Genomic DNA, 119,971 nt, shown 5'->3' with positions numbered 1-119,971 from the left:
GTTTTGGCTAGGGGGTTAGCTGGAGAGCATGAGGGAGTCCAGAGAGAAGGAAAGGCAGCTTTTGGCTGGAGAAGATTTCCTCTCAGCAGTTTTTCCTGGCAGGGTACGGGGAAGAAGAACATGAAGCAGAAGCAGTGTGGTGCACTGAGGGGCTCCTGCCCAGAGCTGGGGGACTGTCAAGCGGCTGGGCTGCAGAAGATGTCTGCCTGATTATTCTTTCTTCCTTTTGAGCCAAAGGGGCCTTTTGAAGGATGTTTGTTTTCCTCCTTCTTCTTTTTAGAGTTTGTTTTTAGAGGTTTTTTTTGGTTTTGGATTTTTTTTTTCCAGGAACAAGTGCCAGCTCAGAGAAAACTGACTCACCGGCGTGAACAAGTATTAAACCAGACACGTTTAATATGGAGAAGGGAAACAATCTCTCAGCCTCCCTTCTCTTTGAGGAGGCCCCTTACAGAGCGTCTCTGATGGCAGTGGTCCATAGGTGACAAGTCACAGCCCGTGCACACAGGTCTCCAAGCTGGGCTGGGCATACCTGGGGATGCTCAGGCTAGCGGGACAAGCTGTCTGCTGGGGTTCCCCCCTCACTGGTGGCCACCTCCGCCTGCCTGCAGGCTGCACCCCAAATCCTGTGGTTGTAAGCAGCAGCTCAGCCACAGGAGTGCTGCTGGGACCCATGTGCCCAAGAGGCTCTGAGCAAGGGACAGGGATGCACTCAGGGGAGCTGCAGCCTTCCTTGGAGTAATTCAAATCCCAGGGATGTCTGTGGAGGCCCTGATGGCCAGGAAGGTGTGCTGGGAGATGACACGAGACTTGCTCAGTACCTGGCTCTGGAGGCTGCTGTGAGCCCTGATTGGAGCACTGGGAGCTCAGGCATGTTTCCCGGTCTGGGAGCAGGGCTGGGCCATTCCAGCCGGACAGGACTCCAGCACTGAGCACAGCTGGCCATGGTGTCATGCCTGCCTATACTGCCCTGCAGCAGTCTGGGACACGTGTGGAACACCCATCTCCCAAGTAAGCTGTTGGTGCCCAAACTGCTAAAAACCCTGGTTGTGGCAGGACAGGGCTTGTCTCCACAGCCTGAGCTTTTCCATGAGATGCCTTTCTCATCACTGGAGAGAAGACTTGTCTTGGGGTGAGGAAAATGCCCTGCTGGCTGTCCCCATGTCTGCCTACTCATTCCTATCCCCATGACCGCTTCTCAGTGCATCTCAACATGCAAAAAGCTTTCCAGACAGGCAGGGATTGAGTGGTGGGAGCTAGTTCAGGGCTGAGGTCTACCAGTTCCTCTCCATGCTTCCCCCCAAGCCTTTGCTACAGCCTCTCTGGAGACAAGGTGATTTTTTTTCCTGCTGATTCAGTTTCGGGAGAAAAATGCCCTGTCTGCCTGTCGTGGCTGAGCTGTGCCAGGTGACTCAGTGCATATCTGGGGAGAATCAGCCTGAGCTGGTCAGGGAGCCTACAAACCCCCTCTCTGGCAAATTGAGCGAAGACAGAAGGCCAGGAAAGGCTGTGATGGAGTGGGGAGCTTTGCTGGGACTCGGACACGTCTCCTGCTGCAGCCCATGCCTTGAGCCTTTGGGTGCAGAAGGGGTTTCAAGGAGCCGAGGGGGGCACAACTGCTGCCAGAGGGGACTTGCACAGGCGCTGCCTCACACAACCTGAAAACAGTGTTAACATTGATATATTTGAATCTCAGTTCAGAATCTCCTCTTTGCAACAACCCCAGGCTTTCCAAGCATGTGGCTCAGCGCTGGCTGCAAACAGCTCAGCTCAGCAGCTGAGGTTGTTTTCAGGAGGAGCAGTTCCATAGCAGCCAGAGAGAGGAGAAAGCTGGGCTGGACTCAGGAGGTGCCTGGTCTCCTATGGGGCTGGGGGACCCCAGCACTTCTGTAGGGGGGTCTGGGGAAGGTGAGGGAAGCAGGGGGACACGTGGACATGAGGGAATGGTGGTGTGGGGAGCCGCTATTTTGGGGTTGCATCTTTACAGAGTATCAGAGGGAGGGGAGGAGAACCCAGCTCGGAGGAGAGCTGGACATGGGTATCCCTCTGTGCTGCAGTGTGGCTCCTGCTGCTGCCCTGCCCCATTGCTACCTCCAGTCTCCCCCACCACCCTGAGCTGTTGAACTGTGTGGAAAAATCAACAGCTGTGGTGTACCCCAGCTCCTTCCAGCCAGCACTGGTCAGTCTGGCAGCTCCCACATCCCTTCCTTGATCTGAGGACAGACCCAGCAACACACCAAGCCCTTGTTTGGGGCTGCTGGCCCCAACCTCTGGCACTGGGGATACACACAGGAACCATTCCGGGTGTCCTTCCCTCTATCCACCTCCTCCCGATGCCACACAACCCACAAGCTGCCCAGTTACCAGACAGATTGGGCAGATCCTACCCTGTTTGCAGCCCCTTTTCCTTACCACACCTCTGGGCTCAGCTGTTGCCTCGCTGTGCTTCTCTCTGCCTGGCTCCCATCTTGGCTTTTGCTAAGCGTTGGGGTCACGCACAGTGTATTAACATGCTTAGCCTTCACCCACAACACGGTTAAGCTGTATTCGCAGCCTCATATTAGTATAAGAAGGTGGCAGCAACCAGCACCAGGCAAACAAAAGAAGAGATAGAACTATGCAAAAAGAAAAACACCTTTATTTTATTTTTAAACTCTTTCTTTAAAAATGTATTTGTAAAAGTTTACAGCATAAAAATAATATCTCATGATTATAAATGTGACATAGTACAAATCCTAAAAATACATCTGTAAACCTAGGAAAATGTTAACTCTTTGGTACCTTAGTCCGAACTCTGTTTTTCCTTTGCCCTCAGGATGTTCTCTGACAGACAGTGTGGAGGGAGGCACTGCTTCTGTTCAGAGATGCTGCAGAGTAACAGTGTGGTGCCAGAAAGCCATCCCAGCAGGACGGGCAGAGGGCATGTTTTGGGCAAGCTTTGCGCTTCTGGTGCAACCCATGAAGGAGGAAAGAACAGGAACGATGGGATGCTGCAGGCCTCCCACCATGAGTTGGCTTCCCTGCCTCCTCCCACCCCTACAAGAGTCACTGCTCCAAAAATTCACCGGAGCTACACTGGAACAGTTCCCCTGCCTTGGTCAAAGCAGACTGGATCCATCTCAACGCATCCCAGAGACTTCAGTCCTCTGGGTGAAACATGGGAATTACAGTGGGAGCCCAGCAACCCATGTGCTTGACCACAAAATCTGTTTTTTTTTTAACAATACCTGGCCTGCCCTGGGCAAGTCCTGAAGAAAACGTGATGACTGCACCGTGGCAGTCAGCCCTGGCCGCTCAGCACCGAGGCTGGGCTGGGGTCTGCTGCGGGAAGGACCTGGAGCTGCAGCTGCCCTGGCTGCTCTCTGCCCATGCGATGGCTCAGGGCAAAGGCTGCCAAAAGGCTGAGGGGTAACCTTCATGTACTCCTTCCTCATGCCTGTGCCTTGGAGAACAGGGTTTGCCTCCTTAGCACATTAGCTGACATGTCATTTTAGAAAAAACCTCCAAAGAGAAGACATCTGTGAAATCCCCTTCTCCAGATCAGCCCAGCTTTACACAGGCAGACCTTGGGCTTCCCCCCAGCTAAAACCCAACCCGCTGCCCAGTACCCTGTATTTGAGGTGCTGTCTCTCCCCCAGCCCAGAGCCCTTACTGGGAAGAAGGGGAAGAGCCATTTCTCACTTCTGGCTTCCTCCTGGCTGCACATCTGCATTGCGCTTCTGCGTCCCATGCCCATGGGACTCCGCCACAGTCCCCTTGGCAGGTGAACAGAGACAATTTAGTTGCAAGTGAAATCTGCTGTGCTCTAGATTTCTCAGCATGACACAAACAAACACTAAACGTGACACTCTCACTTAAAAAAATAATAACATGCTCAAACCAAGAAGGACAAAACGATTAACACCTGCACACACATCAGTCTGAGAAGCATCTTAAATGTGGAAAGAAACACTGGAGTGTTGCATTAGTTTCTGAGATACACTTATGAAATGTATGTATACTTTATGTATGAAATAGTGACTGGCAGTAGGATTATGCATATACTGGTGCTGATAACGATGTAACAGCTGTAGAGTAAAATATAATCTACAAACAAAAGATATTGCACTAGAGATGGGCCTGAGCTGTGTCCCTTTTTGGAGGGCTCAGTGTGGGTCCACCTCTAAACACAAAACCACGCCCAAACACAAACACTGATAATTGAAACTAAAATCTCAGAGGGACCAGTTCCCTTCAGAGCCTCACCAGAGAAACTATGGCTACAAAAGCGATGGGCCCAGAACAGCCAATGATTTATCCTGGCCCGCACCTATTGGAGCCACACAGGGACCAGAATGTTGGCAGCAGAGAGAGAGGGAGGAGAGCTGGAGCTGGTTCCCCGAGCAGAGAGAGCTTGCCTGGAGAAGACTTGCAAGGATCCTTAACAAAATAGTTTGGCTTTCCCCAGCTGCCAGCCTGTCCCTGGCTGAGAAGACCCGCTTGCTGCAGTGGGTGTGCATGCCCTGGCAAAATGGTGAGGGGAATAGTTGGGGGAAGACAGGAAAGTACCACAAAGTGCAAGACTTGGCCCTTGCAACTACAGAGCCAAAGGCAAACGTTTGGTTATATCTCTCTGGAGCAGAGAACAGTACCATTTTGCAAAGAATCCGGCGTACCTACTTTAAGAATGAAGAAGGAGGTGGGGATAGCACCCCATCAGCAGCCAGAACAGGTTTTGATGCAAAGAATAATTGCAATAAGTCTACAAATGGACCAAAATGCAATAGGCATCGAAGTGTAGCTAATGCCCAGCTAATAGGATAGGATACCTGAGTTCCCCCAGCAGGGAGAAGAAATAGATCTCCTCTTTCAGGACCATGGAAACTATGTGATAGTGGGAAATTAGTAATATAATTAGTAATTAATCTGTGCAAGAGATGGAGTTGAGTGTGGGATTTATGAAGCAAATAAGCAAATGGCCAAGGGGAGGGTGAGGAGAGATTAATCGATGGGGGAGACTTGGAGCTGGATGGAGGTAGTAAAAGTAGCTCTCCAGGGTTGTTCTTGATGCTAGAAGCATATGATATTTTTATTAGTCAGTCCAGCCCAAAAATAAGAGCTTGTTAACAAAATGTGCTGATGACCCAATGTCTGGAGCAGCAGGGAGTATCTTGGTTAGAAATGCTGGAAGATAGAAAGACGTAGGAGCTTAGACCGGTCAGAGGCTGACTCCAAACTACCAGTATGTTGTGTCTGGGAAAAGGCCAACATTATCCAAAACTACACCAGGCAAGTCAAATCCAGTATAGACTGGAACTATTAATGCCCTATACGAGGTCTAGATTTGACCTCACCTAGAGTACTGAGTACTTCTGGTCACTTCTGTCAAAGAAGGACTAATTAAAAATGGAGCTGGCGCAAACAGGGGCTACTAGGATGATCTGATGTGCCATCCTATGGGCTCAAGTTGCAGTGACATAGACCCTATCAAGCACCTTATATGTTAGAAAAATAAAGTGGTCTGATCCCAAGGATCTCATGAGTTACTGCTTCTCTGCAGTTAGGATCATTTTTCATGAGCTGTGGCCACAGAAGATGGCTCCTTCATTACAAGCAGGAAGAACAGAGCATGGAAAAACAGTTGTCATTCACAGTGTGTTTCCTATGGATGGTGGGGAATCTGACCACATGGGCTGAAAATATACTCTACTGGCTGCCAATAAAAGTGTTATTTCTTATGTTCACATTTTACCAAGGACATCAGCCCACAAAATATCTACTCCTATTTTAGCTGCATAAATGGCAGCATTGCAATGACAGAAAACTTAAAACGAAGCAAGCTGTTTTGCTGGGGATTTCTGGCAGAAGTTTCATACTTCAGAAAATAAAAAATTCTCAGTAGCTCTGAGGTGGCAGAAGCCCAGCAAGATGCTGATTGAATTTCTGAATTTGTAAACCTGCCTGCGCAGTTTTTTCTGTAGGATGCATAGAGAGATGTACATGAGAAGGGCAATGAGTGGGTTAATGGGAGTGGGGGGCATGCAGTGAACAGAGCTCTGTGTAAGGTAAAACTTCTCCTTTCAGAAAAAAACCCTGCTAGTTTCTGTGGTGTCAGACCTGTCATTTTGGGGTCCAGCTTTCATCTCTGCAGAGGTGTCATTCACAACTGATTTCAAAAGCCTGGCATGCCTCCTGCTTTGAGTCTCCTCATTCAAGTGCCAGCTGAGAGCACAAGAAGTCCCAGGGGTGCCTGTGAGAAGCAAGGAAGGAGGCAAGAAGCTGCAGGAAGGTTTCTGCCTTTTTGTTCTTCAAAACACTTTCCAAGAAAGAGGAATCCTCCACGATTCCTCTTGCTCTGCTTGGTTCCCCATGACACTTCATCCCCAGCCCTGGCAATCTGCAGGTGGCTATACCTGGCCCTCAGAAGGTGGCAGGTTGTGAAATACATTTCAGCTGTGACCAAATAACTTCCCAGCCTCTCTCCATCTCTCTCTCTTTTTGTTGGTGTCCCCGGGTTGGTGTTCTGGCATCCTTATTGTTCTCCGTGGTCTTGCTATGACGCAAGAGGAACTGCTGAGACCTCCCATCCTGAGGAAGAGTGTTTGGGTGAACAGTCTATCAAAAGGGAGCCCTTGCTTCCCAAAGATAAGGCACAAAGATTCTGCAGCTGTCAGGGTTATATGATTGCCCAGCAGATGAGCTGGGCCTAGTGGCAGTAGATTAATGAATAGCCATATTGCATCCTTATACTGGCCCTGGCTAGTGGATTAATATATTTGTTCCCTTTAAATCTTCAATGGAGAATTACTAGCTTAGTGACCACACAAATGACATGAACAACACTGGACTGCCCTCTTTGCTACTACAACAGAGTCATTGTTAGAGCATTTCAAGTTCCTCACATGTCCTTGGGGCTCCTGGTGCCACGCTGGGCACAAAAGGTTTTGGGGTGTGACAGCCCCCGTAGGTGGGTGCAGAGCTGTGCCCCAGAGCCATGGGTACCTGTAGTGCTTGTGAGGCTCTATCCACCATAGAAGAGTTGTCAAGCAAGGAAAACAGTGATTCAGTGTCTCTGAGATGCTGGCTTGTGTGTCCAGGACTTGGCTGTGCTTGGAGGAGAATCTACCCAATGTATTCTTGATCTCCAGCAGCTGAAGGTTGGTGTTGCAAGTTCTCCACACCCCAGAAATGGGCTCCAAGCAAGTCATCTGTCCCAGAGGCATTTCACAGAACCACGGTGTGGCTGGTACTGAGACCATCAGAGAAGTGCTGGTACAGAGGAGATGAAACTCATTGCCATCTAAAGACCATGGAGGGGGAAGAGGCTGGAGTATCATCATAGCAATGCAGCAAGTGTCATGTCTTGTGGAGGTCTAGCCCACATCTTCCACTTGAAAAGAAGATGTTGGTCTGTGAGATGTCTCTTTCCTGCAGTGGTTCGATCACTGAGGAGGATGTGGCAGTGATCTGGAAGGTTCCTAGCACTGAGCCACCTCTTTGCAAGATGGAAGGGGATGACAATGGGAAAAAGTCTCTAATTCCCCACCCAGTGCTGGGAGATGCAAGGGAAGGAGAAATGCTGGGACAGGTGGGGATATTCCCATGTACAAGCGCAAAGCATGGCTTTCTGGGATGTCTGGGTGAGCCCCTCAGCTGTCCTGGCCGTGGGGAGATGCAGACTCAGCCCAGCCCTGACTACAGGAAGCTCTCCTCCACCTCTTGGTGCCCTGTGGTCAGCTCCTGGCAACCTGCCTGGGGGTCACATTCCTGCTCCTCGTCCTGCCGAAGGCCCAGAGGGCTGTCACAGGATATTGTAGATGATGTGTTGGCCTCGTTCAGCATAGAGCTGAAAGGAAACAGGAGAGAGAGAGAAATAAGTGCCTTGTCCCAGGTCTCCTGATGAGAGAAGATTTCCAATGGCTGAGAAGCACGTCAGTCTCCTGACAGCCCCAGTCTGAGTATCTTTCCACAGGGGGACAGATGATATCACTTGGGTCTATTCTATGATTCTATTCAGCCCTCAAACACAGCATGCAGCCAGTTGGGCTCTGCAGACCACGTATCCCAGTGTGCCCTTCTCCTTGCAAGTGGTGTCTCTTGTCCCCAGTTGTGCCAGCTGATGTACATGGATGTGACATGACATCCTATCCCAGTTCACATCCCAGCTCCTCTGGTTCGTCTCTGTCCCTGCAGGCTCATGCAAGGTTGCAGCACCTCAGCTGGGGATGACACTGCCCGTCTCTCCTGGTAAACCCACCCCTGTCTGTTCCACAGCAGAGCACCCCTATTTTCAGATCTGGGCACTCTGGGGATGGGACAACAATCAGAAGCGATATTTTTACCTGGCCCGGCTGATGGAGGCCTCCTGAGGGACATCAGAGGTTGCCTCAGGTTTGGGGTCGGGAAGAGGAATGATATAATCATTCTCGCCCCCGTTCTGGTGCACGGCTGTGTAGAGGATGCTGTTGGTGGGGGAGCTGGGAGCGAGCCTGGTGTTGTTCAGCCCAGGGATTGTGGGTCTTGTGCGGACAACAGCGGGGTGGTCACTCTTCATGAACTCTTCATCCACCTGCTGGTATCTCTGCTCTCACAGAGCAAGTTACCAAAGAAAAGGGAAGGTCTTGTGAGTGGAGAGAATACAGTCATGTTGTGTTTGTTTTCCATGTTTGTTAGGGCTTTCCTAGAGGGCCTGGCACCTTCTAGCTGGGTTCATCTACCCTGACTCCACCGAAGACAGGCCACAAACATAAAGGAGAAATCAGGGGCACAACTCCACAGTTCCAAACTACCAAACAGTTGGAGGCAGGTTTTTGATCTCCTGCCAGTTCTGATTTGTGCAGTTGCTGAGATACCAGCTGCCTGTCCGGTGATGCCAGTTGTCTCAGCAATGTCACTGGGATGCCCAAACCACCTTCATTGCCTGTTCAGACTAATGCAACCTCAGTCACAGCAAAATCCTTAGGCACAGCAGCACTAAACACTGTTTTCCAAACCCTGGTTGAGGGCCCTAACCAAAGCAGCATCCTCCTCAGAGCACTGAACCTCCTCTGTCCCTCCAGCACAGGATCCTTTGAACCTACCTTTCTGTAGCAATCCACCAAGAGGTTTCCCATAAGCACCACCAACTGTGAGAAGGATGGTCTGATCTCAAACTTCTCCTCCCAGCACTTCTGCATGATATCATAGCTAACAAGAGGGAAGGAAGAGCACTCCAGTGAGTGAGAGGGTGGGGAAAACAGAGGCAGAAATGCTTCTGTAGGTTGTATAGGGCAGGCCCAGGGTGAACATGTATGGGCAGCACTTACATTTCATCAGAAGCGTGAGTGGGTTTGGACATTCGATAGCCACGTTTGATGGCGTTGTAGAACTGTTCATTCATGGGTAGTTCAGGGTATGGAGTCCCTCCTGGGTATAAAGGAGAGCAGAAAATCAGGCTGGTGGATTGCCTGCCACCCCCATGCCAGCATACATGTCACACCAAGGTTTCCTTTTTTCTTTATCTTTCCCGTTTCATTTAACTTCCAAATGGCAATGTCAGCATGGGCAAGAAGAAGAGAGGGAATGAAGTGCTAATTAATGCTGGTAAGGTTGGGACTTAGGGATTAGAAATTAATTTCTATTGTCTTGGTTTGGGAAGGGATCCTGCTAACCTGCTGTCGGACCTATAGGCACCACCATGATCTCCAGGGCACTTACCTAGAGTGAATATCTCCCAGAGGAGAATCCCAAAAGACCACACATCACTCAGGGTGGTGTAGAGGTTGTTGAAAATGCTCTCTGGAGCCATCCACTTAAGGGGCAAGAAGGTCTAAGAGGAGAAAAAAAATGGAACAAGAGAATCATCTTCATCTCCGGCACTTGTTTCAACAGGTGAGAGCCTGATACCCAATTTACAAGCAGAGAAGACCCTTCACAGCTGCCCATCCGCTCAACACATCCACTGACATCTACTGTCAGTCACTTCTGAGAGGGATCAGTTTCCTTGTTCCTTGTGCAGGATGAACCCAGCAGACAGGAGGAAAGAGTGGATGTGCTACATCTGTTCCCATCACTGTGTGCCACAGTGAGCTGTCATGAAGTGTGTTCTCTGTTCTCTAGTTCTTGGGGAGTTCGCTGGCTTGCACAACTTGACCACAGCACTCCTGAAAGGAGCGCAGGCCCATCTGGACTTTGGAAACCTGAGACCAAGCTAGAGACAACTATGGGATGACCAGGAAAACCAAAGGACACGTGCAGCTTTTGCCTGCTCTTTCTCACTCAGAGTGAAACCCAAAAATGAGCCTTCACCAGCTTGTATGCAGCACTGGCTGTGCTGTTCCTGGGATCTGCTTGCACAATGAACACCAAAATAATCTCCAGGAAGGATTGCAAAGTGGCCCAGTTTCATTTCCCATTTTGGAAGGAAAAGCCGCTATGCCAAGGCTGGACTGGAAAACCCCAGCCCCTCTCTGCTGGAGGATCTCTCTGCCCAGGCACTGAGTGCCTGCCTGCCATCCCATGCAAATGGGAGAAAGCAGGAGAGAAGTTAACTAGTTCATAGAGCAGATAAGGATTGCGGTTTGAGGGGCCTGGCTCCACTCTCAGGCTCCCCCAGCCCCACTTTGTCTGTTTGGGAGTTACATGGTTGCTTTGCTTGGGGTTTCATGTTCCCAAATGCCCCAGGGAGTGGAGTGGACACACTGTTGTTGAAGTTACAAGGGAAGTTTCTGGGGAAGCCAAATTACAGCCTCATCCTCTCCTGCCTCCAAAGACTGGAGATGCCTTTCTGGAAAGCAGCTGCTCACAGGGAAATGCTTCCTCTTGCCCTGTGGTCTAGCGGTTAGAGCAGAAGTCTGTGAACCTCTTCCCAGAGCGGCCACTGACTCGCTGCACCACTGCCAGCTGCCCAACCTCGCTCTGCTCCTGCCTGCAGCTCTGGACCAGGCTCAGTGCCATGCGGGGAAGTGATGCAGCTCTGCTGCCAGTGATGCCCACACAAGGGACAAGCCTTAGTTTTGCTGCTACTGCCCAGGTTCTTCTGTAAGAGCCTGGATATATCAGCATGCAATTCTGCTACTCCACAGCATGCAGAGCACATCAGGGCAGGATGATTGCCTGTTGACATTGTCTCCTGGGAGTCCTGCCCTGTCACAACCCTGGGCACAAGGATGGACGTGCGACTCCCACGAGAAGCACATAGGTGGTGCCAGGCCCAGAGACCCAGGAAGAAGCGTCTTGCATGGCTCCTGGTACTCACACTGCCTTTGGAGATATAGTTGGAATCCCTCATGATGTCCCTCGCCAGGCCGAAGTCACATATCTTCACCAGCTTCCCCTCGCAGATGAGGACGTTCCTGGCAGCCAGGTCACGATGCACACACTGTAGGGCAGTACAGGGCAATGTCACTGCGAGGGGCCCGCAGGCAGCCGAAGGAAGGAGCCCAGCTCTAGCACTAGCCCATTTCTGGGGCTGCAGCGACAGGAGTCACCTCACATCATTTGGGACATCTCCTCCATCTCTAGGGACAACCATGGCTCAAAGCCACTAGCAGAGCTACCACATTTTATCTTCTGTGCTCCATGAGGGAGCACTGACCACACACTTTTGGTGATCAAACTGTCTAGCTGGAGCCAAAGTGCCAGGAATTTCTCTGCACACGTCACTGATACCATCCCTACCCTGTCTCTTACCCAACTATATTACTGCTTGCCCTGGGCTAAGCCAGACCTTAGGAAATTCCAGAGCCTGGTCCTTTGTAGTGGCTTAATTTCCACCGAACAAGCTCTTCTGATGAGGCCTGCGGTGCTCAAAGCCTGTGGTGCAACAGGGGTGTCCATGGACAGTAGTAGCTCTGCTGTGGAGTCCCTTGTGCTTTAGCGTGGAGATGCCATCACTGTTTGGTCATTCTGGCAAACAGGGAGGATATAACACCACAGCTGTGCTGCACAAGGCTTGGGAGGAGCTCAGAGTCAGGGAATTTGAGGTCTGAAGCTTGATCTAAGCCAGGCTTAGCCGTCACATGCAAATATAGTCATGCTGACGCCTAGGGCTGTGTTTCCAAAGAGAAGTGGTCAGCAGCTCTTCAATTGCATGGCCACTTCTCCCACAAGGAGGCCGGCATGAACAGAGGGACAGCGAGCAGAAGCTGACCACAGGACACAGTGGAACACTGTTGGCCTCCACCGCCACAGGCAGCACAGACCAGCTGGCATACGTACATTTTTGGAAGCCAGGAACTCCATCCCATTGGCCACCTGGAAGCTGAAGCCCACCAAGTCCATGTAGCTGAGGAGTGGAGACTCGTTTATCAGTGTTACTCGTTCTGTTCTTTCGGGAGCTAGAGGACAAGCAGAGATAGATGTTGATGTTACTCGGCATACTGGTGGGCTGCCCAACGGTGAAGGGACAAAGGGCCAGGGCTGGGAGCTCCCATAGTGAGGGCATCTGACACTGCTGCTGGAGTCATCCCAAAGGTGACTTTTGCAATACAGACCATCTGTCTCTGCAAGCAAAGACATCCAGTGCCCAAACTGCAAGCACCCCTCCCTCCCACTGTGGCTGAGCTGTTACCTGATGGGGAATAACTGTCCAACTCATATGGGGTGCCGTAGTTAGAGGACTCGATGTCAGCATACTTAATTTCACCCTTCATGTCAGACATGGGCACATAATCCAGGGAGTCGTCCTTGCTCATGTCCATGTAGCCCCCATCGCTCTCAACAGATACGGAGAGGTGACTGTTGGGGGAAGCAAAGAGTCTGTTCAGATCCAGAGGAGAGGAGAAGACACAGGGGATAGGGCGACGATTTGCAGGAGGGCAACACCTGAACCCTCAGCCCCATACAGCAGGAAAAGAAGCCCTGCATCGTGCAGGGTGGCTGATGAAGGCTGATGAATTGCAAATAACAACGGAGACCTCCTTCCACTACCTGATAGCTCTGGTGTCCTCAGTGCTAGCTTTAAACAGCCCTGCCATGGTCCCCTGAGGGTCTCCAGGTGTCCTGGCCCACAGGCTGAAGCTTCTCATGCTCACCTTGCCTGGCAGAGCACAAGCTTGGCTCAGCACATGAGGTCAGCCCTGGGGAGGGCAGTAAGCGGGGCCAGGGCCATGCCAGCTCCACAGGTGCCCACAGGACAGGAGAGCATGAGATCCAGGCACACAAAACTCTCCACCTTGGCTGTGCATGTTCCCAGGCTGGACAGGACTGGCCAGGAGAAGGATGAACTGAGTAGGCAGGACATAACCCTCTGTTCACAACAAAACCTTCTCATTTTGGATCAGCAAACACCCTTGAGCACCTCTTCCTTGAGTGAGCAACAACTGCATCTGGGAAGCAGCATCTTGAGGGTTTCCATGTGCCAGTGCTGGGCAAGGGAAACTTGCTGCATGTCCAGAGGGATGGGCCACATTCCCATGGGCTTGGGAGGCTGCATTTAATGCTTAGGAGGATCTCAGCTGCCTTCAAGCAGAAATGCAGAGGCCAGCTGTTCTGATGTCCTAACACTGTTCTATTTTACTATTGTTTGGTGTACTGGAAGGAAATGCTGCTTTCTAACTTCCCATGGGACTGTTTCTCTGCGCTGATGTGCCTGCATCCCTTACAGCTGGCAAGTGGATGAAGGACTGTTTCCTTGTAGCACCTCTTGTGCAACCACACTCCTTCTAGTTCTTCTCCCTTATGCACAGTAGCAACACGACCTACCCTGAAAATGCAGAGCTGAGGTCCCCAAGGGTTAAGACATGCTGGGAAACCCTTCGTTTCTGTACTCCATTGCATATCTATAGTTATGGCAGTAAAGTTAACAATGCCAGGGAATATCCCCAACTGGCATGGAGCTGCCAGCATGTGTGCTAGCAAACTCAGCCTCCAGGACACACAGATTGCCTCTGCTAACTCCACATCTGCCAGGAGCTGTTTGGAGACGGCTGGTTGGCACATGGATTTGTCTCACAAAGCAACAGAGCATCCAGCTGTGTCCCAGTTCTGGGCCAGCATTTGTTTTACAGGTCTGGAGGAAATGTGGGTATCCTTCCTGGCAGCACCGGCCCCCCTCATTGACAGAGCCTAGGATGGGGTAGGCACCAGGAAGGAGGAGAGTGCTGCTCTCCAGGTACCTCTGCACATGGTCCTCCTTGGGGGTGTTCCCGTACAGCTCTGCCTCTCGCCGTGCCTTCTCCCCATAGGACTGCAGGAAGGTGTGCTTGTTGCGGTGCAGGTAGTCCACCAGGTCCCCATAGCGGCAGTACTCAGTGATGATATAGATGGGCCCTGGTAGGAGAGAGCACCTGTGTCAACCCTGCCTCAGCCCTGCTCACTCCCCAGAGCAACGAATTTCATCCCACAGTGACATTAACCAGGTTGCAAGATGTCTAGGCACAGCCAGAGGGAAAAGCTGCCTTTTCTGGTATCAAGCGTTTTTGGAATTTGAAATTTGTGTTTGTGGAGAGAGGTGGGGGTTGACAGAAACATGTCTTCTCAGTTTCAATCAGGTTGTAAAGAAAGCATTTATAGCCCCAAGAAGCTTCCCTAGGGGGAGGGTGAATCACTTTGCACCAGAAAACAGGAATTATTCTGAGGACAGTTCTCCTCCTCAGCACAACCCAGGGCAGCAGAGAGATGAGACAAGGCACACAGGGCTCAGCTACCTCCTTTGGTGCAGGCCCCCAGCAAGTTGACAATGTTGAGGTGAGGTCCCAAGTGGCTCATGATCTTCAGCTCGGACATGAGGGCTTGCTTCTCACTGCTCCGGGCAGTGGCTGTTGGAGAGAGCCGGTGTGAGTGGCCGGGGGAGGAGAGGAGTGCGTGGGCACTGTTCAGCCTTGTGGCTTTGGGATAAGGGAAAGGGATAATGTGAGGGCAACTCACACTTGAGCATTTTGACTGCCACTTTCATGGTGGCCTGCGAATGGCTCAAGCCATGGGCTGTTGCCTCCACCACACGTCCAAAGGCACCGGAGCCAAGGGTGCGTCCTGCAAAGAAACAGTGAGGAGACAAGGTTGGTGATGGTCCTTGAGCAGAGGTGAGGAGAAGATCTTGGAGAAGACAAGTCTCCTGTCTGAAACCACACCAGCCTCGCTGCCGCCATACCAGTGGTCATGGAGGTGGTTGTGAACTGTGATATCTGGGGTTGGGGCTGCTTTCCATCCGGCTCGGAAGGGAAGGAGCTGCCAGCCACACGAAAGGATAACCAGGAATAACCCAGTGCTTCATGCCAAAGGCGGGAGCCAGCTTCCTATCATAGTCCTGAATGGTCCCCCTCTCCCAGGACCACATCGTATCTTCAAGGATCTTTGTGCCTTTTCTGGGTTGTCTCTTTTGGAGATCCCAAACCTATCAACCCCAGGCAGCCAAGACCCCAGAGGGTCCATTGGTGAGACGTGCACAGGCTTTACCTAACACCAGCTTGTCCCTGGGCACCTCCCAGCTGGAGTCGTAAGGGAGCTGCATAGGATCCACGTAGATGTACTCGTGCCCATCAGAGCTGACTGACTCGATCACCTTCCAGCGGATTTCATAACGAGGTTTCTGGAAAGGGGAGCAAAGGGGAAAGAGAGATCTGAGAGCCTGAGGGTCAGGGAGGGTGTGGGGGATGTGGATGGGCTTTGTCAGGGAAACTTTTGTCCCTGCAGCCACTGCCTCATTCCCAGTCTAGCCTACAGACTGGGGGGATGCAGGGGCCAATGGAGGCACATGGTGCCTGGCATGGATGGGACATTATCAGGCTTATGCCAGCAGGAGCTCACAGCTTTGCTTTTCCCAGCCACTCTGACATGCAGGTACCACTGTGCCAGCCTGGGAACAGTCTCCACTTTTACCTTCTGCCACAGGACGATCAGGATGATGAGAGAGATGACGGTGAGGACCAACAAAGCCAGGATGACAGAGATGATGACCACTTTGAATGGCAAGGCTACAATGATAACAGGGATAGCAATGAGGTTCTTCCAACCCTGCTTGGCCCAGGTACCCTGGGGAAAGGAGGGGACAGCAGCACAGAGGGAGCCCTGCACCCTTCTCCTTTCCTCCTCTAGCCACCATCCCCCAGTCCTGCTACACACTCTTACCCCCAGACATTGATCCTGAGCCCTTCTCTGGCTAGGGGTAGTCCCTGTCCTCTTCTCCCAGGCAGACCTGCTGTCAGCTTGCAGGACCAGCACCCCGGGGTTATGGGGCTGATGGGTTGTTACAGCCTGGTGAAGGGCTTGTAGCCTTGGGAGAGGTTTGACCATGGGAAGGTGTAAGGAGCCAGAGGGACAAGTTTGCTTGCGGGAGAGCTGGCAGCTCTGGGCCTGGGCATCCTTCATCATATATGGGATGTTCAGCTCGTGGACGTTCAAGTCCATGGCACCATCTAGTGACCCACGAACTAATAACAAGACACTGGGGACCTGCTCAGGCACTCTCATCTTGCCATCTTGCCATCCTACCAGTGGTGAGAAGATGTCCATGGCTAGGGGACATATGGGCTCCAGACTCCTTCTGGAGGAGCCTTTCCTTCTCAATTCAAAGGAGGTTTCATTTCAGGCACAAATAACCAGGCTTCCTGCCTCTGACAACTGCAGTCATCAGAGGACAGTCCTGGTTCCTAATAGCTCCAGACTGGAAGCATGGAGAGAAAAGTCTATCTTCCCACCACCAGCTCAAACACTTCCCACAGCACTCACCGTGTGGGACCAGAGTGATGTCCTGGGAGCTGGCACCCAGGAAATTTTGCACGGTGCATCTCAGGAGCAGGGGCTCATCCACCCTGTGCAGCTGCAGGGTGCTGTTCACCCGGTACACCTGCAGCTCCGCATGGTACGTGGCATTAGTCTGCAGACCAATCTCCGCGGACTCATTCCCCAGCAGCCGGGTGGGCTGCCCCTTGGTGCTGCACCTGGTCAGGGGAGGATAAAGGCACCTGAGAAGCAGCTGGGACCACGCACTACCATGAGATGCCTGAACGTGTGGCCCAGCAAAATACAATAAAATAACAGTCTATTATTCTAAAAAATGTGAGAGCCCAGCTGTTCCTATGGGCTCCATCCCTCCACGTACCATTTGATGTCGCTACAAGTAGACCAACTGATCTCTGGCTGGGGCATCCCTTCGGCAGAGCATGTTACAGTCTGCTCCCCACTGCTGGCACTGCTGTTCTCCTTGAGATCTATCACTTTGGCTGGCACTGAAACCAAGAGACACTGGTGAGAATTCATCCTGCACTTTGATTGCAGGATGGAAGAGAAACACGATTTCCCTTTACCCCTAACATGGCTTGGGTGCGAGAGGACAGTGAGGTAGGACTCATCACAGCAATCATGTTTCATTTTTGAAACCTAACAGCAAAAAGAGAAAGGTTTGAGGGCGTCATGGAGGAGACGTGCCTTCATGTAGCTTGCTAGGAGAGCGGAAGTGAGCACAGGGTAGATTCCTGGACACCAGAGCTGCCCACCTGAACCTACATCTACCTTGGGTCAGGGCATGAAGGCCAGGCTTCTGATGTCTGCACTTCCTCCCTGTTACCTTTGCTTTGAGATCAACTGTGACATATTTCAAGTTAGCATGTTTCTGGCTTTAATATTCTTCTTTTGACCAAAACCACTCTGTGGCAGTCAGAAGAGTAAGGTCTTCAGCCCAAGGGTCCTGCAGCAAAGGCTGGAGCCATCCCCTGAGACTGTCCCCACACTCCTCAGCCCCATGCTTGCAATGCCCATGCTCACCATTTATCTGCAGATGGAAGGACAGTTCCTGCTCATCATCCTCATTGGAAGCCCGGATGGTGTAAAATCCTCCTTCTTCCTGCTTCACCCGCACCAGGACCAGAGCCGTCTGGTACCTGGAGGAGACACAGTCCCAGAGTGATGGGTGTGGGAAAGTACCTGGGGACTGACAAGGCTCTGAGGCAAACAGCTTCTCACCCATCTGGAGCAGGTTCAAAATCCACTCACAGAAAAGCATTCAACCACAAACCATGTCCAACCAGGAATTTAGAGGCTGCTTTGTGAATTAACCTTTCCCTGCACCCTGGTGAAGAATGATGGGCCCTCACCTGGTTTCTGACAGGTTCCTGCTGGTGATGGTGAACTCGCTGCTGCTCTCCATGGTCAATGTCTTGTTGTTCTTCAGCCAGACAATGCTGGGTTGTGGATAGGCCTCTACCTCCACCTGGATGGTGCGGCTCTTGTGGACCTCAGCATATACCGTGCTGGGCAGGCGGGTGTGGAAGCGCACAAAGCCACGCTCTGAGAGGGAACAGGAGGGATAGGAGTTTAGAGAGAAAACCAATCCCCTCTCCAGCTCTTTGGGCAAACATAGATCTGGAACAAAACACTCTGAACACCCAGAAGTGGTGGGGCAGCTCCAGATCCACCTCTCAGGGCTTTGGGCTCTTGTCTGAGGGGAGTGTGGCTGCAGAGCCACACTGGAGCAGAGCAGCTCATGAAGCAGGCAGCATGTGGGGAAAAGGCTGTTATCCTGTGGAGATGGGGCAGGTTCCCTCAAATTACATGAAAAGACAAATGCAGGTGGGAGGTGACAGTGTGACTTCACATCACCCTGGCACTGCACCGTGCAGAAGAGCTCTTATCCTCAAGTGTCTCAAGGGATCACAAATGCTATGGTGGGAGATTTGGGATGTTTTGCAGCCAAGAAGTGGGATGGAGCAACATCGGGTGAGGGTTGGGTTTTTGCCATGGTTACTTAGGGTGGAGGGGAGACAGCTGGAGGTGTTATGGAGAAAAGAGGGTGCCACCCTTGGGCAGCCTGCCTGGACACGCATGTGGTTTGCTGGCGTTGGGTGTGTGGGCAGCAACATACCAATCACATGGACTGTGATGTCCTTTCGGTCCGTTTTCTCATGGTAGCCCTCAGAGACATTGCAGACATAGGTCCCACTGTCCTCCAGTTCTGCATTCTGGATGATGAGGATGGAGCGGATCTCATGGGTGGATCCGGGCAGGAAGTCGGTCACCGGCTCCACAGGCTTCCCTGCCTGCACAACAGGGACAGGAGATACAGTCTGAGAAGTCAAGAGCATGTTCTGCCATTGGAGCTACAGAGCCAGGCTCACAGAGAGGGAGGAGGAGAGGGTAGAGGACCTCAGTCTGGCTGCAACAGGAACAGGGAACATGCACCGACCAGAGGCCAGTGAGACAGACAGCCCTGATCCAACGATCTCCCCATGAAGTCTCCCCATGTAGCAGCAGCAGCATCGCATACTTTCTGCCCTGGGGTGTAGCTTCCTATGAAGCTTTACTTAGGATTTTGATGAGTGGTTGCCATGGGACATTTGGGCGAAGGCTGGACCTGCTGAGTGGAGCCCGTGGGGCTGGAGCACTCACTTGTTTGCGGGGATAGTCCCAGTTGAAGTTGACCAGCTCATTTCCGCTCACTGTGCACATCAGGGTCACATTTTCTCCCTGCCGCACTATGGTCTGTACTGCACTGATGGAGACGTTCACAGATGAGACTGTGGGAAAGGTGAAGGAAAGGAATGAATAATGAGGGAAGGGATGAGTGGGCACCCACTCTGTTTATCCTGAGTGAACTGGTCCTCTGGAAAGTCTCATCCCTAAGGGATGGCGCTGGCACTTTGGCAGAACCCACTCTCTAATGGAGACAGGGCTAAATCCAGCTCCAAGTTGTTCAGGAGTACTGCTAAGGAGACAGGGGGAGAGCTTTGCTGTCCCCTGCCACTGGGCTGAAGGAACAGCCACAGCAGGGGCACAGGTATGTTAGGACAATGGCAGCTCACCCTGGATCCTGTAAACATAGAAGGTGTCTGAATCCACCTCCTGGTCATCCACAATTGTTCGGCAGAAATAGGTCTTGTCCTCAAAGAAGCCTTTGAATCCCTGTTGTGGGTCATAAGCAGCTGGGATGGGGTTCTCCACCTTTTTCTCATAGAGGGTCACCTGCATCTGTGGGTTGGTCACACGGCATGGGATGACAGCCTCTGTGTAGCCCGTGATGAAGATGAAGAGCTCTTCAGAGGTGATTGTGGGGAGGAAGACTAGGGAGGGATCTGTGGGAGAGAAGGAACAGTGGTTTCAGAAAGCTTCTGGGATGGTGGGATGCTTCTTCCCTTGCTCCCCATGGCAAAGGAGGGCTGCTGTGTTGTGGACTTGCCGAAGTTCTCCTAGGAGGGTAAGAGAGACCCAAATGCTGCTGCCTGACACCGTTGCCTCCCCCACCACGTCACACCCAGGCGTCTCCCATGAGCTGGCACACCAGAGACATGCCATGGCCAGATCATCTGCAATGGGGGCTCTCCTGCCATGGCAGGAAGGATTTTGGAGGCCTGGTGCTTGGAGACAGAATGATTATTCAAAGCCCTCTTCCTCTCGGTTTCTAAACCCCATGAAAATGCAGAGACAAGGTCACGCTGTTCCCTACCTGGAACATAGATGTAGATGGCTTTCCTCTCTGCTGGCTCTGGAGCCTGGTCAGGGCTATAGGTGCACACGTACTCCCCGGTGTGACGGCCTGTCACGTTCCTGAGGGTGAGGTTGCTGACGAAGATACCGTCCCTGTGCTCCAGCGAGGCGGCGAGGGGCTGACCCTCCCGTTCCCAGGCCAGGACACCGTCCCCATAGCAAAAGAGGGAGAAGGTGCTGTGGAGCCCAAGGACGAGCTCAGCATCTCCGGGTTCGATGTGCAGCCCGCTGCCGCTTGATGTTACCTCCAGCAGACCTGGGAGAGGAGTGAGATGAGACCAAGTTGGATGCCTCTGAAATCCAAGGAGAAGCATGCTGGATCACAACCTCATGCTCATGTATGTGGTCTGTAGTGTCAGGCTTTACACCGAAAAATAACTTCCCTGGATTCGCCCCCCTTGGTGCAGCTACTCCTGACAAAAACACGTTCTCCTCGGAAATGTCCTGTCAACCCAGGCCTTGGTGGTTCACCCTTCATCCACTCTAAGTCCCAAAACACAGACATCACAGGGTTTAGCAACATTCCATGTTGCCCTGGCTGTCTGTGGAAATGCTGAGTGGAGAAATCCCAGTTTCATGCTTTCACTATGTCTGCCCCATCCAACCTTTCTGCAAGGTAAGTGCACCCCCAGTGCTGCCCAGTGTCATCAGGTGCTGAGGAGCAAAAGGGTGGCTCTGAAACAGCAGGAGCGAACGGAGCTCTGCTGGGGGCAGACATGCCGTGATACCATTATACCAGCTCAAGGGCATCCTTGGTCAGGACAAGGCTGGAAATGGGGGTGACCTGGTCCTCCCACAGGTGTTTGCACCTTCAAAGGCTGGGAAAGGCCCCCATTTAGGGGGCACGGGGGAGAGGAGGAGATGAGGCATTTCCCTGCTCTGTTGGCTGCCTCTCACAGAATGACCGAATGGTCGGGGTTGGAAAGGACATCTGGAGATCATCTGGTCCAACCCACCTGCTAAAGCAGGTTCACCAGGGCAGATCACACAGGATCATGTCTCCAGAGGAGACTCCACAGCCTCTCTGGACAGCCTGTTCCAGGGCTCTGGCACCCTCAAAGGAAAGAAGTTTCTCCTGTCCACAGGGATAGCGTCAGACAGGACACAGACAAAGCTGAAACAACGTCAGTTTACCACAAAGTGAAAAAGGAATGAAAGTAAAACCCTGCAGGAAATCCTATGGAAGCAATAGAGCAGGCAAGGTCTTCCTGAACCCCATGTCTCTCCCAGCATCCTGGCTTCATCCTTTGCCCAGATATCCCAGTGACACTGAGTCATGTGCTTCCCCACACGGTGTCCCCATGGGTGGGGAACACAGTTGGGGACAGCCCCCAAGGACTCACAGCAATGCTGTGAACAGCCCAGATACAGTTAGGTGCCCTGTTGCCTTCTTGTGGGGGGTTATTGTATATATGGAGTCTCATCAAATCCCTCCTGCTGTGGGGGTGTCTGTAATGTCCAGCTAATGTGGGTTCTCATGTGTCTGCTGAGGAGTGAGCACACCTAGCAGTGTCCCCTCCTGCCACCCAGCTGTGCGTTGCATGAAGCAGGCAGGGACTTTACACCCACCCTGCCACAGGATTGGGTCAGCACAAGCTGAGGGACCTGAGTCATTAGGAGGGGTGAATGCTCCTGGAGTGTGCTGTGCACCCCTTCCCTCCCCCTGGCCCTGGGATAGCGTTCCCACCCTGGGCCAAATCCTGCACACACCTCTCCACCCGCAACACTCACCAGTGAGGACAAGGAGCCGGAGAGGTGCTTTCAGAGAGGGGAGCAGCATGGTGGGCTTCACAGCTGGATGGCCAGATCCTGCCAAGAGCAAAGCAGGATGAGCACAGCACTGCCAGCAGAGAGGGCTCCCACATCCACCCTGGGCAGGGAGGTCCCTAAGCCCCCAGCTGAGCCCCAGACTCACTTCTCCACCTCAGAAACTTCCCATCTCTTTCCAGTTTTCAGCTTTTCCCTCCCAGAAGGGTGGTTGGTTCCCCACCAAGCTGGATCTGCAGGAGGAGCTGTTTCTAAAGCATCTCCCACTGGTAAACAGGGATTTTGCTGGAGGATCCAGGAGTTGTGTCAACTCTCGCTCATCTCTGCTGGAAATGCCGCTCCCCTTGCTGCAGAGCCCTGTCCCACTGCCTGCCTTTTTTTCTTGTTTTTCGCTTCCCTCAGTCCCAGTGAGATAAAATCTGCTAGCAAACAGATCCCCCTCCAGGCCTCCCACATTTTCTGCTCCTTCCAATGAAATCAAACAAGCTCATACAAACCTCCAAAAAATGAGTTTCTTGTATTTAACTTTTAAGTATATATACTTTAAGGAAATATTTAGCGAAGTTTTTTAGTTAAACGTTCCTTTTATCAACTTTTCTCAATAAGTCTTTTCACTTTCAGCCCTTTCAAGAAGTCTTTTCCACAGACCATTTTCAGCCCTCTCTGGTGCAAACTGGCAGCTCAAAAGACTCGAGGCCAGAGGTCCCTAAGTGCAATGGGGTCTGTCCCCTGTGTAATGGGGTGACAGGTAACCCCCCGCTTAGCGCCTGCAGGTATGGGGATAAGTATATTGGAAAAGCAAAATGAAGACATTGAGAAAGGGAAGAGTAAGGGGAAAAGGCTTCCTCTCTGCCCAGACAGAGTTGAGGGGAAAAACAGTTCAGTAGCACTGAACATGGGGATGCTCCTGCGTGGAGCTGAACTTCACGGCTCAGCCAGGCTGCAATCCGGGGCCGAGCTCCTGTCCTGCTCTGGGCCACCTCCTCTCTCCCAGCACAAGAGGCATTTTGAACCTGTTCCCATAGAAGACCCCAAGGAAAAGCCCCTGTGATGCTGGCATGGTGCTGAGGATGGCTAGTGGCAACCTGGGCTCACTGACCCAGCCCCAGGCACCGTCTCTTACTGAGCAGCTCTGCTGCTCCTTGGCCCCGAAGTGGCCTCCTGGTTTGCTTGATGTGAAGGAGGAAATGGTTTTTAAATGACGTGCGTTTGTCAGATGTTTTTATTATTCTCTTGCTTTGGCTCAACAAAAGTCTGATCTCCCAGCAAACCCTTCCAGGTCTCCAGCTTATTCAGCAGCTTCCCTCTCCCCCCTCCAGAAAACCCTTCCATGACTCCTTCTCTTTTCTGCATTTGCCAGAGGGGATGAGAGCCCTTCTGGGACAGAGCTGGGGGTGGGTAGGATGAAAGGACAGAGGTGAAATTCAGGCTGTAAATGAATGTGACCTCGCTGCTCCCTCTCTCAGAGCACCAGCCTGCAGGAGAGAGGACAGACAACCTAATCTCGCTGCCCCCCAAGGCACTGCCATGAGAACAATTAGCTTTGTTTCCCAATTCTCCTTTACAGAGGTGTGTGATTCATCCATTATTCAATGTTCAAGGTTGCAAGGACAACTGGGGTCCTCTCTTTTCACCCCTCCCTGTCTGCATACACAAGCTGTATTCCCGTGCCCTCCCACCCACCTCAGATACCTGCCTGTGAGCACCTAAGATTTTCCCAAGCTCATGCTCAGCTTTGAGCTGCCTGCCCAGCTTCACGGCTGTCACTGTTAGTCCTGCTGCAGGTGAGATTTTGGCTTCCTCCATCCACGCAAAGAGGTCCCTCACTCCACCGGTGATCTCTGCGGAATCACCGATGGGGCAAACTGCAGTTTTGCCGGGGAGCTGGATGTGGGTGCATGGTGGTGCTGGGCTGGCATGGGTGTTGCTTCAGCGAGAAATTAGAGCCCTGCAGCCTCCGCCTGATGCCTCCCCCGTGTTCAGAGCTGGTTTTAATAAAGCTGCTGGTTTTGCAGAAAGGCATTTCTCTCAGAGATGCTTCCCAAGCAGAGTGGGAGGGTGGCAACATCTCACAGAGAGTGCTGACCTCTCCCTTGTTTGTCTGCTTTGGTCAGGGCGAGAGGCACGCTCGAGATGCTGAGCTTTGCCTGTCCTGCAGGATGCACGCAGAGCCTAGCTAGCAGGACAAACCTTTCTACCCCTGCCACAGGGACACAAGTGCTTGGACATGTGGGTGCACACAGGCATTTCACAAGGGTTGCAAATGCACCCAGATCACCGCCAGCCTTGAGAGCACTTGTTGTTTCCCTCCTCAATCGCAGCTTTTGTTCTCAGTAAGAGCAATAAGACGCACCCTATGAGTGCCAGACAAGGAGGAGCTGAGGTGGGTGCAGCCCCACTCAGTGATCCAAAACCAGGCACCCAGACATTATCCCAGCCAGGGACTCAAACACAAGCACCTACGCAATGCTCAGCTGCTTCAGACTGTCTCCTCCCAGCCCTGTGTGTCAGCAAGGTCCCTTGGACCCCTCTGACTCCCACATCGTTCCCAAGGGGCAGGACCTGAGCACCTTCAAGCCAAGCCATGGGACCATTTGCTTCCACCCATCCTGGCACATGCCTGGAAGCCAGGGCGGTCCTGCAACAATGCCACATCCCATGCCCTTTGCTCAGCCCTGCAGCTTTGCAGCAGCCTCCCACCTTGCAGCCACCAAGGTGAAATCCCAAGTCCCCATCGCCATGTTACACCCCTCACTATCCTCTCCTCCCCACCCGCACGGGTACAGACTTTCTCTCTGCCCCTCTCCAGCACCGCAATGCAAGGGCCAGCTATCCCTGGCCTGGTAGGGAGCTTTTCTCTTGAGCTGCACTGTTTATTATTCTAAAAGAGGAATTTGGCTGGGAGAGGAGACAAGAGGTCAGCTGGCTTGCAGGGAGGCCAGGCTGGCTGGGTGATGCAGCCCCACACTCAGCCCCACATGCCTGTGTGGTGGCTGTGCCCTCCTTGGGGACACGGGTCCATGGGGCCACGCTGGGGCTTTGCCGAGTGCCAGGGGGAGGACAGGTCCCCCCAGCCCGCTTGCTGTGTCTCCGGTTGCCTTCACACTGCCACCCGGTTAGGCTGGGAGCGGGACACTGAAAATCTGGGAGGGTTTCAAGTCCAAATGAGACACAGATACAGGCCCTGCCGGTGACACAGCCACATTGTCTGTCCTTATCTCTCCTCTGTAATCACATCAGCCTGGCTGGCTGGATGCACGCCTTGCTGCAGGACTGCACCCAGCAGCTGCTTCTCCTGCACGTGCCAAGAGCCGCATGGAAGGTTTGCAGGCAAGATGAGGGAGAGCTGTCCCAGCTCTAGGGCTGCTGGGTTCCCCAGGTCTCTGCTGAAAGGAAAGCATCTCATAGCCAGGCACCATGGGGGCTGGCAGGGTACCCACTGAAAGCCTGTTTAAGCATCTCTAACTTCATGCTTTTCCTGTGTGTTGCATGGGGTTATGGGATAAATAAGGCCCCCCCCCACCATTCCTGAGCAGCAGCAGCACTGTGCAGAGGGCATCCCAGGCTACAACAAACCACAGAACCTTTTACAGCTGGGACACAGGTGAGAGAGCCAGACCACAGAGGTCAAACACCACAGCCAAGACCATGCAGCAGAACCACAGCTGCACCAGGACCAGGATTCAAGTCTCATGCTTCCCTGTCTCATGACTTCGCAGCTTCTCCAGAGCAGCCTGCTCCCATTCCTCCTGCATCCCAAGTCTGATGACAGCTGAGCTTTCTCCTCCACCTCCTCTTCACTCCCCCACTCGCTGCTGCGAGCCGCAGCCAGCGGCTGATGCCTCTGTGACTGATGAACTTGGATGGGAATTTCTGTGGCGGGAGCAGGGTTACACCCAGGGCTTTGGACATGAGGAAGAGCTGTATCCAGCCTCTGCTGGGCATGGGCCCAGCTTTATTTCTGGAGAAGTACTCCTTCAGCCATCTCTGCCATTCCTTCCACCTCGCAGCACCTTGCTCAGGAGCTCAAGCATCACCAAACGTTATTGATTCACTACCATTCCCCCACTCCAGACCCATCTCTTGCTTAAGGATGCTTGTAAGCCAAACACGCCTTTGCTAATGCCCAAAGTATGTTGTGTGGGCTCAATCTTGACTATTCCTGGGTAACGAGGCAAGAATTTCCTTTGACTTTGCTCGTCGTGCCCTGCCAGACCTCTGAGCCCACTTCCCTCTGTGTTTGCTCCCAGCATGTGTGTGGCACAGTGCTCCTGGCAGAGCATCCCAGCAGGCATGGCAGCCCATCCTCAAGCACAGATGATGTGGGACGGGGCCATCTCTAGCCCTGCAGAGATCTACACAGACAGGTACTCACGCCAAGGAGACCCTCCTGATCCACTGCCCTCTTCCCAAGCACACCGAGACCACATTTCTCACCTCTCCTCCACAACCATTAATGTCCTGTGGAGAACCAGTATAGGGGTCTCACAAGCACATCCAGAGCTGTGGGAGCTGGGAACCAGCCTGGTGCACAGGGGAGGTGAAAAGCAGCCACGGCTGCCCTGATAGCCACCTTGGAAGGAGCTCTGGCCCCTACAGACCATCGATCACCAGCAAGGGGATGTGCTGTCTGCTGGCAATCAGCGTGCACAATCCCCTCTCAGCAAATCCCATTTGCATTTCCAGGGGCAATTCCTGCATCCATCGCCCAACATTACTCTTCTCCCCCAGCCATGTTCCCCTTGCCCAAGCCTCTCCACTCTGGCGAGGCTGAGCAGAGGCGCTGGCTGCCATTCCAGCCCATAAGGGCATCTTGGCTGGTGGCAGCATGACTGTGGCAAAGGAAGGAGTGGAGAAGCGAAGCCAGACCTCTCACACAACCACTGGTCCTTTCTCTTCCTCTGCCTTCCTATTTTGAACCCCTTGTCTTGCTGGGGCTGTGCTTCCAGGCGCTCCCACAACGCTTGCTGGCCCCGCTATCCTGCCAAGCAGGCCAGGGACATCTGGTGCAAATTAGCGGGAAGTACAATATATTTTATTTCTTTTTTGTCTAAGCACATCTGAGTCATTGAAGTGAGATCATGGGTGCCCGTATGCAACAAAATAAGCCCCCTATAGATCCCATGATCAATGCTATTTGAAGCCAGGGAGCAAGGGCTTCTCCTGGCTGGGGGGGCACCATCTCCCCCTTTTGAAGGCAGAGTTCCCCAGGCAAAGGCTGGTGACCCCTGAAATCCAAGCCCTGCTTGTCCTGCAGTGAAACTCCTTGGCTTGTCCTGTTTTCCTCTGCCACCCTCCCCCTGGCCTCTGCAACTGCTTCTTTCCCACCCTTTAATCTAAATAAAACTGTGCTTTTTTTTTCTCCCTCTCTTGGCTGGAGCTGTCCGGAGTTGCAACATCTCTCCTCTGGGGTCCCTCGGCTCCCATGACACCGAGTTTACTCACAGACCAGATGATCATCACAGAGCCCTTTTTCTTTTTCCCAGCACATGGCTAGAATTAGGCAGGGCACACACATGGGGAGCCTGTCGTCCCAAGGCCCATAAGCAGCTGCTGATAAAACACAGAGGTAGGAAATCTGAAACCAGGCTGAGGAGCAGAGAGGCTGGGGAGTCCCTGGGGTCCCACAGACAATTCCTGGCAGGGCTGAGGGGTCCTGAGGCTTTACCCAGGCACTGGTGAGGCCAAGGGATGCCGAGAGCCCTGGGTGCCTGTTTGCAACACGCTTGGGTTTGGGGGTTTCTTTCAGTCACACCAGGCAGCACTGCAAACACCTAAGGCCCCTGAGCAGTTTTGCCAGAGCTCATTGATCTGCAAATACATGATTAAAACCACAACCACTGATCCCTGCTGTGGACCAAGCTCTCTAGATGGTCAAAACAGGGGTAGATGCCACCTCTGGGGCAGTACGAGTTCAGAGCTACCGTGTCCTTACAGGAGGATGGCTCTCCTGTCTGCTTCTGCTGCAGAGAGTGGGGCTGGTGTGACCAGAACCCCTGTCCAGGACCACAGACCCTGGTCCCCAGCTTTGGTGTCACCTGGAGAAGGCGTTTGTGGTGATTCTGGTCCTGCAGTAGATGGCAGGACACAAGGTGGCACAGCCAGCCTCCTCCAGGCCAGTCTGCCATGGGCTGTCATCGGCTCTGAAGGCATCTGCCAGAAAGCCAAAAATGAGGATTGTGATTCCAAAGCAGAGGGGAAGGCTGCTGGGAAGGATGACGAGTCCACATGGAGCCCCAGGAGTGTGATTCAGCAGCTCTGGGGTCAGCCATGCAAGGAATGGGGTGGGGAGGAGAGCCCCACGCAGCCCCATTTCGGCTGCAGACACCCTCCCTCTCCGAGCACAGAGGGACCTCGACATCCAAGCACATGATCCAGCACACGTCCAGCCGTGGGCTCTCCACAACGCATTGTTGCGAGGAGCTCTCACGGGGGGACGTGGGACCATGGCAAGCCCTGCTCTCTCACCCCTTATCCGCCCCGCTTTCTCCCTCTGTTAAGCCCATGGGAGACAGAAGAAACGAGTGACCTATTTAGTGCAAGTTCAAAATAAAATGAAACATCTGTTTGGAGAGTTACCAGCGTTATAAATAATCCCCCAGCCCAGAGTGTTGGTATTCGCGGCCCTTTGGGCTGCGCATGCTCCCCCACTTCCGCTGTCAGAAGAAAGGCTGAGCCCCAGGGCCGGCAGTAGCTGCTCCCCCGAGCCCGCGAGCTTGGCCCAGGCTGTGGGAAAACCCTGGGCGAAGACCAGAGCTCATGCGGGGCTGAGGAAGGAGGGATGGGGGTGTTGGGAGGAATGGCTGCCCCGTGCCGGGGAAGGCTGATGCGGTGCCTCGTTGTCCCTTGCTGCACACCCCAGCCAAACCCCACTCCCCTTGGGCTCCCCAGGGCAATGGCTGGGGGTCAGGGCCATGGTGATGCTGGGGCTGGCCCATGGTGGTGCTAGGGGCTGGCTGGTGTTTTGGAGCACGTCCCTGACATCTGGTGTTGTGCGTGACTGGGGGTGCTCACCAGGGGTATGGGGAGCAGAGCTCTGTTCAGCCTTGGGGTAATGACCCCCAGGGGGAAACACAAATGTGCCCCTTGAGAGCATTTCAGCCTTTCCCAGTGCTGTTCTCCAGCAGGATGCTCTAAAGGACACAACAGAGCCCAGCTGGGACTGACCATGACTGTCCCCAACTTCTCCATTGCCCTGGCACACCATGCTGCTTCTCAAGCACACAAGCAACACAAGTAATGAACATGGCTGCAGGACACCCAAACCACAGGCCAGGACCCATACAGCTCCCGACGTCACTTCACCGCTGGCCCCTCCAACCAAACAGCAAAGCTTTGGGGCTAGGGGGCAGCAGGGACTTAAAGACCTCTCTGGTCCCTGCACCCCCAAACTGGCAGATTCAGGGGTCCCAGTTCCCCAAGACATGGGCCAGGGTAGGGCTTACCTCTCTGAGCAGAGCCCATGTGCTCACCCACTGCTTTTCCCCACTGTCAGCAGAGTGGGACAAAGGGTCAGGCACTATCCTGGCTGCTCCTTCCACGTCCTGGCACCCCCAGGGCTTTCATCCCTCTTGTGCCACAGCTGCCAGAAAAACCACATCTGCCTCCTCACAACAGCTCAATAGAAGCATGCTACTGAAGTATACATGACAATAAAAGCATTTCCTAGCACATTACCATCTCCACCACCTGCTTGTGGTCACTATTTGAGGGTGGCTCTAGGGTGGGGCGAGGGCTGGAGCCTAAGGTCCCAGCTGGCTCTAATTAACCATCAATCATCAGCTGCAAGGGCAGGGTGGTAAAGGCAGGAGGAGAAAAAGAGCGCTCCTGAGCCCTAGTAGGATATAGAGGCTTTGCAAAGCCTCAGGAGCATTCAGTGTTGTGGTCTTACCAGCCCCACATCCAAGCAAAGGATAAGCAACCTGATCCTCTGAAAATTTCCGTGAGACATGGATCTTCTGAGAAGGAGGAGACAATTTGCTTGAATGCATTGGCTCTTCTTGGCTGCCTGCAAAGGATCCAAGCTTAATCGCTTTGTTCTGGGGTTTTAGGTTCTCGTGGCTGGGATTAGGCACTCACCAGCTCTGTGGTCAGGGCACCCTTTGCCTGTCTGTGGGACCTGGAGAGGAGCCTGGCACCATGGCCAGAGTAGGAGAGAAGAGGGCCAGGCAGTGCTGGGGTGCAAAGGGCAGAGGCCGCTTTCAGAGGCGGTTGTGTTTGATTTGGCCCCACTACTTCTGGGTTCCTAAGAGGGAGCAAAACGCAGCTGCTGGTGCAGCTCTTGGTGCTAGCGGCTGATCCTGCCGCCTCCTCCATAAGCCCAACTGTGGGGCAAGAAGACCGGGGTGGTGGAACCCAGTGTCAGGACTGCCGAGACAGCCAAACTGCAGCGCTGGGGACAGCCACCCTCACCCTGTGCCTGCCCACCAGGTCAGACCCCCAGCCAGCAGACACACACTGATGGGGCTCTGGCCCTCATCTCCTTATAACAGGTCCTGGGGGCAGCGATGGAGCTTTCTGGAGTGGGGAGGTACAGAAAGCCAAGCACATCCCACAGGTTGCACGAGGGATACCTCCCTCTTGGATGTTCTGCTGAAGGAGCACAAGCCATGGTCACCATCCTGCACATAGGGTCCTGTACAATATCCGGTGGCTCCTCTCCCTGCAGTCATGGAGCAAATATCAGCTCCCCTCTGCCCCCATGCTCTGCAAACAGCCCCTGCCCCCCAAACCCCATGGATCCTCCAGAGGGGAAGCCAAGGCAGGAACCAATACCAGGGCTGGCAGCTGCCAGCACCCCTTGCCCCTCCAGAGTGTGGCTTTAAAATGGGCACCGAGTCCTGCCAGGAATTCACCTCATTGAATCAGACCATATTCTCCCAGGCTGGAAAGGGAAACTTGGCAGCTGCCTGCAGGGAGACAAGGGGGGATCCCTCTGGCGATGCCGGCAGCACTTGGCCCCGAGGAAAGCGGGGTTTCTGTTCTGCCACTGTTTGCTCGGCAAAGGCTGAAACCGAGGTGACTTCCAGTTTGCGAGCAGAGAATGTGCTTTCAGAGAGCGAGGCTCGAAATGGTGTATTTTCTGCTGGCCCCGGTTCAGACAAACCCACAAGCAAACATATTTTTTTGTATAAATAAGACAGTGTGTCTCGCCAGTTAAAGCAATTCAAACATGAATGTAGCAATTTAATTGGTGCCAATTACTGTGTCTCGGTAGCATTAAGATTTCAGTCACAGACTCTTGTGCATGGTAGAAGAGCCAGAAGGGAGAAGGCAGAGGGACTGGCAGGATGGGGCCTCACACCGAGGGACAGATTTGCCTGTCACCTGCTCATCTCTTCCCTGCTTTGAGAGCCCCATCTCTCCAAGCAGCCCTGGTGCTGCCCATTGGGATGTGCTGAGAAGTCCCCTTCCATAACAGGAAGAAGGTACATCCTACCCCATCTGTTTCCTAGTTTACAGCCTGGGGTTTGACAGCCAGCGCAGGGCCCTGGTTACAACCCTGCATTCTCCAACCCTCCCCTGCTTCTGCACCCCAAATCCTCCTGCGAGCCCCATCGCACATCAGCTCTCACTGAGCCCAGGGAGGAGCATAGGGCGGGTGTCAGCAGAGACCTGGAATAATGAGCAGATGTCCCCATAGACATGTCCTGGAGAGAACAAGTTCTCCATGGTTGCGGGACATGCAGAACTTGTACCACACCAGCCTGGCTTTCCTGGCAGCAACCTTTCCATGGGGGATTTTGTGAGCTGCCTTCTCCCTGCACAGGCCCTCCATGCCTGGCACTGCAGGTTGGTGGTTGCAGGAGGAGGGTACAAACACAGATAAGGCCATGTCCCAGCCGGTGTCCCAGGTGTGTGCCCAGGGATTATGGAAGACCAGGGTGTGAGGGGCAGCACATCACTGTACATGTCCTGCTGCCAGGCTGGGAGGGCAACAGACCTGTGGGACCACCTTGCTCAGCGCATGACCATGTTCCGGCACACCTCTGTGCATCCCCGGCACGTGTCCCTGCCTGGCTAGGTCTGTTCCGTGTCCCCTGTGGTGCTGGGAAAGCATTGCATTTCCAGGAACAGGCATCTCGGTGGGAGCGGAGCAGGGCAGAGGTGTGCTTGGCTCGGGGAACCTAATTAGGCAACCATGGAGAGGAGGAGGGGAAACAGCCACCCCTAAAACAAGCCTTGTTATGTCCAATTTGCCTGGTGGAACGGAAGGAGCCTTCTGGAGCCACTCCAGCCTCTCAGGAAACAATACCCACTCTATACCCTCCCCTCGCAGCTTCTCTCCAGGGGATTTCTTTCCCTTGGTTAAAGTACAAACAAACAAACTCCGTGAAGTGTTGGGCCCGGATCCTTCCTTGCAGTGATAGGATGCATCCAGCCAGCACCGAGCCCCCATGGTCCCCAGCAGCCTTCAGCTCTGGGCCAAAGGCAGCCCTCGCTGTCAGCCCCGGCGGCTGCGCTCCCATGGGATCTGACCACTGCGCGGCCCCTCTGCTCCCTGCCCTTGGCTGCTGCATCCCCGGAAGATGCCTTGCCAGAGACAGACCCTATGAAGATCATTGCAATCCCATCTTGCCTCAGCATGGCATCAGATACTGGGGCCAGAGGGATTTTTGGGGACCGTCTGGCCCCAGCATGGAGTCAGGTGCAGGGGTCCCTGCCCTGACCCTCCAGCAGCCAGTCACACCCGTCTGTCACTTGGGTCATGCCATGTATTTTTCTTGCATGGCATCGCTCTTATGGTTAGAGAGCATTTCCTAATCTCAGCTTTCCCCTGGTGCTCGCTAAGACAATTTCTTCTTTCCCTAGTGCTGATGAAGGGCTCAGTGCTCTCCTCTTCCTGACAGTTCTGTTCTGAACTGTTGGAAATCCTGTCACAGACCTATCAAATATGAGGCTGAAAGAGGTCATGGGGTCATTGCCCTGCTGCAGTGTCCACATCTCCTCAACCAGAGGTTTTCCTGATGTGTCCTTTGAAACCCTTAGGGCTGAAGGCACCCAGCCTCATGTCTTTAAACTTAGAGATGCTTTCCCTAAAAGCTAACTTTTTTCTTTGCAGTGACCTTTCCTGTGCGTGAAGACTGTGCTACCTTCCCCCAGTGCCCAACCAGCCCCGTTAACCCCTCTCCCAATGCTCCACAGACTATTCTGAGCTTCTCATTACCCCCCATGCTCACCCCAAGTCTTTCCACTTTGGGCACATCCTTGCTGACGGGCTTGGCATTGCTCGCTGGGGAGGACCCGTTCCCTCCACCCCATGTGCTCAGCCTGCCTGCCACATGTCCCACGCTGCAAGTCTGCCCACATCACGCCACGATCTGCTTTGTGTCCACTGTACCCCCAGCTCCTTTCCCACCATACAAGCTGCTGGGCTGTCAGCTCCCAAGATGATGCACAGCCCTTTAATATTTCCTTCCCAATGGCAGCATGCTGTCACAGCTCGCTGTTGCCTGGTTGACGCTGGACTCCTCAGGGATCCTCCCACGCTCTGATCTGCCTGCACACCAGCTGCCCACCCAGCGTGGTACCAGCCTGGAGTTTCATGCATGTGCCAGCGCCCCACCAGATCCTACAAGAAATGCCCAGGACTCTGGACAACAAGCTGTGGCTGACTTTTCTCTGGCTGCAGAGTTACATGCATGCATGCACGCATGCATTTATGCAAATGGGTCACTGTGACTTGATGCTTCTCCAAAACAGTAATCCCTCTTGATGGACCAACTGAATTGAGGTTGTTTTCTGGACACATGGACACTGCTCAGGGATGAGAACTGCCACCAGGGCCACAGCACATCTGAACCTGTGTGACAGCAATGTCAAGGAGTGACTTCAAACCTTATGTCAGACCATGCCCAGGGCTGGGTGCCAACTGAGGTGGGTACCTGGCAGCTCCCCTGCTGAGCCAGCCCGGCATGTGCCCTCTGCCAGGATGAGCCATGTTTTTGCCACCAGCTCTGGCTGCCTGAACGAAACGTGTCCCTTTCCTAAGAACATGAGGTGAATAGACATCTTCTCCCTGTAGCATGTTGAGGGAGAAATGACCCTTCAACCGACCTCACAGTGGCCCCTGGGAAGCTCTGGGGCTCAACGTTGCTGGTCTTTGTCATCAGTGTGAGACCCTCTGAAAAGATTTGGGACTGGAAAGACCCTGCAAACAGAGTTGCATGTCAAACCAACTACTTATAGCTATTTGCACACTGCTTTAGCAGAAACCTCAAGTGCTCTGGGGTAGGGATGGAGGGAGCAGCACAACATCACCTTCCACCACAAGCCCTGCTTTGGAAGTCTCCTTGTTGACAGGTGAGTCCAGGAGCTGGATGCTCTGAGCCCACAATGGCCCCAGTGTGAACACCAAAGCCCCGCAGGGCATGCAGCCTCCTGTCCTCAGGCTGTCAGGGCTGCCTGAGGTAGCACAGCTTCGCTTCAGACCAGCTCCAGCCTAGGACGGCAGAGTGGTTGCCCACATCCGTGCCTAGAAGGGTTTTGCCAGGCTCTTCCCGCTCCAGTACCCGCTGAGCAGGGCTTGCAGACATCCCTCAACATGCTGGCCTTGCCCATGGGGACAGGAGTCCCACCAAGAGCAGAAACCTGAGGGACGTGGTCTTAGGAGCACCCTGTGTTTAGGGATGACCATGGATGTGTTCGGATGGTCTGGCAATACAGTAACACTGCTCTGCAGCAGTGCCCACATCTCTAAACCAGGTCTTGCTGTGGGGGGTGAGCAGCCCCTTCCCTAAACACACCCCATCCTTCCAGCAGCCACTGGGCTGGAAGAGCTGGGGTAACCCCCCAACCCAGGATGGGGATGAGAGCTCCTCAGGGAAAAGCAGAAATGACCTGGGTCCCATTTCCTCTGAAGAGGGGGTCCCTCTGCCTGCCCTACAGCCACAGTGTCCCCTTGGCTGGGACAGCTTTTCCTGCAGAATGGTGCAGAGCTCAGCCACTCTCCTCCAAACACCACCTCCCCAGGGCTTGCAGGGGTGTTTTGGGGTGCCAGACGCTTGAAAGGGAGCAAAGCCCCTTCCAGAGCAACAGGGTCGGCTCGAGGAGAGGGTCCTTGGGGTCCTGCAGCACCTCCAGTGCGAGGTTTCCTGTCTGGAGCAGAGCAGGAGGATGAGCCGGCACCCGGGGGGGCGACACGAGGGCTTACCTTGGGCAGGGTCCCACCAGGTGACCGCTGGTGCTGCAAGTCCCACAGGCGCTGGCGACACAAAATTCCTTCGTCTCTTCCTCCACACGCTATCTGCTGTCTGCCGAGGCTCTCCCTGCCCTCCCAGCCCTCCCCAGTTGGCAAGGCTTTTCCACTTAAAGGAGAAAGAGAGGGAAGGGAAGAAATTAAGCGGGGGGGAGGAGGGGAAGAAAAAAAAGTGAAGTCAAATAAAAAGGCGAGACGAGGCTGTGCCAGGGCTGGGCTGCAGCCAAGCCCGTGCTCTGCTCCTCTAGTGCATCCCAGCAGCGCCCTGGGCAGCCCCCAGCCCACCTGGGAGGGGGTCCGGCCGCCCCGGGCACAGGGATGTGCACGCGTGTGTGTGCGTGTATAAATAAAAGAGACCTCGGGAGGAGGAGAAGGGGGGAGTTGGCCTCACCAATGAGGAGTGGAGTCCCTCCGACTTCCTCCCTCCACCCTCGGCAGAGACCCTTTGCAGAGCAAAACTTTCGATTAAAGCCCGGCAGACGAGCACGATGGGGAAAAACAACAAAAATTAAAAAATAAAAGTAGCAGAAGCCCAAGTGTCTGCAAGGAGAGGGGAGTTGGGGAGTTCTGCCGCCGGCTGCCGAGGGCGAGCGGCGAGGGCCCGGCAAACGGGAAACAAAAGGAGCCCGGACCGGACCGGCTCTCGCCTCCTTAAACCGGAGGGAAAGCGCTGCTCTCTCCCTGTGTCTGCTTTCAATTCTGGCCTTTTTCCCTGTTTTCTTTTTTTTTTTTTTTTCCCTCCCTTAAGCACCCCCCTCCCGTTTTCTTTCTTTTTTTTTTTTTTTTTGCTCCCTTTCTCAGGATATGAGGGGATGTTTAGAAAATCCACTGCCCACGCCAGCAGCTGACTCATGTTTTTATTAAAGAAGGCCTGTGCTGAGCCGACTCTGCGTATTCCCCCCGGACGCCTCCCCGGGCCGTGCCGTGCCGGCTCCGTGCCTCCCACCCCACTGACCCCCGGCCGCCCGATGCCACTTGGGGATCGCCAATGCGCCCTCCCAGCCCTGCTTTTTACTTTTTGGAAAGGGGAACAAAAAGTCTTGTGTGACTGGGATGCTGTGGCAGAAGGTGGGTTTGGTTGGGGACTCAGGGCTGGTTGAGCTGCCAAGGGGCACAGGACAGGGAGAGATGTCAGGAGCTCCCGTTTGCACCTCAACCAGGGCATCACCTCAGATGTCCTGCACCCCTCCTTCCCTGGGGGGTGGGAGTTGACTAATGAACCTGCTTTAAATCCTCCCCATACCCTGATGGGTTCAAATAAATTCTCTGAGATTCTGTCAACTGGAAAAACATTATCAGTTGCCCAACAGGGAATTTATTTGCAATTAGTTTCGGCACTATAACAGGGTGCAGAAGGTCTTTGGACCAAAACTGTCTTTTTACTCATCAGTTCTTGCCACCATTTCCATCTTGGGGATGTGCTTTTGTCTGATCCAAGCAAGAAAAAGTGCAAAAATGCACTGGCTATCCTGAAAAGATGACTCTTCTGGAAAGATACCTTTCTCTCTTTTTTTCTTTTCCAAGAATTAAAAAGTCCTTCCCATAAAGACAACACTGCTGAAATCTGTGTTCCTGGCTTGTTTGCAAGGCAGACTCATTCCCTCCTGCCTCCCTAACCAACACCTGCACAATGGGCACAGCTAATGATTCCTGGCTGGATAAACCCATGAGATTGCTGCTTATCATCCATTATCTTGGCGTTTTCTTTGCACTGATGAAAAACCAAAGGGGAAAGTCTTTATTCTGTGCAGCCATGGAAGGCAAGGAGAGCCGGGCTGCAGCACCCCCAGTTATCTGCATTTTGCATGAGGGTCCTCCTGGGCCGACTCTGTGCCCAGCAGGGTCAGGCAGCTGGGCAGGTACAGCCCGGGCAGGGCAGGGGACATGGGGCCTGGCTGGGTCTGGGAGGAGAGGGGGACCAGGAGAGGAAGGGTGATGGAGAAATGGCCTCCCAGAGCTGGAGGGGCTGCAGGTTCAGGCTGTGTGGTGGGGCGAAGCTCTGACACCCCACTGCTCCCCTGTGCCAGGCTGGCTGGGATCCCTGACTCCAGATGGGGGGACGACCATGTACAAGGGGGCTCCAGCAGCCCCCCCAGAGCCAAGACGGTCTGTTGTGCAGAAGAGAAGCAGGCGAGCGTGAGAGTGGCTCATATGGTGGCAGGCGGCAGAGGGGATGTGCTGTCCACATGGCTCTTCCTGACACTTTTCTCAAGGGATGAAGACGTGTTTGACGGATCCCTCTGTGGAGACATGTGGGCTGCTGGGAATTGCTTGGCAGAACTATTTCCCGGCAGTGTTCCCCCTCCAGGACAGCATAGCTGCTTGCGACAGAGCGGGAGAGGGAGAAACCTCTGGTGCAATCCTGCTGCGACCCTCGCTCCAGGGACAGGCTACGGGGAGCTGATGCTTTCCCAAGACCCAGGACTCACAGTGTTCAGCTGTAGAATGCCCGTGTCTGTACTGCACGCCAAACCCTTCAAACAGGCTCTAAAAGGGGGATTGACTGGGAGCCCATTTCCAGGCATCCTAGGGTGAGCAAGGGGTGGATAATTTAGCACAGACCATGCTGGAGGGCAGAGCATCCTGATCCTGAGGTGGGACATATTCCACTCCCTCTCCTTCCTGCAGACAGATGATCCCTACGCCCACTCCTGGGCTGGGAGCAGGGCAACCTGCACAAACATAACCCTCTCCCAGGAGAAGTCTGCAAAGACCAGAGCTTGTTGTTTTGGGATGCTGGGACAGCCCTGGAGAGCCCACAGCATCCCCACAAGCACATGGCGGCCTGTGCTGTACATCCCCAGGGAGCACCCAGGGCTCCGCACTTTGTTTTGGAACAGCACGTCGGGGTCACGGCAGCTCCTGGGAAAGGCCAGCTCGGAGGAAGCGCCGAAGCCAGAGGGACTCGCTTGTGCAAGTGTGTGGGTTTAGGGGAGCAGCTCAGCTACTTCTGCCTCATCCCCCTTTCATTGCTCACCTCTATTTTTGGTGCCTACACCCCCATTCGTGGTGCTTGCAGGACTTAGTGATTCCCCTAGGGCTGGGACAGCTGCAGTGTGGGCTGCCAGAGCTGCTCTGAGCTGAGATTTCCAGCCTCAATAATCATCCCTAAGTGCTAGAGGGAGCTTGGGGTCACGCAGCATCTCTGGTGGGGACAGCAGACACTGACGTAGGAGCACTGCAAGGTACTAGGACTGCTCTGGTGTCACCTGGGTCAAAGCAGCTCTCTGACCTCTTGTCCCATGCCAGGCAGAGCTCGACTATGGGGAAAATCCACATCCTGTGCCCGGTGCGAGGTGAGATGCCCAAGCCAGACTGACCCAAGGCGATGGTGGGAATGGCCGTGCTGGAGTCAGTGATAGGTCCTGTGTGTTGGCAGGTGAGAGGCAGGTAGGAAGAAGCAGCAGAGGTCAGCCTTTCCCACTTCTCTGAAGGTTTAACAAGGGCCAGATTCGCCCCTGACTTCAGGTGCTCCAAGCCTTGATCGCCTTCAAGTCACCCCAGGAATTTCAGCATCGCTCTGATGTGATATTGAGCTGCAGACCACAAGAGAGAAGCGATGGGTACTGGGGAGCATAGCACCACATTTGGGCAACCCATCTGGTGTGACAGCTTCCAGCACTTGCTCCTGGCTGGATCTAGCTCTTGGACCTGGGGGAGAGCTGCCTGGAGGCTTCATCCAGCCCTTTCCAGAGCTCTGTCCCAGCCTCTGGAGGAATCACTACCCTGTACATGGTCCTGCTTTGCCAGGGTGGTGGTGGGTGACAGCAGTGTCCAAGGAGGAAGGGGAGACAGAAAGTCCTGGGATCCTTCCAGTGACCATATGGCCGAGCACAACGCACTGGGGAGCATCCCAGACCGCAGTGCATCCTGCAGCACCGTGAACACTGGTCACGGACACCACACAGCAACAGTGGTGCTGGGAGGTAGCACTGAGCCATGTGCCATACAGTGCTACGTCCCAACAGATGCTGGCCTGTCCCCTACATCCCCCGTGTTCAAGCACTTGAAGGGGACACTAGCCAGCAGCAGAAGGTGCTAGCCCGCTGCCTCTCCTTGCATCGGGACCTTTCTGTCCCCATCCTACATACTCTTCCTAACCCCCACAACAAGCCTCAGTATTAAATGTGCTCCGCAGAGCCCTGGGAGGCAGTGACAGGCTCCTGGGTGAATACTAATAGCGATGCCGTCCGGTCGCCCCAGACTTTCCCACACATCTGCAGTCACTTAATGTGGGAACTGTTAACCCTCTGCTTACGCAGTGCCTGAAATGTGGTGAAGGAGTGAAGCACGGCCAGGATGCTCCTGCCAGGCCCCAGCCACCTTCAGGACCCCATGTCTCTTGTCGCAGGCTGGGTTGGGCAATACGTGCTCAGCACCTGTTGGCTGCATGGTGAGCACCCTGCTCAGTGCAGGGGGAATTGCATCACCAACCCAATGAGAGCAGGGGCCCCCCAGGTGCTGAAAGGCAACAAGAGGCAATGAGAGATGCCAGCGTGTGCCCCTGTCCCCAGTGCCCTCTTGAGGATAATTCTATCATTTGTGGCATTTGCATTTTGCCAGGAAAGCTGATCTAGAGCCCGCAGAGTGAAACAGAGTCCTGGGGAGGGGAGAAGGGGGCTGTATGACACAGCTGGCAGCACATCGATTTGAGCTATCCTGGTCCAGCACCCACACCTCTGGGGACCAGCTCTGCAGAGCCCTCCTCAGCACAGGGACACAAGTGCCAACAGAGATGTGGTTCAAGCACCTGGGAAAAGCCAAAGGGCATGTGGGAGTCTGCAGTGGGGCTGATGGAACCAGGGCCAGGCATTGTCCTCTGCAAGAGGGTTGCATCAAGAGGGTCGCCAGAGAGGAGGGGATACTTTTGGGGCATTCGGTGGGGTGGCTGTGCTTGCCCCATCCCTCTCTTGCTCCCTGGGATGCTGCTCCAAAAGCGTAATTCAGGAATGGTTCAGAGGAGATTTGCTTTGCTTTCCCTTTCCTCCTGCAGCAGGAGAGTGGCAGGAGAAGCTGGGGAATGGGAGGAAGGTGTTGGCTGGTCTGGAGTGTGCATGGCTCCATGCAGCTCTGGGATGAGCTGGTCTGAGGCCACAGGTTTGCCTTTGGGAGCAGCAGGGGCTGGGGCGAGCAGAGTGACCATGCGCCCATGTGGCTGCCGAGGAAGTGGTGGGGCAGGAGGAGCGAGGGGAGGCACCTACTCAGCCCTCTGTGGGCATCTCTCTGTCCTGCTGAAACCATGGTGGGTGCTCAGAGCAAGCCAGGAGACAAGGCAGGACTCAGTTTCCTGGGGTGAGTGAAGGGGTGGAAGAGGTGATGGGGTGGTGATCTCATCTGCAAACCTGCTCCACCTGTGACAGCTGCTTGAAGCCTGGCCCTGGGGTCCTCCCAGCCCTCCCTTCTCCAGCTTCCTGCTTCCAGGAGGTGGCATCACTCGATCATGGATAGCAGAGCCCAGCCCCAGGGAGCGGCTGGGGAACCCTGCCTGCTCTTCCCCTCCACTGCATCCACCTGGTTTCCAGCAGGAATCTCAGGTCTGGAGGACTGAAGGAGCTCTCCAGGCTGGGTTTGGTGCAGGGGGTTTTGGGGTGGATGGGGAGGCTACTGCCACCTCCCCTTATCCAGCTGGTGATCCCTGAGGGCTCTGGCAGCCCCTGACCTGCTCACCCATGGGACCCTGGTATGAGTGGCATCCTGGGGCACCGAGTGTCACCAGCAGCACCTTTCAGCCCCAGTCTAGCAGCTGGGAGCCTAGCATAAACTTTGCCAACCGTAATCCCCCCAGCAATAAACAGGCCAAAGAAAAGAGGGAAGTTATAATCAGTGGAACTTTATGGCCTAATTATCTCCCCTGTCCCCTTCGCCCCATACTGGGGAAGCTCACAGCATGGCTGTCAGCAGGTACCTGGCAATGCTGCACCACACTGAGCCCTTCACCTGCCACGGGGAGGATGCAGGTGTGGGGTGCTGACCCCTGAACCCCAGTCCCCACCAGCTGCCTGAGCCCTTGGCCATGGCCCCACCAGCTGGGAAAAGGGAAAAGGGGACCTGGGCTGCCCATCACTGCCTGCTGGAAACAGCCAGCAGCAGGAATGACCTCAGCATCGCCTATCCCTGAAATGCAACTGTCCCTGGGGTGGGACCCAGCAGCCACTCGCGTCCCTCCGTATTTCCCACCATCCACTCAGGGGAGATTTTCTTCTTCTTTTCTTTTTTGCCACCCCCCTGAGCCAGTGTCAATTTGCTGGCAGGAGGAGGAGGAGGAAGAAGGTGGCCTTGGCTTTCTTGTCTAAACAAAGCCATGACTGTGTTGAGACCTTGGCAAAAAAACAGGATAGATGGGGTCATATGGCGCATCCATCAATCTGCACTGCAGCATGAGCGGGGATCATCATCGGATGGGTTGGTTGGCTTTGTCACAAGGCAGGGAGCTGGGACAAGGCTGGGTGAGGGGCAGGGGATGCTGGGGGGCACAGGGAGGAGAGGATGGCCAAATCACTCACCTCTCATGTTACCTCTGGCCGTGCCTGGTCTCGGGAGACAAATTCAAGGTGATGTCAGCTTTGGGGGTGATTTCCCATTGCTGGGATATTATCCTGCTCCCATCTTGCAAGCCAGATCCCCTATCACTTACTGTCCTCTTTGATCTCATCCTGGCTCCCACCTCCTTGCAAGGGAGTGGATGTAGCATGAGTGTATCCAATGATATACCATATTTTCACCCAGTTTCATCTGGAAATAGAGCTGCAGCAACGGCACGAGGTGCCCAGGACTGATGCAGAGCTGCTGCTGGTCCACAGCTCTGGGTTGGGGTGGCTGCCTCATTACGGTTCCAGCACAGCATGTGTGATTGCAGGGTGGGAACGGCAGCAGTCTGACCTGTGAGATGGGTACAGCCAGCTTTTGCAAAGTCCACCTTGAGCAAACAGATGACAGCAGCGCTGCGGGGGCTTAGGGACACTCCGGTCGCTCCACAAATGTGGGATTGCTCAGGGCACCGTGGGGAGGGAGGACTGGGGTGGCAGTGAGTGGGGCCCTGGGGAGCACCGGTGCCTGGGTGCTGTCCCCAACTCACTGGCTAATGCTGGGACATCTGCCACCGGCTGCTGGAGCAAAAAAGCAAGAAGTGGTCATGTGCCAAATGCACTGAGTTCCTGGATTCAGGGAGGCTTTGCTGGTTTTGTTACCATTTTCCTTGTAACCCCGCAAATCTGGGAAGCAACTTGACACTGGAAACACTTCCCAGGTTCATATCAGGAGAAAGACCTGAAAGTCTCACGTTTTATTCCATCCTCTTATTTTTATCCTAAATTTTGTTTGTTTGTTTGTTTTTGTTTCCTCTGTATTAATATTTTTTTTTTTTTTTTTCAGTTTCTTATTGTCAAATTCCAGGATGTTTCTGTCCCGGGAGGGTGAGGAACAACCAGTCCTTGTCCTGCTGATATTTCCAGCAGGACAAGGGGCTGGTGTGGAGAAAAGGGTAGAGGTGGCCTCGAGGAGGTGACAAAACACCCTCCTGGAGCCTCTGCAAAGCTGTGCTTCGGTTTGAGGAGAAAAAACCAGACTACAAAGGACAACTGTGACTAAGTGGTGGTGGCCAGTGGAGCCTCAGTGTGACGCCGGTGGGGAAGAGGATGTTGGCTGGGAGGAGGCTCCTGGCTGCAGATAGTGGGGGTTTCTGGCTTGAATGACACAGAGCTGACCTGTGGTCCCTTGTCCCCCTCCAAAGCAGAGGTGTGTCTGTCCTGACAGGTGACAAGTGTGCGATCTGTGCTGGAAGGTGTTTCTGGCTGGTGGGCACCTCCTGCCTTGCAGGCAGAGACACTGCTTGAGGGTCCTGTTTCTGCCTGGTTTTCCATATCAGAAAACATATGGAGATGGTTTCACTTCTTTAAGAGGGAAAACAGGTGAGAAACTCCTCTTGCTGCAGGGTCATGAGCTCCTTGGAGCCACGTTGGAGCCCGGGGGTTCCCCGCTGGGTGGGAGCATTCCCCCTGCACACAGCTGGCTCTGTCTGTCTGTCCATCCTGCTCTCTGAGGCTGGGCTGAGCTTTGCTGTCAGGGTTGGAGGGGTGGGTTTGGCCTCGGATGGAGCAGATGTAGGGGGACCTAGAGCCTCCTCTTCCCACCAGTGCCCGTTTTCCGAACGTGGCAGATGCTGCCACTGGGCCTGGGAAAGCACCACACCGGAGTGAGGGTTTGGTGTCCCCCAACGTGGGGACAGGGCTGATGGCAGGCACAGCCCAGCTTTTTCCCTGCCCACAGATGGCAAGGGCTTAGCACAAGGCACCCTGCTTCTGGGGTACAGATGGCTGCAGGGACAGGGTGGGCACTCTTGGGGCATTCTGGTGGGTGACACCCTGGATGCCCTAGTGTCCTCAAAGCCAGCTGCTACAAAGGGACCATGGCCAGTGGCATGGGGACAGCTGTTGGGTGGTGACAGCAGAGGGGACGTGGGGTCTTCGGTGCTCCCTGAGGTCACCCACCACCTCAGCCACCCTGCAGCTGGGATGGGAAGTTTGAATTCACCCCCCTCACCCTGCTGGGGTTCCTGCACTTTGAAATGCAAACCTGCCTTTCAATGCAAATGCTGCAAGAGGTTGGGCCCAATAAAAGCCGATGGGCAGGGAGGTGCCTGGCCCTGGGACACAGCTCCCCAAGGCGCCCAGGTGAGCGGCGGTGAAGGAGGGGCGGCCGCCTCCCCGCCAAACCCAACCGGCCCGCAGCCGGCAGCACGGCAGTGCAGCATGTGCGCGGAGCCGGCCAGGGAAGATGTATGTAGGTTATCTTTTGGATAAGGACACCAACATGTATCCCAGCCCTGTCCGGCATCCCAGCCTCAACATCAATCCCCAGAATTATGTGCCGGGGCCGCCCCAGTACACGGACTTCGCCAGCTACCACCATGTGCCTGGGATTAACAACGACCCGCACCACGGGCAACCGGCGGCCGCCTGGGGCTCTCCCTACACCCCTGCCAAGGAGGACTGGCATTCCTACAGCACCGCCGCCGCACCTTCCACCGCCAGCCCAGGGCAGTTTGGATTCAGCCCCCCAGATTTTAACTCCATCCAGCCCCCAGGCTCTGGACTCCTGCCTCCACCCATCAGCAGCTCGGTCCCCCAGCTCTCCCCTAATGCCCAGAGACGCACCCCGTACGAGTGGATGAGGCGCAGCATTCCCAGCACCAGCAGCAGCGGTAAGGAAACCCCCAACACCACACCCCTGCGCCTTCCTCTGTGCGGAGAATCCCTGGGCTTCACATCCTGAGGGGCTGGATCCTGCTCCCATGGCTCTCCTGGCAAGGGGACAGCACACTTGGCCTGCCTTTGGCATGGCCCTGGACCCCAAGGAGCAGGGGGATCCCACTGCTCAGGTGGCAGGGGCTGAGATGGGCAGGGAGGGGACTGGTGTTACTAGTGGCAGGGATTATATGGCTGGAAATTCAGTTTCCCTGGCCAGTCTCTGTCCCTGCAGCCCTGCCCTCTCCTGCCACCACCACGTTGGATGGGGAGAGCTGGAGAAGACCCCTGGGGTCCCACCAGCCCCGAGGGGGGTGTGAACAGGGTGTCTCATGTGTGCAAGGGGAAGCGTGTGGGGCTGCGGCTGTGAGCTGGTGTGCAGCTGTGAGAGCCCATGTGTGGGGGGTGGAAATATGTGTGTGTGAGGTGCCATACGCTGCGTGCATGTGTACAGTGTGCATATATGTGTGTAGGGAAGGTATCATATGTATATATGTGGAGGGAAGGTGCTGCATGTGCTATGTGCATGTCTGTAAGGTGTACACACAAGGTGCTATAGGCTCTGTGTGCATGTGCAAGGTGCCATAAGCAGCATATGTGCATGGGGCTTGCTGTATAGACCGTCAGTGAGAGTATACAGGGAATGCTGCACACTCACTGTGTGCGTGCAAGGCGGTGTGTGTTGAGAACAGTGCAAGGTGCAGCGTGTGTGTGCGTGTGTGCTGTGTGTGCAAGGCGCAGAGTGTGTGTATGATGTGTGTGCAAGGTGTGGTGTGATCGGGGACAGTGCCACGTGGAGGGTGCATGTGGGTGCTCCGGGTGTGACACGCCATGTGTGCGTGCACACAGCATGTGGGTGCCGTGCACTGCGTGAGCGGGTGTCCCCGCTCCTATGCCTACTGCTGGCTTCGGCACTGAGTGGCTGTGCTGTCCCCCTAGTCCTGTCCCCTTGTCCCCGGGGTCCTGTCCCCGCTGAACTCCTGACCTAGGGGTGGGGGGGAGTGTTTGGGTGACCCCAGCCCCTTGTCCATGCTGGCCAGGGGTGGCCCTGCTGCCCACTTCAAAGGCTGTGGGCAGATCCCCCCTTGGGGCCAGCCCAAATTGACAAGAGCTTCGCTTTGTCATGGAGATCGTGACCCGCTCCTTTGGCAGCGAGGTGAGGTGTGGGGCCCTTTGTCCTGCCCTGCCCGTGCCCTTTCATCTTCCCCTTCAGGCTGCGACTGCTGCTGCCAGCCCAGCCCGGACCCATCCTGCCCACAGCAAGACCCCCTGCCCGCTGGGCTTGCCCGGACCCGTCACCCCTCTCCCTCTCCTGTGCTGGCCGTGAGCTCCGCAGAGCACTGCTGGGGCCAGACTCGCTGCTGGGGTGGCTCTGGGCATCTCTCGGGGACGAGTTTGCGTTTGGTTACTGCTGCCCCATATCCCCAGGATTTGGGCCAGGTCTCCCAGTTTGCAAAGTGTCTTTAATTTTAGGCTTGTTTCTGGCTCCCCACTGGCCAAGCCCCATGCAAAGATCCTCATGCAAGGGGGAGCTCATGCAGAGCTGCCTGGGGTCTCTTCCAGCATGGAAAATAGCTCCTCGTGTTCACCGGATCCGTGTGGCAGGGATGGGGATGGGGCTGTCCCAGAAGGAGCAGTGACCGTGGCGGAGCAGGCAGAACGTCCTGATGAATGGAAAAAAAACCCCAGCTTCAGTCTGGAAAGAGGAGGGGAGAGGCAGGCTGGTATTTCCTGGCCCATTTTAATCACTGAATATACCTATTTGGGAAAAATGCCTCCCCCTGTACCCAGCGATAGGGACTCACTGGTGTGCTGGGGCTGAAGGCTTCACTCTGCTCTGCAGTGGAAAGCGGGTGTGATCCTGCAACCCCCCCAATGCAGATGGGACCCTGCCACATCTGCAGGTTTCGTAGGTCAGAATGTCTCAATTTCATCTGAAGAGAAAGGTAGGGGGGGGAAATTAATGAGGGGAGAAAGACAACAGCACACCTCTCCTCTGCATCAAGGGCATGGTTTTACACCCAGCAGAGGGGCTGAGATAAAACAGGGGCTTGAAAGGGCCTTTGATTGAGTTAAATGACAATTGAGTTGATTGAATTCTGGAAAAATATCATTAGTTGCTTAGTTTGTATCTCTTAGATTAAATGCATACAAAGGGAGAAATAAGTCAGCCTTGCTCCCCTTGCATGCAGCTGAGGAGCTGCCCCAGCCCAGCCCCAGAGATGCAGGGATGGGTGCTGGGGTGAAAGCCCCATTCTTATGGTGCTTCCCTGGGTTGGATGACCAGTGAAGTCCCTTTTTAAGGCACTTACAGATTAAGGATCTGTCCTTGTGTCTCTGGTAGGTCCAAGCCCAGCACTGCTGGTGCCAAGCGGCTGCAGGATTTGGCCGCAGTGGGACCATGTGCTGAGAGATGCTGGGAGGCAGCCTGTGTTTTCCATGGCTGCCTTTAAATTAAAAAAATAGACGAAAAAGATACCTTTCTCCATTGAGCTTGAAAGGGAGTAGGGCAGAGATGGTTTTGACATAGATAAGGGTGAAATTCTTGGATGAATTGTTTTATTGAAATCAATAAACTGGACTTTAATCAGTCTTGATTGATTAACTACCTATCTCACGGCAGTGGGAATAGGAAATGAATACACGGGTTTTTTTGCTATAAATATCAACAGTTTCATTGTGAATGCTATAAATCATAATGCTTCAGAGGGTTGTAAATTAAGGTTCCCTCTCTGTCTTGCCTTATATAAACAGCTCTTGGCCGCAGTTCGAAAGCTTTTGGGAAAGAGCTGTGTGGTGGTAAGAGAAAATGTTATGCAGGGCATATGAATGTGTTTGGGGCTCCTGCAAATGCGATCCAGAGCCTGAGAAAAATCACTGAGAAATCTCCTAGTGACTCAGTGCAGAGTCAGGCTTTACAGGGGGATGATTTAAGTACCCGTTGCTAAATACGTGTGTGCTTCACCCAGCTGAGCCAAGATAACCAACCCTGCAGCAGAAGGGACTGCGACGCCAGAGTGTCGCTGGAAATCAGGGGTTAAAGGGAACCAAACTGGAAGATGTCCCCAGGCTTCACTTCTCTCTCCGATGTCACCTCTTTTTCTGCTCATAAAATCTTCATGAGCAGCGTGTCAGAGCCTCATGCTTCCTCCTTATTCACAATTATTTGCAAACTTCCCTGTGAATTGCACCCTGGCTCTATAAAAAGCTCAGGAAGGTGGCTGGAAACAGTGGCTGGCTGAACTTTGAAATTCACCCTCTGCTTGTTAGTTATGCAAATCCTCAGATACTGCCTCAGGTCTGACTTTTAGGTCACTAATCGAGCCAATGCCACAGTGCTAAATATTGCAAGTGAAAGTCCCGTTGGGGCATCCCTTGGAATGTGCTCGGGGCTTTGTGTGGTGTCAGTGCCCGTGATGCCCGGGCAGGTTGTGGGATGATGGAGAGCAAAGAGCAATGCTCCAAGCATGGGCACGTGGTGATTTGCTGGGTGTGCAGTTTTCCATCTCAGTTTTCACTCTTTCCAGCTTGATTTTTCCAGCTCTATTTGTTCAGCCCTAGTGAGGTACATGAAAGTTGGAAGGAAGGGTAAAAAACCTGTTAGTGAAACAGAAACGTTTTCCCTGGATAGACAGGGTACATGCTGTGCACAGTACATTTCAGGATGATGGTGGTGGCTGTAGAATGGTGCATTTCCCTGGTCAGTCCTTGCATGGGGGACCTCTCTTCAGGACACAGTCACTCCCTGTGAGACATTTTGCTCCTCCAGGTGCCTCCATGTGTGCATGCGTAGGGGCCCATCAGTCTTCTCCCCTTGAATTATTAACCCACAACCTGCTCCTGGCCCCAGCTGGGATTTATTGACCACTTAGCCTGCTGGCCAAGGTACAGGCCTTTCAAACTTTCCAAAAATTGACTTTCCTTGAACAAAAAGGGCTTTCCTGGAGCACCAGCGGTACCTACGTGATGGGCTTGGCTGGCTAATACCCCGGGATTAGCACAGGAACGCTTTAAACCTCTGGCCAATGGCAGATGTTTCCTACAGGGAACCCTTCAAGGACGCCCATGCCAGCACTGTTAGCTTTGCGATCGATGGATAAGGGGCTGGATCCTTCCCCCTCACTGCCCCACGGTGAGGATGGGCTGAGCCCTATGAGGCTGTGAAGGGGGAGAGGATCCCTGATACACAGCCGACCCTACCACCACCTCACCATCCTCTTCCTCCTGCTGCAGCCCAGCCAAATCCAGCCAGGTGGCAGACCCAGACGAGCTGGACCCGAGCTCAGTGCCATGGGGCTGTTGTGAAGGTGACACGCTGAAACAGGCGGTTTCCTACCCACTCGCCACCCCAGCACTCCTCACCATCCTCTGCTGGTGTGGTCTTTGACCTGGCACGGGAGCCTGGTTGGTGACGCTCATCTCGGTGCTCGTAAAACCATGGGAGCAACTGAAGGAACCTGCCAGTTGCCAAAATAAAGGGTTGAATCACCGCAGGGCTGGGAAATGCTTGCTCCAACGCCCAGCCTCAGGCTGCTGCCCCTGAGATTAAAGCATCTCCTGCTGTATTGCTCCATGTCCGAGAACATGGGGTTGTGTTGGGGATCCACCATCTCACTGCAACCACCAGCAACCTGCTCCTCATCCCCTTGGGGTTTGCACCTCCTGGGAGGAGGAGGAGGCTTGCAGGAGGGCTGCCTTCACCCCACGTATGTGGGTGTGTGTGCAGAGCTGGCCCCATCCCACAGTGCTGGCAACACAGAACCCAGCCAGGGCCAGTCTGTGCTCCCGCACACCGGTCTGCGCTCCCCAAATCCGGCTCTTTGCCCACGTGTTTCTGCCCCTCCCCAGCAGCCGGGCTGTCCTGCGCAGCTGTGCCGGGCACCAAACCCCAGTGTCTGCCTTCTGGCTCTGCCAGTCCCATAACCTACAAAGATAATGAGGGTTCTGGAGCATCTTCCTTATGAGGAGATACTGAGAGAGCTGTCTGTTCAACCTGGAGAAGAGAAGCTGAGAGGGGATCTCATCAATGTTTATAAATATCTCAATGGTGGATGTCAAGAGGATGGACCAGGCTCTTTTCAGTGGTGCCCAATGATAGGATGAGGGGCAACAGGCACAGGCTGAAGCACAGGAGGTTCTATCTGAATATGAGGGTGCCAGAGCCCTGGACCAGGCTGCCCAGAGAGGTTGTGAAGTCTCCTTCTCTGGAGACATTCAAATCCACCTGGACACAATCCTGTGTGATCTGCTCTGTTGAACCTGCTTTAGCAGGTGGGTTGGATCAGATGATCTACAGAGGTCCCTTCCAACCCCAACCACTCTGTGATTCTGTGAATCTCCAGGCAATCAGCCCCCAGCCATACAGTAAAGCTGTGGGGCTTTTTTGGAAGCACAGAGCTCAATTCTCTGTGTTCAGAATACAAGGAATCAATCAGGACAAGTGATGTGGTTTTTTAAGTGAAACATAGACAGTGCACGATGTACTGAGCTGAATCAGGTTTTATTGCCAGTGGGTGCCCACAGGAGCACCACCATTTGTTCTGAAGTCTTTGGCACCAGGAAGAAATCCCCAGGTTGGGTCAGTGTCAGACGAATAGCCATGCAAGGAGCTGCCCTGGGTACAGGAGGGTTGTTGGGCTCCTTGGAGGGGCTCCCTGTGCCTGCGGGCACAGACGAGTCCTGCCTTCAGCCCCACAGCTCTGAAATGCCTGTTTCTCTGACCTGGAGCAGAGCTGGAGAAGCCTTGGGAGGATCCATTGCATGAGGGTTCATCCAGCATCCCCTCCCTTCACAGTACAGACACATTAAATGTACGGTGCGGGGTGGGGGGGAGTGTGGCAGGGGTGTCTCCTCTCAACCAGTTTTTGACACCCAGCTGTTGTCTAAATCCAGCGCCCTTTGGCAGAGGAATGATCTCAGGCAGGCATCTCGGGAAGGATTGCCCTCCAGAGGGGTTTGTTTCTCGCTGGCGGTGACGAAGGAAGCCACATGGCTCCGGTCCTTTGCCCCACACCAGTCATCCCATCCATCACCCCTCTGCTTCCTGCGGTAGAGGAAAAATAGCTGACAATATTGAAGCATACATGGGAAGGGGGAGGCTTGTGAAAGCCCTGATCTGCTGGTTCCCAGCACTCAGAGAGGATGGGGGGCTCAGGTTTATCCCCCCTCACTGGCCACAGAGGAGCCTGTGTGCTTTGGGATTGGTTGCTGGAGCTGGAGGGAAAGGCAGGGAACCCGTGAGTGTGGGGCAGGAGAGGCAGAGGGAGGGATTTGGGGGCTCAGCCCCTGCCACTGTCAGTGCAGCCTCTGGAGTTCCCATTTCCAGTAGGTTTAGGGACAGTGAAATGAGCTGGGCTGTTTGTTCCAAGCGTCAGCATCACCTCTGCGCAGCACGGCTGCTCAGCAGAGGGAGCATTGACCCCTCTGCACAGAAGCAGCTGGAGCACATCTGCTGCCAGACGGGGTGACTCTAGCCAGCTGAGAGGCTTCTGGGCATTGGGAGCTGACCCCAGCCCTCTCCTGGTCTTGGGGTCTCTGTCATAGGACATCGCTCTGCGGGCAGCCCTCCTCTCTTTGCAGTGGGGGGTTCCCCCCCCTGGAGCTGCAGGAGAACCAGGGGGTTAAGGTACACAGGAGTCCCACCAGTGATCAGAGCACACAGTGCTGACCCTGGGACTTCACTCTGATTTGCATCTGCTTCTGTGCCTCAGTTTCTCCAGCCGTATCATTGCTGAAGCTATGCCGGGGTGGGGGCAAGTTTTCCCTGATGTTCTCCCTGGGGAGGAATGGCAAATCCTGATAAAGCACTGATTCCTTCTGGGATGTGAGGATTTTATCCTCTTTGCAAGTAGTTGTTGCTCATTCAGAATGAAGCAGCTTTATCATGGGGAGGAAGCACCCACCCTGGGGTGTAGGGACAACCTTGCACCCTATCTCACTGCACTTTAACTCCAGTGTGGACAAGTTTTTTGCCCTGGTGCTCACTGATGATGTGACTTTCACATCTGATGTTTCCCAGCATTAAAATATTGTAGTGCAGCCATCTAGCATGGAACCAGACACCCAGTACAGACAGATGTGGCTGTATAGATGGAGTCAGAGCACAACCAGGAAGGTAAGACTGCACCAGGTGGCTCTGGGAGCACATTGCCCAGACTTTTCTTGCCAGTCATGCGAGAAGCCGCCATGCAGTGGGGCGTGCAGAGCCGCCGAGCCTCCGTCCCCCACGCCAGCACCTCCTGTGCAAAGCAATGTGCAATGTGCCCATGTCCCCAGGCCTCGGGGACCTCTGCAGCTGGGGCGCGACAGCCGGCACCGCGGTGGGCTCTCATCTCGGTGGCTCTGGTGAGCACATTGGGCCTGTTGTACCCTGGCTGCTCTGATCGGAGCCCTGATGGCTGCGTAGTGGCTTCCCAGGGAACTGCTGCTGCAATTTGGAGCTGCTTTGACCTGTGAAATAGAGACCTTTGGAAAAATGTGCAGGTTTATGCTCCTCGCTGCTGGCAGCTGCGCTGCTCCCGCTGTGTCTCAGGGATGGGGATGGAGCCTGACCCCCTCTTAGCTATGCTGGACACACCGGGCTGGGTGAGTTGCTCTGTGGAACTGGGGAAAAGACAAGCTCTGAAACACAGTGCCAGGTCTTGTTCCTTCACTACTTTCTGCCTCCTCTCAAGGTGCCACTGCCACCCCAGGGTCTTTTTTCCTCTCTGTTTTGGAACAGCACCTTCCCCTATTCCCTTTGGGAATAAAGCTGCGCAATGCCAGCTTCAAAATACTCCATCACCCTACAGCCTATCCGCTAGGGTGTCTGGGGCAGTTTCTTATTGAAAGCCATCCTTTGGGCAGGCCAGGGCTGGAGAGGGTGAATTACCCCATGCCTGGCAGCCTCTGCCATGGCCATGAAGGTACAGAGCCCAGAATGGTGGGAACAGGGATTTGGTTTTATTTTCTCTTCCCCTGCCAGGCTCTGGACCTGGTTCAGGGCAGGACCACCAGCATCCCCATCCCTGGGCAGGGCTGCTGCAGGGAACAGACCTGGGCTGGGGGTCGGGACCCGTCCCCTTTCCCGTGTGTGGGTACATGTGCGTGCACACTCCGAAGTGCGTCCTTTTGGGTTTGCACAGCACATTAAAGCTATTCCCTTATCTAATCGCGGCTCAGGTGAGTGCTATTAGGGTTATACATTAACATCAGTAACGATACCCTCTCCCCATGCAGCCATTGGCCCTGCCTTGATCCCAAAGTCGAAACCATTCCCACTTGCCCTGCGAATGGCTCCTTTTGCCTGCCCGAGCAGTCCCTTTGCCTGGTGTTCTGGGGGCAAGCAGAAGGGACTTTAGATGCATAGCAGGGCTGGGAAGGGCTAACAGCTGTGCATCACTGGCACCCCCTTTGCACTCCACGCACCCCATTCGCACAGCAGCTCCCGGCTGTCCCGGCCCCATCCACCTCCGAAGGGCTTCACTGGAAGCACAGGAGCAGCTCCATCCCTCTTCCATTCCTCTGCTTGGTCGCGCTCCTCGCTGCAGCGCCAGGGTTTCCCCATAGGTATGAGGGGTCCTCATAAGGAGCTGGGCTGGCTCATCCCAAATTTCCTCTTTCCTTTCACAAAGCCATAAAAAGTCTCCAGGAGAGAGCTAAGTGTAACCCGGCATTCATATTCAAGGCAGTCGAATTATTCATTGTCAATAGTATTTCTTGCAAATTCCTTTCTTTTCCTTGTGAATCACCCACAGTACATTCCCAAATTCAGCAAACATCACCAAAACCAGCAATGATTTGAGATTAATAACTTTCCGTCTCTGGTTTGGTGGTGAGCCCTTTGCTTTGAGGCCCCGCTACCTGATCTTGGGCAGTAAGAGACTGATGCCCTGCTCAGATGGCAGCTGCTTGCTGGTGTCTGCCAGACCTGAGGCAAAGCAGAGGCTTCGTGAAGGATGAATGGTGAAGAGGGAATAACAAAGAACAAGCCGTGATGGATCTATTTACAGCTGCAGCAGGAAATAATAATTCTTGCTGAAATTCGTGGCATATGTGGTATTCACAAACCGCCTTATTTCTGTATTCCTTAACTTTTTTTTTACTTTATCTGTCAGTTCATTTGCTTTTCAGCTGTTTTTTCTCTAAGCAGTGGTATTCAAATAGCAATATCACAAATAGGATAATTGTAATGTCATTACCTCTTTAGAAAGATTTTTGCTTTCAAAAAAGAAAAAAAATACAAGAGAAAGAAAAGAACTTGTAGGAGTCCCTGAGTCTGGAGCAGAGACAGAGGGAGCCTGGTTTCTCATGGAGCTGCTAAACCCTGCATAAATCTCTGCCGGTGCCTCTGGTTTATTCTGTAACTCCCCGGGAACCGCTGTGTTTGCAGATTCCACATGGGTCCCTCCTGGGCTGGGATGCACAAGTCCTTCTTGTGCTGATGAACCCTTTGCCTGCGGGGTGACGAGAGGCGGCAGCGACACCCTGGCTAGGGCAGGGGTCCCATGGGACAGCAAGGGGAGAGCGTGGGAAAGCGTCCTGCGTGGGACAGATGCCCCTGGCACCGCTCCAGCCCTGCGCTGTGCCAGAGAGGAGACCAACACCCAGCAACGCTGCTGTAGCTGAATGCTGTGCTTCAGCCTCGTGTCTGCAGCCATCGCCATACACATCTTACTCAGTCAAATTACCTTTTTTACCCCACTTTTACCTGCAGAGTCACACTATGTGGCCAGAGGCAGGTTTGCTCTCAGCGGTGGTGAGGAGGGATTCGCTGGGCTCCCCACTCTCTAAAGCAATGACCGAATTCATCACACCCCTCAAATACCAGGCAGTGGCAAAAACCAAGCCCTGGTGCTGGGAGATTTGATTTCCATTCCCTTGCATCTGCCCTCCCCTGTGGATTGCTGCAGAGCTTCAGTGCTGCTTGGGACCATGCTAGGACCCTTGGCCATCCCATACAGCCCGTGGCATCGCGCCACTCACATCATGCTGAGCACATGTCAGCACCTGCTGCCAGGAGCAAGGGTGGGAGGACACAGAGAGTGACACAGTCACAGAAATTGGGCACCAAATTGAATTTCAGGGCTGCTGCTTTTGTGCCTGGGATCATTAGGGTCAAGTCCCACCCCTCCTGTGTCCGCCCCAGCTCCCACATGCACCCAAGGGTGCACACACACATAACCATGCATTTCTGCACATGGTTTGCTTGGTGGCCAACAGCAACAGCTGGCTCTTGCTTATTTAGTATAAAAACAGCTGTGGTTTGGCATCCCACAGGATGCAGCAAGGGAAATTATCCCAAGGGAGCCGCTGTCCCACTCGCAGCGTATCATGGCCGGGGTTTGTCCTGTCTCCAATGCTCTTTTACATTCACCTTTCAGCATCAGAGGTGGCTTAGGAAAGTCCCTGTCTTCTTGCAATGGGGAAGCAGGGGAGAGACGTGCTTAAAAATAAAATTGAGTTGGTTGAAAAACAGATTTGCAGCCTGAGGACTGGAGGTTTGCTGTGTGGATATCTTCTGTTGTCTGGTTAGGGTTGAGTCCACCCTGGAGTCTCTGAAGCACAGTTTTGCTCTGCACCAACCAAACTCCTGCTTCCAGCAGAATGGTCACAATTTAATAATATTGCTGAGATGTCCATCAGATTTGGCTCAAACTGACTGATTTGCCAAGGGATTGTTAGGGGGAATGGATGAGCAGGATGGCAGTCACACAAAGGTTCCGTTTCCCAGGGGAATCAGGCTGCAGGTGAGGGTATATGGGTTGCCAGGTCGCTAGAAATCCCTCCCTCCACCTCTGCAGCAGTGATGGGCAGGGTACTGCCCATGCTGGCACACCCCGGGAAGCCCCGGGGAAATCCACACAGCTGTTCTGGGCTTGTTCCTGCCCCTCAGCACCAGAAATTCAGAAGATGCACAAATGTGTCTGCCAGGCAAACAAATTGCCATGTTCCCAGTCGGAAGGACAGTGGCTGCTCAGCTGAACACACAACTCCATCGCTCCCGATACCCTGGAACAGGAATTTGTTATTTCGGGTGGAGAAGCAAATATTCACAGCTGTGTTTATTCCCCACCCATGGGCTGTTCTGCAGAGGATAGCACCAGGGACTTGTCAGCAAACTGCCAGGCATGGGCATCCCTCCTTGAAGTGCCACCCGCATCCCCCGGCACAGGCAGAGTTCAAGCCGCTGGCTCCTGCTCCGCCGCTCGCCCCGTGTGCGTGCAGATTGATGAAGGAGCTAATGGAGAAACCTGCTGGGCTATTTGTGGCTGTATTTTTTGGCTAGAAAGCACCAGGTGTCATTTGCAGTCCCACAGGATGTGCATCCATGTGCATGGAGATGTGGGGCTCCATGGCCCTGAGCTCTGTTGAGATCTGGGGTGACCCAAGGCAAGATTTGGGCTGGCATCGGCCAAGCACCGCTGGCCCATGGAGACAGTTCCCAAGAGTGATTGAGCACCATGTAGGCTTTCTCCAGAGCTACTTTAAAGACTGCCCCAAATGAATAAGTGCTGCCCTTCATCTTAGCTTTGTGTGGGGATGAGAAATATAACCCTCTTGGTGACAGAGAAATGCTGTCATCCTTGGGTTTTCCATCTTGCCCCTGTCCTGATCTGAGTGCCTGCAAGTGATTGCACCTTGGGTTTGGGCTTCGTGGCAAAGAGCTGGGCTTCCCTTAGTCCTCCCAGGCTGTAATTTTTCAGGCAGCTTGTCCTCAGCCCACTGCAGGGCTTGCAGCTCTTCTCCTCTTAGTCCATCTTCTCGAGATGCCTCTGAATCCCTCCTGCTCTTTCCACCAAGCAATTTCATAGAATCGCACAATCATTTTGGTTGTAAGAGACCCTTAAGATCATCAAGTCCAACTATAACCTAAATTTAGCACTAAACCATGTGCAGTGCCCAGGTGCTTTCCAACATGAAGAAACACCCCGATGCTACGCAGGATGTGCATTAAATGTAGTAGGACCCTCACAGCTTCTCCTGAGCTCACCACAAGCACCTGTATAGCTCCTCCATCCTCTTGGGGATGCTCCTACCCCTCCACTGCTTCTCTCCATCCCTTTTCACCCCCTCTCTGCTCTCTCCGACAGGCAAGACAAGGACAAAAGACAAGTACCGGGTGGTCTACACAGACCACCAGCGCCTGGAGCTAGAGAAGGAATTTCACTACAGCCGCTACATCACCATCCGCCGCAAAGCCGAGCTGGCCGCTGCCCTCGGGCTCACCGAACGGCAGGTCAGTGCTGTGGTGTCCCAGGAAAACCCATGTCCTGGGTGGAGATGGGGCTGGGGAGGGGAAGGGCTGAAGCCCGAGCAGGCAGAGGTGGTTTCACCTTGCTCCATGTCTTCACCTTCTCTTCCAAACCCCAGGATGCTCTCCCTGCCCCAAGGGTTGTCATTCTCAACTGCATCCATCACTGTCTTTGTCTTTCTGCAGGTGAAAATCTGGTTTCAAAATCGGAGGGCGAAGGAGAGGAAGGTGAACAAGAAGAAGATGCAGCAGCAAAGCCAGCCCACCAGCACCACCACACCCACCCCGCCGGCTGTCGGCACACCAGGACCCATTGGAGGCCTCTGCAGCAGCAGCACCCCAAACCTCGTCTCCTCGTCTCCACTGACAATCAAGGAGGAGTTCATGCCTTAGCCCCCTTTACCAGCTACAGACACCAAGAGATAAGCACTATGCAGCAGAGCCCAGCCGGTCCGTGTGCTCTGAAGAGTGACAGCCCCTGCTCAAAGATATGATGGCCCCTGACTGAACCAACGGGGCAGCAAGTGAAGCTGGGCAAAGTGGCACCAGCACCTCCCCAAGGGGCTGGTGTGCTCTCTCCTATGTAAATACCATAGGTTAGGTTGTATTGCTCTCCTGTAGGAAACACACACTGGTCTGGTCTCTGGTATTTGCTGCCCAAAGCAAGATCCTTAATGTCAGCAGAAGGAAGGGAGTGGTGGTGGAGGATGGCTCGCCTATGGTGCTTCAGGTGGGCACTTCCTTCAGTTCTCCTGGAGATCCTACTGCCTGGTTCTTTTTGGGGCAATCTGAATGAGACTGAATTAGAAAACAGACCTAGCTGGACTCAAGGCAAAAGAGATTTCTGCTGAGCTGGTCTCCTGGATCTGCTACGCCAGGAAGGGGGTGCCGAAGGCAGAGTGAGTTGGGCTGTGGGAGCCAGGCAGGACCCTTGCCCTCAGGACAGGGTGCAAGAACCCGCCCAGGCCATCCAAAAGGGCCAATATTGTGAGAGATTTGTGGTTCTCCTCCAAGGGAGTGCAGCCACAGTGGGTGCCAGGAGCTGCTACAGGGACAGGCAGGGGCAGAGGAGGGCCTGGCACATGCCCTGGTGTTGTGTGATGGACAAGTGGTTTCCAGAAAGAGAGAGGGGTGGGTTTTTCCTGTTTTCTTCAAAACCCCAAGGACTTCAGATTCTTCTCTCCCTGTGTCTCCCCTCCTCCAAGCACGGCACCACCTGCTGTGTGTCCTAGGTCAGGACCTGGTACCCCTCTTTTCCTGCTGGGGATCTGCAGTTGAATTGTCCCTTCACCCTGCTGAGTCCTGACCACTCTACTGGCCCGGGTTTCCGAAGCCCAAAGGACAACAGGGAACGGCTGGGACATGGGAGGGTGCACGTCTCCTGTTGGGGCTGTGCTGGGTGGTCCTGAGCTGCAGCTTCCCAAAACCAAGAAAGGGATGAGGGTGCACAGGCCTCATGTGGCAGCTCACATGGCCTTTCCCAGAGCCATTTCTCCGAGCTCCAGAACCGTGGAGCAGCAGACATGTCCCCCGCTGCTTGCAGAGCGCCTGGCTCAGCCCCCTCATTGCACCCAAGACCGCTCATGTATCGCATCCTTCAGCTACCCTGTCCACTGCCAGCCTCACACTGCTCCCAGCCCCTCCTGGCCCAGAAAACAAGGTACCCAGGCAGGCTGCAGCTTTTGAAAGGAGGTCCCTGCCATCCCACTGCAGCCACAGCACTGCTCCAGCTCTGGTAGGATTTGGGTCTCCCTCCCATAGGGGCTGGTGACATCCCCCTGGCCACCACTGCCAGCTGCGCTTGATGGTGAGGACGAGTGCGTTGGTTCAGGACTTTGGCTCAGTTTTTGTGTATATAAAGCAGAACTGGTTTTCCTTCTTATTTTTTAGGCATCAGTGGAAATAAAAGTGAGCAGGAATCCTGCACAATTCTGTTGCTGTCTCTTCCCAGCCCGCAGTTCTGCAGCAGGGGAGGGATGCCTGCTCCGGGATTGCACCAATGCCAATGTCCCTGGGCACAGACAGGGTTGGGAATGAGGGGTCCTGCCCAACCCCACCAAAAAGTGCACACACGGATGTCTCGATGAGGCAGCCTTGCTCCTGTAACACACAACATGCCCATCTTGCAGGGACATTGCCAGGGTGACATGTCCCACATTGTGGTGCAGAACAGCCACGTACCATCCCTTTGGCACCAAGAGGGCTGGTCGTGCTGGGTGACCCGGCGGCTGCAAACTGAGGGGAGCTGAGGAAAAGGTGAGGCTGGGCTTGGGCTGGCACAGGCCAAAGAACAAGGCCAGCTGCTCACCGACGTGGCCACCTCCCATCGGCGTCTCCTGGCCTCTAATCTTGTTTTATGGCTGTTGATGGGATGAATATCCTCCTTGTCCAAGAAGAGTAAACAGAGAATGAGGATGTGAGATAGCACCTGGGACAGCTGGCATCAGTGCCCAACGCTCTCCTCTCTTCTTCCCAGCCTTGTCCCTCTGGTCCTGCAGGGCACTGAGCAAGGGGCTGCTCTCAAATACTTTCCCAAAGCAGCTCCTCCAGGCCTAAAACATGCCAAGTGTTCCCTGGGAAGAGGTGAGGACATGTGTACTGAGATGCCCACTCAGGGCAGGTGGCTGTGGAAGGACACTTGATGCAGGATAAAGTCCTCATGGGTGGAATAGATGGAGGAGCAGGGGCAGGATGAGGTGACATTGCAAAGAGAGGGACAGAGCAAAGGGTTTTTTGCTGATCTTGCAACAGCAGCTGCACCTACTGCTGCACTCTGGTGACCCCGTGTTCACTGGCGCAGCATCTGGGCTCCCTGTGGCATGGGACCACACACCTCCATGAGAGGCATCAGGAGCTGAAACAGGATGGGCAAGGTAAAGGAAATGGAGACAGTGCCATATAGGAAAAAGGCCGGGAGTGGATAGGCCACCTGCCCAAATTGCTGGGCTGGATGGGGACAACTGGGATCCATTTCTGCATTGACACTCCATCATGGTCCCCTTGCTGGGGACTGGCTCCTCCACAGGCACCCTCCTCCCTCACTGGGCCTCCCCTGCCTTTGACATCCAATTTCGTCATTGCCACATGAGGACCAGCCAGTGGGATCCTGCCCTGACAGGGGATGGGGTGGTGACAACCCAGCCCCAGGCATCAACATCACTAGCAAGGACTTGCTCAAGGGGAAAGCTTGAAGGGGAACAGAGTTCTGGGAGAGATGAAACATGCTTCTCCCAAATTCACTTACTGTGTTGGGGTGCCCATGGGTGTGTGAGAGGCCGCATTGGAGGGAAGATGTTCTGCCACCTACCCAGAGAGGCTGCGGGTGCCGTTGACAGGATGAAATTCCAACTGATACCCTAATCTGGCGCCTGCCTGTTTGCACAGCAGGGTAAAAGTCCAGCGAGCCGTGGGCTGTGCCCTTGGGTCCCTGCCGCCTGTGTGTGCACAGGGAGCCAGCGTTGGTGGGAAGAGGCAATAAATGCACCCACACGCCCAACCATCCCTTCCCCCAACACACACACACACCCCTGGCTGGGTGACGAAATGCATCTGCTGTCCCCGCTACCATGTCCTCCCCTGCCTCCTTCTAGCCGTTGTTTGGGCAGGGTTGAATGAACCCTGCAGGGTCCCCCCCCAGTGCCAAGAAAGGGACTGGTGGACTCCATGTCCCCACCAGCTTGGGGACCTTTGGTCCAAACCTCCTAGACACGTGTCACTTTGACTGTTACACCCCCGGCAGGTGACAGGTACCTGGTTTTAGCACCTGCAGCAGCTGCCTCCTGAGTCACACAGCCCCACTTGGAGCCTTGTCCTTATGGGGCAGCCTGGCCCCACGTCCAGGGACCCTGGGGACTGTCTCCAACAAGCCCCTGCAGTTTCTTCACGTTCCTTCCTCTGCACTTCCCACCACTTCCCGCTGCCTGGCTGCACCCCTCCTTGGAGAAATCTTGAAATCATCAAAATAAAGCTATGCACACCAGGTGGCCGAAAACACTGCCGGCCTGCCAGCAGCCTCCGGTGTGGCATGCTTCCCGGTGGTGACTAACCAGAGCGCTGCTGCCGTTGTCACCTTCCTCGTGTCTCGCGGAGCGGATCTGGGCATGGTCCCATCTTGCTGTCAGCCGCCTTCTCGCCCCTTCCCGGCCGGCTGCCACCAGGATGCGGATGGGCTGCCCCAGCAGGGTGGGCAGGGGGGTTTCCCCAGCCTGGCTGCTGCCCTCTCTTTCTCCATGGGCAGTGCCAGCTCCTGTTGGGCACTGCCTTAGAATGGGGAGACGTGTGCTTTCTTTCTTACCCCATTGTGCCCATGCTTTCAACCCATGGGAAGAGAAAGGTTTAACTGATGTCCCAGGGGTGGCTCAGGGGTGGGATGGGAGAAGGCAAAGCTAGCTAGAAAATGTTTGTGAGCCCCATGTGTGTTGCCTAGTGCCAGGCGCTTGGGGATCAGGGCACGGTGGCAGCTGTGCAGCAATACCATCCTCTGCCTGAGCTCTCTTGGGTTTTCGGGGGTCTATGGACCACACTGCTTCTCACAGGAGGGTCCTCTGGCTGCTATTGCCTCTGGTGGGTGCTGTTCCATGAGATGGGTTTCTTGCTGGTTCCAAGGTGATGCCAAACTTGAGCCAGCTCTACAATGAGATGCTGGAGTACCCCAGCTGCCCAGGGTGGGATGTCTACTCCTCAGCAGTCCCAAGCAATGGAGAGCTGGTGGTGCTACCACAGCAGCACCAGCCAAACCAGAAAAGGGAGCTTTGAACACAAAGCATCCCACTGGCAGTGGTATCAACATGGACATTTCAGGATAGCATCAGCGCTGGATGTCTCTGCTGTTAAACACTGCTCTGGAGACTAGAAGACGGGGGCTTGAAGTCCACCCAGTGAAGGCTGGGTGGTTTGTGCAGGGCTCAGTCCATGCTGGCAATGTGGCGCTGGGGCAGCTGTTACCAGGTGGCACCAGCCTCTCCCCTCCCATGCTGTGCCCGTGGCTGTGGGACACTTCTCTTTCAGTGGATCCCAAGGGAAAAAGCCAAAGGGGTGATTCAGATCACACAGGCACGAAAGGCAAACAAAGCATCCCTGCCCTGAGCAGGAAGGGTGAGGCTGGGACAGTGCCTGATGTGGCTCCCAGCCACCAGCCTGGCCAGCTCCCGGCTCAGCATCCCCCAGCAGCATCCTGGGAGAAGGAGAAGCGATGGGTAATTCCAAGGCGGGTGTAACCTGGATGGGTGAATTCCCAACTTTTTTTTTTTTTTTTTTTGGGAAGATGTGTGTGAAAATAAGATGTTTGTTGGGTTATGTAGTTTGCTGCTTCCTCCTTTACCACTGGGAAATCTGGATAAATGTTAGCTCTGAAAGACCCACTGTGCAAACACTGAGCCACTTCATCGTGTTGGATTCTGCAGAAATGTGCCTTTATGCTCAGGATCCGTTTCCTTTTGGGGAAAGTTTTCAGAAGTGCTTGGAGGGCTGTGGGAGCACGACTGCTAGTAGATGTCAGGGAGATTTCCTTCTGTGTTGGGCAAACTGGGTCCTCTGAGTGCCAGCCCTGTTATTGTCCTCCACATCCCCAGTGCTGCCTGCTCAGTCTTAAACCTGAGCAAAGCAGCGGGGGACAGGTCTGGGGCAGGCTGGAGCACCATAGGGCGTCTGTAAGGAAAAGGGACACACACACCCTGAAGGTCTGGACAACAGGATATTGTCAAGGGAAAGAGGCATTGTTGTGGGTCCTGAGGCAGACAGCAGCTCTACTGGTACCACACTGCCCCTGGGACAACGTGGGGTTGTCCCCTCTTGCAGCCCTGAAAGGGACATTTCACACCATGAAAGTGGGAGAAGAACCCAAGATCAGCTTTCTGCCACCTCACTGGGGATTGGACTGAACATGGCAGGGAAAAGTCCACATGGCCCTGGACTTTGGGGTTGTAGGATCCCACCAATGACTCAACATGGATGTCTGAATCCTGGGGATATGACCTGTGTTTTAGTGCTGTGCCCATGACATGCTGGATGCAGCTGCCCACCCTGGGGCCTGGCAAGGATTGTTCTTGCCTCCATCATAGCAGGATGAGCTGCTCCTACCCAAAGGGACTGGCGGCTGTTGAGCATCCCCCTCCCCTGAGCTGGTGACTGGGTTTGGGCCACATGGGGAGAAGTCACTTCTGACATACTCAGGCTCTGTCCGTGTCCTACTATAAGAAAAATCAGCTCAGAGCCGGCTGGAAAGATGCCGGGAGCTTCTGTCATCTACACTTGCACTACTGCCACCGTGCCTGGTGCACGCGAGACCCATGGGATGCCCAGTGCCAGGTGCCTGCAAAGTCAGGTCCATCCCTGGGAGACCTGACACAATCGTGGCATGAGTAAGGGAGCAGCTGTTCCGCCTCGCTGCCCCAGTTGGGGGCTGAGGTCCCGGACCCCCCTCCTCGGCAGGGGTGCGGTTGACAGACAGCCCTTCTCCAGCCTGCCCAGAGCCGTCCCTCCTCCCTCCCTGCTCAGCACGCAGCCATCCTCAACTCCAGGCAACCCTTTCCTCCAGCCCTGCTCCCCCCGACCTTCCCCTGCCCCCACCCATCCAGCTGGCAGGCACCTGGCACCCTCCTTGCCTGTTATCGCTTTGCCCGCTCCCCCTTCTCCTTCCCTATCACCGGAGAAAGCGAGAGGAGCAAGTGTCGGAGCAGGGAGCGCATAGCAACAGGATTCTGGGATGAAGAAGATTCGGCAGCAGCATCTACGGGAGGTGAGAGCTGGGGAGCGGGGGTGCCCCCCAGGGCTGGGAATGGGGGCAAGACGTGCTCATTGCCCCCCAGTTCCCAGCCCCGGGAGACTCTGTGTGCAGCCGGCAGACTTTTCCTTGGCAGGGATTGAGAAGGGGGATAGTGTGTGTGGTGGGGAATCATGGGGAGAGGGATGGGGGGTATTTTGTAACGACCACTCCTGCCTCGCTGCAATTAGCAGATGACAGTGGCCCTGTGCCCGCTGCCTGCTCCGGCTGGTGGGGCGCTCCCCCCCCATCCCTCCCCTGCAGTGATTCACATTGTGTCTGGTGGCTGTGGGTGGGCACCAGGGGCAGAGCCGATTCCCCACGGCATGGCTCCCTGGGGACGCTGCTCCCGACAGCCCTGGGGACTCTCCGGTCTCAGGGGGTGCTGAGGGTTTCCCGCCACGCCGGGGTCAGCACTGGGAGCTGGGCGGTTGATTTCCCACCTGCAGCTGGGGTTGCCTCCTCCTCCACAGGATTTAAAGGGGTTTGGGTGGTGCTGGACCCTAAACTCCTCTTTGGCAGCTGACAAAGCTATAAACCCTTTTTATACCCTGCTGAAAACCCTTTTAAACCCAGCTTTCAGGCTTTCCTATCCTAGATTCCTCTACATTGCCACTTTGCTTTTACCAGGCTCTCTGGGTCCCTATCTCCCCCCACGTCAGGGTGGCAGAGGCTGGCAGCCACAACTCCTTTGTGGGGACATTCTGCTGCTGCTGGCAGCATCCCAGGCAGCAACCTGGTGCTGTGAGCCCCCAGGCTCTGCCCTCTGCCAGACAGTGCCCATGGGGCAGGGTGACGCCAGCCTGTGCCAGCCTTCAGATGGATGAACCCAGGAGAATTCCATCCCCACCAGGAAATTCCAATGATATTGGGACATGACGTAAAAAGCCGGCAGTGGCCTGGTGAAAGCCAGCAGCTGTCTGACGGCCCAGGCAGCCTCAGGGCTGCCTACCTTTTTCCGCTGTTGTTTGGAGGCATCATCTGGCTCTTCCCTCTCCTCCTTTTTGCTGCAAATTGCTTTTTCAGATGACTTTGTCACTGCATGATCCGTTAAAAGTTGACTTTTCCCCTTCCCAAGGCTTTTTGAGATACTTGCAAGAATCTCTCTCCTGTTTAACATTTATTCAGGAATTCATTTAGTCCCACAGCAATCAGCTGGAATGAAAAGCAGATGTCTCCGGAGTCATTTTCCCCATTCCTAGTGCTCCTTGGGACCCCACTGTCCTTCATTACCAGATCTCTAAAAGGAGAACCTGGTGCTCACAGCCACCCAGCAACTTGGGACCACCGTACCCAACGCTGGCATCGGGCTTGCCCGGAGCTGGCCCCAGGTGATGAAATTTGCACAGCCCCAGCCGAAGCACCCGGCCCAGGACCCCAACAGCCTCCTCCCTCTCATTATGATCTGCTCCCTATCTGTGAGCTAGGAGTTTTAATCCTTTTCACCAGGCATGTTTTAGACATATGGAAATTCCTATTTAATAGAAAAGATCTTCCTCAGGCTCTAAGGATTTCAGGTTGACTTTTGCATAATAGTGTTGTTGGAAGAGCTGAGTGGGTGTTTGGGTGTTTTTTTATTTGTTTGATTATTTATTGGTCAGGGTTATTTGGTAGAAATGGATGAAAGCCCATGGAGACCAGTGGCGGGAGCCAGGATTTGGGCTGACCCTCCCCATTCCCAGCCGTGCTGCTGAGCATCATCCTCCTGCCTGCCACAAACTGCATCCAACTTTCTCTGCCCCTTCCTCAGGGTTTTTGGATGAAGGGCCATAAGCTTTTACAGCTGTGCATGCTCCCTGTGCTCTGAACATCGCTGTAATGAGTTTGCTTCAGTCTCAGCCACCTCCCACCTTCCAGTTCCCTGTGCTGGCTCCAGCATCACTTGCTCCCTCTCCTGGCATGTGCAGGGGGAAACTGATGTTAGCACAGCCCTTTGAGGGGCTCTTCCACACCACAGAGATGCTTTATTTGTTTCACTTTCCAAGAGATATTGCAGTTGAATTAATCTTTAGGTTGTTTGTCGTTTTGGTTTTGGTTTTGTGTTTTTTTTTTTTTTAAGAGATTAACAGGCAATTCAGACTAATCTGAAGTGACTCACACTTTACAGACGCACTGTGCTCGCACATGGCTGGGATCCGCAGGGGAGAAATCTGGCATCGGGTGACATTTCTGCCAGTCAAAGGTTGTGATCCACGCACAAAACGCTGACAAAATAACCCCACAATGCCAGTTTGAATGGAGACAAAATATGATGAAAAAGTAACTTCAATCTGGCTGGCTTTTCATGGATACAGCTGAGTTTTGCAGTGGTTTAAGTAAATCAGTTTACAGAAAATAATTAGCATAGTACAATTTCCTTATGGAAGCCAGCTCTTATCTTGGCAGAGACTGAAGTGCTTTTTCTCCTCAGTGACCTTTGCTTTCCTGACTTCTTTGGGAGCATCTTCTGGTGAATAATGGGAAGTGATGCCGTGTTCAAAGAGGACGTGGTTGCCAAGGGAGCCGTTAGTCCTTGTCTGTTCATAACCGCGAGACGGGAGCCCAGTTTGAAAGGTGGCAATTGACGGTGGAAAGCACCAGAGCAATATTGTGACACTGGAGCACTTCAGCTGCTACTGAAAAAGAAAATTCCTGTTATGACAAAGGCTGAAAGGGAGCATTAATCCCAAAAAAAGGGACTGGAATTGAGCTGGTGTGTGAGATTTCCAGCAGCCTGACGCAGAGAGGTGTGCATCTGTCTGTTATTTGGGACAAAGATGAGCTGTAATCCTTGAATACTGCATTTTGCAATTCATTTTAAGTCAGGTAAACAGGCCAGGTTTTGCGACTTCTGTGGAAAGACTACGATTTAGGGCACTTGGGGGGCATTGCAGTCATGAAGCAGCCTGTGTGTTTCCGTGGCCCATGCCTCCCCAATCTTTCATGTGGTGGAGACCTCAATGTCACTGTCCTTGGGGTCTACCCCACTCCTAAGCAGTCTCTGCTTTCTACCCTGAGCTCCCAAATTCAAATTGCAGAGCTCCAGCTGAAGATATTAATAAGAGGGGGCAGTCATCAGCAAGACACAAATGACAAAGTGTATCCCACGGCCTCTGAAAAGGGGGACTGAGATGGGGACCAGGCTGTGTGCAGTTTGGAAAAGGTCCTGACAGTTCCTTTCTTTTTGTTGCTTCTGTGTTGACTTCCAGTACCTGCATTTCCTCAGGTCACGCAGCTCCATCCATCCACTTTTGCAGCTGTTTAGGATTCAGGCAGAGGTGTAGGAATTAGGCGAGAGGATTTAATGATCTCCCAGCATGCCTACTTGCTATTTCTCTCTGATGCAAACCCGGAAAGTGAGAGCTCGCTGGGCAGTGTGAGGGACTGGAAAGTATTTTTTGGGGGAAGACGGAACTGTGGCAACCCCATAGCTCCTGTCCCCACCTGACAGAGACCTTTGAGAATACAGCTTTGATCTGCTGAAACTTTTTGTGGGGATATTGCAGAGCAGTTTGTCCATTGCTGCAAACACAGGTTGCTGCAGGTCATGCCTGCTGCGCGCACTGGGTTAATTAACAGGCATGGCCATGGTTTGGAGAAGTTGCTAAGCTGGAGAGCTGTGTTAAACAGCTGCAGGAGGGCTGTCGGGTAGCAATGGTTTTATAGCAACAGTATTATATTTAGGTCACATTTTGAGCTTTCAACCTGTGCTTCTGAAGCTTTTCTTCTGGCCCTTGCCTTGTGACGGTGACATCCAGTGGAAATGGGCTTTTAGTGGTGGGTTTTATTGTGAAGGCTTTGCCCAGGCTATGCGTTTCTGGTTGGATTTGGGAAGAGTTTGCCTCAGCTTGTCCTGTCCCTCAAGAGGTTTGCGAGTCAGGTGGAGATGGGTTTGCCTCTGTGTTCGGAGCCTTCGGGCTGTGAGCGGCGTGTGTGTGGAGGAGTGGGGTGCACCCTGTGAACGGGGGGAGCGTGTGGCCATCAGCAACAGGTCTCCATGGGAACCAGCAGCAGGAACATCCTGCCATCTGGCCAGAGAGGAGGAGGAGGAGAGGAGGTGGCTGCCACCTCCCTGGGGGTTTGCAGCGGGGCAGCACTGGGCTGTGGTCACCAGCCAGCTCTGATGTCTGGGGGGACGGAGGTTTGCTGCGGGCTCTGAGCAGGCGTGCACTCTGGTACCTGGGGACCCACACCTCCTTCTGGCTGATCTCTCCAAATGCAGACCAGTCTCCATCAACCACATCCCCTGGGCTAATTCTCTGCAATTGCATGAACTCAGGGACACAGAGAAGGATGCTTTTAACTTTTAGGAGTCCAGGAACAAGGGGAGGCTCCCAAATGGGCTCCTTCTGCCCTGGTTCTGGTGCTGTTAGCAGAAACCACAGCATCCTTCTGTCTCTGTGCCTCAATACAAGCCAAACCCCATATATCCCCAGGCAGGGACACAGCAACGCACAGCAGCACAGGGTAGGATCCTCATCCCCCCCCTTTTTGCTGCCCTGTCTTGCTGAGGGGATATCTGCCAAGCCTTTCAGCTTTCATGAGTGCCAGTGGGATGGGAGCTGGTGGGGATGCCCTCCCCACTCTCCCAGAGCCAGGAGGCTTGGGAAATTCAGACAGACCAAATATCTCATTGCAGACCTGATGTACACACACGCAAACGCCAAGGAGCCCTCTTGGTGCTTCACCCCAAACTAAATGCATTGCAGGACTTGCACCTCCCTCTTGCAGAGCTCAGTCAGTTGGGGAGGGAGGGAAGTTGTTAATCCCCTGTCTGGTGAAGAGCTGCCTGTGCCTCACTGATCCAGGGCAGATTAGGGAAGCTGGAAGGAGTTCCCTCAGCAGAGACAACTGGGAGCATGTCTTTAAATCCCCACAGTGCCGGCTTTTGGCAGCTGGAAAAGTGTGAAAAACACATGGTGCATTTAATGGCAGCTGAGTGCCCAGCAAGGCAGGGGCTGGAGGTGTCGCGCTCCCTGGCACATTGCGATGCTTCTTCCTCTACTGTCCTCAGCCCATGATCTGCAGGAGGTCAGGGAATTTTATCATGGCCCCTTGAAAGAATTCATTGGGGAACAGGGGTTGCAGGATGAGTCCTGGCATCCCAGGGTGAACCTGGGCCACCTCACCTCTCCCAGGGGAGTTCTGGCCATGTGGGATCACATTTATCACATCCAGCTGGGGTGGTCCTTGGAGAACCGCTGGGATGGTGTGTCCCCAAGGGACAAATGTCTCGGGGGTCACAAATTAACATCCAAGCTCCGAGTGCTCTTTCCCTGTCTCCTGCTCTTTCCCCCACTTTTATTCCTTCCTCCACTCCTGTCTGCCCTCTCCCATCCCTGTTTTCTCACCCAGCCGGTGACACCAGAGCTCCTGGTGAGTCCCAGCAGCCAGGATGGTGACCTGGGCTCCGAGTGTCCAGAAGACAGAGGGAACTGGACAGGGCGGCTGGATTTCCTCCTCTCCTGCATCGGATACTGCGTGGGCCTTGGAAACGTCTGGAGGTTCCCGTACAGGGCTTACACCAATGGAGGAGGTACTCACTCATCCTTTGGAGTGGTCACATCTCTCCCTCACTGAGCTAGTCTGGTGGGACATGTCCCTAAGAGATAACCCTTTCCCTTCTCAGAGCTGGGAAGTGGTGTTTGTTGTTGTGGGGTGGAAGCCCCCTCCTGCCCCCCATTCTTACTCTAGGGCATTAAACACCTGCACCCCTGTATGGAAGGGGCTCACCAGCCCATGTCTGCACTCATGGGCTTGGAGACATCCCCATCTCCATGCTGAACTGAAAACCACTCGAGCATCCCCCTTGGTTTCCAATAGCTTCTTGGTCTGGTGTCCTCCAGGACCTAGCGGGACCAGCAAATGCTTCCCAGGCATCGAATGAGGGGAGTGAACCTTTTGCAATACAAGCATCCAGCCATGGTGGTGCAAAGTGCCCAGCTTGTTCAACTACTCCCAGAGTAACTGCTTGTCTCATGCGTTAAAAACTGGAGAATTTCACAGTATTTGCAGAAAGTTCAAGGAGAAAAGAGAATCAGGGACGAGGGGGAAGCACAGCACCAGATGAATCCCAGCCCCTTCCTCCTTCACTAATGGTGACCTGCTGTCCCTTGCTGTCTTCCAGATTTTACCTTAGATCCCTCAGGGCCACAGATGTTAAATCAACTTTGTTCCCTGTCATAGATGGGCTACGGGTGCTTGCTCTGTGTTATTTTACAGTGTTTTTCTTGCTCCTTGTAGGAGCTTTCCTGGTTCCTTACTTCATCATGCTGGCCATCTGCGGGATCCCCATCTTCTTCATGGAGCTGTCACTTGGCCAGTTCTCCAGCCTGGGGCCACTTGCTGTCTGGAAGATAAGCCCTCTCTTTAAAGGTGCGTGAGTGAAGTCCAGAGCTTCTGTGTGGCCTCTGGAAGAGCTGCTTGATCAGGACATGGACCAGCAGCACCACCCCATGACCCTCAAAACTCTTATTAAAATCAAAGGTTAAATTCTGGGGGAAGGTGGAGAAGGCTGGACCTCTGGGTTAGCTGTTTCGGTCTTCAGAGGCTCTGGATGTCACAATAAGCTCCAGAAATTGTAGGAAAACTATTAAGCCTGCTAGCATACAAAATGCAGCATAAAAGCTAAGCAATGACTATTAAAGACAAAGGTAAGGATAAAGTGTTCAAATAAAGGTCAAATCAAATACTTTTAACATTAAGTTGGAGTAAAATAATCCATGTGATGCAACAGATCGTCAATACAGAGACGGCATGTCCAGAGGGTATAATGAACTTTTGACTGGTTAAACATTTGGCTACTGAGATCCAGTATCTGACCCTGGTTTTGGATGTGCTCCACTCCTGAGAGATGGCTCACTCCTCCTTTATCCTCTTCTTCCTCCAGGTGTTGGCATGGGCACGATCCTCATCGTCTCCCTGGTGGCCATTTACTACAATATGATTATTGCTTATGTTCTCTTCTACCTCTTTGCATCCCTCACAAACGACTTGCCCTGGCAGCACTGTGGCAACTGGTGGAACACCAACCTGTGCCTGGACCACCACATCATCAAGGCGGGGAATGCCACCTTCCCTGTCAACATCACCAACACCGTCAGCCCAAGCGAGGAGTACTGGAGGTACAGAGGTCAGCCTGACCTGGCTGTGGGGACATGGTTGGCATCCATCCAGGGAGAGCACGGAGATGGGATGAGGGGCGAAGGTCTGTGCTCTCATGGCATGGTGGGCTCTCATGGTAGGTGCTGTGGGTGCAGTGATGGTCTGTCCTCGTCAGCTGTGAGTGATATCTCAGTTTAGCTGTTGGGATCATGTTCTACTATTGCTTTGCTGGCCTTGGAGGCTTGTTAGACTGAAATGCATCCTATGCCTAGACAGCTGGGGAATATTCTCCCAAGCCACCAGTCATTCCCTCTGGATTCTTGAATGTATGGTGAAGAAATCACACCAACTGCTCCACTTTCACAGCAAATACTTGCTAATGCCTTGTTGCTCCCTCATTGCTGGGATTTTTGACAAGGTTATTTTTGCAGCAGAGGCCTTGCCAGGTTCAGAGAGGGTCTCTGGGAGATGGTAGGGGGTGCCTGTGGCTGCTCACTTGTGGTTCTACTTTCACCCCAGCCGGTATGTCCTGCACATCCAAGGGAGCTCTGGGATTGGAGATCCTGGGAGGATCCGCTGGAACCTGTGTCTGTGCCTGCTCCTTTCTTGGACTATTGTCTATCTGTGCATCCTAAAAGGAGTCAAATCCTCTGGCAAGGTAAGGGCTGGTTGGTCTCTGGGGGATCTACAGTAATGCCCATCAGTGCTTGCGATTCTCTGCACATCTGGGAAAATAAGACCCATAAAGAACATCAGCTGGACACAGTTCAATTTGGAGATGACTTGTGCACCCAGACACAGCCGGGCTGACACTGCCGGCCCCGGTGCGTCCCAAGGACCCCAGCTCTTCAGGGTGATGTGATGTCCCATCCCAGGGACAGCTCTGCTCTCGCTCCCAGCTCTCCCAGCTGGCTCTGCTTTCCTGCAGGTCGTGTACTTCACCGCCACTTTCCCGTACCTCATCCTGGTGATGCTGCTCATTCGTGGTGTGACCCTGGAGGGGGCCTGGAAGGGTATCCAGTTTTACCTCACGCCCCAGTTTGATCACTTGCTGTCTTCCAAGGTTAGCAGGACTTTGTGCAATTTGTTCAAAACACAAAAACAAACCTTTTCCCACTGCCTTCAGCACAGAACAGGGGCAGATCCCTCACTCAGATGCTTTTTCTGGCCACCCCCTCAACCTAAAGTCCTCCCTCTGTTTGCTCCCAGACCACAAGTATTTGCCTTTCAGCAATCTGTCTTTGCTGCACACCTTGTCTATACTGCTCTTCCCACCTGGCCCAGTGTCGTCCCTGCCTTTCTGGATCTCTATCGAGGGGATGGCATCCTCACCACCTCCACTGGGTACCGGGACCACGGGCAGGATTAGCCCAGCCCCTGATGGGCTGGGAGGTGGTGACAGGTGCCCATGGTGGATCTGGCTGTACTGCTTTTCTCACGCACTCCCAAACAGGGAGTTTCCTTGGGTCAGCAAGTATTGGTAGCAGAGACCACCTAGTTTTACAAGGGCATTTGATTCCCCACTGGACTGTCTCTAAAACACTCTTGTTAGCCCTTCCACTATCCAGCTGACCCACTATGAGTGGTGAGCATGTCAGCAAGGAAAGGGCTTTGTGTACCTGGAGGGCGGGGGAAGATGTGCCAGGGGCTCTGGGGAAGCCTATTTTCAGCTCCCTCTTCCTGGGAGGGTGTTTCCAAACATCTGCTCTCCTCAGACCTGTTTCCTTTCCCCAGGTGTGGATCGAGGCAGCCCTGCAGATTTTCTACTCCCTTGGGGTAGGCTTTGGGGGCCTCCTCACCTTTGCCTCATACAACACCTTCCATCAGAATATCTACAGGTGGGAGCCAGCTGTTGCATCATAAAAATTGTGGGTTGTGGGGAGGCATGAAAACCTCAGTGGGTGGGTTCAGAGCCAGCAAAAGCACAAAGTGCAGCACAGGGTCACCCAGCACTGGTTTTTGCCCAAGCACCTTACAGATATCCGACAGTTTGCACAGGCTTAAGGGGAATGGAAGGACCTGTGGAAGAAAATTCTCTCAATCATAAAGGCACAGCAAATGACTCAGAAGTTTTGGGCTGAAGGCTGAGGATGTTTGAGGCTACAGTTCTGCATGTTTGTGCTGTCCCCAGCATCAGTTGCAGGTCACCAGCAGAGAGAGGAGTCTGGGTGTTGGACATTTGGGCTTGTACCCTTGTGCAAGCTTGGAAAGAAACCCACAAAATTACCCATTTCATACACTCCTTTCAACCCTGGAAAGCACATGCCAAGGGAGACTCTGCAGAACTGCAGTGGGTCACCTTACTCTGGCACCCGGGGCTGGCAGTGCCACCGTGAACTGGTGTGGAGTGGGAAAGAGATGTCATGTTCAGAGTACCTTCTTTCTCCTCTGTAGGGACACCTTCATAGTGACCTTGGGCAATGCCATCACCAGCATCCTGGCAGGGTTTGCCATCTTCTCTGTTTTGGGATACATGTCCCAGGAACTTGGGGTCCCTGTTAACCAGGTGGCGAAAGCAGGTGAGGCCAACGAAGACCCTTTCTTCTTCTTCTCCAAGGAGCAGACAGATAAGAGAAGGGGTGATGTGGGGCAGCTATTTGATCCTCTATAGTACCTTCAGCTGCCAGAATGAGGACACAGGATGGGAACACTGGGAATCCCCTGCCCTGCCAGAACTTCCTTCCTGGGCTGCCTTCCTGGAGAAGCTGCAGGCTCCCTGTGCCCTGCCATGGCCAGGATGTTGGGGAGATGTGTGACAAACCCACACAAAATATGAGGGCCAGCTGTGAAGCTAATTCAAGCCATGGGATGGAAGGTATCCAAGGGTGTCAGTGTGAGGGATGGAGCTGTATGCTCAGCTGGCCAGGGGGAGGGAAAGGGGCAAACCAGTTCCTGCTGTGTAAAATTTGAGCAACACCAAGTGATATCTATTATAATAAAGGCCTGAGCAAGGAGCAGGTTGGTGCTCCTGCACTTCATCTTCTGCTACAAGACTCCTCCTGCCCACCTTGCAAAAGCCCTGCAGCTCCCCATTGTGGTGCCACCACTGCTGGGCTCTCCTCTCCTTCACCCTCCCACCATGTCCAGTGCTGTCACTCCCTTTTCACCCTGCTGTCCTTTACCTCCCCTAGGTCCTGGTCTGGCTTTTGTGGTGTACCCCCAGGCCATGACAATGCTTCCCCTTTCTCCATTCTGGTCTTTCCTGTTCTTCTTCATGCTGCTAACCCTGGGCCTGGACAGCCAGGTAAGGACAGAGCCCACCAAGCCAGCCACAATGCCCAGGCAGCCCAGGGGACTCAGGGGACCCTCTTTTCCTTTGCGTGCAGTTTGCCTTTATGGAGACCATTGTTACAGCAGTAACCGATGAATTTCCCTACTACCTACGGCCAAAAAAAGCTTCTTTCTCAGCTGTCATCTGCATTGCCCTCTTCCTGATGGGGCTCATCCTCACAACAGAGGTGAGAATATGGGGCTGGATGTGTTGTGGGGACTGACTAGGGCTTCATTTTAGAGAGTGCTTAGAGCAGGGGCCAAATTTGTATGTGTGTGTATTCACATCAGCTAACAAGGTGGAAGAGAGATGATCAATGAGCCTGGGCTTCCTGGGGATGTGAAGTCCAAGAGGACCAACACAGCGTTATTCCTATCCCCAGAAGAACAGTGATGTTTTCTGGGAGTGCCTGACCACTGTCTTCTCCAGTGTCCCCAAAAGGGATAAGGGGACGTGTCCCAAAAGTGGGAGGACATGGGTGGGGGCTTGTTGGGATGCTGATCCCAGAGATGCTGGCCACTGTGCTTTGCCTCCACAGGGTGGGATGTACTGGCTGGTCCTGCTGGATGACTACAGTGCTGGCTTTGGTCTCATGGTGGTGGTGATCGCTACCTGCCTCGTGGTGACACGTGTCTATGGTAAGGGGGTCTGTCCCCACAGGGGCACAGAAAGGAGTGGGCTGTCCATATGAGAAGAGAGATTTAGAGGGAGAGGTCGGGGAGCCAGCGGCCTTTGAACGGAGCATGAAATGCCTCTGCTCCCACCACTTGTTTCTTTTTGGCCATCGCTGGATTCACTTCTCTAGAGATACTTGGGGTGATGAGCCCAGTCCCTCAGACAGCACCAGCTGGGATTTGCTGTTCAGGACGCAAACCATCATTTTTGATCAGTGCCACACAGCCTGGTACAGGCACCTGGCTCTGGAGGAGGGGTCACAACTGAGTCCTTCTCCCTCTTCCTCCTCCAGGCATGAAGAGGTTCTGCCGAGATATCCACATGATGCTGGGCTTCAAACCAGGGCCCTACTTCAGAGCCTGCTGGATGGTCCTGTCCCCAGCAACAATGATGGCAAGTGCTCAGCTTGACATGTTGGATGGTGCTGGAGAGCCACAGTGGTACCAGTATCCCTGGGTGACCTCCCAGTGTGACAAGTCTCTCTGCTGGCATCTCCTGCCCCAGTGACTGTTCTGGTTCTGCTGGGAGGTCTCCATCATCTCCAGGTCTTTTTTTAGCATGGGACCTTCAGAGGGATCTGGGCTGACCTCACTTCCCATCCGCAGGCTCTCCTGGTGTACAACATCATCAAGTACCAGCCCTCTGAGTACGGCAGCTACCGCTTCCCTGCCTGGGCTGAGATCTTGGGCATCCTTATGGGAGTTCTCTCCTGCCTGATGATCCCTGTGGGCATGGTGGTGGCTGTGCTCCGAGAAGAAGGGACACTGTGGGAGGTAGGACGTTCTGGGGCCCAGAATTCCTGGGGAGAACCCCAGAAATGTGCAGGGGTGATAACAAGCCCCTGCCAAGCCTGTATTTCCTGGAAATTTTTGCACTCTCCCTCCTGGAGGTGTGTGTCTCCATCCCTCCTTGCTGCCCATGGGGTGTGGGAGATGACATATCCCAGGGCATTTCAGCTGTGTCCCCTCCCAGGATGCCAGGCAGGCACCAAGTCATGCATATCCCTTCTCCAAAACACACTTATGTGGCTTGCCTTGTGGGGAAGTACATTGTCCCCAGCGTGGGTGGGCAGGGACATGTGGGACTTTGCACCCATTTTGCAGGAGCAATGACGGAGGGAAGAAGGCAGCTGCTGGGCTGTGCAGGCAGCACAGGCAGGATCTGAGTGCTGAAAGGCTTTGCCCGGGAGCAGGTTACAGAGCTGCTGTAAGCTCACAACCATAACAGCCCGGCTTTGTTGCTCTCCCCAGGCTGGGAATAGCCAAGCAGCAGAACTTGCTGCTGTCCCCAGCCAGAACCCAGACTGTCCACCATGCACAGTGATGTGGCCAGGAGCCACCTTGGCTGAGGCTAACCCCTTGTAAAGCCTACCACAGACTGCGACCCTACAATAGCCCTCAGCTCCTGCAAGCCCTCCTCACCACCACCCACAGACCACACTACCTTCCCAGCCTGCAGCAGGGCACTTATATAGACCTGCCTTCCCAAAAAGTTTCAGCACAAGCTTCTGGCTCCATCCCATCCTCACTGGGGGCTCTTCCGCTCCCCCAGGGCTGGCAGAGAACACCATCCTCTGGGAAGGGCGGGTGGGCTGCTGCGGGGGGAGAGGATCAGGTGCCAGTGCAGGGTGCCCATGCTCCCCTCATCTCTCCCCTCGCAGCGGGTCCAGCAGGCCAGCCGTCCCGCAATGGACTGGGGCCCATCGCTGGAGGAGAACCGGACCGGCATGTACGTGGCGAGCCTGGCTGGCAGCCAGTCCCCCAAGCCACTGATGGTCCACATGAGGAAATATGGGGGTATCACCAGCTACGAGAACACAGCCATCGAGGTGGACCGGGAGATGGAGGAGGATGAGGAAGAGGAATCCATGATGTGAGGAAACCCAGCACCCTTTGGGCTGTGGGGGGCTCATTCCCCCCTAATTTGCACAGGTTGCACTGCGGCACTTCAGGATGGCTCAGGGGGTCTTTTGGGGAGCAGTTGGGAGCTGCCGAGCCTGCCGGTCTCCTCACGACCACCCTGGCCCCACAAGGATGGAGCTCCTGCCCATCCCAGTCCCCTCAACGTGTTTCTTTTCAGTGTGGCGAGCTGTGTGACGAGTCTGTGTGTTCGTGTGACAGTGTCTGGTGAAAGTGTCAGGGCTGCCCCACTCCTACCCACATCCTCAGCCCTACCCTCCCCATACAGGGATGCTTGGGCTGCAGCCGCCAGGGAGGAGCAGGTCCTCTGAGTTGGTCTGTTCTCTGCTTGTGTGTATTTAACTCCAATAACCCACAAACAAGTGTGAGAAAGGACGGTAATATCCTCCGTGCCCTGGGGACGGTGTGTGCTGATGTGCTCACATGGAGGTACTTCAGCAAAACCAGTGTAAATCAGTGTCCTGCTAAAGAAATCTGACCTCATAAATGAGCAGCTAAAATAATTAGAAGTGGGGAAAAGAAAATTCCTTGTAAGCAAACCTGCTTGGGCCTTTCCAAACTTGTAGGTTCCCCATGGACCTTGGTGGGTCAGGGCATCTTGCAGGGCTGGGGGAAACTGAAGGGAGGGCAGAGGATGGTGACCTGTTCCCTGTGCATGCAGGAGGACAAGGACGGGTCTCAGCTGGACCCAATGCCAAAGGAGGACCTCTGCCCAGCCCGAAGGGGAATTTGAGGGCTGTCCCTAGCCCTGGGTGCCACTTTTCCCAGGGAAAAGCAAAGGGCTGGGTTTGAGTGACTGCGTGTAACTTTGGGATAGCTCAGCCGAGGGCCCATGTCCCAAAGCTCCCATCTCCTGCTGATGCCGGCCAGAGGGTGGGGAGGTGTCAGTGAGCTCCTGGTTGGGTTTTATGGACTGGTTGCTACCAGTCCCCGTTACCCCGGTGTCATGTACACCTTCTCACATGTGCCATCAGCTCACCATTAAAAAACAGTGTGTGACACAGCCTCTGTGTGGGTTATTTGGGGTTCCTCAGCATGCAAGAAGGGCATATCCAGTGGGATTTCCAGGGATAACCCCCCGGGATTTGTTCTGCAAATCTCCATCCTGGTTAAGCAAAGGTAAAAAACCCAGGATAAAGACAAAAATTAGGGTTTATGTCTGGATTATCCATGTGGTCCTGGTGCACTGGGCTATTAATCCTATGGGCCATGCAGCCCTGGGTCCAGCACCATGAGCTGAGCCTTCAGGATGAATCCTGGCATGAGGCTGTTGTGTCCTTTAACCTGCGGTGGAGGAGATGTAATTGTTGCCTTCACTCCTCTGACAGCGCAGGGCCAGCTCCAACACCTTCTCCTCCTGCCTGCCCATCTCCCTGCGCTCAAGGATGCTGAACTCCCTCCCTGGATGGCTCTGCCCTTTCCCTGCAGGATCACCAATGCCTTTCCACATCCTCCTCACCATACCCTGCCATGGCTGCAGTTTGCAGGGGTGATGGAGATCCCCCAGCCCCAGCTTCCCTGGGTGTGTGGGGCTCTGGCAGCACGACCGTGCTGCAAAGCACCTTCAGTCGCAACCCCCTGGGTTAATCATTAGAGGCCAGCCATAAAAGTGTTGTTGATGGAAAGTTCAGGCCATGGTGGCTGGGGAGTGGAGAGGGCCTGCCATAAATGTTTATGGCCCCAATGAATCCCTCGCTCTAACCTTGACACTATTTACTGAGCAGGAGGGCTCAGGAGGTCACGGTGTTGCCCAGCCATTGCTGTGGGTGCTGGCCAGGGAGCCAGGGCTGGGCTGGCCCTGGGTGGGGACACACGGGGGTTTGCATGGTGTGATGGAGCGGGTAGTGGGCTCAGGCATTTCTCGGTGTTGGTGCCACCCACAATGTGCCAGATGGACCAAGAGAGCCTGATACCCTTCCACGGCATGGAGATGGAGGTGCCTTGGGCTGAGAAAGCTGCTCTGGTCTCTGTATGTCTGACCTTGTTTACTACCTGTGCGTGGTCCTGCCACATTCCCCCAGTCCCCCCAGTAATTGCGGGATCCTCTCCCTTGGCAGCTGCCGGCAGCCTGTGTTGAGTATGGAGCAATGGGAAGGATGGAGCAGAGGCTGCGCTGGGGGATGTGTTGGGGACCAAAGCTGACAGCAACAAGTGGAAACCCAGGGCAAAAAGTGCGAGGGCAGTGGCACAGCCAGAGCACATGTCCCCAGGGCCATGTGTGGCTGTGCACAAGGAGGTGTGGGACTCGCTCCTGGCAGCATGTCCTGCTCCCGGGGCCAGCAGTGCATCCGTATCCCACACCACAAGGTGGCCTGAGGTCCGATGCCATCCCTCCCATGTTCCCAGAGGATGGCAACCCCTTCCGCTCCTGTCATTTTGCCCTCCTGGCATGTCCCGATGCTACCCTGGGGATCCCTGGACGTTCTTCCAGGATTTTGGCAAGACCCTCGGGCAGCCCCGGATGGGTGGCGGGGGGACAGGGACAGTCCCGGGGGGGTGCCTGGGTCTTTGTTGCGGGCTGGGGACGGGGATGACAGCAGTGGCAGGAGCGGTCTGGTGCTGACACCTGCTGGGGCCGCGGCACATGGCATGTCGGGGATGGGGGGGACACCCCGGCGAGCAGCGGCACCGCGGCGGGGTCCGGGTGTGCTGGGCAGGGACAGGGACCGTCGCCAGCCCCGCCCCGGGTATCACCTGTCTGCACGGGCAACGCCCGGCAGCTGCTCCTGGGACACCCCCAAACCTGTCCCGAGCTCTGCTGGGGGGGTCTGTACTCCGCAGCCGGCAGCACTTGCTCCCACAAACCTTCTCGTGTTGCCCAGTGGGTGAGAGCTCGGTCCCCACCTCCCAGTCAGCCCCAAGCAGCTCATGGGGTGTCCCAAAAACCTGCAGCACCCAGATCCCCCTCCCTGGGGAAAGGGCCGGGTTGGGCTGAGCCAGGTCTGGGGGTGACATGAAGCCCCAGGCTCTCCCGAAGCCCCAGGGATGCTGGTGAACAGAGACAGGCAGTGCCCGGGGTAGCAGCACCTGCCGCGGTGCTTTCGAGGACAAGAGCGCAGGGGCAGAGGGACAAGGCAGTGGCAGACGGTCTGAGTCACTGCAGTGACGGAGAATCATCCGTTTCCATGCTCAGAAGTTGGTAGCTATTTATTGCACTTGAACACCAATAATAAAACTGACACTCGCCCTCCCTCCCGCACCCACCCCACTCCCGGATCCCCCACTGCCCTCCCCAAATAGAGCATCCGAGTTGAGCAGTGATCATTCTGTTCACAGCCACAGGTTCCAAAAAACAAAACCAGAAACAAAAACAAAACAGAACAAAAAAAAAAAAAGGAGGAAAAGAAAACCCACACAAAAGGAAACTAAACCACTCCCTCCCCCCGCATCAAGCTCCCACTGAATCCAACACGGTCACACTGCTCAACAGTTTGAGTGCACTTACAAAAAAGATAAGAGAAAGGCTTCAGCTGCAACCGTACGGACTGACAGACACGAGGGGACCGACAGATATCCGTCCCCGGGGCCTGATTTTTTTGTTACTTGACAAAGCTTGGTATACTCTTAATTATAATATATTTTTTTGCAATCATCTTAAATAAATATTTCCATAGACACTTCCTGTAAGTATATATATTTTTATATATATAATATATAAGAGAGAGATATCATTTTTTTCTTAAACCACTGTTAACATATTTTCCCTGCTTGTCCAAAAAATATTACAAAAGCCCTAAAATTGTGCAACAGTTAGATAAAAGGGACAACAACTCAAAGAAGGAAGGAGCTGCTCAATACAGCCCCCTCCACCGCCCTCTCTCACACTCCCTATTGACCTGCAGGTGGGAAGGACATCCAGCCAAGGCGCAGGGAGCTGGTGGGGGACAGATGGCAGAGGGGCCACCAGCTCCTCTGATACTCCCACAGCCTGTTCACATCTGGGTTTTCCTGTCTGCTACGGATGGGCTGGGACCTGCACCTTTGGAAATGGGTAACGATGAGATCTCTACTGGTTGTTGCATCAAGAGAGGGATGCACACCATGAGATGTGTCCTGCAGCGAGGAAGGAGGGTTACCCTGGCTTCTGGGATGAACAAAGGAGATGGTTATGGGATCTTCTGCTGACAGACACCTCTTGGTCCACGGGGCTATGTGGTTGCCCTCTCAAACACGGCACCTCCCCAGCTATCCTGCCATGGGTTGCAGAGCAGACCAGGAGCTCAAACTGGGAGCAGATGGCTGGTGCTGCCTCCTCCAACCTCTAGGGTTCCATGGGGGCATCAACTCGTGGAGGGCAACAGGAGGGGAGGCAGGTTTGGGGTCAGACAGGGGTTGGGTGCCTGGCAGACTGGTCAATTATTTGGCGGGGGAAATACACCTCTCCCAGCTCTGCCTGGCCAGGGTAAGGGGCAGAGCATCTGCTCCTCCAGCAAAGAGTAGAGGCCCAGGAGTGGCCTCTTCTTCCAGAGCAGATGCCACAGCAAGACTGAGAAATGATGATGTTGCAGCTGGACCCAGGGAGGGAAAACAGGTGACTCCCAAGCCCAGCCATGGAGCTGGGAGCCTGAGACCAGCACAGCAAGTGCTTCCACTCAGATATCCCCTGTGACCTGTGAGAGGTGGACGAGATGACCAGTTTGGAGGACTTCTGATTTTGGTTTGACCTGGGTGGCCAGGTAACCAGACGAGTCGGATTCTGTCTGTACTAGGAAATGAAATGTGCTGCAGCCTGATCTCCAGCCTTGAGGCCAATAGGGACAGGAGGTCCATGGCGGTAAACTCCAACCCAACAAGGTGGCCTTGTCTATATTGCTTATTGGGAACACACCCTGCACCCTGTCTTGCCCAGAACAATGGCAGGAATGTTGGGGCAATGTCAGTTAGCACATGCCAGGAATGGTGCCAGCCGCTTAAAAGTACAGACAGAACTGCAGCATCCCTAGGTCTGTGACCCAAAGAAGGATACTGGCAGTTGATGATTATTTTTCAGTTTTCCTGCAAATTTAGGAGAAATCAGGAAATGTGAAGGAAGATCGAGACAGAGGCTGTTCACCATGACTACTGAAAGAAAGGGTGGTGGTATATCAGTACTTGCTCAAAGATGTTCTAGGGATACAGGAATCTGCTCTGGAGAAGCAGGGTGAAGTGGGGAAAATAGATCAGGCAGAACAGAACCCTAAAGTGCAGGTGCTTAATGCTGCCACCACAGGCAGGTTGGGAAGTTGGGTCTTCCTTGGTCAGGCTTCAGCTTGACTGGAAGACTAGAAGGAGCTGAAACCCCAGACTCTGCTGCCCTTGGAAAGGATCAGGAGCATTTTAGGTGTTGCAAGGACATCCAACTACCTCCAGATGAATCTGTCCCTGGAGAAATGACCATAGAGAAACCTCAAGGAGGAAAAATCACCTCCAAGAAGACACCTCAAAGCCTGCCTGCAAACCAAGATGTTCCTCCCTAGCAGTGACCGTCCAAAGCGGGCTCTCAGTGAAAGGAGATTGTATCTACCCCAGCAACTCATCTGCCATCCCCAACACACCCCACTGCACCCTGTGTCCCAGTCCTTTCTCCAGTAGCAGCTGCTGGAGCAGCTTCTCCCTCACAGCCCATCTGAGGTCCACAGCTACCAGCAGCTCCAAAACCAGGCTGAAATGGCACATGCTCTACAGCCCCCATGCAGAGCCCTGTCGTGACCTCCTCCTTCCTCATCCATCTCATACCAATCCCCAGAATATTCCTGATACCTGGAAAGCCTGGGCATCAGGAGATGGATGAGACACTCACCATGGCTGGCTTCAGAGCCAGCCCTGGAGAGCAAGAGAGAGAACTGTGAAAGAGCTGAGTCCTTCCTTTAAAAATGAAAAAAAAAAAACTTCAGCACTACATGACTACAGGAAGAAAAACAGATCTGTAAAAACACCCAAACTCTACCTTAGAAGCTAATCCTCTCCCTGCATGGATTTCCCTGCTTTGGGGCCATCTCTTGCAAGACAACGCAGCTCCACAGTCAAACAGCACAGGTCCACCAAGGGCGTGAGGACACGCATTTGCACATGTGGAGCACCTGTGTGATTTGCCACCAAAAAGGCATCTCTTCTACACACCACCAGTAACCATCACACTGCCAGCACAGCGGGACCCACCAAGACATCTTTCATGGCCTGTTCATGCCCCAGTAGTTTGGATTTCTTCCTCTCCATCCAGTGGGAAAACATTTTTGCAGTCTGCAAAGATGCGGCTGTGTTTTGCACAGCAGCTGTCCCTGCCTCCACAGAGAGCAAAGCATTCAAAACCACAGAAAAGGCAAAATACACGCTCAGAATTTACATGGAGGAAACATTTCCTTTTTTTTTTCTCTTTTTTTTTTTTTTTATGTCCAAAACAAGCGGTTTTTTGTTCATTTCTTTGTTTTTCAACACACACACCATCTAGAAAGTTAAACGCCATGCAGATGAAGAGAGTGCAGCTAGAAAGTCCACCAGGGCAGCAGCGCCGCAGGAGCCTCCCATCAACGAGCAAAGAGGTTCCAGTCGGAAAAATGTAACAAGGAATGGAAGAATTGCTGGACAAATACCCACCCTCAAACCTCTACCCGATGGCAAAGAGGTGAGACCAAAATTCCCCTTCCCGGTCATGTCTTCTGTCCTGAAAGCCACATCCTGGTGGTTTCCCACGAGCCACCGCCTGGGTTTGTCCTGCCGGAAGACCCATGGGGTGTGGGAAGGTGTCCCGGGAGAGGGTGTCCCGGGAGGGGGTGTCTCTGGGACACGGGTGCCTTCACCCGGTGCTGCGGGACGGGACGGGACGGGACAAGCCGCCACGGCGTGGGGTGGGGGCTGGCAGCCACGGGAGCCCTGTAGAAGCATCACAGCAGCACAACCCCTCTCCAAAATGTAAACGCAACAGAAAACAGCAACCCTTGCAAATCCCCCCACCCTGCCCCAGTTGAATGTTTCTAGTTATTACATAAAGATCCATTTCAGCAAATACTCAAAATCAAGTTACGAAATACACGGTAGGTTGTTGCGGTTTTTTTCCCTATAAAAAGGCATGCGCTCAAAGTAGAAGACAGCTAAAGGCTTGTTTGTTTTCTTCGAAGCACAATTAGATTCTGCAGAGTTTTGTTACTTTATAAAGCTTGCATTCCTCGTTGTCGCTGGAAGGAGTCGTGTGGGTGATGGAGATTTGCGGCCCAAATCGGTGGCCAGCTTGGCCACCCCCATCCCAGGCTGGAACTGGGGAGCGGGGGGAGCACCAGGTGCTGCATGTGAGGGGCAAGGGTGGGTGCTCGGCGGGGCTGGGTGCTGGGGTGAAGGATCCAGACTGGGTGGAGGGTGGGAAGGAGGGTGAAGGAGCAATGCTACCGCCATGGCACGTCTGGGAGAGCCCCATCTCCCGGCTGTGCTGATGCGGTGCCGGAATGCCGTTGCCTTTTGCCTCCTCTCTTCTCCCAGCTCCACTGGTCCTTGCTCCGAGGGGAGAAGGGAGGAAGGAGGGAGAGCATCCCCCTCGGCATGGCAGCCGCTCGGAGCCAGGGTGCAAACCTACTCTCTCTCCTGGGAAGGAGCTTGCTTACACTCCTGGGAAGGGAAAAGAAACAGACAGCCTTTACTCACCCATCCAAACACTGCCCTCCTCACCCGGGGGCACATGGAATATGGAATTTGCAAAGGGTTTAAACTGCAGTTCCCCGGCCAAGGCTGCTGGGAAGCAGGAGCTCAGGTCAGGAGCAGGCAGGAGCCATGGCAGCAGACAAGGACCTCGATAGCAGCAAAGCAAAATCCACTGGCGCACAGGGAGGTTGTGGCACAGAGAGGCTCGAAACTACCCCCCTTCCCTCCTCTTCCTTGGGGGGCTCCCAGCAGAAGTGGGGATGGAGGTGGATGATAAGTCCAAACCCAGTTCAGGAGATGTGCGGGGTGGTGGTGGGTCCCACCAACACCATACAGCTGAGCAAGGAGGCTTTTACCCCAGCACACGATATCTTGTCGGCCAGATACTCAGGTTTAGGTTCATGGTTTCTCTTTTCTTGGTTCATGCAGAGGAAGGGGGCCCAGCGCTACGGCCCCAGCAGGGTGGGGGTTTCAATGGGATGCTTGTGCAGTGCTGGCAGGGCCATCGCGTGTGTGCGGTGAGAAGCAAGGGATTATTCCAGCGGGAACCAAGCAGCAGAGCCAACAGCCAAAGTCCCGTAGGTGAAGATGTCGGAGGAGGTTTCCTCTTGGTAGTCAGTCAGTGACAAACCCCACACGGGCAGGATCGCGCTTCAGCTGCAGAACACAAACCGGGCAGAAAGGGAGTTTGCTTTGATCATCCCTTTGGCAGAGCATCCCTCTCCCCATCGCCATCTCCTCCCCACTGCAGATCCTCAGGGCAGGATCCCACCCACTTTGCAGCCTTGACCATGCAAGGAGCCCACACCGTCCCCTCTACGTCCCCCTTGTCCCATCCCCAGAGCCTCACAGGGCTTACTGCGGTAGGACCGAGGGTGCACCAGATCTGTGAAAGTGGACGATTTGCCATTTGCCATCCCGGCGGTGCCAGATGCGGGTCTCCTCAGACTGGGCAGTGCGGGGGATCCCTCCCGCATCCACGTACTGCGTGATGCGGATGTAGGCGATGCAGGCAGACTCGTCTCCCATCAGGTGAATGTGGGGGTTCAGGATTGTTGTGTGCACAGGCTTGCTGTTCCGGGACCACACTGGAAAGGGGACAAGTACAGGCAGCTTTAGGCAGGGGAAGGAGTTTGGGTGGCTCTTGCCCAGGTCAGGAAGAGGAGATGCTTGGGTTAAGCTCTCTGCTTGGAGGGGCTGAATAAACACTGCACGGGTGTGTTCAGGATGGGTCCACCTAGAAAGCAGCTACCCAAACAACTCCTCTGCGTACAGCCCAGCCTGCGCTGACCTAACAGGCTTGATTCACCCCCTGCTGGGATCTTCCAGATCAGCCAGAGATGCTCCCAAAGCCACATTCACCCTACTCTCTCCAGCAAGCGGATGGAGGTCAAGGCACAGCTGGGCCTGTGGGAGATGGGAAGAGTCCCTTGGGAGGCAAGGTGGCTGCTTACAGTTTTCGAAGTAGAATCGGTGGAAATCCAGGCCTTCCACGAGGTTGCCCAGAGCCTCAGGCTCGAAGGCAGTCATTCCAGGGTCGCACATCTTCCTGGGGAGGTGGGAAGGGGAGAGAAAAGGGAGAGTTTGTTTCACTGCTTCTGGCATGAGAGCTGGCAATACCCAAAACAGTTCGTGCTCAAGACGTCTCCCCCTCAGACTGAGACCAAGGAGCCTCTGCACCAGTGAGCAATTCGAGCGGAAGTCTGACCTCATCCCTGCACTCTGCATGAAGCTCACGCCACCTCACCTCTAGCCCACCAACTGCAGCCAGGAGCCCAGCGAGGCAGGGTGAATTCTCCATTGGCCACCATCTCCAATTAAACCTCCAAAAACACTGCCATCTTCTTTGTATGAAAGAAAAACAGCAGGGAAAAACTCATACTCTCTGCTCTGTATCAAAATATCCCTGCCAAGATTCTCGGAGGCAGGGATGAAGACCTGCACTCGCTCAGAAATCACTAATTAAATAGGCTTTGGACACAGAAGAAACATTCTCTGAGGAGCATCAGCTCAGCGAGTAGAAAGCAGTTACGCTTCCAAGCAGCCTGCAGCAATCTGGATATAATTGATACCATGGATGCAATGTTCCTTCTTCCACCATAAATCACATTTACAGTTATTCACCTTTCTGCAAACCAGGAAATGGGCTCATCCGTGACAATGAGACCAGAGAGATGTGGTCAGCTGAGTGTGAGAGAAGCACCAGGTTTGGAAAATGGTGTCTCCCCCTTCGCTTGTTTGGTCTACATGCCCCACCACCATGTCAACCTGGTCACCCAGCCCTGGGCAGCAGTAAAACCTCACAGGTTGTGTTGTCACAGTGAGAGCACCCACTTCGGGGGGCTGAGCCCACACCCCAGCCGAAACCCACACCGGGCTCACTCACGTGTAGGACTCAAAGTCGCCATTGCTTATTGCTTCGATCAGCTGCTCTGTGACTTTAATGATTTCTTGCTTCCGTACTGTTGGTTTAATGAGAAAAATAAAAGGAGAAAACAAAACAAAAGTGCTGGTGCTGCAATATTGGTGAGGTAATTTTTTCTCATTAGAAACAGACAGTGGGACATTGGGGCCCACTGGAAACTGTCCAGGGGAAAAGCAGGAGGGACTTGGGAGAGAGATGTGGGGAAGGGCTCTTCATCTCCATAGAGGAAAGACCTCCAAAGTCAGGGCAAAACTGAAAAGTCCTGTGTTTTCCTAAATAGCAAAAGAGTTAAATCACTGAATGGTGAGCTGCCCTCAGTCCAGAAAGGTGGCACAGGCTGGTCTAGGCTGCAAAGCCATGCCAAGCCAGGACTTTCTAACCTGTGAACTCAGAGTATGGGCCAGCCAGGACAGGCTGGATCAAGGATGCTCTCACCTCCCTCTGAGATGGGAGGAGAGGGTCTCAGCTGGGGGGACGGGCAGCTGGGTGATGTAGCCATGCACCCCAGGAGACACAAGGAGGGACCCTGCGAAGGGCATGGTGCTGTGCAGCTGCTGCTGGGCAGCCGAGGTGCCACCAGCTCAGCTGGGAAGGGATGAGGCTGCGAGAGCCGAGAGCCGATTTTGCTCCCAGGGATGCGGGAGAGCTGCCAGAGGTAATCCTGGCCTTATTAACGAAGCTCTGCTTCAAATGCAAATCAGCGTCATGCCTGACTTAATTCTTTCTTGCACCGTGGATAATGACAGGAAAGGGAGCATGTTCCCGAGAGTCCTTCAGAAAGGAGGAGAGGGACCCCTGTCACTTCCCCAGCACCACCCGCCTCTGCCCCCCCTCTCAGAGAGCCCTTCTCCGAGAGAACAAGTGTCCCATTAACTCTCACGTCAGGTCAAAGTCCATCTTGCTTTGTGCTGAGATTGCTTCGTTGAGAGACTTTACAAATTAGCACCAATAAATTATTCCCTGGGTTATTCTTAGAAAGCTGGCTGTGGCAGGCGGGAGAGAGGGAGGCAGGGATTTCCCCTGGAGGTTTTTTTCCAAAGAGCCATTTATTTTGCAGGAGCCAGTGGCTGGGCTGCTATCACTGCAGATTTCTGCCATTTCCATGCCTGCTTTCAGGGAACATCCCCGGTTTTGGCAGCCCCCCATCCTCACCAGCCGTGCCCCAGCTTCTAATGGCAACGACTCAGCAGTGAAACCACCCAAGGAATTAAAGCAACTTCTGAAGGACGCCAAGGGAGCACAATGGCAGCGGGTGGCCCTAGGTCACCCCTCCAAAACAGTTTGCCCATCCTCCTAGATGCCCTTGCCAGTACCTTTGGTGTCTTCATCCTCGATGGTGGTGTTGGTGCTCTCTGATGATTCCTGAGCAAAGAACAGAAAGGAGAGATGGGGCGGTGAGAGGGGGTTTCTCCCTGCGCCAGATGGAGCTTGTGTGTTCGACAGCCCCCCGAGTCTGACCCCACAGCGCTCGACTTGTGCCAGTGGACAGAAACCAAGGAAAACGCCAGCAGGTCCAACCCGTCCTCAACCACAGCTCTGGGGCAGCGCTGGCAGAGCCCTCCCTGACCTCCACCCCTTGTAGCCAAGGGCACAAGAGCTGGGCTGTGGAGGGTCTCGTAGGAACGGTGCTGCCTTCCCTACCGATGCCTGTGGGGACAGAGACGGGGGCAGGTCCAGGGGGGTTTGGTGGGTTCCTAGGAGTGGTGCAAGAGGGGCAGGGAGAGGGGCTGTGCAGGGGTGGAAGACACCATGTTGACTGTACGATAAAGAGAGAGAGAGATGTACAAATTAAACAGCGAGGAGGAGCTGGGATGAGAAAGAGGGGACTGGTGTAGGAGTGAGAGAGACCACACTGACCGCAGGGTAGGGAGAGAAATGTACAATAAAACAGAGTGCTTCCAAGACCCACATGGACCACCGAAGGCTGAGACAACAGCTCTTTCAAGAAACAGCTGAGCAACTACACAGATTTGGGGGTGAAGGGGGGTACTGACCCCCCATCTCTCTCCAGGAGCCCCATCAAGGCGACTCTGCTAGCGGAGCTAGAGCAATGGCTCTGCTAGCTCTTCCCAGCAGAGCCTTGCTTTTGTATTACCCATAATACCCCGATGTAGGTTGGCAAGGTGTCCCATGACCATACAGTCCCCGCAGAGGCATGGAAGATGTTTCTCCAAGGCTCCTTGGACCGATGCAGCCTGCAGACCTGAGTCAGGAGAACTGGGAGAAACGGCATGAGAACCCATCAGCAAGAACCAGGGCTGGCTTCCCATCAGGTGGCCAGCAAGTGCCTGCACCAACCCTGTTAATGGGGTTTGTGGGTGATACGGCTTTGAGGACGTTCCCTCCAACCCCGCTGTCCCTTCTTCCCTACCCCGAGGTAACTTCCAAAAACGGGGGAAGCTGGAACATGTGGAGAGGCCCAGCAATATCGGCATTGAGGAAGACGAAGGACACTCACCATTAACTGAACGCTGGAACTGGACTTTCTTTTCTGGAAAAACAAGGAGAAGAGATGGAACAGGAAGAGACACAGAGTGAGAAAGGCAGAGAGCGGCACGTAAGAGGCAGCAGCTCCGGAGCCACCCTTTGTGGTCCTCGTGGAGGGGCAAACGAAAGGCGCGAGGGGGCAACCTGGTGCTCCTGCGGGGATGTTCTGCTAGCTGCCATGCTGGTGGTGCCTTGCTAGCTCCCTCCCCACGTTCCTGCTGGCACCTTTCTCTATTGACCTGCCACAATCTCTGGTGTTGCTCATCCCAAGGACCTGCCTAGTCCAAAAGGGAGTCACTGACCACTCTGGTGGCTGTGTGACCAGGCCAGCAAGCTCACAGGAACAGCAGTGGGATGCTGAAAAGCTAAGGCAGCTCCACCACCTGTACAGCCCTGTACCTGGTGTAAATGCCCTACTGATATTTGCAGACTCTGGAGCTGTTCTGGGAGCATCTGGCCATGCTGCTGACTAGTGTGGGGATGCTCAGTTAGCTTTGGACCAAGACCAGTACTAAGCTGGCTGTTTTAAAGCCAGCATGGCTATTGCTACTCGACCTTGCAAGGCAGACACGCGGTGTGGGAAGCTGTCCTGAGCTCCAGTGCCTTAAATCAGGACAAGTTTCCTCCAAAGAGAAGACCTTACACATGCACATGTTTATCTCCAGCCTTGACCACTACCACCAGGCTTTAATGCTTTTGGGTTGCATGACCCCATAGCCACATTTCTGCTTACAATCTACTACTGCTTCTGGACTCTCCTGTGCTCTGCTCCCTGTCTCCATCTTTAATATAGCCAGGAGACAGGGGGATGTGCACACTGGTCTCATGCTCTTTCTCCACCTCCAACTCCCAGGGGATAAATCACAGCAGGTGACAGGAAACACCAGTGCACAGGAATCAGAAGCTGCAGTAACAAATGACAAAGTCTTTTACCAGCATATTTAACAAGGCACTCGCTCTGCAGAGGGAAAAGCAGCACACACAGTGCAAATCTCTCAGACAAATCCACGGAGCAACCCGTTAGGGTACACGGGTGGGCTGCAGTGTAAAAACTGCTGATACCCATCCCCTCTCCTTGCTCCTTTCACAGCCTAACTGGCTCCCACCAGCATCATCACCAAGTTTCCCTCTCTGCCGGTGCAGCCCTCCACTTCCTTGCTAGGTCCTATGTTAATTCTAACCCCTCCTTCACAAAAACAACAGATGTCCTGATGGGCAGAGTGAGCTGTGGTATTTTGGAAGAAACCTCTTGAGAAACAGAGCTGCTGGAGTTGGGCTGTCTGTAGGGGGAGCTGACAGCCTCTGCTACCCAAGGACATGAGACGGGGCAGTAAACTGCAGAAATTTCAGACGCAACAGAATGCAACACAAAGCAGTGATCGCGTTGAGTCTGGACATACAGTAACAGGATGCAACATGGGGCAGTGAGCTCATTAATTTAGGACGGGACAGGATGTGACATGGGGCAGTGATTTCATTAGTTTACAATGGGACAAGATGTGACACTACACAGGGCACTGAAGGTATTGTAGCTGCTGGGACCAGAAGACTTCCCACAGACCACAGAGCAGGGATTGAAGGGGATTTTTCATCCCACAAATGCTTTTAGTAAGTGAGAAATCTCCTTGGGAGGGTGAGTTTTGAGCCCTTTGAGCCTAGGCTAGCACCATCCCAGTGCTGAAGGAAGGGCTGTGAAAGCAGCACCAGCGACCTGCTGCCCACCTATGGAGCTTTGGGTAGGAACAGCAGGGGTGGCTGCCTGGGACCTGCCTGCTTTCATGGGGATGGTCAGTCGAGCAGGTTTCTCCAAATGGCGACCCAACTCTTCCAACAATGAACCACATCACATGGCTTGACTTACAGCCCTGCTCTGAGCAGGCAGGACCGTTCTCTTCTCACCTTCCCACCCAAGGCAGGTTTCCAGGTTCTTGTCTCACTTTTACAACAGGATAAAAATAAATGAGAACCATTCAGGGATGTCCTGGCACCTGCCAGCTGCCCATGGTGGGCCATGAAAGCTTCTGCTGGAGCACCCAGTGTCTCTGTGCCCCTGTGAGCTGGTTATGCTGCAAGTGCTCCCATGCTGAGCAGGGGAATGAGAGGTGGGAATGGTAATGCTGAAGGTGCCCAACAGAAGCAACCTGCTGGGAATGAACTTGCCTGTACTTGGTCTTCTCCTCCTCTACCTTCCTGGCCATCTAGCCAGACTGTCTCACCTCCATTTGTTGGAAAGGGGGCAATAAAAAAGCAAATTCACTCTCCAGAGCTCGTACACCCTCTTGAGCTGAGTGTTGGCTGGTAGACTGCACTCCGGATGAAGGCTCACTCGCTGCTCCCTGCTCATCGGCGAGGGGCGAAGGACTGAGGACACACACTAGCCTCTCTGATCCCGCTCCGAAACCAGGCCCTCCTTGCTGGGTTTCATTGGTGTGCCAGAGAGCTGTTTACCCAAACTAGGTATTTTGCTACAACAGCACGTGCCCCTCTTCCTAGGATAACCTCTGCCCTCAAAGCTAATTTGAAGACCAAGAAGGACCACTGCTAGCTAGTTTGGCTGGCAAATGATCTGTCACCACACCATCCCTGTGATGATAGTGATGAAATTCAAGGCTGTCCCTTTCTGCTGGAAACTTAGATTCAGGACCGTTCCTGATGAAGCTTCTCCATCCTCCAGTCTCTCCTTTTACAGCTTAAAAATGCATCTCCTGATTGCTCTCACCTGTGCTCCAGCAGCGCACACAAAGTCAGCTCTACCTGTGGTGTCACTTCTCAGGTGACTTCCAGAAGCAGCCGGGACCTCAGAGCAGCAGAGGACAGGCCAGCAGTGGCTGGCAGATGGGTTGCTGTGACTCCTGTGGGACCTGTCCCCTGTGTGTCAGCACTGTTGTCCAAAACTAGCGATCCTGTCCTGGAAGCCACGTGATATCCTGACATCACAGCCCAAAGCAAAGTCCTCTCATAGCAATGCAGGCAATCAGCTTCATGTTGCAGAATAATGCTGCATGGACAGAATGGCCTGTTGTAGAGCTGAGCCCAGGTCTGGAAGGTTGTGCATGGTCTCAAACCTTGCAGGCTGGGCCTGTCCCAGTCGCTGGGTCTGGAAGGAGTGGGAAAAAGACAAGCCCTCCCCAGACCTCTGTCTCCACTGACCATTTGGATTGAGAAGCCAGCTGAGGGCTTTGCTCTTCCAAAACCCTGTGCCCTTTACAGCCCAACAGCTGGGTCCCTATGAAGGGACTGGAGGAAGAAGAGCAGCCATGCTGCTCTTGGGGTCCCAAAGTTCTGGCTGACACCTTGCACCTTGCCCTGTGATGGGGGATGTGACCACGTCAGCTCTGCCCTGCTGGGTGATCACTTGTATTCATGAAAGGAACAGGGAAGGAGAGAAAGACCCTCACATGGGCCATTCCTTCCTTCAGGAGGAGTTTGACACGGCTCACTAACCACCACATCTCCGTATCACCAGAAGAAACTGCTCAGCAGCAGGATTTTGCTGTTTCCAGGAGCCACCTTGTCCTAGAGAAGACCTGTGGCCCCACCTGAGGACGCTGCAGCCTGAGAAACTAGGTCCACCAAGCACCGGCTTGTTTTTAGAGCATCACCAAGCCATTTGCTCTGTCAAACATCACCAAGTTCATTTGCTCTGTCCGCACGGGGCACAGGGGGCTGGCAGTGCAACTGAAAGGGTTAAAGGCACCATGTGCCCCCCAGCAGCACACCAGCCCTTGGGCACAGGATGGGGCAGGAGCTCTGGGGCAAGCCCAGCCCCACCAGCCACAGCCCCCATGGCAGCGGGACGTGCTGGGGAGAGCGGGAGATGAGGTCGCCCATCTCACTAGATGGCTGCTGCCAGGCTGATGCAGTGGCTCCAGGCTGCAAAGCTACCTCTCTTTGTCCCCTGTCCCCTCTCCTGGCCCAGCTGCTCCACTTCCCCAGGGGCAGCGAGGGGTGAGCACATTTTGCAGGTAACGAAACAGCACTGAATTCCCCCCGCGCACTGCTCCAGCACCTGCCTGCTCCCCTCGCTCGCCGCACTGCAAAGTCTCCTGTCCTGGCAAGAACCAAGCTGGTGGCACAGGGACACACCGGGACAGCTGGGCCAACAGCTGCCCTTTAGAGTGCAGGGTGTCACGGGGACCGCTGGCACAGTATGGAGACCCCCAGCACAGCATGGAGACCCCCATCACCTCCCCAGCAGCGGCAGGGCAGGTGGGAGAGGATGGTGGGGAGGGGGCTTACCTTCACGCCGTCATTCTTCTTGTTGCCACCACTTTTGCCTCCTGGAGAGAGGAGGAAGGAGGTTAGGAGAGCCAGGCAAGGCACCAAGACCAGGAGGCCGAGGATCAGCAGCATGGTGCCGGGTGGCAGAGCGGCAGGACCCCGCGGGACCAGCCGGTGGCTTTCGTCCTCTCTCCAGCAACCCCCGGGAGCTCAGGGGTGACCTCGCCGACACCGTCCCGTCCTGCCCCAGCAGCTCCCGGCCAGAGGCATGACCAGTCTCCTAATGTCACGCTGAGTCCTCGGGGCGGCTCGGAGGGGGCCGGTGGGGCCGTCCGGCGGCAGGCAGGCTCCGGCCGGGGGGTGCTGGTGACCGAGCACGGCGCGGTGGAATGGGCTGCCCGCCTGCCGCCCTCTAATTTTAGCCCCATGCTGCCGGGGGATCATGTGCTGCCGGCCCGCCAGCCCAACAGCTGCAGCCCACATTTTGACAATGATGAAAAGCAGATGCCTTCCTCAGTGCCCACCTACCACTGCTGGCACTGCCACAGCCCCCCAGGCTGTGTAGACACCCTGCTCCCGCTGTCCCTCTGGAGCAGGGTGGGACCTGTGGGGCTCAGCCCCACAGAGGATCCCATCACACACCAGCCTCTCAGTGCTCCTGGGTAGAGGAACCGGCGAGCCCCTGGGCTGTGCGTGGGACGATCAGCACTACGATACATGCTTTTGAATTTCCTGCTCTTTCATGCTTCATGTCCGCTATGTCAGCCAGCGCAGGGCCTGACACCAGATCCCCCCAGCTGCTGGACTCCTCCAGCCCCCCTCACTGCCCACAAGTGCTAAATATGTCAGCACGATCCCCCCACGACAAATGTAGATACCAACCCTGGCCATGGCCCTCTCCTCCAGCACCTGGCCAGGCCATCATCCCTCCATCTCCCCCTTGTCCACCGACTACACCTGACTCCTGGGGTACCATAGCAAAGCACCCCAGAACACCCGCCTAACACCAAACAGATGCCATTAGCCTCCTCAGCCGGCGTGCTGGGCTTGGCTGGTTTGTCTCACCTCTGCCGAGGCCACCCCGAGCGCTGGGGAGGGCTGGAGATGACAGTGAGCAGATGAGCCCTGCAGTCACCCGGCTTCTCTTTGGTGCTGTGCCTGGGAACCACCTGAACCTGCTGGTCCCTGCCTGTGAAATCCCAGCTGCGGGGAGGGCAAGGCGGGAGGGACCCAAGGGACCCCACTGTGATCTGCCTGCAGTGCCACCCAGGGACCTTTCTGACACTTTCCTGGTGCAGAGGATGCTCTCCCAGAGCCACAAATGTCTCCAGGAGTCCACAGAACTGGCTTCCTTGAGCCACAGTCACCCCCAGCACCCACATCCCCACCCTGCCATGATCCAGATGGGTGGGCGCATACAAACCCCCAAAACCTAAACCTGTGGGAACCACTGCACCTCAGCCAGACATCTTTCCTCTTGCATCCTAAGCCAGCAGCCAGGTAACCTGGCCCAGACCACCACCCAACACCACAGCCCCAGGGGCACCAGACTGCAAACTCAGAACCCCCATGAGACCTGGGGGTGAAGCTGACTCTACAGGGATCCTACAGGTTTGTCCTGGGCACCCTGCAAGACAAGAAGGCAAAATCCCAGAGACAGCACCTACCGGAGAAGTTCCTGGTGGCTAGCATGGTGGTGAGGATGGCTCCCTGAAAGACACAGAAGGCAGAAGGAAAGGGCACGCTGGGCCCTGGCCCCCCCGCACCCTCACCTCTTCCCCCAGGAGGAAAGCTCTGCTTATCACCTGTCCCCCAGCCACCTCACTGGAAGGAAACTGGCCCACGTGGTGATATTCTCCTCCTGACATCAAAAGCAGCCCTTGGTACCTGACCCCATATCCCTAAAGCCAGGGCATTGGGTTGCATTCTCTGAAATTGCCTTACCTCCAAAATTAAAGGGATATTAAATATGCCCAGGGTGCATTTTGGTCTTGTTGAGCCCTGCCCTAGATGTAGCATGACTCCGCTGACCAGGCCCGGCAGCTGGCGGCGAGGGGAGCCACCGGGAGCGGAACAGGATTTAATTGCAATTAAAACCACGCCAGCTAAGAGCAGCAGGGCAGAGATTTTTCATGGGAGCCACGCAAAGATCACCAGCGCAAAATAATGTTCATAAAAATGCTTCCTCTTTTCCAGCTGACTCTACTAACTAGTTGCTCTGCGTATAATGAGATTAGTTTGGACTAATTGCTTACAGTAATGGATTAGTATTTTGAAGTATATGCCTGAACTAATTTGATTACTTGTCTAGCTGAAAGTAATAATAGTTTATAGCCAGTCTCTTTTCTTGATAATGTTATTAGTAGCCTGCAGCTGTACCGCTCTGTGCCACGTTGCGTTCAGGCCTGGAGCGCTGATAGCTCTGACAGTGGTACAGATCAGAGCTGTCCCATTCTGTGCCACCAGCTCTGGAGGAGACATTGAGATTCCTAGAGCCTGCTGGTGTGGGTAAGCCAGAGCATTTTGCCTGTCTGTGGGTCACTTTGTTCTTTCACTGCAAAGTGGTTTGGTCATCAGGCAAAGGGGTTCCTCTCTGCCTCTCAGATCCACGTCCTGCTGCAAAGAGGAGCTTTCTTGACGCTGACTCCAGTGGGAAAGTCCTCAACCCAGTGCCCAGCAGCTATGTGATTCAGTGCTTCCCTTCACCGTGGCATTCCTCTAAGCACTTGGGAACCCCAGCCAGATGCAGCCACCATCCCGCTTGGTCCCTTTTCCCTCCTTCACACCAGTGATCCCCACCTGCCCATCATCCCCGTACTGCTGACCCAGAGACACCACCCTGTCCTTTCCCACTCAGGGAACAAACCCCTCAACAACCTGATCATGCATCTTGTGGCCAGCTTGAAGAGTATGAGTTACCTTCAGCTTCCTCCGGGCATTGAACTTCTTCAGACAGTCCACCGTCTCCTGTCTGTGCATGCATGATGCCACGGTGGCACGGTGCTGGGAGGAGAGAGACACAGCTCAGAGCCGGCGCCGAGGGGGAAGGGGTTCCCCCAGCCCCTGCTCTCACACACGCACCCATGTGCCATCTCCTGCAGCCAGGACATGGGCCAGAGCTGTCTGCAGCAGCAGACAGAATTTTAATAGGCAGCAAGAGATCACAGCTCTGGAGTCGGCAGGATCTGCTCTGATGGTGAGGGGGTTGCAGGGAGAACTGGCTGTCCCTTGAATTAACTCCTTGACTGACTGCCCACATTTAGCACGTGCTCAGGGTTTACAGGTGGTGTGGGGTCCCAGGGTTAAGCCTCGGGCCTTTAGGAGCTGATTCAGAGTGAAAATTTGCAGCTGGAGCAGTGGGGGTGCAGCGAGGAGTGAGGGGAGATTGCTGCTGGGGTGTATGGATGGATAAACACAAGCCAGCTCCCACCTACCCCAAGAAAAAGTCCCCCCAGTGCAGTGTGACAGCAAGAAACCAGCCTGTCCCAACCAGAGCTGGGAATGTGTGTCCCTCCCACCACCAGCTCCTCCAGGACATGCTGTTTGCATTCACACTCCGCGCTTTTCTCTGCTGTAAAGCCTTGGGGAAAAGGCTGCTCTGAGAGCACTGGGAGGAATCACACCAGGAACCATCTTCCTGGGCTGGAGAAAAGACCCAGACAGCCTGTTTGATAACACCTACTCCCCAATGAGATGTTCCCCTCCCGTGATCCCCCACATATCTAGACCTTCAACCCCAACAGGTGAGTGCCACCAAACTCACTGATATCCAGGGATGCTTCAGAGCCTCCGCTGCTGTGATGCGCTTGGACGGGTTTATGGTCAACATCTTGTTGATGAGATCTTTTGCTTCAGGAGTGACCGTGTCCCACTCAGGGGAGGGGAACTGCAAAAGCAAATAGACCAGGGTGAGAGATGGCAGGAAGCGAGGGAAGGAGCAGAAGTCTCTTTGCACTTGGGCTGCTTCTCCTGAAACCCTTTGCTCCTGTCCATGGGACAGGTTGGAGAGACAGCAGCAACTTGAAAGAGTTTCCAGATGGAAAACTGGAGAGCAAGCATGGAAGGAGAAAGGTGGAAGATCAAGGACAAGACCTATCTGTCCTGCAAAGTAGACCTGAAATGTGCCATTGTGTGTACCTAGGCATGACAGCTTGGCTAAACCCTGTGACCAGAGCAGAGGAATGAAACTTGCTCCCGTCTGTCTGAATTTGTCCTGGTTACTCTTCTAGAGCAGCAGCCTCCAAGACAGGGATGGTAGGAGAGGGCGGAGACTGTTAAGGGGGGAAACAAGACAAACCCACTCACATCATAAGCCCCAGCCTTGATCTGTTGGTAGAGTCGGTGCTGGTCTTCATCCCAAAAGGGTGGGTACCCAACCAGCAGGATGTAGAGGATCACGCCTGCTCAGGAGACGAGACATGGGATCAGCAAAAGTTCATTGCTGGAGGTATAAGCAGAACCAACCTGGGGACTGGCTCAACTCAAGCAGAGAAATCGAGAAATCAGGAGAAATGGAGGATTTGCTCCCTGCTTAAAAAGCAGAAGACTCGCTGGTGGGTCCAGCTCCATGCTGAGGTGCTCAGTGGCTGGGGAGATATGTGGCTGCTCCAGACATGTGGGTCTGGCAGCCAACATGCACAGCCTCAGGCTGGGTGTCCCAGCGGGGCTGGATGATGCCTCCTCTCCATCACCGGTGGAAGAAGGCTTCCCTATGGCTGCAGCTATGCGGAGCCATCACCTGAGTCCAAGGGCACCACAAGGGACAAGGGCCAGCATCTGCCCTCTCTGAGGGGCTTGGGTGCATAGCAAGGAGTCTGATCCTCCAAAGAACAGTGCCACTGGACTGGGAAAGAGGGTGTTTCTCTGTGGACAGCCCAGGGTACTGTGCCACATCCCTCTCAGGTAAACCCCCCGCCCTGACCTCCCCCAGACATGTCTAGTGACTGCAATTCAGAACACGCTGGATGAACAGCCCACCACATCCCACCTGGACCAGCCCAAGCTGTATCCGTCATTTTAGCCCAGCTCAGTCTTACCACAAGCCCACAGGTCCACAGCTTTGCCATAGGGATCCTTCCGGAGCACCTCGGGGGAGAGGTATCCTGGGGTGCCAGCAAAACCTGGAACAGACAGCCTGTCACGCAGCGCCAGTGGGCAGCCCCTGGTGCCAGCCAGGCACCCCAAGAGCCGAGAGCCCTGGTCCTGGCACACAGTGACCCAGTGGGACAGGCACCCTACCCCCAGAAGCCTCTACGACACTCAAGAGCAGAGCAAACTGCAGCTTTCTGCCAGCGGTCAGCAAGAGCAGCCAAACCCCAGGCCGGTGCAGAGGGCTGGGGTGCTCTGCCATGCACCTCCAGCACGTGGAAGCAGCTTTCCTCCCCGTGTTTGCCCCTGCCACCAGCTTGTCCAGCTCACCAGGGCATCCTGGTGACTCACCCACTCCCTCTGGAGCTGTTTGCCTGTGCCCTGGATCAATACCAGGCTGTTTCTAGGGGCACAGCTGGAGCCATCAACATTCTCCTCCTCTGTGTTTCCCAGGCTGGTGCTGCTCGGGTGCTCTCACAACCCAGGGCTCAGGTCCTGGGAATGTGTGTCCCTCCTGGAGCACCCCCAACCAAACATACCACGTAGGGCTGGAGGATGCCTCACTTTGGGCCAGTCTTACTCACCAAACCATGCTTGCTGGTCCCCTTCCACCTCAATGGCAAGGCCAAAGTCAGCCAGCTTGACGGCAGCACCCTTCAGCTTGGATGCCAGCAGCAGGTTCTCAGGCTGCAGGAGGAAATGGGGGTTGGAGAAAGATGAAAGCTCCCTCTGGGCTCTGTTGTTGTAGGGGAGCTTTCCAGCACAGCATGGAGGAAGGTCAGGGCTCTAGATGTGCTCCATGACTGGTTTATCCTGCTGCGTGTCATGATGTCCGTGGATCCTTAGAGGATCATGAACTACAATGCATGGAGGGTATTGGTCTCTTCTCCCAAATAACAAGGGAGAGTGCAAGAGGAAATTGCCTCAAGTTGCGCCAGGGAGGTTTAGATTGGACATTGGGAAAAAATTATTCATGGAAAGGGTTATCAGGCTTCAGAACAGGCTGCCCAGGGCACTGGTGGAGTCACCATCCCTGGAGGGGGTTAAAAGACACAGACATGAGGTTCTTAGGGATATGGTTTAGTGCCAGTGTTAGGTTACCAGTTAGACTCTATGATCTTGAGGGTCTTTTCCAACCAAAATGATTCTATGATTCTACAAGAACCTCCCTACACCCCCTCCACCATGTTGTTTCACTCTGGAGCTGATCTTTGCTCTGGGGCTTTCCAGGAGCTCCTACACGTCGCTCCTTGCTGTGTTTCAAGCTGCCCTGGAGGACCCTGGGCATCACTCCACAGGGTTTTGCATCATAGATGGAGCCCCCACGTCCTCCTACAGGCCCTTCCCCTGCAGCTCCTACCTTCAGATCCCGGTGGACCACCCCCATCTGGTGGCAATGCAGGACGGCCTCCAGGATCTGCTGGATGCAGTGGCTGCGGGAGAGAGGAGAAAGCTGAGCACCAGTGTCTGGCGAGGCAGAGTTTCCTTAGACACTTCTGCTCAGCTGCATTGCACCCCCCTGCCCCATCCCCATTGTGCTTCCCACCAGCAGCCCTGCAACACCCCACAGCACCCCCCTCCATCAAAAGCCACCCACACATGGAGAGCAGTCGTAGCCCAGCAAGACCGCAGCAGGGCTGTTGGATACCCAGCCACAGTGAGCAGGAGCACAGGGGCTATGTTGGAGCCCACGGGGTCCCCACAGAACCAACACTGGGGAGCTGGGAAGTGGTGGTGGACATGCAATGCCAGCCCAGATGTGGTCTGCAAACCCAGGCAGAGCAGATGTGCTCCTCAGACGTAGAGCCAACCTTCGCTTCAGCCCCATGTCCCCAGCTCCTCTAACACGGGTGCCTCTTGCTGCGCCTGTTCGCTTTATATCTAGTTCATTAAACCCCAGCTCAGCTGCATGCGTGAGAGAGGAAGGGAAAAAGACTGAGGCGATGATCACTTCTGCTCCAAAACAGCTGTGTGCAAGGCAGAAGGTCTTTATTTACATGTATTTTATTTTATTTGTATGACACTAATACGTGGATGGGTTGTAAGTGGATTCAGTGCAGGCAGCCCACTAAATGAGACTGCCTTCTGCCTAGAAATAAGGGATATTTCCATGCAGACAGAGGTAGCGTGGAGCTTACCATCCCCACTGGACGTTTGCGTGGGCTATGGCTCGCTCAGAGGGGCAAAGCCAAGAGGCACAGTGATATCTGGAGACTGGAGAGGACCAGATCTTGGCCCCTCAACAACATGAGGCTCATGTTGTCTCCTGGCTGAACTGCAAGGACCAAGGGGTGGCTGAAATGGTACCCAGGCCCCTGCCTCTGCTGCAGGGGACCCGGAAAGTGCCAGTGGGAGCCTGAGAGGGAGCGGAGCTCCAGCACATCCGCCCACCCAGCCCATCCTGACTGCTCCTCCTTAGTGCTTTCAAGAGGTAAATACCACAGAAACACTTGAAAATTACTGAAATGCAGCTGCAAGGGGAAAAGGTGAGAGCTGCTGAGTGTCTGTGCTATCATGCTCCAGCCTGGGCTTCCCCTCTGCCAGCCCAGGGACACCTGCTGTCCCCCATCCAGGGACCCCCACTGTCCCCCCTCCTTTGCAGGGAGGTCAAGAGCCAGTTGTGCCACCAGCCTGGGGAAAGAGGATGCAGGGTTGCAGGGGAGGACTGGCCCTGCCATAACGCACACCCTTCTCGGCACAGGAGCTGAATGAGTTAAAAAGAGCTTTCTTTTTTTTTTTTTGGCACTACACATCTGGTTTATGAGGATCTGCTGCGGAGCGGTTGTAACACACCTCCCAGCATGCAAGGAGCTTGTGCTGCAGAAAGCCAGACATGTAGGACCCTGTGAGGGAGCAGCTCTTGGGAGAAGGGGACAACTGCTGTCCCCTCCATGGCCTGGCGTGTGTCCTTGCTCACCTGGCATCTGCTTCGCTGTAGTATTCCCTGGCCACAATGTCCTCAAAAAGCTCCCCGCCGGTGACCCTGCAAGAAAATGGGGACAGTCACACTCAGTCATCTCAGCGTGGCACGCAAGGGAGCTGGATTGATTTACAGCATGCTCAGCCCTGGCAAACCACCCTGAAATGCTGCTGCACCATGCATGGGGGGAGTGTTGGGGGTACAGGGCAGTGGCCTTCCCTCTGCCTGGCTTGGGGGACACAAGCTTGGTTTAAACCCTGTCTAAGAAAGGCTTGGGAGAGGTGGAGAATGGAGGAAAGCCTGCGGGGGGCTGCGAGAGTGCAGGGTGCGTTGCCCCGGGTGGAAGTGTGCACCTGGCGGTGGGCTCAGAGATACATTTAACCATTACTCACAGGTCAAATATCAGGTAGTGGTGGCCCTCTTCGGAGATGCTATCGTGGAGCCTCACTGCAGCAGAGACAAAAGGGTTACAGGATACACCAGGATCCCACCTCACTCCCCCGGAACGCCTCTGTTTCTCTTTGGGCACAGGCAGGAGCTGGGGAAGGGCAGAGTGGGGCTATTCCTCCTCCCTCCTCCTCTTGCTACTACTGTCGGCTGGGATTGGGGGGGGGTCCCACTCAACAGGGGACCCCAGCTGTGGCCCCAGGCTTGGACAGTAGTGCAAGGCTCAAAGGTCATGTCCAAATCAGGGACTGCTCGGGGCTGGTGCCTGGCCGAGGTCCCAGGCAGCTGCTGGGCTATCTTGGGTGCCAGACAGGCTGCAGGTGCCCCCAGCCCAGCCCTCGCCCCATCGGGAGAGGTGCCCAGGCGCAGGGAGAGCTCAGCCAGGACGCTGGGCTGACAGCCCTGGCACCCATGGGACTTTTTTTATTTTCTGCTCGTGACCTTCATTTTCTCCTTGTGAGGTCTCAGGCTGGGGATACCCAGGAATCACCGCGGGACGAGTTTCCTTTGGAGGAAGTGCTTCCCCCGTCTCCTCCTGCAGGGCTGGTATCTCGCCCCACACATCACGCCAGGGGCACCCTCTCCCCTCGGGCTTGTCTCGCCAGGTACAGCCAGATGCAAACTGCCACCCTGCAGCTGGGCTGTGGTTATTCAGGCTTAGATCCCTGCTCATGGCTTAGCAGGCAGATGTGCAGCCAGATGACAGGCACAGGAGCAGGTAGGATGTATAAATAAAGACTGGTCCGGCATCCCCTGGCCCACGCTGTACATATTTAACCTTTCCTCTCTGCTCACCTGGTTTCAGCCCAATACAACTTTCAACATCTTTGAGATCTTTGCAAACCAGAGAAGAAAAGAAGATATTCAAGTGAATGATTTAGTAGGAATTTTTGTTCCTAGTCCATTTTACCACAGCTAAATCAGCTGAACCCTGTATGGAAGCATCCTCCAGACTTGAGTCTGAGCTGGGGGAGATAACAAGCCTCAGTGTTGAGTGCAGACTCTGTGCTGCGTTGCTTTTATCTCCCAGGCCAGCAAACACCACTTAATTGGTTCTACCCCTCCCTCCAGGCTTGGTGAGCAGATCCAGCCACTGCTGAGGACACGCTGCCAGCAGCATCACGTCACCCTGGCCAGGGCGAGTGGCAGAAGAGCGTTACGGAGCCAGACAGCATCTTTCCTCTTGGTCTCTGCCGTGGTCTTGTCTATTGACATAATTTTCTCATCTTATTCCCTGGTTACCTTTCCCAGCTTCTGGTCACCATAGATGTCCCCTGCACTCCAACACAGCTATCTGGTCCCTGTTTTTCTCCGACACATAATCCCAGCTTTTCTGCCTTTGTCTGCTGGAAGAAACACATTTCCTCCTGTTTTACCTCACCCAAGAGGGATTTGGGGTATTGTGCCTGGAATCCTGCAGGAGCCCAAGTGCTCAAAGGGAGATTAGGTGAGTTCGGTGTGGACAGGGCTAGCATAACTATAGGCAGATGGTCCGGGTACATCCCCTGCTTGGGGAAAGTCCCAATGCCTGTGGCTGCCAGGAGCTGTGAAGGTATAAGAAGGAGCAGATACTCTAAATATAGCCTGGTCCTGAAAGTATCTGTTGCTGACCATAGTCAGGAAGAGCTGCGACAGCCAAACCACTTCAGCTCAGCACCCAGAGCCAAGGCAGGAGCAGGATAGGATACAGCTTCGGGACTGAGAGTACCTAGAGTTAAAATTCCAGGACTAAGTGTAGCCAAAGTTTGCTCGATAAAGCAAGACTTCCCTGCAAGGACACACAGCTTCGGGAAATGGCAACTCTCCCTAATCCACCACCTGGTGCTCAGGATGTGCTGTGGGGTCCTGTGGATCCAGACCTGCCCTCGACACGGCTTTTCTGTGCAAAGCACGGGTCCGTTTCTCCAAGCTCCCCTGCTGCAGCACATCATTCCCCTGGGGAGACAGAGGGACCCCACCTCACTGCACAGAAGAAGTGAGGAGTCAGAAAAGCCCCTCAGCACCAGGGAGGGATGGAGGGGGATTTTGAGCCTTGTCTTGCCTTGCCCATGCCAGTGGTGGCTCCTCTTCTTCTCGTTACGGCTGGTCTGCAGCAGCACAGCTCGTTCCAGCTCCTGGCTGGGTAATTAGCCGCCTTGTGCTGCACGCAAGGGAAGCTGCGAGGCCAAATTTCCAGGCAGCAGGAGCAGTGGGGAGAGAGCGTGTGGAGTCGGAGAGGGGGTAGAAAAGAGCCTTCTGGGTATAAATAGCAAATTGGGCTCGTTGGTATCTCATGCTGTTAACCCCTTCCAGCCCTGTGCAGCAGGGTTGCACCAAGCCTGCCATCTCTGCAGGTCCCAGCCAAACACTGCCGTGGTGCAGGGATGGGGGGAAAGGTGCAGGGGAGCTGAACCACAGGACAAGGTGTTTCTGTCCCCAGAGACCCCACCAGCCCCACAGGCAGGTGGTGAAGAGCAAAGGGAGGGAGACAGCGGTAAGGAAAAGCTGGGGCTAGGCTGGGAGCCCGAGGAGCTCCGTCTGCATGGCCCAACCACTATTCTGCAAGTCCTTCCGGGATGGATTCCTCAGTTTTTAGCATTTCCTGTGATTCGTGCACTTTGCAGCATGTTTCCTTCAGGTGTCAGGAATCCCCACATATATTTTAGTGCAGAGGAAAGGCCCTGGCTGCTGCTTGACCCAGGGAGGCGGCTCCTGTGTGGGGCAGAAGCGGGGGAAGGATGACAGACAGATGCTGTGGGGTCCGGTGCCGCAGCAATGCAGGGCAGACCTGCCACGCTGCTGTGTGCCTGAGGCAGATGGAAGCCAACAGGCTTTTTCCAAACTAAATTATTTATACGTCTGGTCCCAGTTGCCCTGGGTCTGGCACCCTGGATCTGCTTGCAGCAGTTCCTGGGGAGGGACGGATCCAGGACACTGGGAGCAGTGAGGAGGACGATCTCACCGGGGTTGGCACATCCCAGGGTGCCACAGAGGGGAGAGGGGCTTCATCCCCAGACCAATGGCCCGAGGCACTGCCAGACCATCCCCAGGGACCCACAGCCCACACCAGCATCACTCTCAAGGCTGGGATTTGGGATTTATTTTTTTTTTTTACTGCAGTTTTTTTCCCCTCCCTTCTCTCTTTCTCCTTCTGGCCTATTTTTGTCTTTTGCAGGGGCTCAGGAGTTTTCCTGAAACAGCTTTTCCGAAGGAGGCTACTCTCAGATGGACGGTCGGTGGGAAAGTCTTCGCTTCCCCCCGCCATCGCTCCTCCTACACGCCCCGCGCTGCTGCTGCTGCTCTGAGCTGCAGCCGCTTTTTGGAGCATGCAGAGGAATACAGCACCCAAGCGGGGGGAGAGGAGTAAAAATAGTCCCTTGCAGCCTACTGGGGCCCTGCTTCCCCCCGGGGGAGCTATGGCCGAGTGGGTTAGGTAGGACCGACTTCATCCCCCCGTGATCAGTGGGGGCCTTTCTACTCGTGACCCTGACTGAGGATGTTGCCTCTCGTGAGGATGAGGAGGGATGGTGTTGGGTGGGTTGTTGCCAAGTTCCTTCTCCATCTCTGGGGTAGTAGCTGGCGTGCAAGGGAAGGACAAACAGCCCGTGCTGCCCTGGGCAGGGCTCAGTCATTGATGGGGACACCCCAGCACTGGCAGGGACACAGGGGCACAGAAGGGCAGTGGAGCTGGGCAGGGAGTACTGGCAGATTTGCCCAGCTCCTCACCTGGCACATGCCGGGGAGCAGAGCATGCTTACCGATGTTGGGGTGCTTCAGGAGGCGGCAGATCCGAGCTTCTCGTTCCAGCTTCTGGTGATCTGAAAGAGGCAACAGCCCTAAATTAGGGTTTGGGGAAGGGAATAAATTGCTCTGTTGGAGGAGCTGCCAGCACGGGAAACCTTGTGGGGACAGAGCAGTTAGCAAGGACCAAACTCATCCTTTCTTTTTTCTGCTAAGGAATAACAGGTCTGGGGACACGTTCAGCATGAGGGTGTGAGGGATGATATCCCAGCACGGATGAACCGCCCAGACAAGCCCCCAGGCATTGATGCCATAGACAGTGCTGAGCTTTGGATAATCCCTCACCCTCCTCTTTCCTCTTGCTGAACAACCCCAGATCACCTCCCAGATACCCCAGAGCTGCCTGAGTTATCACTGCCAGCAACGCCTGCCCAATTTTCTCTTGTTTGGCCAAGCACAGGCAGACAGCAAGGACATTTCTGGCCCTGCATGGTACAATTTGAACAGTCAAAGATGGTGCCGACCAGCAAGAGATGTCAAGCTGTATTGGGGCTATCTGCTTCACCCTCCCTCTCCATCCCCAGCCATTTCACATCAGGTCTTTGCTCTCCTATATCACAAAGCCCTGCCTCTGAAAATTTGCTTCACTGTCTCCAAACAGGCAGCACAGGTCCCTCTCCCTGGCTTTTACCAGGCTCAGGGATGTGAGAAAACAGAGCTCTGGGCAAAGTGAGTTGAGCCAAAAAAGCCTCCACTCTGGGGGAGCTCGAAATTAATTTTCAAATAATTTTGTTTCATTTTTCCTGTCTCTGTGCTTTTCCCCCTCCTTATACCTGACCCAGCCACCCTGCACGGAGCTTCCATGTGTGGAGGCAGAAACCTGGCAGCCGGGAAAAGTGAGGATATAATTAGGGATGCTCGTCTCTCAGCGCTATCGCTGTTACCTTGCAGGTTCACACCCCAGAGTCTCACTCTGCATCAAACCCAACCTGGGTGTCTCCGATCGCCGAGATGCGAAGGCAATGCAGCCCCCTCCCTGCAGGGGCTGGAGCCTTCCCCAGAGCTCAGCATCCCCTGTCCAGTGACCGTGGGGCTCAGCACCAGTGAGTCACTCCAGTTCTCGGGGTGAGTTTTGCAGCCTGTGCTGGGATCCGTGAGCTGAAGGCTGGGACAGCCTTGGTGGTCTCGTTCAGTTCCCCGCAGTGTTTCCCCAATGCTGAGGGAATCTCTCCAGGGTGAGATGAGTTGGCAGGGGGAAGTTGGGGTTTAGGCTGTTGCTTTTTGGAACCAAAGTCCCTTGTGAGGTGGAAGAGAGAGACAGGATGGAGGGACAGTGTGACCAGTGGGGCAAGCACTTCTCTGGGGAATGGGAGAGCTGCTTTCTGCCTCTTCTTCTGCCCATGCCCGACAGTGATCTCAGATGAGTCACTGTCACTCTGTGCCTCAGTTTCCCCATCTGCAGCCTGGAGACTGGGTCCAAATGCCTCATGGGGAAGGCCAGAATTGCTGGTGCCCAGTAAAGTTCACAGGAAAAGGAGGCGAATGTGACCCCCAAGTATGGAGGTCTGCATACCGCTGCCCCATCTCTTCCCTTACCATGAGCCCCACGGCTTGGCTCTGGCTCCCCAGCTGAGCTGTGGCAGCAGCAGAGCTGTGCAGCCCCCCTCGCCACTGCCCCCCACTTTGTACCTTTGCAATCTGCCGCCACCAAAATGCCTGTGAAGGCAAAGCCCAGCACAGGCGGCTCGGTTGGGAACGCTGGGAGGCTGGTGGGGCTTGATAAGCCAGGGAGGGGGTGGGACAGCAGCGAAAACCAGGCAAAATGGGAAATAGCTCAGGGGAATGAAAGGGTGGTGGAGAAGGGGTCCCTCCAAAGGGAAAGAGGACAGCACTGGAGACCCAGTGGCACCCAGCAGGGGCTGGGAAAGATGTTTATCCCTGTGGGGTGAGGGCTGGGGACCCCTGCCCAGGGACCCTCAGGGACTCCCCAGTAGTGATGACCCAGCAGGGCGAGCCCCACTGCATTCTGCTGGCCATCGAAGAGCCAAGCCGTGCGGGTGCAGAGGAGCTGCTGTGCCTGAGAGTCTGCAGTTCCTGGGGACACAGCCCCGGGTCACCCCAGCTCTTCCCCTCAGCACACTCCGGAGTGCAAGCACCAGGTAGGAAAGGTCCCGGGGAGCGTGGCCATCACTCGCCCCAGTGCCACGGGCTTAGCAAGGGGAAGAGCTGCCTGAAATGAGCCTCTCGCTGGCCATGGAGCAGAGGCAGTGAGTGTGCTGGGCGCTTTGCTCTTCCTAAGCCTATGTAGGTCCCACTCAGGCAGAGCTTCCCGGCTGGGAACACACAGCAAGGATGGGCTGGGCACGGGGCAGAGCCCAGGGCTGCAGCTCCAGGTCTTCATTTTCCTCCGAGCATCACGTGAATGCAACCCCTGCATGGAGCACAGGCTGGTGGGGAACCCCCCAGTTGTGCAGATCTCCAGGACAGAGCTTGCAGGGGCTTTGCACGTGGACAGGGTGGCTGTGTCAGAGCAATGAGGCAGAGGGACAGATGAACAGAAGGACAGGGGGATGTCTCTCAGGCAGAGAGACCCTGACAAGCTTGGGGGGTGGCTGCTGTGGGTCAGAGCATCCTCCCACCCACGTGGCACGTCTACCTCACAGCGCAGTGCTGCAGGGGACAGCGAGCCACGACCACAGCCCCTCTCCTTCCCCACAAATCCAGCTGCTGCCGGGACCCAAACTCTATTTCTCCTTCAAAAATTACAGTTTTTCTCCTGCTGGCTACCCGTGTCAGCAGCCACCAAGATGTCTGAAGAGACCCTGGCAATGTTTCGCAGCTCCTCTCACCTTCCCCCTGACCCCTCCCTGCCCTTCCTTCGCATGTGACAAAGCTGGTGGCACATTCCGGTGGAGATGTGTCTCTCTGGGGATTGCTCCCAGCCTGGGGAAGTGCTACCCCCCATGCCAGCACTGCAGACATGGGGGTTTCAAGACTGTTAGCAAAAGCAGCTGGTGATTTCAACCAGCAGAGAAAGGAAAATCACCCCGGCGAGGTCTCTCGAGGGGACAGACGGACACACAGCCGCTGCAGGGACGGTGCAAACCCCAGAAGAGGATGGTGAGGGACAAACTGCTGAAGCAGGCGAGCGGAGGAGGGAGCAGAGGGAAGGCGGCTCAATCTGCTCCTGCAGGCAGCCCTGAGAAGCGGCAGGCGTTGGCTGCCCCCCCACTGCCAGCTGCACCGAACCCCCTGCCCACCTGCCGGGGAGCCTTCGGCCTCTAAGGATGGGGATGGTCCACATCCCCGAAGCGGGGCAGGAGCTGGTGTTGGGGGGCTGATGGGGGGGCTCAGTGTCAATGCTGAGCTGCTTTGGCAGCACTGCAGGAGGGAGACAGCAAAGCAGTGGTTTAATTTGAGGTCAGAAAGGAGTTTTGTCACTATTTTCTGCATTTCATTTTTGCCTTTGGAGGTGAGCAGTGGCGTCAGGGATTGAAACAGAGGGAGGGAGTTAATTAAACCCTCCTGGCAGGGTGCTTGCTCCGGGCACCCATTCTGTGCTCCCCAGCCAGGAGTTGCTGGGGACACGGCAGCTGCTGTCTCAACCTCTCCATCCTCCTCCTCACAGCTCCTCTTACAGATGCTGGGGGGCAGAGGGGTCCCTGCCTTGGGGCAAGGGCTGGCTGAAGCTTTTTTGTGCCTCAGCTTTGCCCAGCCAGGACAGACCTGCCAGCGCCTCTTCTGAAGCAAAGCAGCCAGCGTGCTCCACCAGAGCAATTAATTAGATGGCAGCGAGGGGTGAGAGCCCATCTCCAGAAACAAAATTAGCCCCCCACCCAAAGGACCTTCCCATTTTGCTGATGTAGGTACACGAGTAAGGAAACCCATAGCCCCTGGAAATGGGGATGGGGTTCAGTGGGGGCCTTCTCAGGGAGGTGAGGCTCCCGAAATACCTGTGCTACCCAATGCCCAAGGCTGGCAGTAGTTCGAATTCCTGCAAGGCCGTAACCATGGTTTTGCTGTGATGTGGCATGCAGGCTGGTGGTGGGGTGTCAGGGAGAGACATGGGGTCCTACAGCTCCCCAGGCAGATCGGGGTCTGGGAGCCCCCTAGAGCCCTGGTGCACCGCCAGGATCGGACAGGATGGAGTGAACAGCCACCAAGATGTCACCTCAGGATGCTCACTCCATCCATCAAGGAGCTCAGTGTGTACTGCAGTGGAGACCAGGTGGGGTTAAGGGGGTTCCCCACCACACATCAAACACCCCTCATGTTGCAACACATTACAGGCATTGTCCTGGTGCTGTGTAGAGGTAACGAATTCCCCACTCTGCAAACCCCACTCGCCCAACAAAAACGCCCCCAGCATTACCTCGAGCAGACAGCTTCTTGGTGTTGATGATCTTGGCCGCATACTCTTGTCCTGCCAACACCTTCACGCATCTCCGGACGATGGAGAAAGCACCCCTGGGAAGAGAAGAAGCCAGAAGGAGAGGTGAAGGGCTCGGTGCAAGCAAGGGCACTGCTCAGCCCTGACATGCCTGTGGGGAAAGGGGCAGCAGCAGGGACTTGGACTCAAGGGATGCTGGGGACAGGCACAGGTACACCTGGGGATGAATGCAGGATTGACCCCTCCGTGCTCCCCTGGGACACTCTGGGCATTGTGTAACCTTTCCTCCTCTCCCTCCCCAGCTCTGCCCTGCCTGCCCCCTGGGAGAGAAGGGACAGTGATTTCCCAGGGTATCAGCTCCCGAGGGACACCAGGCTGGCTGCAGCTGCCACGCAGCACTCAGCCGCTTCACTTTGGTCCATGTGCGTCTCTTCGCACACTCTAGAGTTTGCAATCACAGCAGCACTTTACAGAAGCAGGTGCAAGCACCAGCTGTGGGAGCAGGTGAGCAGTGCAAGGTCCCCCCCAGCTGCAAACTTGTCACAGAAGCAGGGACAGCCCAGGGGACTCTGCAAGAAAGGATCACTGGAGCCAACTGGATGGGGGCTGATGCTGCTGTGGCTTGCACACGTGTGAGCCAACGTGCAGGGGCCTCCTGAGGCCTGGCAGGCAAGCAAGCACGGGTGCTTGGGATGCTCAAAAAAAGCCCCTCTGCCCCCATCCCGCACAGCCTGAGCCCCGCCAGCTCGTTGCACTGAAAGCACGCGCCAGCGCGACGCTGGGAGCTGCAGCATTGCACACACACGCACGCACCCGCGCGCTCCAGCCCTGCTGAGCACAACCTTTGTACCAGGTTCTCTTTCCTGCCAAACCCTTCCAATCACTAAAATAATGACTATCAAGAGCAATTCCACCGCCCGCCCCACCTTCCCCCTGTTCCCCGCTGCCCGGCTCCCACTCCCTGCTGAGGAATAAAAGGCCTCAGGCTGGCAAGCAGCAGCGGATAATTGATTTTATTGGTGGGGGCGGGTGGAGACGGGCAATTTGGGTTTGTGTGTGATCTTTAGGAGAACATATGAGCGGCGGGGTGCGGAGGGATGGGGCTGGAGCCCCGGCGGAGCCAGCAGCCCACACATCCAGCGCCACCGCGCAGAGCATCGCTCGCGGCACGTGCCGGGCAGGAGCCGGGGAACAGCATCCCGGTGCTTCCCTGCCTGCCATGTAATCCTGGCTGCTGAAGAGCCCAGTTATTAACAGTCTTGTACTCTGGGGGGGAAAGATTAATTGGAATACGGGGGAGAAACACTTTGTATCCAGCTTGCCGTGGGTGGGGGAGACGGAGCCATCACCTGCTCTCCCCATCCCACCAGGAGCCCTGCACTGCCCAGGGTTTGGGGGCTCCTGTGGGTCCCTCCCACCCAAATTTCCTGTTTTTTACCTGAAGGCATGCTGCTTTTGCAGTGCCAGGAAAGCTCACAGGAGTCAGCGCAGCAAGCAGAGAAGCCCCCTGTGCCCACCGCCCTGGCTTGGTGTTTTTTACCCCAGCCGCAAGGTTTTGCTGCAGGACTCGGCATGGAGTTGGAAGGATGTAAGTGTCCTGGACACTCCAGAGACTGAGGATCCCCAGCCACTCCTAGTCCCAGTGCCCACAACCGCTCACTCATCCATTTATTCGAGGTAAAGTGAACAGCAGGGAAGGGGGAGGCACGAGAAGAGGGATGTGGCACCCCCAGCTGCATTCACGGCTTTTGGCTCCTCTGGACCTTTTTAGCAGAAAGCAAATGTCTATTTGTACTCCATGAAGCACAAGCAAGATCCTGTAAGCCCGGAGGGTGGCAGGGACACGAGGCGATGTGTGCAGGTGCAGGACACCCAGGGGTACAGCACACTCTCCATGGCCCCAGGGTTCTTCGGGGGGTCTGCACTGGCTGGGAACATCCCATGTTGGGTGTTCGACTCTGATGGTGTTTCACAGAAGCCGAGCTCTGCCCCCCATGCCAGGCTGCTCCTATGCTTCCCAGCCCCACATGGGATCTTCCCAGCCTGGGGGAAAACCTCGCCTTGACTCCATAAGCACCCAGCATCTCCTCCCCTGTGAACACCGGCATCCTCCCTGCACCAGGGGCTTGCAGGGCAGTGCAGGAGCGCCGGGGGTGCCAGACAGAGAGCTCAGCCCCATCTTAGTGCAGGAAACCCCTTTGAAAGAAGAGGTGTCCTGTTCCTTGGCCATGGGCAGCAACACAGGTCCCTTCCCTCCTGGGGCACTGGCTATTTGGATGGGGCTGACTCCATCCCTAGTGGCAGCTGGGGGCTGCCTGGCTCAGGGATGAGGCGTTCACCCCAGATGAGACAGCATGTCCCCATTCAAGCACTGGATGGCCACATCACCTACAGGGCCATGGATAGATAGGGACCATGTCAATGTTCCCCCTGACAGCTGCCATTTCGGGGTGACACTGGACCTGCAGCCCAGCAGCCAGCCCTATCCCTCCAGCCCCGAGCCCTGGATATGGTCCCAGCCCTGCAGTCCCTGTCCCTTGGTCCCCCAGGCCAAGTATGACCCCGTGCCTTGTCCCCATGGCCACCCCCTGCCAGCCCGAGCAGCGGCTTTGCCACCGGGATGCTTCTCCCTTTTTCACACCTTCCCTGCCAGCGCCGGGCTGCGCTGCTGCCGCCCTCCCTCCCTTCAACACCTCCTCCTCCTCTGAGGCATTTTATCTCCTTTCTAGAGAAGAGTGTGGGCTGGGGATTTTTTGTTCCTCCACGTTGTTGAGGTTTTTTTGGGGTTTTTTTGTTGTTTTTTTTCTTTTTAATAAAACCCCTCTCCTGCAGCTCCAGGAGCGGAGGGGCTGGTCCTAACACTCGACACCGTAATTATCTCCAGCCTTTCCCTGAACCTGCTGCGGGGGTGGACTTGGAGGCACTGACGGAGCTGCACTTCATGTTTGTCCTACCTGGGGGGCCGTGGGCAGGACCCTCTCCCTGTCCCCCCCATCACTCTGGTCCCCTCCTGCAAGCGTGGGATTGCGGGGGGAACCGTAATAGCCTCTCACTTGTTCAGCTTTGCCAGGGCTGCCACAGGAGTAGGATTTCCCCAGCTTCGTGTCCCTGCTCGGGACAGATGCCTTCCCCGTGCCTGGGGGTGCAGGGATGTCCCATGGGCAGGTTCTGCAGACACCCCTCCCCATCTCTGCCCCTCATGAAGCCCCAACGTGGTGCTACTGTTAGATGTGTGGCATCTTAAACCCCTGGCTTGCCCAGGTGTCAGGATGGGTGACAGCTGAGGAGGTGGCAAAGGAGTACAGTGGGGGCAGGAGCATGTCACCCAGCATCTCCTCTCCCGCCAGCCAGGCTCAGGGACACCCCGTGTCCTCACAGCAGACTGTCCCGGTCCCTTGGGGACAGCAAACTCAAGACAGAGCCTTTCTGCTCCAAGGCCCTAAGGGACACCTTACCCTTTCGGGGTCTGGGTGGGGGACATCCGTGCTGCCCACCCTGCCTCCCCCTGCCAGGACACCCCCACCACTGGCACTGGGAGCATCTCTCCAGAGGAGGAACGCCGTTTGCTGCCGCAGCAGAGCAGAGGTGCAGCACTTCGTCCTGGTTTCCCTCTCTAAGTCCACAAAGCAGAAATTTCCCCATGGGAAACCATTGATTTTTGAATGTGCCAGGATGCGCTGGAAACCATCCTGGTGGAAAATCCCCAACCAGCTCCACAGCACTTTGACTAGCCCAGAGAAGCCCCTTGCTGGGGAACACGCCTCAGTGCCATGGTGGTAACCTGTCCACAGAGCTGAGGGGAAAGCTGTGGGATGTTCCGAGCTGAGGATGCCGTCCCGAGCCCCGAGCTGAGCCCCACTGCTCCAGCATCCCCTGGGAGGTGGGGTGGGCTGGGCTGGCTGGGGTGCGATGCTTGCAGAGGGCTGGCAAGCCACTGCGCTAGCTTTGCTCCTTGACTCCTGAATGTGTTAAAATGCATCTGTGGAGCTGGTTTTACACAGTGGTGCTGGGTGGTGTGGGCAGCCCCTGGGTCTGGGTGCTCAGCCTGCCATGTCGGTGCCCACCTAGCAAAACATCTCACCCTGAATGCCTCCGGGAGACGTCCCGGTCCTCTCCCACTGTACCTGGCCAGCAAGACCCCGTCCACATCCCCACAGCCACATCTGCCCAGCCAGGGCCCAGCAGCCTCCTTGCAGGCAGCCAGCAGCTGCTGCCTCCCCTGCCCACCCCTAGCACCACCACAGAGCCTCAGAGACCAGAAAAGCTGAGAAACCTCTGGAGAAAGCAGGTCCCAAACCCCACCTTGCCACCAGCATCCCAGCGGGTGCCCGTTCCCCCACATGCAGCACTTCCTGGGACTGTCCCCACTGGAGGGACCTGTTCCTGGACCTGCTGCACCCTCGCAGCCACCCTGACACTGAGGGGGTGGACGTGCACATCCTGGGAGCAGAGATCCATCTGCCTCCAAGGACCTGCACTCTGTAGCAGCAACCTGATCCCCCCCAATTTAGATGAGGAGTACCAGCAGTGTTCAGCCTGGCATGAAGACCTCCCCTGCCTCAGCCTCTCCATTTCTCCATCTTTGTCCTGTTCTTTCTCCCTCATCCCCATTTCACATGCCCACGCATGCGGGTGCATATTTCGGCACAGACCACCCTGTGCTCAGGCGATGTGGGGCTGGAGCAAATGCCCATGGGTGGGCACAGCTGCTCCTCTGAAACACGGGTGCCAGCCACCTGGCACAGCACCCTGAGCCCCCCACCACGCTGCGGCACACACAGCTCTCACCAAGCCAATCCGAGGGGAACGCGGCCGCATGCCCCAGATTTACACACCAGCTATGAAAGAGGGCACAGAAACCAAAATACAGGCGCACGCTGCTCACTTCTGCACCTGTTTTATAGCCGCATGCCTAGGGAGATGCGGAGCATCCCTCTGCCTCGCACGGAGGACCTGAACTCCCCCGCGCCACCCTGGGGTGCTCAGTGCCCCCCAGGAGCACTTTGCTGTGCACAGGCATCTCTGTTTGCACGCACACATGCACACACACACGCTCCCATTCCAGGCATATGCAATGACATCCAGACCTGCCAAGCCCCCCTGGCAGGAGAGTGGGGTCAGGCAGGGCTGTGGCTCACTCATGGGGCACTTGTGCTGGGACAGGGGCAGCGGGGAGAGCCCCCAGTTCTGCCCAAGGGCCACCAGGATTCTCCAGGGGCTGCCAGGCAGGCTGGCTCTCCTGCAGGACTCACCAAACCCCCGTGAATCTGCACAGAGAAATTCCCTAAAGAAATGTGAGGGGTGCCTGCTGCTTTGGCTTTCCTCCTTGGCTGTCCCGTCCCCCCTCCCAGCTGGAGAAGTTCCCCAGGGAGCTGACAGCATTCTTTTTTGGCAGCAGCTTTTCCATAAGAAAGGTAGTCACCCCCTCTCTGGGAAGCTCCAGCCCCTGTGGGTGACCCAAGCCCACCAGCCGAACACTCATCAGCAGCCACCCAAACTCAGGAAGGGACAGAGCGGGCAGGGCTGGGCAGCCCCCATCCTAACCCCAGTCCCCCCGCACTGCTCCCTGGTGCGTTTGCTCTGTGCCTGCCTGCTTTCTTCCATTTCCTCTGGCTCTTCCCCACTTCCAGCACCCCAGCCCTGTCTCCAACTTACTTGCCCAGTTCCTCGAAGAGCTGGTACTCCTCAGTGAAGCGGTTGCAGGTGATGGTGGCCATCCCGAGGGGCTGGAAATGCTCCCTCCCCAGTGCGGAGTTTGGGGCAAGCAGCTCTCCTCTCACTCCCTCCCTCTCCGTGTGCTCCCGGGGCTCTCTCCTCACCGAGGTAAATAAGGGAATATGTTTGATTGACAAGCCCGGAGATAATGATGAGGGCAATTTGTCTTCTCAGCTTCACAAGCCTTCGTCAGCATCCCCGTCCCCATGGCGACCACCACTGCCAGAAACGCCCTGTTTCTGTTGCCAGGGCGACTGCTTCCCAAACCCGCCGCCTGCCCATGGGGACCAGGCACCTGCTGGGGACACATCCCAGGGGCTGCCTGGGGGTCACCTGGCTGCTGGGGGGGGGTGGGCAGGGGGACAAGTCTAAAATGCAGATATTGAGGGCAAATTAAAGGATGTGGCAGTGGTAGAATAATTGGGGCAAAAAGGGTTTCCATGGAAACCATGGTTTCCATGTTGCAGGAGGATGCTGTCACCCTGGCAACTGCTTCACCCCCCCCAAAAAAAAGAAAAAGAAAATACAGGCCTTGCTGGTGGTGCAGTGGCATCCCTCTGGGGCCTGGGGGGCTGCTGGGGTGGGTGGGAGCAAATGAAGCAGAAGCATGTCAGGAGAAGATGTAGTAACCATGGCAGGTCCCCAGGGCTACGGCCTGGCCCCAATGGCTCTGCTGGCCACCCCCCACTTTCCCCATCAGCTTTCCCCACAGATCCTGGGGCTGCCATGTGTCCCCCATGCCATGGGGCAAGTAGGTTGACCAAAAGCACAGCTAGAGGGGGAGCAGAAAGGTTGTGTTCTGGGGTGCTGTGTCCCTGCAGTGAAGAGGGGGGACACTTCAGAGTGGGAGTGGGAAGAAGGTCTGCCCCCCTGCTCCTCAGACTTTTTGCTGTTGAGTCGCCTCTCTCTTGGGTTTAGCATAAGAAAGCACAAAAAGGCAATAAAAGCGGAATAATGAGTTCCAGGAACTCAAGGGAGAAGTTTTCCTCTGAGCCCACTTTGCTGCCAGCACTCCTGGCAGCACCCGCTGGGGACTCAGCACCCCCTCCTCCATGTACACCCCCCTCACACCTCCCCACCTTCTGACTCTCCAGCAGAGCTTTCTTCTGCGGTTTTGTCCCATTTATGGATGATTTTGCAGCAGAAGGAGCCCCTCCTGCCCCGGGAGAAGGGGCTCCCGCTGCTGGCTGGGAGGACATTGTCTTTGGCAGCTGAGATGGATTGAGTTCCCCTCCAGGCTGCCATGGAAGGGTTAAAAGGAAAAGCAAAGGCTCTAACCAGACAAAAATAGGGAGAAATCTAAGAGAGGAGAGAGAGAAGGAGGAGCAGAGAGAGGGAGAGAAGAAAGGAGGTGGAAGTGGAGGAGGACAGCAAGTGGCAGAGTGAGGAAGAAGAGGGGGAGGAGGAGAAAGGTCTAATGGCTTTTCCATTAATTGCACCATTACCCACCTTCATCCTCACCTTGCGTCCCCGCATCCAGCCTCGTGCTCCCACATGGCACAGCCAGAGGGGACCCTGTGGCCCTGGTGACAGGACAGGGACCCAATTCCCACCTGTGGATGTGGCATGGGGACAGGACCACAGTCCCTGACAGCTGGTGACTTCCAGACCCACCCTGGCTGTGCCACCACTTGAGCAGATCTGTGCCCTGGGCATATGATGGTACCCAAAACACATCTCTGCTCGTGCTCGTTTCCTTCCCATCCTGCTCCCACGCAAAAGGGGGCTTGAATTGCCACCCCTGGGGCTGTGCTGGGAGGTGGGGGGCTGTCACGGGGAGCTGCCATGGGGGCCAGGGCAGCTGGGTGCTCGGGAGAGCCCTCTCCTCCTCCAGCTTTTTGCTGCCAGCCCCCAGCAGCCCCTCAGACACGAAGGATGAGTAGAAGGACCCCACACGCCCAAGACCCACAAACACCCGTGGGCAGCTGCACACACCCACCTCACTCCCGCCTGCGTGTTCTCGTGGGTGCCACAATGTGACCTGCCCCCGCTTCCTGTATGCACCCCCACGCCAACACCTGTGTTCAGCCCCACACGCGTGACTCGTCCTTGCACCCATCACCAGGAGGAGGGATCCATTCCTTTTTTGCCCCAGGGCCCCTGCTGCACCCCTGATCCCTACACCCCAGACCCCTCACCCAGGGCAGGGGATGATGGCAAAGCCCCCCATGGGGTCCCTGCCTCCCTCCTCAGGTTTCTCCTGCCTGGTAGAGGTGCAGCTCTCCAGGAAGGTTTCCTCCCTTCCTGCCCTCCGCTCTAGTCCTTTTTTTTCCACTTTTTCTCAGCATTTTTCTCTCTCTGAGGGTGAGGGGGTGTCAGGCTGCTGAGCGCTGAACATGTTCTGCTTTGCTGATGATGTTTTCCCAAGCAGGAATCGCTGTGTGGCTCCGCTCCCCAGTGCCTGGGAACAACCCAAGGGGAGCAGGAGCTCAGGGTGGGACCTTCCTCCCCCAGGCTGGGACCTTCCTCCCCCAGGCTGGGACCTTCCTCCCCCAGGCTGGGGACTCTCCCATCAGCTCCTGGAGGGGAGAGCAGTCCCAGCGCTCTCCAGAGGCCTCAGGAGCCTCTTTGATGTCTCTCCTCAACCCATGTCTCTGTACCCAGCCACCCCAAGGTTTGCTCCTGCAGGGCTTTGGAGAGCCAAGCTGCTCTCCTGCTGCCGTACTGGGGTCTGGCCGCCTGATTCAGACCTTCATCCCCAGCAGCTCCTCTCCATCACCAGGCTGTCCCTCTGGAAATGCCTCCTGCCCTCCCCATGGTTGCTCCAGCTCTATCTGCAAGTATTTAGTTTCTGCACCCCAGCACAGGGCTGCCCCAGACGCCTGAGCTCTGATGCCAAACGCCAAACGCACAGGAGAGGCAGCTGCTCCATGGGGCTCAGGGAGGACCAGTGTGTTCCTGGGGGGCCATGTCAGGTCCCCCTCCTACCAGGGGACAGGGCTTGCAGGAGCCTCGGGGAGCTTGCAGTGATGCCTTGCATGCAAAACCAGCAGGGCTGCGAACTCCATATTGCTGAGATCCCAAAATTACTGGGACAGTTTCACAGGCAAGCTGGGGTCTGGGGGATGCTCAGTTGCTGTCCTCTGGGAAGCTAAATTTGGGGTTATTTTTAGATGAAGTTTATAAATACCATGGTAAGGCAAGCTGATTTACATTTAGGGTTGTGTTTGCAAATGTGCCCTGTCCCTGCGGGCCCCAGTTCTTGCTCCTATGGCCACATGAAACTGCTTTCAGCTGGGACCAGGTGTCCCCAGGGCCACTCTCCTCCTGACATCAGGATGTCCCCAGAACCACTCTCCCCCCAGCACCAAGGTCCATGTTCAGGGACTCTCCTGCAGACGCGGCTGTGAATATGTGGGGACCCCCAGCAGGCACCAGATAGCTCCCTGAGGCCATCGTGCCCCAGTTATGCTGAGGGAAAAAACTCTGCAAAACCACACGGACCCCTTGAAGGAGAAAGGACATTACTGCCTGGCATGAGACACAGCCCCTTGCCAAGAGCAACCTCTCCCCAGTATGGGGTGCCCAGGGTGCCCTGCTGCCCTCCCACCATGGCAGTTTGCTGAGATGTGCATCCCCTTTCCTGCATGGGGCTTCTTCCCTTCCTTCCCCTTCTAGGGCTGGAGAGGCTCCCAGATACCATCAATCCTGCATGTTCCAGCCTATCCCAGCCCAAGCCAGCCCAGCCCAGCCCCATTCTATTCCACTCCCCATCTCCATCCCATCCCAACTCCGTCCATTCCCATCCTCAGCCCCATCCCCATCCTCATCCTGTCCACCTTCATTCTATGTTCAGATACAGGGGGACTGGAAATGCAATGAAGGACATCTGCTGTCCTCAGGCTGGAGTCTCTGCACTCTCCAAGCACCCAGTGCCTACCTTTCCTCTTTCTTTCGGGGAACTAAGACTTTCCTTCAACTGCAGCTTCTTGTAAAAATTCAGAATGCAACTTTTTTTAATAATAAAAAAAAAAACAACACAGACCCAACACTCTGGGTAGGGTGACTGCAGGAACCCAGCACCAGCCCAGAACATCAGAAAAGGGGAATGAAGCAAGACCAGATGAACTTTTTCATAGGGATATTAGTAAAACTGAAGGGAGAAAAATCAAACACGTTTTCATGGAAATTTCCATTTTTGAATGAAAAAAAATAAAAGCAGGACTAAACTCGGACATGTTTATATAAATATGGAAATGAAAGCCATTATCTGAGCCTTGTCGCAGCCCCACGGCCAGCCCCACTTTGCCACTCCCTCCAGCCCTAGCTGGTCCTTTGCTGTGACTCGTCCCTTAGCCTCCCGCAGCCATCACCCCCTGCCCTCCTCCGGCTTAGCCCACAGGAGCCTCCTCTTCTTCAGCAGTGTTACTTTATATTCAGCAACCAGTTGGCTTTGCCAAATGGCAGCCCTGCTGCCGATGAGGACACCA

The 119,971-nt window shown here is 54.9% G+C and overlaps 5 protein-coding genes across 9 annotated transcripts in view; 2 read left to right on the top strand and 3 right to left on the bottom strand.

Annotated features, from left to right (window-relative positions):
- Window positions 1–2,613: 2,613 nt before the first annotated feature.
- PDGFRB (platelet derived growth factor receptor beta) lies at window positions 2,614–36,045 on the bottom strand. Of its 3 annotated transcripts, none has more exons than XM_071814710.1 (24): window positions 35,624–36,045; window positions 35,294–35,447; window positions 22,105–22,182; window positions 20,333–20,629; window positions 19,692–19,961; window positions 19,279–19,406; window positions 18,755–18,929; window positions 17,988–18,180; window positions 17,659–17,774; window positions 16,997–17,123; window positions 16,624–16,835; window positions 15,775–15,869; window positions 15,352–15,484; window positions 14,824–14,928; window positions 14,604–14,714; window positions 14,073–14,226; window positions 12,527–12,693; window positions 12,175–12,293; window positions 11,213–11,335; window positions 9,673–9,784; window positions 9,282–9,381; window positions 9,057–9,162; window positions 8,319–8,557; window positions 2,614–7,822 (listed from the first exon to the last, which is right to left on the bottom strand). In XM_071814710.1, the coding sequence occupies exons 3-24, from the start codon at window positions 22,151–22,153 to the stop codon at window positions 7,672–7,674; spliced, it is 3,282 nt and encodes a 1,093-aa protein (XP_071670811.1). In that variant the 5' UTR covers window positions 22,154–22,182; window positions 35,294–35,447; window positions 35,624–36,045; the 3' UTR covers window positions 2,614–7,671. The 3 variants fall into 3 exon arrangements, with proteins under 3 accessions (XP_071670811.1, XP_065705415.1, XP_071670812.1); XM_065849343.2 differs by having other exon boundaries at window positions 35,730–36,045; XM_071814711.1 differs by lacking the exons at window positions 35,294–35,447; window positions 35,624–36,045 and adding an exon at window positions 34,198–34,216.
- An 8,065-nt stretch (window positions 36,046–44,110) lies between these two features.
- CDX1 (caudal type homeobox 1) lies at window positions 44,111–57,283 on the top strand. The gene is made up of 3 exons (XM_065849357.2): window positions 44,111–44,537; window positions 56,652–56,797; window positions 56,999–57,283. The coding sequence occupies exons 1-3, from the start codon at window positions 44,111–44,113 to the stop codon at window positions 57,203–57,205; spliced, it is 780 nt and encodes a 259-aa protein (XP_065705429.1). The 3' UTR covers window positions 57,206–57,283.
- Window positions 57,284–63,177: 5,894 nt separating this feature from the next.
- On the top strand, window positions 63,178–77,519 carry SLC6A7 (solute carrier family 6 member 7). Its single transcript, XM_065849302.2, has 14 exons — window positions 63,178–63,548; window positions 68,907–69,087; window positions 69,795–69,926; window positions 70,441–70,675; window positions 71,175–71,313; window positions 71,584–71,718; window positions 72,390–72,493; window positions 73,050–73,174; window positions 73,787–73,899; window positions 73,982–74,113; window positions 74,465–74,564; window positions 74,894–74,994; window positions 75,207–75,374; window positions 76,262–77,519. Exons 1-14 carry the CDS (start codon window positions 63,516–63,518, stop codon window positions 76,475–76,477), a joined length of 1,914 nt encoding a protein of 637 aa, XP_065705374.1. The 5' UTR covers window positions 63,178–63,515; the 3' UTR covers window positions 76,478–77,519.
- A 2,625-nt stretch (window positions 77,520–80,144) lies between these two features.
- CAMK2A (calcium/calmodulin dependent protein kinase II alpha) lies at window positions 80,145–115,745 on the bottom strand. Of its 3 annotated transcripts, none has more exons than XM_065849013.2 (19): window positions 115,482–115,745; window positions 109,809–109,903; window positions 105,454–105,513; window positions 101,662–101,716; window positions 101,267–101,332; window positions 99,710–99,782; window positions 98,934–99,036; window positions 98,298–98,381; window positions 97,567–97,661; window positions 97,025–97,147; window positions 96,181–96,264; window positions 94,929–94,971; window positions 93,280–93,320; window positions 89,012–89,044; window positions 87,867–87,915; window positions 86,515–86,590; window positions 85,583–85,677; window positions 84,979–85,216; window positions 80,145–84,785 (listed from the first exon to the last, which is right to left on the bottom strand). In XM_065849013.2, exons 1-18 carry the CDS (start codon window positions 115,541–115,543, stop codon window positions 84,984–84,986), a joined length of 1,470 nt encoding a protein of 489 aa, XP_065705085.1. In that variant the 5' UTR covers window positions 115,544–115,745; the 3' UTR covers window positions 80,145–84,785; window positions 84,979–84,983. The 3 variants fall into 3 exon arrangements, with proteins under 3 accessions (XP_065705085.1, XP_065705086.1, XP_065705087.1); XM_065849014.2 differs by having other exon boundaries at window positions 84,988–85,216; XM_065849015.2 differs by lacking the exon at window positions 89,012–89,044 and having other exon boundaries at window positions 115,482–115,744.
- Window positions 115,746–119,610: 3,865 nt separating this feature from the next.
- Window positions 119,611–119,971, bottom strand: part of ARSI (arylsulfatase family member I) — a 5,938-nt gene continuing 5,577 nt past the window's right edge. Inside the window, exon 2 of the mRNA XM_065849459.2 lies at window positions 119,611–119,971. This exon is cut by the window's right edge and continues 3,472 nt beyond it. The gene's annotated coding sequence lies outside the window, so the exon portion shown is untranslated.

The sequence above is a fragment of the Patagioenas fasciata genome, chromosome 14 (genome assembly GCF_037038585.1).
Source record: "Patagioenas fasciata isolate bPatFas1 chromosome 14, bPatFas1.hap1, whole genome shotgun sequence".
In the NCBI taxonomy this organism is placed as follows: domain Eukaryota; kingdom Metazoa; phylum Chordata; class Aves; order Columbiformes; family Columbidae; genus Patagioenas; species Patagioenas fasciata.
Note: the sequence above shows the minus strand (reverse complement) of the source record. Positions and strands in the feature narration are given on the sequence as shown.

Excerpts from the sequence above, each read along its gene's own strand:
- SLC6A7 (XM_065849302.2), top strand. The coding sequence starts at position 63,516 with ATGAAGAAGATTCGGCAGCAGCATCTACGGGAG. Across the intron at positions 69,088-69,794 it reads GGCTTACACCAATGGAGGAG|GAGCTTTCCTGGTTCCTTAC; the intron begins GTACTCACTCAT and ends TGCTCCTTGTAG. Across the intron at positions 72,494-73,049 it reads TTCCATCAGAATATCTACAG|GGACACCTTCATAGTGACCT; the intron begins GTGGGAGCCAGC and ends TCTCCTCTGTAG.
- CAMK2A (XM_065849013.2), bottom strand. The coding sequence starts at position 115,543 with ATGGCCACCATCACCTGCAACCGCTTCACTGAGGAGTACCAGCTCTTC. Across the intron at positions 97,662-98,297 it reads TGTGGACCTGTGGGCTTGTG|GCGTGATCCTCTACATCCTG; the intron begins GTAAGACTGAGC and ends TCTCCTGAGCAG. Across the intron at positions 85,217-85,582 it reads CCGATTCTACTTCGAAAACT|TGTGGTCCCGGAACAGCAAG; the intron begins GTAAGCAGCCAC and ends TCCCCTTTCCAG.
- PDGFRB (XM_071814710.1), bottom strand. The coding sequence starts at position 22,153 with ATGCTGCTCCCCTCTCTGAAAGCACCTCTCCGGCTCCTTGTCCTCACT. Across the intron at positions 15,485-15,774 it reads TGATCGTCCTGTGGCAGAAG|AAACCTCGTTATGAAATCCG; the intron begins GTAAAAGTGGAG and ends TCCCCTTTCCAG. Across the intron at positions 12,294-12,526 it reads GGACAGTTATTCCCCATCAG|CTCCCGAAAGAACAGAACGA; the intron begins GTAACAGCTCAG and ends CTTGTCCTCTAG.
- CDX1 (XM_065849357.2), top strand. The coding sequence starts at position 44,111 with ATGTATGTAGGTTATCTTTTGGATAAGGACACCAACATGTATCCCAGC. Across the intron at positions 44,538-56,651 it reads TCCCAGCACCAGCAGCAGCG|GCAAGACAAGGACAAAAGAC; the intron begins GTAAGGAAACCC and ends TCTCTCCGACAG. Across the intron at positions 56,798-56,998 it reads TCGGGCTCACCGAACGGCAG|GTGAAAATCTGGTTTCAAAA; the intron begins GTCAGTGCTGTG and ends GTCTTTCTGCAG.